Source organism: Nomascus leucogenys, chromosome X, assembly GCF_006542625.1.
Source record: "Nomascus leucogenys isolate Asia chromosome X, Asia_NLE_v1, whole genome shotgun sequence".
NCBI classification, from domain to species: Eukaryota; Metazoa; Chordata; class Mammalia; order Primates; family Hylobatidae; genus Nomascus; species Nomascus leucogenys.
In genome coordinates this window covers 37953711-38097889 of record NC_044406.1, presented here as the reverse complement: position 1 = coordinate 38097889, position 144179 = coordinate 37953711, and the positions used below count along the sequence as shown (strand labels likewise).

Genomic DNA, 144179 nt, shown 5'->3' with positions numbered 1-144179 from the left:
ACCTGTTTAACGTTTTGGGGAACTGCCAACCTGTTTTCCACAGTAGCTGCACCACACTGCTTTCCCACCAGCAATGTACAAGGTTCTGATTTCTCCACATCCTTGCCAACAGTAGTTATTTTCTGGGTTTTGTTTTTGGTTTTTGTTTTATTTTTTATTGTAGCCATCCTACTGCGTGTGAAATGGCATATCATTATGGTTTTGCTTTGCATTTCTCTAATAACTAACGATGTTCAGAAGTTTTTCATGTGTTTGTTGGTCATTTTAAAAATCTTCCTTGGAAAAATGTCTGTTCAAGTCCTTTGCCCATGTTTTGATTGTGTTGTCTGACTTTTTTGTTGTCAAGTTATAAAAGTTCTTTATGTATCATTGATATTAGAGCCTTATCAGATATATGATTTGCAAATATTTTCTCTACATGTTGTCTTTTAACTTCCCTCATAATGTCCTTTGATGCACAAAAGCTTTTAATTTTGATAAAGTCCAATTTATCTATTTTTTTCTTCTGATGCTTGTGCTTGTGGATTACCAACTGCAAGGTCATGAAGAGTTATTCTTATGTTTTCTTCTAAGAGTTTTTTTTTTATTTACTTTTTTATTTATTTTTATTTTTTGAGATGGAGTCTTGCTGTGTTGCCCAGGCTGGAATACAGTGGCTCCATCTCAGCTCACCACAACCTCTGCCTCCCGGGTTCTCCTGCCTCAGCCTCCTGAGTAGCTGGGATTACAGGAGCGGACCACCAAGCCCAGCTAATTTTTGTATTTTTAGTAGAGATGGGGTTTTGCCATGTTGGCCAGGCTGGTCTCAAACTCCTGACCGCAGGTGATCCACCCGTCTCAGCTTCCCAATCTTTTTTTTTTTTGAGACAGAGTCTCGTTCTGTCACCCAGGCTGGAGTGTAGTGGTGTGATCTCGGCTCACTGCCCCCTCCGCCTCCCGGGTTCCAGCGATTCTCCTGCCTCAGCCTCCCGAGTAGCTGGGATTTGTATTATGTCTTAAAATAGGAAAGTGCGAGTCCTCCCGTTTCTATCTTTTTCAAGATTATTTTGGCCATTTGGAGGACCTTGCAATATAAATTTTAGGATGAGCTTCTCTATTTCTGCAAAAAAAGGCCATTGGGATACTTTTGGTACTTCTGCAAGTGGAGATGAAAGAAGGGTTAAAAGCAGAAAGGTTGCATGAAAGTCTGTTTAAGAAGCACTTAGATTTCCAGATACTCTCCTCACTCTGTTAACTGGGTGATTTATCTCCTGCGCCCCAGAAGAAGATTCAAGGATTATTGCTAGGAGGGGAAAAAATAGAGGAGCTCTGGAATGGGGGACTCCAGGCATAACTGAGGTTAAAAATCCCATATTGCAAAGTGGAGTTAAGTGAACATAATCAAACAGATTATCAGACATCCGAGGAAAGTTTCTAACATGAAAGATAGAGAGGGACAGGAAGAAACTAGAAAGAAACTATGCAGTAATAGGAAGCCTTTAAAAAAAGCCATTAACCATTTCTCAGAGAGCAATCGCCAACCTTTTTGGCACCAGGGACCGGTTTCGTGGAAGCGAATTTTTCCACCGACCAAGGAGGAGATGGGGGGATGGTTTTGGGATGAAACTGTTCCATCTCAGATCATCGGGCATTAGATTCTCATAAGGAGCACGCAACCTAGATTCCTCGCATGTGCAGCTCACAGAAGGGTTCCGCTGCTAAGAGAATCTAACGCCTCCGCTGATCTGACAGGAGGCAGAGCTCAGGTGGTGATATGTTCACTTGCCCACTGCTCACCTCATACTGTGCAGCCCAGTTCCTAACAGGCCATGGATCAATACTGGTCCAGCGGCCAGGGGTTGGGGACCCCTGCCTTAGAGGTAAGACAAAATAATATATCCATAAAACCAGAGCAAGATACTATTTTTTTGTTTTTATTTGATTTACTTATTTTTTTTTGAGACGGAGTTTCGCTCTTTTGCCCAGGCTGGAGTTAAGTGGCGTGATCTCGGTTCCTCAACCTTCCGAGTAGCTGGGACTATAGGCACCAGCCATGACGCCCAGCTAATTTTTGTATTTAGTAGAGAAGGGGTTTCGCCATGTTGGCCAGGCTGGTCTTGAACTCCTGATCTCAGGTGATTCACCAGCCTTGGCCTCCCAAAGTGCTAGGATTACAGGCGTGAGCCACCGGGACTGGCTTAAGATACTATTTTTTAAACAGAAAATGTGTTCTTGGAAATTAAAATGTATTATCAAGGCCCAGCACGGTGGCTCATGCTTGTAATTCCAGCATGTTGAGAGACTGAGGTGGGAGGGTCCCTTGAACCCAGGAGTTCAAGACCAGCCTGGGCAACATGACGAGATCCTGCCTCTACAAAAAAAAAAAAGGAAAAACATTGTCAGGCATGATGGTTCATGCCTGTATTCCCAGCTACTCAGGAGGCTGAGCTGGGAGGGCTGCTTCAGCCCCGGAGTTCAAGGCTTCAGCGAGCTGTGATCATGCCTGGGCAACAGAGCGACTCTCTTTCTCTCTCTCTCTGTCTCTCTCTCTATATATATGAATGAAAGACTTGTTAAAAGTGTTGAATGATACTCACGTTTGGAGAAATCTTCCAGAAAGTAAAGCCAAATAATGAATTAGTAAGTAGAGGCACATGATAGATATAGAGAGATAGATAGATAGATAGATTGATTGATAGATAGATAGATAGATAGATAGATAGATAGATAGACAGATAGAAAAGAGGAGAGGTGGCCAATGTCTATGGCCATACCACCCAGAACATGCCAATCTTGGAAGCTAAGCTGGGTCAGGCCTGGCTGGTAGTTGAATGGGAGACCACCTGGGATTACTGGGTACTGTAGGCTTTTGCCAGGCGCAGTGGCTCACACCTGTAATCCCATCACGTTGGGAGGATGAGGCGGGTGGATCACGAGGTCAGGAGTTCGAGGCTAGCCCGGCCAATATGGTGAGACCCCGTCTCTACTAAAAATACAAAAAAACTAGCCGGGCATGGTGGCAGGCACCTGTAATCCTAGCTACTCGGGAGGCTGAGGCAGGAGAATTGCTTGAACTCAGGAGGCAGAGGTTGCAGTGAGCCGAGATTGTGCCACTGTGCTCCAGCCTGGGCAATAGAGGGACACTCCATCTCAAAAAAAAAAGAAAAAAAGAAAAAGGAGGAAGGAAGGAAGGAAGGAAGGGAGGAAGGAAAAGAAAATAGGAGAGGAGAAATAAGAGGTCTACACTAGAGTATCTAACATCCAAATAATAGGGATTCCAGAAAGAATAGGAGAAAACAGGTGGAAAGAAGTGATCAATAATTCAAAAAAAAAAATCTCCAGAACTAAGGGTCATAAATGTCCCGCTAGGGCAGGAGCCTAAGGCCTGAGAATGGCTAGCACTTTCAAGGAACAGCAAGGAGGCCAATATGGCTAGAGTAGAGGAAGTGAAGGGGAGAGTTGAAGACAGGGAGGTCAGAGAGGTGACACGGGTGACAGACAAGTCCTGGCAAACTAAGGATTTGGGACTTTGACTCCGAATAAGTGAGGAATCTTCAGTATTTTGAGCTAGGAGTGATATGATTTGACTTACATTTTAAGACATTTTATTCTGAAAGTATAGATTCACGGGAAGTTGCAAACATAGCTCAGAGAGGTCCCATGTTCACCCATTTTGCTCTAATGGATGGATCTTACACAATTATAGTACAATACAAAACAGGAAGTTTACATTTTTGTGTTATGTATTGTTCTGTGCCATTTTATCATAAATATAGATTCAAGTAACCTCCACTATCAAGATACAACACTATTCCATCTGCAAATATCTTCTTTCTGCTTCATTATAATTATACACTCTACTTCCCCCACAACTATCTCTAATCCCTGCCAACCAATCGTCTTTTTTCTATCTCTGTAATTTTGTCATTTCCAGAATATTGTATAAATGTAATTATGTACTATACTATATTGTAAAATTAGCTTTTTTCATTCAGCATTATGATCCTGAGACTCATCCAAGTTGTTGCATGTATCAATAGTTTCTTTGTGGTTGCTGAGTAGTATCTGATGGTATGGATGTACCACAGTTTAACCATTTACCTATTGACATACAGTATGTGACCTTTAGGGCCTGGCTTTTTTCACTCCACATAATGCCCTTGAAGTCCATACAAGTTGTTGTGTGCTTCAGGACTCATTCCTTTTTATTGCTGAGTAGTAGTCCATGGTATGGCTGTGCCAGGCTTTCTCTATTCATTCATCTGTTGGTGGATATTTTGGTTATTTTCATTTTTTTGCTATTCCAAATAAGGCCAGGCACAGTGGCTCATGCCTGTAATCCCAGCACTTTGTGAGGCCGAGGTGGTCAGATCACTTGAGGTCAGGAGTTTGAGACCAGCCTGGGCAACATGGCAAAACCCTGTCTCTACTAAAAATACAAAAATTAGCGGGTGTGGTGGCGCCCACCTGTAATTCCAGCTACTCAGGAGGCTGAGGCAGGAGAATTGCTTGAACCCAGGAGATGGAGTTGCAGCCGAGATTGTGCCTCCAGCCTGGGTGACAGAGAGAGACTCCGTTTCAAAAACAAACAAACAAACCCCACAAATAATACTGCTACAAGCATTTGTGTACAGGTTTCTATGCAGATATATATTTTCATTTCTTTAGGATAAATACCCAGGAGTGGGATTGCTGGGTCATATCGTAAATGTACGTTTATTTTTTTAGGAAACTGTTTTCCAGGGTGACTGTACCATTTTGTTCTTACCAGCAATGTATGACAGATCCAGTTTCTCCTCAGTCTTGCCAGCATTTGGGATTGTCACTTTTTTTTACTTTAGCTATTCTAATAGGTGTGTAGAGATGTCTCATTGGAGTCACAATTTGCTTTTCCCTAGTGGATAATGACATTGAACATCTTTTCATGTGCTCGTTTGCCGTCATATATCCTCTTCAGTGAAATGTCTCTTCATGACTTTTGACTGTTTTGTAAATGTCGAGTTTGGAGAATTTGTATATATACCCTAGATATGAGTCCTTCGTCAGATATGTGTTTTACAAACATTTTCTCTCAGTTGGTAGCTTGCTTTTTTATCCTCTTACCAGTGTCTTTCATAGCATGAAATTTTGATGAAGTCCAATTTATTGATTTTTTTCTTTTATGGACATGGTTTTGGTGTCATGTCTAAAAACTCTTCACCAAGCCCTAAGTCCTGAAGATTTTCTCCTATGTTATTTTGTAAGAGTTTTATAATTTATGTTTTACACTTCAAGTTATAATTCAAATAAAACATTCAACATTCTCTGTTTCTCAAGTACCACTTAAATTGAAATCTGGAAACATGGTTATTTCTGGGTTTTCTATCTGTTACATTGATCTATGTGTCTATCTCTTCACTAATAGCACACAGGCTTGATCACTGTGGTTCCAGTGTTCCTTGGCTTGTGGCTGCATAACTCCAATCGCTGCCTCCATCTTCATGTGGCCTTCTCCTTTGTATCTGTGTCTTCTCTGCTTCTATGTCTTATAAGGAAAGTTGCCATTGGATTTAGGGTTCATCCAGATAATCTAGGATGATCTAATCTCAATATTCTTTTTTTTTTTTTGAGACGGAATCTTGCTCTGTTGCCCAGGCTGGAGTGCAGTGGTGCAATCTCGGCTCATTGCAACCTCCGCCTCCCAGGTTCAAGCAATTCTCTTGCCTCAGCCTCCCGAGTAGCTAGGATTACAGGCATGCACCACCACACCCTGCTAATTTTTGTATTTTTAGTAGAGACCGGGTTTCACCGTGTTGGCCAGGCCAGTCTCGAACTCCTGACCTCAGGTGATCCACCTGCCTCAGCCTCCCAAAGTGCTGGGATTACAGGCATGAGCCACCGTGCCTGGCCTCATCTCAAGATTCTTAATCACATTTGCAAAAATCATTTTACTGAATAAAGTCATATTCACAAGTACAAGGGATTTGGTTGTGGACAAACATTTTTGGGGCCCAACATTCAACCTACTACAGCTATTCTAGTTCCTGTGCCTTTCCATACAAACATTAGAATAATCTTGTGTATATCTACAGAAAATTGGGCTGAAAGTTTTGACAGGAATTGCATGAAACCCGTGTGTCAATTTGGGAGAATTAATATCCTTACTATGCTGAGTCTTCTAACCAACGAACACAGAGTATCTCTCTATTTAGATCTTTCTTTCATTAGCATTTAGCATTTTGTAGATATCAGCATACAATTCCTGGGCAAATTTTGTTATATTTACACCTAAGCATTACATTTTTTAGTGATTGTACACTTTTAGTTTGCATATTTTTACATATTTTTAATTTCAGCTTCCAGGTGTTGATTGCTTAGTACAGAGAAATACAATGGGGGGAGGTCGCTATGTGTTAATCTTGTATCCTGTTGCCTTGCTGAAGTCACTTAGTTCCAGGAATTTTTTTTGTAGATTATTGGGATTTTCTATATAAACAATCATTGTATCTGCAAATAAGAACAGTTTTATTTCTTCTTTTTCAATATGTATGCCTTTTATTTAATTTTCCTTACTAATTGGTCTGGCTATGTCTTCTATACTAAGTTGAATAGTATATCAGACATCCTTACTTGTTCCTGATCTTAGGACCAGTAAATATGTTAGTTATAGCTTTTTCGTAGATGTTTCTTATTCAGCTTAGAAAGTTGTTACGGGGCCGGGAGCAGTGGCTCACCTGTAATCCCAGCACTTTGGGAGGCCGAGGTAGGCGGATCACTTGGGGTCAGGAGTTCCAGACCAGCCTGGCCAACATGGGAAGACCCTGTCTCTACTAAAAATACAAAAATTAGCTGGGCATGGAGGCAGACGCCTGTAATCCCAATTACTTGGGAGGCTGTGGTGGGAGAACTGCTTGAACCCGGGAGGCGGTGGCTGCAGTGAGCCAAGATCACACCACTGCACTCCAGCCTGGGCGACAGAGCAAGACTCCGTCTGAAAAAAAAAAAAAAGAAAGTTGTCATGGACTAAATGTTTGTGTCCCCCAAAGACTCATATGTCGAAGCCCTAACCCCCAGTGTGATGGTGTTAGGAAGTTAGACCTTGGGAGATAATTCGGTTTAGATGAGATCATGAGGGAGGGATCCTCATGATGGGATTAGTATCCTTCTAAGAAGAGAGAAAAGTTGTCTTTCACTCCCCTCTCTCCACCATGTAAGGACACAGCAGAAGACAGCTGTTTGCAAGCTGGGAAGAGAACCCTCACCAGAACCCGACCACACTGACACCCTTATCTCAGACTTTCCAGCCTTCCACACTGTGAAAAATAAATGCCTATTGTTTAAGCCACCCAATCTATAGTATTTTGTTATAGAAGCTTGAGCTGACTAAGACAATTCTCCTCTATTCCAATTCTCCTCTATTTTTTAGTTTTTATTATGAATGGGTATTGAATTTTGTCAAATGCTATTTTCTGGATCAATTTATATGATAATGCAATTTTTCATTTTCACCTATTTATGGTGGATTACATTGGTTGACTTTCAATTATGGAACCAACCTTGCATCCTTGGAATGAACCCACTTGGTCATGGTGCATTATTCTTTTTATATAGTGCTGAATTCTATTTGCTAATTTTTTTTTTTTTTTTTTTTTTTTTTTTTTTTTTTTTTGAGACGGAGTCTTGCTCTGTGCCCCAGGCTGGAGTGCAGTGGCGCGATCTCGGCTCACTGCAAGCTCCGCCTCCCGGGTTCACGCCGTTCTCCTGCCTCAGCCTCCCGAGTAGCTGGGACTACAGGTGCCCGCCAACACACCCGGCTAATTTTTTGTATTTTTAGTAGAGACGGGTTTTCACTGTGTTAGCCAGGATGGTCTCGATCTCCTGACCTCGTGATCCGCCCGCCTCGGCCTCCCAAAGTGCTGGGATTACAGGCTTGAGCCACCGCGCCCGGCCTATTTGCTAATATTTTGGTAAGAATTTTTGTGTCTATATTTACAAGGGACATTGGTGTCCTCATACTGTCTGACTTTGGTATAAGTATAATAATGGCTGAACACAATGAGTTGGAAAGTGTTTCCTCCTCTTCTTTTTTCTGGAAGAGATTGTGTAGAATTGTTACTTAAAGTGTCTGTTAGAATTATCTAGCGAAACCATCTGTGCCTGAAGATTTGGGTGGTGGTGGGGCTTAGGGGAGTTAAATAAGATTAAATTTCCTTAATAGTTATATGGCTATTCAAATACCTATTTCATGTTAAGTGAGTGGTGACAGTTTGTACTTTTTGAGGATTTGGTCCATTGTTCTAAGTTGTTGATTTAAACAAGCCACTACATTCCCTTAAGCCAAAGCCTAATCCAGAGCAAGGCCCTAATGCTCTTCAATTCTATAAATGCTGAGAGAGGTCAAGAAGCTACAGAAGAATAGTCGGAAGCTAACAGGGATTGGTTCCTGTGGTTTAAGAAAAGCCATCTCTGTAACATAAAAATGAAAGGTAAAGCAGCAAGTGCTGATGCAGAAGCTGCACATATTGTCCAGAAGGTCTAGCTCAAACAATTGATGAAAGTGGGGACACTAAACAATCGATTTTTGATGTAGATGAAACAGCTTTATATTGGAAGAAAATGCCATCTAGGACTTTCATAGCTAGAGAGAAGGCAGTGCCTGGCTTCAAAGCTTCAAAGGACAGGCTGACTCACTTGGTATGGGCTAATGCAGCTGGTGACTTTAAGTTGAAGCCGATGCTCATTTACCATTCTGAAAATCCTAGGGATCTTAAGAATTATGTTAAATCTACTCTCCTTGTGCTCTATAAACGGAAAAAATAAAAGGCTATATGACAACACATCTGTTTAAAACATGGTTAACTGGATATTATAAATCCACTGTTGCGACCTACTGCTAAGAAAAAGGATTCATTTCAATATATTACTGCACAATGACAATGCACCCAGTCACCCATGAGCTCTGATGAAAATGTACAAGATTAACGTTGTTTTCATGCCTGCTAATACAACATCCATTCAGCAACCCACGGATCAAGGAGTAATTTCAACTTTCAAGTCTTATTATTTAAGAAATACATTTTGTAAGGCTATAGCTGTCGTAAATAGTGCCTCCTCTGATGGATCTGGAAAAATAAACAGAAAACCTTCTGGAGAGGATTCACCATTCTAGATGCCATTAAGAACATTTGTGATTCATTGGAGGAGATCAACATATCAACCTTAACAGGAGTTTGGAACAAGTTGATTCCAACCCTCATGGATAATTTTGAGGAGTTCATGAAAGAAGTAACTGCAGAGGTGGTAGAAATAGCAAGAGAATTATAATTAGAAGTGGAGGCCAGGCACAGTGGCTCATGCCTGTAATTCCAGCACTTTGAGAGGCTGAAGCAGGAGGATTGCTTGAGCCCAGGAACTTGAGACCAGCCTGGGCAACATAGGGAGCCCTCATCTCTACAAAATATTTTTAAAAACTTAGCTGGGCACAGTGGTTCCAGCCTATGGTTCCAGCTACTCAGGAGGCTGAGGTAGGAGGATTGCTTGGGCCCTGGAAGTTAAGGCTGTAATGAGCCATGTTTACACCACTGCTCTCCAGCCTAAGCAACAGAGGAAGACCCTGTTTCAAAAAAAAAAGAAGTGGAGCCTTATGAGATGACTGAATTGCTGCAATCTCATGATCAAACTTGAACAGATAGTTACTTCTTATGGATGAGCGAAGGAAGTGGTGTCTTGAGATGGAATCTACTTCTAGTGAAGATACTGTGAACATTGTTGAAATTACAACAAAGTATTTAGAATATATTACATAAACTCGGTTGATAAAGCAGCAGCAAGGTTTGAAAAGATTGACTCTAATTTTGAAAGAAGTCCTAGTATGGGTAAAACGCTATCAAACAGCATCACATGTTACAGAGAACTCTTTCGTGAAAGGAAGAGTTAACTGATGTGGCAAACTTCACACCTTTGTCTTATTTTAAGAAATTGTCTAGGCTGGGCGCGGTGGCTCATGTCTGTAATCCCAGCACTTTGGGAGGCTGAGGTGGGCAGATCAAGAGGTCAAGAGATCGAGACCATCCTGGCCAACATGGTGAAACCCTGTCTGTGCTAAATAAAATACAAAAATTAGCTGGGCATGGTGGTGAGTGCCTGTAGTACCGGCTACTTAGAAGGCTGAGGCAGGAGAATCGCTTGAACCCGGGAGGCAGAGGTTGCAGTGAGCTGAGATCGCACCATTGCACTCCAGCCTGGGTGACAAGAGCGAAACTCCAACTCAAAAAAAAAAAAAAGAGGCCGGGCGCGGTGGCTCACGCTTGTAATCCCAGCACTTTGGGAGGCCGAGGCGGGTGGATCACGAGGTCAGGAGATCGAGACCACGGTGAAACCCCGTCTCTACTAAAAATACAAAAAATTAGCCGGGCGTGGTGGCGGGCGCCTGTAGTCCCAGCTACTCGGAGAGGCTGAGGCAGGAGAATGGCGTGAACCCGGCAGGCGGAGCTTGCAGTGAGCCGATATCGCGCCACTGCACTCCAGCCTGGGTGAGAGAGCGAGACTCCGTCTCAAAAAAAAAAAAAAAAAAAAAAAGATAGAAATTGTCACAGCTACCTCAGCCTTCAGCAACCATCACCCTGATCAATCAGCAGCCAGCAACATTTGAAGCAAGACCTTCCACCAAGAAGCAGATCATGACTTGTTGAAGGCTCTGGTGATCAGCAGCAATTTTTCATGGCTCACATCTATAATCCTAGAGCTTTGGGAGGCCGAGGCCAGGCTGATCACCTGAGGTCGGGAGTTTGAGACCAGCCCGACCAACAGGGAGAAACCCCATCGCTACTAAAAATACAAAATTAGCCGGGCCTGGTGGTAGATGCCTGTAATCCCAGCTACTCAGGGGCCTGAGGCAGGAGAATCACTTGAACCCGGGAGGTGGAGGTTGCGGTGAGCCGAGATCACGCCATTGCACTCCAGCCTGGGTAAAAAGAGTGAAACTCCATCTCAAAAAAAAAAAAAAAAAGATATGTACTTTTTTCTTTTTTTTTTATTGAGACAGAGTCTCACTTTGTCACCAGGCTAGAGTGCAGTGGCATGATCTGGCTCACTGCAACCTCTGCCTCCCGGGTTCAAGTGATTCTCCTGCCTCAGCCTCCCAAGTAGCTGAGATTACAGGCACATGCCACCACACTGGGCTAATTTTTGTAGTTTTAGTAGAGATGGGGTTTCACCATGTTGGCCAGGATGGTCTGGATCTCCTGACCTCCTAATCTGCCTGCCTCGGCCTCCCAAAGTGCTGGGATTACAGGCGTGAGCCACCGTGCCTGGCCACATTGTTTTTGACAGAATGTTATTGCATACTTAATAGATTACAGTATAGTAGAAACATAACTTTTGTAAGCTTTATTTACATATTAATTTTATTACAGTGGGTATGGAACCACACCCCTAATATCTGTGAGGTATGCCTGTATTGCCTTATCTTCCTTTTGATGTCTGCAAAGTCTCTAGTGATATTCCATTTCATTCCTGACATTAATAATCCGTTTCTTCTTTTGTTCTTTGTCAGTCCTGCTAAAGGTTCGTCAATTTTATTAATTTTGTCAGAGAACCTGCTTTTGATTTTTCTCTGTTTTTCTGTTTTCAACTTCACTGATTTCTACTCTTTATTATTTCTTTTTTTTTTTTTTTGAGGCGGAGTCTCGCTCTGTCGCCCAGGCTGGAGTGCAGTGGCGTGATCTTGGCTCACTGCAAGCTCCGCCTCCCGGGTTCACGCCATTCTCCTGCCTCAGCCTCCCAAGTAGCTGGGACTACAGGCGCCCGCCAACACACCTGGCTAATTTTTTTTTTTTTTTTTTTTGTATTTTTAGTAGAGACGGGGTTTCACCATGTTAGCCAGGATGGTCTCGATCTCCTGACCTCATGATCCGCCCACCTCGGCCTCCCAAAGTCCTGGGATTACAGGCTTGAGCCACCGCGCCCGGCCTACTCTTTATTATTTCTATCCTTTGGCTTGGTTTTGGTTTATTTTGGTCTCCTTTTGTTTAGCTTCTTGAGGTGAGATGTGAAAGTTTTCTAAGCAAATTCTTAGTGCTATAAATAATCTCTCTCAGCACTGCTTCAACTGCATCCCACAGATTTGGAAATGTTGTATTTTCATTTTCATTCAGATCTATGTACTTATTTTTATTTATTTATTTTTAGACAGGGTCTTGCTATGTTGACTAGGTTGGTCTTGAACTCCTGGCCTCAAGCAATCCTCCTGCTGCCTTGGTGTCCCAAAGTGCTAGGATGAGAGATGTGAGCCACCACGCCAGCCTGTACTTTTTTATTGAGATGTAAGTCTCATATCATGAAATTCACCATTTTAAAGGTTACAATTCCACAATTCCACCTTTTTCTTTTTTTTTTTTTTTTTTTAAACAGAGTCTTGCTCTGTCACCCAGGCTAGAGTACAGAGGCACAGTCTTGGCTCACTGCAACCTCCGTCTCCTGGATTCAAGCAATTCTCCTGCCTCAGCCTCCTGAGTAGCTGGGACTACAGGCCCACACCTCCATGCCCCGCTAATTTTTATGTTTTTAATAGAGATGGGGTTTCACCATGTTAGCCAGCCTGGTCTCAAACTCCTGACCTCAAGTGTTCCATCCACCTCAGCCTCCCAAAGTGCTGGAATTACAGGCATGAGCCATGGCACCTGGCCAGGGTAATGCTTTTTTATCCACTGTCAACCTCTTTTAATTTGTGCATTTAGACCATTTACACCTAATATAATTATTGATATATTAAGAGTGAATTGCTTGATGACTTGTGATTTTATAAAAGAAGAAAATAAGGGTGAAGTGTGCCATTTTATTTGTATTTTCTGTTTAATCTGTTTTTCATTTCTCTGCTTTATCTGTCTTCCTGATGGTTACTTGAACATCTTTCAGAAATCCATTCTTATTTATCTATAGTAATTTTATGCAAAACAAAATAATACACATTTATTTACAGATCACAATACAGCAAAATGTAAATGAAATTTGAGAAAATTCTTCATTTTCCTAAGTGAAAATATAAAATAGAATTTCTTCAGAAAAAAGATTTACATAAAATTTACTTTGCCTCATGGTTTGTGCTCTAAGAGTAAATTTTATAAAAATCAGCAACCAGTCTTCTTTTATGTTTAAAATGAAATGAACATGATAAATACAAATTAATAACTTACATTTATGTAGTAGTAAAAAAGTTAATAATTCTTTTTAAGAAGGAAACTATTTCATTTCTACCCAGCTTGGATTCACCATAAATGCAATCTGTAAATGATATTAGAATCTGTAAAGTCCCCTTGTTGCACTCACTTTTTTTCTGTGCCCTAATTGAAAATTACGGAGTGCCCTGACCCACTCAACTGCAGCTTTCTCCCAGCAAGCTTGAACCCAAACTGGGCCTTGAACATTCCCAGACACTGATAAAGGTATTATCTAGGTTGTCCAAAACACTGAAAGAAACTGGCCCTGGCCTTGAACCAAATTCCTTAAACCCTTATGTAAATTCTATACCTCAAGGTTTATAACCTTGGTTGACAAAGCAGCAGCAAGGTTTGAAAAGACTGACTCCAATTTTGAAAGAAGTTCTACTGTGGGTAAAATGCTATCAAACAGCACTGCATACTACAGAGAAATCTTTCATGAAAGGAAGAGTTAACTTATGTGGCAAACTTCACTGTTGTCTTAAGTAATCCCAGCACTTAGGGAGGCTGAGGCAGGCGGATCCCTTGAGGTCAGGAGTTTGAAACCAGCCTGGCCAACATGGTGAAACCCTGTCTCTGCTAAAAATACAGAAAGTAGCTGGGCATGATGGCATGCACCTGTAATCCCAGCTACTCTGGAGTTTGAGGCAGGAGAAACACTTGAACCCAGGAGTTGGAGGTTGCAGTGAGCCAAGATCCTGCCACTGCACTCCAGCCTGGATGACAGAGGGAGACTCTGCCGAGAGAAAGAAGGAAAGAGAAAGAAGAAAGAAGAAAGAAAGAAAGAAGAAAGAAGAAAGACAGAAAGAAAGAAAGAAAGAAAGAAAGAAAGAAAGAAAGAAAGGAAGAAGAGAAAGAAAGAAAGGAAGGAGAGAAAGAAGGAAAGGAAGGAAGGAAGGAAGGAGAGAGAGAGAAAGAAGAAAGAAAAAAAGAAAGAAAGAAAAAGAAAGAAAGAAAGAAAGAAAGAAAGAAAGAAAGAAATTGCCACAGCTACCTCAGCCTTCAGCAACCACCACCCTGTACGGTCAGCAGCCATCAACATTGAAGCAAGACTTTTGATGCAGACATTCGCAGGTGGAACACTCCTTTTCTCTCGCTGTCTGTTGTGAGGATTGCTGCAGCACTCTAAGTTCCTCTAATAAATGCTTTGGACTGATCACTTTGGTATTTAGTGCTTCTTTCTTTAGCATCCCAACCAGCCCTTAGGACAGCTTGAGGCACTCCCGTGTGTGAACTCCAGCTACAGGTTCAGCAGCACAGAACAGAACCTCATCCAAAGTATAAATTTGCCACATTTAGGAAAGTTTCAGAATTTCTTTCTTTCTTTCTTTCTTTCTTTCTTTCTTTCTTTCTTTCTTTCTTTCTTTCTTTCTTTCTTTCTTCTCTTTCTTTCTCTCTCTCTCTCTCTTTCTTTCTTTCTTTCTTTTTTGAGAGGAGTCTCACTCTGTCACCCAGGCTGAGTACAATGGCAAGTCTTGGCTCACTGCAACCTCCACCTCCCAGGTTTCAGCAATTCTCCTGCCTCAGCCTCCCAAGTAGCTGGGATTACAGGCACGTGCCACCACACCCGGCTAATTTTTGTATTTTTCGTAGAGACTGGGTTTTGCCATGTGGGTCAGGCTGGTCTCAAACTCCCAACCTCAGGTGATCCACCCGCCTTGGCTTCCTCCCAAAGTGCTGGGATTACAGGCATGAGCCACCGCGCCTGGCCCTTGTTGAGGCATTTTTATGATGGCTTCTTTTTACTTCTCAGATGATTTTATAATCTGTGTATAGTTGACCTTTGAACAATGCAGGGTTAAGGGCAACGACCATAACTCCCCACACAGTCAAAAATCTGTTCATAACTTTTGCCTGCCCCAAAACTTAATACATATTTTGTATATGTATCATATACAGTATTCTTAAAATAAATTAAGTTAAAGAAAATGTTATTAAGAAAATCATAAGAGAAAATATATTTACTATTTATTAAGTGGAAGTGGATCATCATAAAGGTCTGCATTCTCTTGTTTTTTGTTTTTTGTTTTTTTTTTTTTTGAGATGGAGTTTCATTCTGGTCACCCAGGCTAGAGTCCAATGGTGCAATCTTGGCTCACCGCAACCCCCGCCTCCCAGGTTCAAGCGATTCTCCTGCCTCAGCCTCCTGAGTAGCTGGGACTACAGGCATGCGCCATCACACTCGGCTAATTTTGTATTTTTAGTAGAGATGGGGTTTCTCCATGTTAGTCAGGCTGGTCTCAAACTCCCAACCTCAGGTGATCTGCCCGCCTCAGCCTCCCAAAGTGCTGGGATTACAGGCATGAGCCACCGCGCCTGACTGCATCCTCTTTGTCTTCACATTGAGTAGGCTGAGGAAGAGGAAGAGGACAGGCTGATTTTGCTGTCTCAGAGGTGGCAGAGGCAGAAGAAAATCCACATATAAGTGAACCTGCACAGTTCAAACCCATGTTGTTCAAGGGTCAACTGTATCTTGGTGTTCACATCTGTTGATTGTCTTTCCTCATTCAGTTTGAGATCTTCCTGATCCTTGGTATGATGAGCAACTTTTTATTGAAACCTGGATATTTGGGGTATTATGTTATAAGACTCTGGAATTCAGTAAAATCTTCTGAGTTGAACTCCTTTGAGCAGAGTCTGGCAGGAAAAGGTGTGGTGTTACCTCATTAATGCCAGATGGAGGTAGAATTTCATGTTCTCCACTTGGCTTTCTCTGACACCACCTCAGTGAGTGGAGGGAGGTTTGAGCACCTCAACACAGCCTGGAGACTAGGCTCTTCGCTCAGTGAGGGTGGGGGTGGAGCCAGAGTTTTTCCACTGTGTGCGGCTGGAGTACAATGGTCATTATCTAAGTTTTCTGTGTTGCCAGGCTGCCCCTTTCTTGGTCCTTTATCTGGAGAAAGGCTATTTTTTTGGTCTGCATCTGTTGGTGTTTGTGGGTTGCAGGCTTCTCCAGTATCCAGTCTAGTATGTATGAGACAAAAAGAAAACCAAAGAACTCACCAATGTGTTGTTTCTTGGGTCCCAGTGTCCGTAGTTGTTCTGCCTTCTCTCCACCTTTCAAAGTCTTATGTTTGATTGATTGATTGGTTGATGAAACTGGGTCTCACTTTGTTGCCCAGGCTGGAGTGGGGTGGTGAGATCATGACACACTGCAGCCTTGACCTCCTCGGGCTCCAGTGATCCTCCCATCTCAGCCTCCTGAGTAGCTGGGACTACAGGCGTGTGCCACCATGCCTGGCTAATTTTTGTATTTTTTGTAGACACGAGGTTTCACCTTGTTGCCCAGTCTGGTCTCGAACTCCTGGGCTCCAGCGATCCACCTGCCTCAGTCTCTCAAAGTGCTGGGATTACAGGCATGAGCCACTTCATCTGGCCGTGTTTGTTTTATATATAATATCTAGAGTTTTTAGTTATACTTAGTGGGCAAAATAGGAAAAAGTATGTCTACTCCATCTTCTCAGAAGTGGAAGTTTCTGATGCTCTAGATGAGGTGTTGAGATTAGACTATAAGGAAGCAATGGAGGAAACAGTAAGACAAGTTAGGAGGTTGTGATTTTCCAAGTGAGAGGTGACAATTGTTCTGGCCAAGGTAGTAGCAGCAGAGATGGTGAAAAGATGTCAGATTCTGCAAATATTTTTAGGCAAATCCAACAGGATTTGCTTTATGAAAGGAAAATATCATGGGATCCCAAAATCACTAAGCTAAAGGGAAAAATAAAGCTGGGAACTGCTTAGGGCAAACCTGCCTCCAATTCTATTCAAAGTCACCCCTCTGCTCACTGAGATAAATGCATATCTGATTGCCTCCTTTGGAGAGGCTCATCAGAAACTCAAAAGAATGCAACCATTTGTCTCTTATCTACCTACAACCTGGAAGCCCCCTTCCCCGTTCCAGTTGTGCCGCCTTTCCAGACCTAACCAGTGTTCATCTTACATATGTTGATTGATGTCTCATGTCTCCCTAAAATGTATAAAACCAAACTGTGTTCTGACCACCTTGGGCACATGTCATCAGGACTTCCTGAGGCTGTGTCACAGGCATGCGTCCTCAATCTTGGCAAAATAAACTTTCTAAATTAACTGAGACCTGTCTCAGATTTTTGGGGTTCACAGCTTACAGCTTCGTTATGAAGTGTGAGAAAGGGCTGAATTAAGGATTCTCAAGGTTTTCGGCTTGCACAACTGGAAGGATGAAGTTGCCATCTACTAATATGAGGGAGGCCGAGAGAAAAACAGGTTTGGGAACAGATGATTAAGAGTTAAGTTTTGGATATATTTCCAAGTGAATATATTGAATAGGCAACTGTATGTTACGTCCCCCTGACCTTTCCCTATTTATTCCTTCTGCAATTACAATTACTCATTTGTGAAATCATCTCATTCTGTCAGAGGCGTGTGAACCAGAGCAACTGTCAGGCCCCTAAGCCCAAGCCAAGCCATCGCATCCCCTGTGACTTGCACGTATACATCCAGATGGCCTGAAGTAACTGAAGATCCACAGAAGAAGTAAAAATAGCCTTAACTGATGACATTCCACCATTGTGATTTGTTCCTGTCCCACCCTAACTGATCAATGTACTTTGTAATCTCCCCCACCCTTAAGAAGGTACTTTGTAATCTCCCCCACCCTTAAGAAGATTCTTTGTAATTCTCCCTACCCTTGAGAATGTACTTTGAGAGATCCACCCCCTGCCCCCGAAAACATTGCTCCTAACTCCACCGCCTATCCCAAAACCTATAAGAACTAATGATAATCCACCACCCTTTGCTGAGTCTCTTTTCGGACTCAGCCTACCTGCACCCAGGTGATTAAAAGCTTTATTGCTCACACAAAGCCTGTTTGGTGGTCTCTTCACTCAGACGCGCATGAAAGCAACTCCATCTTAAATAGGAGCTGGGTAAAAGGAGGCTGAAACCTACCGGGCTGCATTCTCAGACAGTTAAGGCATTCTAAGTCAAAGGATGAGATAGGAGGTCAGCACAAAATACAGGTCATAAAGACCTTGCTGATAAAACAGGCTGCAGTAAAGGAGCCTGCCAAAACCCACCAAAACCAAAATGGCGAGGAGAGTGACCTCTGGTCGTCCTCACTGCTACACTCCCAGCAGCGCCATGACAGTTTACAAATGCCATGGCAACGTCAGGAAGTTACCATATATGGTCTAAAAAGGGGAGGCATGAATAATCCACCCCTTGTTTAGCGCATCATCAAGAAATAAACAGGCCAGGCGCAGTGGCTGTAATCTCAGTACTTTGGGAGGCCAATGTGGGCGCATCACCTGAGGTCAGGAGTTCGAGGGCAGCCTGGCCAACATGGTGAAACCCTGTCTCTACTAAAAATACAAAAAATTAGCCTGGTGCGGTGGCAGGCGCCTGTAATCCCAGCTACTTGGGAGGCTGAGGCAGGAGAATCACTTGAACCCGGGAGGCAAAGGTTGTAGTGAGCCGAGATCCCGCCACCGCACTCCAGCTCTGGGTCACAGAGTGAAGCTCCGTCTCAAAATAATAATAATAATAATAATAATAATAATAATAAAATTTTTAAAAAAGACAGAGAGAGAGAAATAACCATAAAAATGTGCAACCAGAAGCCATCAGGGCTGCTCTATGGAGTAGCCATTCTTTTATTCCTTTACTTTCTTAATAAACTTGCTTTCACTTTGCACTGAGGACTCGCCCTGAATTATTTCATGTGCAAGACCCAAGAACCCTCTCTTGGGGTCTGGATCAGGACCCCTTTCCTGTAACACATTTTTCTGTCTTGTAACATATTTCTGGCGACCACAGAAAGGGCTATAGTGCAGAAACCCTGACTCAATGGCTACCTTTGGGTAAGTATTGGGGTTCTGTAACATATTTCTGGTGACCCACGGAAGGGACGATACTGAGGAGACCCCGGACCCAAAGGAAAATCATCTGCATGCACCAGTTGGCTGACTTTAGGTAAGTGGGGTGCATATACCCGGGTAAAGAATGGGATTGGGGCAGGGCGTGGTGGCTCATGCCTGTAATCCCAGCACTTTGGGAGGCCGAGGTGGGCGGATCACCTGAGGTCGGGAGTTCGAGACCAGCCCTACCAACAGAGAAACCCCATCTCTACTAAAAATAGAAAATTAGCCGGGTGTGGTGGTGCATGCCTGTAATGCCAGCTACTCGGGAGCCTGAGGCAGGAGAATCGCCTGAACCCGGGAGGCGGAGGTTGCGGTGAGCTGAGATCACGCCATTGCACTCCAGCCTAGGAAACAAAAGCGAAACTGTCCCCACCCCGCCCCCAAAAAAGCCCAATTTAGGGGAGTTAGAGTCTCTCCTAAGACAGAGTGGGTTAGAGGGTCCTCTTAATAAACGGCAAGGACGCTTGACCGACCTTGGGTTAGAGGCCCAATTTAGGAGGGTGAGAGTCCCTCTCGGTAAAGTCCCTCTTGGCTAAGAACAGGTTCCACACTATGGGATGTGAACTGCTATTCTCTTTGGATTAATCTGCCTTGCATTCTTTGCTGATGGCTATGGGTGACAGGGTTAGGCCTGTACAGGACTGTGGAACATGAGGAGCTTTTTTTCCTCCCTAAAAGGGGAAATCTTGAGAGCTGACAGGACTGCTGGAAAAACCCTTGCCTGAACTTTTCAGTGTCTCTGCAATTGATGGGTCTTTCTCTGGTCTCCCTGATCATTTTGCTTTCCCCGCTACTCATATTTCCCTTTTTTTTTTTGACAGAGTCTTGCTCTGTGCCCAGGCTGGAGTGCAGTGGCACATCTCAGCTCACTGCAACTTCCGCCTCCTGAGTTCAAGTGATTCTCCTCCCTCAGCCTCCCTAGTAGGTGGCATTACAGGCTCACACCACCACGCCCGGCTAATTTTTGTATTTTTAGTAGAGACGGGGTTTCTCCATGTTGGCCAGGCTGGTCTCGAACTCCTGACTTCAAGTGATCAGCCTGCCTCAGCTTCCCAAAGTGTTGGGATTACAGGCTTGAGCCACCACACCTGGCCTGCCTTTCCCTTTCTTTTCTGTTACTCAGGGCAACCATCTTGCCCAGAGACCACGTGTTGAAACTCCAAGCCAGAGGTTGGATTAAAGATGACGGGGCCCATCTGGGGGCAAATTTAAGCCTTGCCAGTTTGATATTGGGTGCTAAGCAGAGTGGCTAATGTCTCTGTTTTATCGCAAGTAGCTTGCTCTGGCCAGAATGAAAAAAAAATAATTTCCCTTTATGATGCAGCTTGGCCCCCAGGGCGATGGTGCCGCAAGCCAGATCACTAGGGCCGCTCAGGGAAAGGGAACCCAGAAGCCTGGCATGCCGACAAAAGGGTAAGAATTTCTTACCAGTCAGATTTCTGGCTTCTCTCTCTCTGTGCAAATGGTTGAATGAATGGAAAAACAAAAAACAAAACAAAACAAAAACAGGCCGGGCAAGGTGGCTCACGCCTGTAATCCCAGCACTTTGGGAGGCCGAGGTGGGTGGATCACAAGGTCAGGAGTTTAAGACCAGCCTGGCCAACATGGTGAAACCCCGTCTCTACTAAAAAAAAATACAAAAATTAGCCAGGCATGGTGGTGTGTGCCTGTAATCCCAGCTACTCGGGACGCTGAGGTGGGAGAATTGCTTGAAACTGGGAGGCCGAGGTTGCAGTGAGCTGAGCCACTGCACTCCAGCCTGGGCGACAGAGCAAGACTGTCTCAAAAAACAACAACAACAAAAGTGTTTATCTCCTCTGTAAAGTTTTGATTAATGCGAAAAAGAAGTCTAAGTTTAGGCCAGGGGTGGTGACTCATGCCTGTAATCCCAGCACTTTGGGAGGCCGAGGTGGGCACATCACCTGAGGTCAGGAGTTCGAGACCAGCCTGGCCAACATGGTGAAACCCTGTCTCTACTAAAAATACAAAATTAGCCGAGCGTGGTGGTGCATGCCTGTAATCCCAGGTACTCATGAGGCTGAGGAAGGAGAATCACTTGAACTTGGGAGGCGGAGGTTGCAGTGAGCCGAGATCGTGCCATTGCACTCTGGCCTGGACAACAAGAGCGAAACTCCTTCTCAAAAAAAAAAAAAAAAAGAATTAGAATTCTAAGTCTAGTCTTTTTTTTTTTTTTTTTTTGAGATGGAGTTTCACTCTGTCACCCAGGCTGGAGTGCAGTGGCACAATCTCGGCTCACTGCAACCTCCACCATCCGGGTTCAAATGATTCTCCTTCCTCAGCCTCCTGAGTAGCTGGGACTACAGGCGCCTGCCACCGCGCCCGGCTAATTTTTTGTATTTTTAATAGAGATGGGGTTTCACCATCTTGGCCAGGCTGGTCTTGAACTCCTGACCTCGAGATCCACCCGCCTCGGCCTCCCAAAGTGCTGGGATTACAGGCATGAGCCACTGTGCCCAGCCTCTAAGTCTAGTCTTAAGCTGGTGTATTTTGTGCCATGAATTCATTTTTCTGTGTCAAGGGATACTTTAGGATAAAACGTGGGTTTAGAACACCTGTAAGCCCGCTTTTCAAGGCAGCCCAGCAAGCTGGTCAGTAACAAACTTGGCTGCAGGTCTCTGAAACAAATAAAAAACTGGATGAAGTCTCCGCGTTGTTTTATGTCCTTGGGAGCTTGACCTTTCAATCACATGGCGGTACTTTCTCTTGGTCTCCACCTTTCAGGGAACAGGAATTTTAGGGTTCATGTCATAGTTAGCTCTAAAAATCATATTAAATAGTTAAAAGCCTTTGCAAGCTGAAAATTAACTACTCTAGGAAAACAAACGGAGCCCTGTGCTGTAGCTCTGTAGCTAAGCTCTGTAGCTAAGGTCTTGCACTTTCACAGTAGCGGTCCGGATTCCATTCCCCACTAGGAAATGTCATTTCTGGTTTAATATCTGTGTGACCTTGTTTATTCTCTTCTCCTCCTCGGAGTGTCTTAAATTTTCCTTTCTCTAAGCACCTAGGAGGTTACCTTTGGTAAAGTTCAGAAGCTAGAAATATTGGCCACTTGGCATGGCTAAAGTCGGATAATAAGAGATCTGAAAAGATTTCTTTTTTAGAGAGCAGTATTGTTAAAAGTCAGCTTAATTAAAAGTGAATATAGATATAGATATATCCAAGCTATAGATATATTTAAAAGGCCTTTATGTTTTTCTGTTCTGAAACTTGTTTTTCTGGAAAAAGTTTTTTTCTTCTCAGTCGACTGAATTATTTTTCTCCATTTTTTTTTTTGTCTTGCCACTCTTAATGTACACATGAGAGGCCCTAAGATAACTTCTGGTAGCCTGGGACTCCTTGGGAAAAACAGAGGAGGCACCACAGACTCCGTTTTGGGAAAAAAATCTCTGTTTTCCTCATGAAACTCCAGGAATTAAAAGCAAATAGATCCCTCTCAAAATCAAAGGCCCTCTTCTGTTTTGCATTGTGTTATCTGACAGTTTTGAGTTTTGCAGGTATCAGAAATTACTTTGCATTATGAGAGAGCTTCGGTGTATAATAACTAGGTAGGAAATATGCTTTAAGGGATGGCTAAAGTGGTTATAGAGGGATATTTGGCTCTGCACACTTGGATCAGAGAAGCATGTTCTTGGCCACCTGGAAGATAAGGAAACATCCCCACCCCACACTGGGAGATGAGACCCATGAGGGATGGGCTGATTACAAAATGGGCTGATTGGCTTTGGGTTGCCTTGCAATGAGATGCAAGGTAGAAGCACTGCATTGTCTTCTGTAGTATTTCCCTCCTTTTGGGGATCCAGGAACCATTACAAAATGGCACCCTTAATTTTGGGGCTCTGTATTTGCCTTCAGCTGCTTATTTGGCTCTGGAAACTGCATGCTTTCCCGGCCCTGTTCCTCCAAGGGCTCCGCCCTGAAGCCAGTCATACAATTAAGAAAATGGCAAATGAAAAATCTTACAAGTGCTGAATCTTCTGTCTGTGTATTTATATGTGTTGTTTGCTTATATATAAAAGAGTTCTAATTAATTGGCTTAGAAAAATAAGCTCTTAAATCAAATATTTTGTCAGAAAAATAGAAGCTTTAATGCCTTTTTGTTCACGTGACTTTAGTAATCTTTTGGAAATAAAGACAGTTTTAAAGATTATTGGTTGGGTGGGTGCAGTGTTCCACGCCTGTAATGCCAGCACTTTAGGAGGCCAAGGAGGGTGGATCACCTGAGGTCAGGAGTTCAAGACCAGCCTGGCCAACATGGTAAAACCCCGTCTCTACTAAAAATACAAAAATTAGCCGGGCCTGGTGGTGGGTGCCTGTAATCCCAGCTACTAGGGAGGCTGAGGCAGGAGAATCACTTAAACCCCGGAGGCAGAGGTTGCAGTGAGCAGAGATCACGCCATTGCACTCCAGTGTGGGCGACAGAGAGAGACTCCATCTCAAAAAAAAAAAAAAAAAAGATTACTGGTAAAATAAAATGTCTTGAAAATATAGACATTTGGTCTAAATTGAGGTCAGATATCAGATTTGCTAAATGCTTTAAAATCAAACTGTTTCTTTGACTTTTGAAACTTGTTCAATTTACCTATCTTAACGCCATTAGATTCTAAATAAGGCCTGGGGACATGTGGAGTTAGCCACACCCCCTTGGAATAACTACTTATTTTGCTTTACTCTTGTGGAATATATTGCTGTTATACTCTGTGTAGGAATACAGGACAAGCTTACTGAATGTTTTCTTAAACACGTATTAATCTTCCAGATATTATCTTTTGTTGAAACTCAAGAGTTATGAATGGACCTTACCATAATAATGCTTTCTGACTGAGCTCCTATCTACCCTGAATGCAAGAGACCCTCATAGTTAGGCAGGAATATCATCGCCCCTGCTCAACCTGAAGAAGTTAGAGAAGACGGATCTTCATCCCTCTGAAACCCTTAGGATTAAGGGTTCTGTTATAAAAGGGAGGGGGGAAATGTCAGAGGGGTGTGAACCAGAGCAACTCTATCTTAAATAGGAGCTGGGTAAAATGAGGCTGAAACCTACTGGGCTGCATTCCCAGACAGTTAAGGCATTCTAAGTCACAGGATGAGATAGGAGGTCAGCACAAAATACAGGTCATAAAGACCTTGCTGATAAAACAGGTTGCAGTAAAGAGCTGGGCAAAACCCACCAAAACCAAAATGGCGACGAGAGTGCCCTCTGGTTGTCCTCACTGCTACACTCCCAGCAGCGCCATGACAGTTTACAAATGCCATGGCAACGTTAGGAAGTTACCGTATATGGTCTAAAAAGGGGAGGCATGAATAATCCACCCCTTGTTTAGCATATCATCAATAAATAACCATAAAAATGGGCAACCAGCAGCCCTTGGGGCTGCTCTATGGACTAGCCATTCATTTATTCCTTTACTTTTTTTTTTTTTTGAGATGGAGTCTTGCTTTTGTTGCCCAGGCTGGAATGCAATGGCATGATCTCAGCTCACTGCAATCTCCCCCTCTTGGGTTCAAGCGATTCCCCGGCCTCAGCCTCCCAAGTAGCTGGGATTACTAAATTAAAAAAAATTAATTTTTTTGTATTTTTACATAATTTTTTGTATTTTTAGTAGAGCTAATTTTTTGTATTTTTAGTAGAGACAGGGTTTCACCATGTTGGCCAGGCTGCTCTCGAACTCCTGACCTCAGGTGACCCACCTGCCTCGGCCTCCCAAAGTGCTGGGATTACAGGTGTGAGCCACCGTCTTGGCCTCCTTTACTTTCTTAACAAACTTGCCTTCACTTTGCACTGTGGATTTGCCCTGAATTCTTTCATGCGGGAGATCCAAGAACTCTCTCTTGGGGTCTGGATCGGTACCCCTTTCCTGTAACATATTTATTTCTCTGTCCTGTAACAATTCTATCCTCCATATATCCCAGCCTCTTATCTTTTGCCTCTTTTTAACTCTCTCTATTGCTATTTGCTGAGTAATTTTGTAAGATCTATCTTTCAGTTAAATGATCTCTTCAATAGTGTCTAATATCTATTAAACTCATTCATTAAGTTTTAAATTTCAATTATTGTGTTTTTCTTTTCTAGAAGTCTGCTTTGTTTCTTTTTTCAAATCTGCCTGTCCTTTTTTTCTCAATAGTGTTTGGTTCTTTTATGTTTTTATTTCTTCTTTTATGTACTTAATCATTTTAACATACTTTATTATCTCTATTAGCTTCTTCTGTTATATGAAGTTCATGGAAGTTTAATCCCGCTGTTTGTTGTGACTCTTGCTTATTGTGGATTACTTCATTCATGTTCGACTTGGGGTTATCTATGAAAATCCTGTTCAGCCTTGCTTGTTAATCATGATTGTACTAACAGGTTTGGTATTTGCTTTTGCCAGATGCCCCAGAGAGACCAATTTACTTGTTAATTTCACAAGTTGTAGGTTCTGGGACCATATAGGTAGTTTAGATGTGAACCAATCTGTACATTTAGAGTCTGTGCCTTTCTTTATATGTAGATTATACTTCAATTTAAAAGTACATAAAATCAAAAATCATTTTATTTTTTATTTTTATTTTTATGTTTTTGAGACGGAGACTCGCTCTGTCGCCCAGGCTGGAGTGCAGTGGCGCGATCTCGGCTCACTGCAAGCTCCGCCTCCCGGGTTCACGCCATTCTCCTGCCTCAGGCTCCCGAGTAGCTGGGACTACAGGCGCCAGCCACCATGCCCGGCTAATTTTTTGTACAAAAGTCATTTTAAACCCTCAACAACATATCAGTTCAACCCAAATTGATCTACAGATTTAATGCAACTGCTTTCAAAACGCCAGCAAAGTATGTGTAGGCACAGAAAAACTTGTATTAAAATTTATATGAAAAGGCACAGGTCCTAGAAGAGCCAAACAATCTTGAAAATGAAGAAAAAATGGGAGGAATCACTCTACGTGATAAGGATTCTTATATGGGTACAGTAATAAAAGCAGTATGGTATTGATGGAGAGATTGATACATAAGATTAACAGAACAGAATAGAGATTCCACAAATGGACCCATACAAGTATGGCCACCTGATTTTTGGCAAAAGAACCTTGACCTAAAGCTCTTACAATGTACTAAAATTATCTAAAAATGTATCATAGACATAAATGTAAAAATTATTAAACTTTTAGAAGATAATATAAGATAAATTTTTCATGACCTAGGGTTAGGCAAAGAATTCTTAAACAGGGAAATCCATAAAATAAATAAAATCAATACATTACAATTTATCAAAATTTAGAACTTTTGCTCCATGAAAGACACTGATAAGAGAATGAAAAGAGAAGCTACACACTGGGAGAAAATATATGCAAATCACATATCAAACAGAGGATTTATATCCCAAATAAATAAAAAGCTCTCAAAACTCAATTGTAACAAACAACCCAATTAAAAACATCAAAAGACTTGAACAGGCATTTTACCAAAGAAAATATATATAGATCGCAAATAAGCACAAGTATTATGTGGAAGTCATGTGGTTTATGGGAAATGACCTCACTCCTAACTCCAGAGGGTCCTTTTTTCACCACAATGATTGCACCATATAATCCAGGCCTACATAGGTCAGTAGACGGAATTCCTGGGCCACAGGGATTGAGTCAGGGATAGTTCAACTGGAACGAAATCCAGGCCCTTTGAAAAATGATTGTGGAAAGTGACCATATCCCTATTTGTGGCAGGCAGCCATCTTGTGACCAGGAAGAAGTATCCTGGAGACAAAGCTAACACACACAAAATAGGGCAGCACTGAGATCAGGACCACAGCTCTGATCAAACTGTGCCTAAAACTTACATACCTCTAGACTTATCAGTTACATGAGGCAATGTCCTATGCTTGACTCGCATTTTCTGTTATCTGCAACTGAAACATCTTTATGTCTACCACACTTAACAGTCAACATCCTTCCACACGTTACCTCCAGGGAACTTTTCATGGCTGGCAAATGCTCTTCTCTCTTTTCCTTTGAGCTCCTCCAGTCCCAAGAGTCTGAGTCACTCACCTTATCATTTCTCTCTCTCAAACACACATACACACACACACACACACACACACACACACCCCACACACACACACCCCACACACACAACAAAACCCTGTGGCACTTTTGTGGTGTTTTCCCTAACTTTCCACCCTTCCCTTGGTTGTAGCCCTGACCCTGATATAACATTCAACATTACACTGAATTATGACTGTCAGTGCTTGTCTCCTCCTCCCCTGAAGACTGTTAGCTCCTGAGGGCCTGACAGTCCCTTGACTCAACTCCTTTCTGCTTCACTGTTTCATGCTTTGACCCAAAAAGATGAGGCTTAGTAGGGAGAGAGGTGGGTGAAGGGCATCCATCTGTTTGTTTACTAACATTTGTGTGTCCCTCCCTAGTTACCTGCCTCCATGCCTTTGCTGGAGAGGGAGCCACCTAGGTTGTCTCCACCTGGAATGTCTATTTTCACACATTCCAAATCCTACCCTTTCAAACTCAAGGCCAACTCTGGAAGGAGAAAGGGCTGTGATTGACCAGGAAGGGACATGTGGGAACTTTCTGGGATTATGGTAATGTTCTGTATCTTGATAGGGATGTGGGTTACACAGGTCTATACATTTGTCAAAACATGTGAAATTATACTTTTAAGATGTGTGCATTTATTTCATCATGTATTTTACCTTAAAAAAGATTCAAATATTGAACTCTAGTAAATGGCATGCATGCTGAAATGTTTAAAGGAATGTGTACACATGTCCAAAATTTTGAAATGCATAGTTGATACATGGGTATGCATATGTGATAAAGCCAAGTGTAGTAAAATACTAATTGTAGAATCTGGGTGGTGGATATAAGGGTGTTCACAGTACAATTATTTCGACTTTTATGTCTGAAAATGTTCATCACAAAATGTTAGGGGAAAAAAATAAGAGATGTGGGTTAACATCTCTGGTCTCTGGTATGGTATCTTCATAGCCACAGACTTGGTTTATACCTCATTACATCTTTTTTTTTTTTTTTTTTGAGACAGTTTTGCTCTTGTTGCCCAGGCTGGAGTGCAATGGCATGATCTCGGCTCACCGCAACCTCCGCCTCCCGGGTTCAAGCAATTCTCCTGCCTCAGCCTTCCGAGTAGCTCGGATTACAGGCATGCGCCACCACGCCCGGCTAATTTTTTGTATTTTTATTAGAGACAGGGTTTCTCCATGTTGGTCAGACTGGTCTCTAACTCCCGACCTCAGGTGATCTGCCCGCCTCGGCCTCCCAAAGTGCTGGGATTACAGGCATGAGCCACCGCGCCTGGCCCTAGACCTCATTACATCTTAACTGGAATCTTGCAATCAACTTCACACTGGCCTCCAGGTTAGCCCACTGCAGTCTCTCCTCACCCCAAGGATCGCCAGAGAGAATCTTCCAAAACATTGGACTTCCGTGATCCAGTCCCTGACCAACCACTTCAGCTTCATCCCTGACACTTGCTACCGTACTGCAGCCTGTACTCCAGCTCAACTCAAGGGCTTGTAGTTCCACTCACACACCAGGCTACTTTATGACTTTATAAGTTTGCTCATGCTGTTCCTTTTGCTTGGAATGCTTTTTTCCAACTCATCCTCTGCCCTCTTTGCCTGGTGAGTGCTCTTCAAACTTAATCCGGGCATTACATCTTCCCAGAAGCATTTCCTGCCACTCAAACTGGGTTCTGTCTCCTTTCATGCTCCCGTAGCACCTCAAACTTATTTGTAACATAGTATTTACCCACTATGATGTATGTGGGTTTCCATGTCTGTATACTAAACTACATACTCTTTGAAGATCAAGCTCTCCAATGGCATGCACAGGGTCTGATACAACAGGCTTTAATAAACGACTGTAGAACTGAACAATTGATACTGAACTGGCATGGATGGCACTCTGGAAACTTCCAACAACTTTGTGTCATAGATTTGGTTATCTCCACTACAGTTTAAGGACCACCACTCCTATTGACTCAGCCATCTCCCTATGTTTCTCAACCACCACCTCCCTCATGAAGCCAACTCAATTTCCTGCCCCAGTTTGGAATATTCTCCCTAATTCCTTAAAGGTTCACTTTCTCTGTACTTCGAGATTCTAGGTGTTGGGCAACTTTTGACTGGGAAAAATTAAACTACGTTTGCTGATCACCTGAGTGCCAGACATTGAATTTTCATATACAAATATATATATGTGTGTGTGTGTATATACATATATATATATACATATATATATTTTAGTTCAAAGCCAGACAGAACTAAGAATTTTCTTTAAAGGCGCTAGCTAATATAATTCCTCCCAAGAATCCTGTGAAGTAGGGATCATATTTTCATTTCACGGATGACAAAACTGAGGCAAGGAAATATAAAGCAACCAGTTCAAGATCATATAGGAAGCAGAGCTGCAATATAATCACTGTTCTTCTCAACTCCGAGGCACATCCTCTTTCCACCACATCCCATTGTCTCCAGGTTGGGCCAGGTTCTGGAAAGCGTTGAGAGCCAGAGGGTGTAATAAGCAGTTGGAAGTCATGAAGTGTTCTTAAGCAGCGGATGATGAAAATAGAACTCTGGGGAGATACTCCTGAAAGGTTGTGTATGACAGAATTTAGTGTGAGGGAGGCTTACTGGACTCCTGACAAGGAAAATACAAAATGGGTACTGTAACTCTCTTAACACATTCATTGGTGAGTGCTGGCATTACGATGGGGTCCCATGGAAAACGAGAGGGTCTGAGGTTATTTTGAGAATTAAAAAGCTGAAGGGGATATAGGAGTCCATCTTCTGTCTCTTGGGTTGAGTGGCCGACCTCATGGTCTGCCCCCTGGAAATGGCCTGGGATTTCTGCCTTTTATGGGATGTAGTCCAGGAAAAGGTCCAAGTTGACTGGACAGTTGGGTGAAGGTTTCCTTAGGAAAGTGGCATTCGATGGGACACTAGATGAGATGGTGCCGTCCCCATCTCTCCTTCAGTAGCTTCCAAACTAGCTTTCCTGACTTCAGTCTCTCCCCGTCTTCACCCACCTCCAAAGGGATCCTTTTCACATTTTTTTTCCTTCCTTTTTGTGGAGAATGGGGTCTCACTATATTGCCCAGGCAGGTCTCGAACTCCTGGGCTCAAACTATCCTCCCGCCTCTGCCTCCCTGAGAGCTGGGATTACAGGCATGAGCCACCGCGCCCGGCCCAAAGGGATCCTTTTTAAACGCCAAGTTGGATCATGTGATTTTCTGCTTAAAACCCTTTAAAGGTTCTCTGCCATTCTTGGGATAAAGTAAGTTCTTTTGACAAACATCAAAATTACATGTCCTCCATAATCTGGGATTTTAAAATAAATATTATGCCTAAAAACTATCCAATTATGATCATATGCCTTCTCAAACTACATATTCCCTCTTGGGGATTGTGCTGATGTTCCCCCAGGTGAGTCCCAGCTGCAGTTTACAATATTGTTGACCTATATGTACACACACACACACACACACACACACACACCCCAACCTGTTTTTATTCAAGCTACTGCTTCGGCTTGGACTACTCTCCCATTTTTCTTTGCCAGACCAACTAATTGCTTTTCATCTTTCAGCTCAGGCACCACCCAATAGGAAGGCTTCCCCAATCTCCTTGCTTCTCTAGGATGGATTCCCTGCTCATCTCTATCAATGTGCTGTACCATATAATGCTCCTCTCCTCCATTCAACTTACTGGAGGGCAAGTGCCATTTCAGTTAAGTTGGTGTGTATGGAGTCCTGGTGAAGGGGTCTGTGTAGTTGAGGCAAGGGAAACAACATGAGATAGCAGAACTGGGAATCTGCACTCAGGACAAGTTAGGGCTAGAGGATTCGGTTTGGGAATTAACAGCATCCAGAAAGTTTAGGGGCAACCAAGCTTCTAGAGGGCTTCATAGTTAATTCCATCTTGCAAATGTAGAAACTGAGACACAGACAAGCAGTTTCTCCCAAATTACCTGGTTAGTCATTGAGAAGGAGGGCTCTTTAGCCACAAGTCCTGTGCACTTTTCCACTCCATACCGGAAAGGGGGATGACAGAAGTTGGGTGCCTCGTTTCCCTCCCAATTTTGAGACAGGAACCTCTGAACTGCTGGCACCTCCTGCCTGGACTGAGGAATAAGGTGACCAAGATTCTAACTTATCCTCTAATCTGAGGCTGGTAAAAACAAAGCACAAAACAGTGCTTTGTCCCTTGACTGAGGAAGGTGGGGTGGGAATTGGTGACAAAAATAACCCAGCCCACCATTCCTGCAAAGGCTTTAAAATCCTTCTTTCCTGTTTCCTTTCTACCAGGAAATACAGTTCTCTATGCTTCAGACATGAACATTATCAAAACCCCACCTACTGCTGAGACAGACTGTGAGAACTGGAGGAGGTCATTTAACCAGTAGGTGCCAAAACCAGACAGCCTCACTCCAGACCCACAGAAGCAGAATCTCCAGGAGGAAGTAAATCTTGACTGGGTTCAAAATACTTTAATAGGTGACCCACAGACAGTAAGCAGCCTGCCCTGGCTCACCCACAGAGTCAGGGTGGTGGTGAATTTGAAACTGAGGCTCCCAAGATCACCCTGGGAGCTCTCCTTAGGAGATAACTCTCAATTCTGCACCTTGCACACAACAGAGGCTTAATAAAGATCTGTTGGGTGCTTGAGCCTCAAAAGATTTTCTAATATGGTGAAGGCAAAGAACATAAGTTTTGGAATCAGGCAGATCCTGCTGCAGAAGACCATTGGCAAACTTCAGTCTCCTTAACTGTAAAACAGGGCGAATATCTTCATGGGGTTTTTCAGTGAGGATTAAATGAGATATCCCTAAGTAAAATCCCTAGCCCAATGCCTGGCACCCAAAAGGCACTTAATAAATGATAGTGTTTTTATCAGTGAGAAGTGGTAGAACAGAGTGATAAGAACACCCATTCTGGAACCAGGTTGGTCCCAGAATTTTCATGTATGATACAGGAAGGTTACTTTGTTTCTTCGCTGGCAGGATGAGGGTGTTGGTGAGGATGAAATGAATCAATAAAGCATTAAGAGCAGTGCCTGGCACAAGAAAACAAGTGCGATAATTGTGAAAACAAGCTCTGATAATTACATTCTTCTAACCCTTGTACTGGCCCTAAGCACAGTAATCAAGTCCAGATTGTACAACAAGTGCATGGGAGACAGAGGGAAAGAAAAAAAAAAATCCCACATTCACAGAAAGAGGACACACTTGCAAAAGCAGTCTCTGGAAAGCCCTCCCATTGAACTTGTCAGGCCCCTTTGAATTATTGCACCCTTTCTTTTCTGCTCAGTCTGCTTCTGATGATCTACCTCAGGTGTGTGAAGTGTGTCCCTCTTGAGGGTGGGAATACCCTTCCCACTTCAAATATAAGGCTGAGCACCAGGGAAATGCCCGACAACTTGCTGAGGGAGAGACAGAGTACAAGGAGAAGGCAGCACTCCCGGACCCTGCACCACATCACCACCCTCACCACAGAAAAAAAGAATGCCAAGCAAAGCAATTGCCAAGATAAATCACTTTTATCTCTATAGGAAAGGGAGGATCTAAAAAAAATATAAATTACATTAGTAACACAACATAAGAAAAAGACAGGGGCAAAAACAACAGAGAAGTCTGAATGATGCTACTCTAACCTATTTATAAAAAGGCCCTGCATCAGAAATTCACAATCCTACCCACTTCTAAAAATATATTTAGACATGTACAGAAGCGGTGGGCTTGTTTTTAAATTGTTTGCTTTTTTTGTAAAAATATATTAAAGGTGAATAGAAATCCTCTCTCCCTTCCCCCTATCCAGCCCCCAGCTAGGGATCGGAGATCAGGGGTAACTATCTCACGGTGTTCTAAACCTTGATTACTAACACTCCCAACCCCTCCCCAACTCACTTCACTTAGAACCTGAAACATTAAAAAAAAACAAAAACAAAGACATCAGCCTCTTTGGAAAAGCATAACTCTGAGGGTAAACTTGCTTTTCATTGGAAACAACACAAAACAACAAACGGGGCTCCAAGAACCCAGCTAAGCTAAACGAAACCCAGTCAAACAGAGGCTGGGTTTCAGCTCCACAGAAAACTTCTAACAAAGAAACAGAGGGAGAAGGCCGGAATCGGGGGGATTTGCTAGCAATTAGCTGCCTTTGAAAGATCAAGAGGGGGTGTTAATGGACAAAAGGGCTGGGGACCTGATCTTGGTTACAGCAGTCACCGCATAGTCAGGCAGTTGCCTATACAGGGACAGAGGCTTCTCCTGCCCTCCCCTCACTACCCTCTGCTGCCTTGAAATCCCCAAAATAAGCAAAGCTGGGCAGAAACAGAGGGGAGGGGAGTAGGGACTCACGTGCTAGGGGGGAGGTAGCCAGGCTTTTTGCCTTTGGTGTGACTAGATGGAGAACTGCTTGGCCCCTGGGGGTCCCCAAGGTAGAGAAAGCAAATGGGCTAAAGGAACCCCTGATTCCAAGGAAGGAAAGTAGAGGCAGGGCTATGGAGAAAAGAAAGACAAACTGGAGATACAAAGATGACGAAGGAAGCCTCACAAATTCCCTGTGGCCTGCATGGTAGCTGTTAAATTCCCCAGAAGCACTGGGCAAGCTGGGGTGAGGTTGGAGTGGGTGGTACAGGTGGAAAGGGCAAGGGTACACTCCACTTGGGCAGTGCCAAATGGAGGTGGGGGGATGTTCTCCATCGAGTCCAGATTGCCAGTGAGGCAAGGTGGTGGGAGGTGGGGGCACTGTCTGGACAATGGAGACAATCCACGAAGGAAGGACAGGGGAAGGGAGGATCGGATGGATGGTCTGCTCCTTCACGGATGGGCGTCTCTTCTCTTCAGCTTGGGCTCGTGAATGGCCTGTCTGCATTCTGCTTGAACGATGACCTGTCGTCTGGAAGTGCAAAGGCCCAGGAGTGAAGATGTGAGTCCTGAGGTCTTCTTCAGACCAAGACCTCAGGTGGAGAAAGAAGCATGAAAAGTTCCCGATGGAGGACCCAGGTGTGGGCCGTCCCGCCACACCCTCCATAATGTCCAGGCTGTGCTCTGTGGTATAGGCGGAGCAAGCAGGCTGTAGGGCCAGGGTTATCTGCGTCATTGGCAGGTGCTTTCAGGTTTCTGGGAGATGGTTTTCCACCTGCCAGGGCCCAGCCACAGCCACAGCCACAGCCACGTGGATAATGTTCTACATGATTTCAAAATCCAGGCAAATCCCTGGAGCTCACCCTAAAACAAGTGGCCTCATGTGTAGCCAGCTAAAAGTAGCTTCCTCCAACAGGCTACAAAGCCATGGTCAAAGGCTTGGGCATCTGACCTCTCCCTACCTTGACAAGTGATAGGAATCACCTTTCTTCCAAAAGGTAAGTGAAGTTGGCATTTCGAGGCCACTTCTGGAAATGGCCCACAGTGGGGCAGGAAGGAGGCTCTAGGCCTTCCTCTTCATTTCCATGAAGCATTTGGCAAGAGGGGGCAGAGACCACAGCCTTCTCCCATGAGCAAGTCTGGAGGTGGGGCATATTCACTGGACTGGGGAAACGGGGCAAACAGAATGGGTGGAGGTGGGCAGGCTTCTGGATATAGGGCTAGAGTTGCAGAAAGTGTCAAGCACTGGGCTTCCCACTTCATGGCTCAGGCTCCTTCATACCTCTCCTCATCCTGCCTTCCAGCTCTAGCGGGGCATGAAGAGTAAAGAACAGACAAGGCAGGTGACAGGGGAGTGGTTTGGACGAGTAGAAAAGAGGGTTCTAGTCAGCTGGAAACCTCTCCCATTTACCTGCTACTCAGAGGTATGGAGAAGGCAGGCAGGATGCTCTAGTCAAAGTGGGGAAGGGAACTAGAAGGAGTCGGTGGAGGGGTCCGTGCCTTTGGTAAGTCCCAAGAAAGCAGGACAATGCACCTCAGCACCTTGTCCAGGGCAGATAGGATCCAGGAGTGCCCCAAGAGTTGACAACGGAGAAGGCAATGGGGGTAAAGGGGTGAGGGGTGGGACACAGGAGGGCTCACAGAAGTAGTTTGCCATTTCTGTGGATTTTCAGGATACGGCCGAGTCTCTGCTTTGCTGTGGCCAGGCCCTTTTTGGGACGCTTTCCTGTGGGGGAAGGGAAAAGTAAGCAAGGGCTTTGGCAAGGGCTTCAACACCAAATCTGGCACCAACTGCCCTCGGGCCACCTCCCCTTCCTGTTTCTCTACCCACAAAGTTTCTCCATCCTTATACCATATTGGGCAGGAAGCCCTCCTTAACTACTTCCAACCAACACCACATGCTTTGACTCTTCCTCCTATGACCTCCTGTAGCAGCAACAGAATCCCTGATTACAGTTTGTCTGGTTCTTTTTCTCCACTGATTACTCTGGTCCCAATCATTTTCCTCCCAAGATCCTGCAGGGAGGTAAATGTGCTTCCATACCCTCTTATCCTACCCATCAGGACTGGACAAGTGCCTGGTTAGTGATTAGAGCTCAGTGTCCCTGAAGTTGCCATCCCTAGGGCCTTGCTTCATTAGAAACTCTCATCTTCATCAGCCTTCAACATCATACCAACCTCCATGCCCTTGAGCTGCGTACTCTAGGGACTGGGCTTTGAGGACCAAAGTGAGGGAAAGGAAGGCTTGAGTCCTCTAACTCTTTATTGTCTCTGTCTCCCCACATTAAATCCTCTCCCATGTCCTATCTGACTGCCTCCATATTTGATCAGTTCATCTCCTCCCTCTCCATTCCCTCTGGCAGAGCCCCAGGTACTCTTCCTGCCTGCCTGAACTTGTATATGTGCCTCCTCCCTAGAGTTCCCATCTCTAACCCACCCTCTACCTCCTTCTGGCCACCAGAAGGATCTTTCAAAACTAAAACCTGATCTTGTCTGTACTTCAAATCAGTCAACATCTCTCCATGGCCCATAAGATCAAATCCAAGCACCTTAGGTTGGCCTTCAGTGTCCCTCCCTGGTATTGTCATCTACTAGAGCGCTTAGGATTTAGGGCAGGTGGCTCTAAGATCCTTTGGTTCTACAACCATATGGCCGTTGTACCTTGTCCTGCCTGATTGCTCTGGGAGCCAACTGAAGGGCGCCGCTGGGTCAAGAAGACACCGGGGGCCATAGGTGTGGTGCTGCGGTTTGCCTGGGCCATGCCAAAGGCATTGGGACGAGCGGTGTACTCATGGTCAGCGAGACTTCCTGACAGGGCCTCTTGTTTAGGCTCAGGAGGAGGCAGGGGTGAGGAGGAGGTGACAAGCTGTGGTGTTGCAGCCACAGTGGGGACTGGTACTGTCAGACTGAGATTGGAGTCTTGAGAGCGAGGCTGTTCTACCTCCTTCAGCAAAGGCTTCTTCTTGATATATTTCTTCTTTTGGGCCTTCTGTAGCTCCTGAAACACAAGCCAAGTAGGAGGAGAGATTCAGGAGTGAAGAAGACAAGTTCCCAGGAAAGGAACTAACTAGACAATGTCCAATATGGTTGTGCAATCTGCCACCCTCTCCCTTACCTGCACCAATCTAGCCTGGATGTACACACAGCACATACAGGCCTTCCAATACCTGAGATCATCTCTTTGTTATCATCCATCCTTAAGTCACCACTATCCCTTATTAGTACAGTGCCAAGAAAGCTGTAAATGAATTTGGAGACTAGGATTTTGGTCCTAGTGTTGCCACTAATGAGGTAGACCTTGGACACGTCTAATAATAATAACCAAATTTACATCAGCAGCTGAGACACTTTATATACCTTATCTCATTTAATCCTCATAACAGCCCTAAGAAGAAAAAATCCTAACTTTACATATGAGAAAATGGAGGTGCAGGGATATTAAGTAACTTGAGCCCAAAGCCTCACAGCTGAAAAGTAGTTGGGACCAGTATTTAACCAGGTATATCTGAAGAGACACCTTGTAAACTTCTCAAAGTGGAAAATCTGAGCATAGAAAGATTAGAAAGATTATTAGCTTTGGAATGAGATAAATCTGGTTCAAATCCAGGCTTGTGTCCCTAAATTGGTTGACTATGGTCAAACTGACTAACCTTTCTGAATCTCAGCTACCTCATCTATAAAACAGGTAAAATAATATCTGCTTTTTAGGATTTTTGAAAAGATTAAGTGATGACATAAAAATACACAGCACATAGTAGATATTCGACAAGTGGTTAATTATTATTCTATCTTCATCTCTTATAATGGCTTCTCTTCCTGTTGCTGGTCTTTTTCTTTTAACAGAGGGCTTGACAATCCTCCAGGTCATTGGGTCTAAAAGCCTCACTTTGGGGATGGGAATGACAAATAAGGAGTTGTGTCACTTCTCCCAATACCTTGTATCTCAACCATCCACTGCCCTATGGATCTACTATCCACTGCATAGTGGACACTTGTATAGTGGGCATCTGGAGCCCTGAGAACCTGGAAAGGTGGTGCTGAGAGCATGTAAATCACTTCACCTTCTGAAATTCTACCCAGCCACACAAACCAACTCAGTGATTACAGTTTTTTGCCTTCTCTTGGCAACACGAACCTACTCCTGCCTTCGGAAGATCTCACAGGCTGTGGCTACCACAGGCATTTCTGGGGTACAAGAATAATAATATTAGTAATACATGCCAACCACTCTTCTATAATTACTCATGTAATACTCGTAAATACCCAAGAAGTAAGAATTATAATCCCATTTGAAGGATGAAGAAACTGTGGCACAGAGAGGCTAAGTCATTTCCCTAAGGTTACAGGACCAGTAAGTGGTCAAACTGGGATTCACATCTAAGCCATTTGGCTTCAGAATCTCTTCCCTCAGCCAAACTGCTATTCTAACCATACCAGGAACTGCATTTCTGTCCCTTTTTCTCTCACTTAAATCCAGAATTACCTCTTCATATCTAGATCACTAGCCTAAATTTTGCTACCTTTGCTGCCAATCTCTTTCACATATAATTTATCCAGATACTCCCACAACTAGACCATCTTATGACAGAACCACTTTCACCTTGCCAATCCCCTTGCTCAAAAAGCTGTTAGCAGATCCCCGCCCAAGTTCAAACTCCCTGGCCTGACATTCATGATCTTCCACAGTCTGGCTGTTTACACTTAGCCAACCCATAATGATAATGATGAAAAGCTAACAGGCCTATAGTACTTACTCCATACCAACTGCCATTCTAAAAGAGCTTGTACATACATTACCTCATTTAATCCTAAAATGAAGTCTATGAGGAAATGAGGCAAAGAGAAATTAACTTGCCCAAATGGTAGAACTATTACGTAATTTAAATCCAAGCAGGCTGACTCTAGAATCCATTCTTATAACCATTACTTATTTTAACTAATTCCCCAACATGAAATCTCCAATACAGAAAGATCTGTTTCTTTCTTTCATTCATTCATTCACTCACCCACCCAACCCAATACTGACTAAACACATTTTCTGACCATAGTGGGGATACCAACTTAAATTAAATATATTCCCACTCTTGAAGTATTCATAGTTTAATAAGAAACACCAAAACATACATTTATGATTGTAAGTACCATGAGAGAATGTTGTAGAAGCATATAGAAAAAGGCCTCTGAAATAAAGTGGTGGTAGGTAGTACGAAGGGCTGTTAGGTAAGGCATCTGATAGGGTATGATTCTCAATGGGTAAAAGGAACATCTTGTGTAAAGGCACAAAAGCATGAGACAATCTGATATACTCACTGAGGGGACTATGAGTATTGCAGTGCAGTACGGCTGTATAAAGGGTGTGCATGAGGGGCTGGAAGGAGGTCAGGGAGATGACTAGAGACCAAATCAAGGGGACTTTAAGAGGGCTTTGTGTGCTATACCAAGGAATTCCCTTCTTCAAGAATGCCTCCCTGGCCCCTACCAGAAGCTTAGCTTGCAAAGCCCCTCCTCAATTTCAAAACCTCTTCTTTGAGGTAATCTCTGATCATCCCAAACAGAATTTAGCTCCATAAAAGGCACTAAGAGTAATTTTCACACCTTTACTTAGTTTATATTTATATAAAACAGTAGAACCCCCTTTTTCAAATTACAGCTTACACTGTATTGGGATATACATAAGAGACAGAAGTTCTGGTCAAAGAAGATTGCCAAAGATTTAAATACTATTTACATAGGATGTAATGACTGAACTGCATAAGCATTTATTTAAATAGAAAGTAATATGAAATTTGAAGTTAGAGGATATGAGTTTGAATTGTCTCCTCCATTTACTGGCTGTATTATCCTGAGTCAATTAATGACAGCTTCATTTTCTTCACCTATAAAATGATGAAAATATCACCTGTTGAACAAGGCTATTGGGCAGATAACATTACACATTATATACAGAAGCAACTAACAAAGCAGATGCTTAATAGCGCTCTAAGCTATAGGATATGGGATTAGCAGCTAACGGGATATTGATTACAAGATAACCAGAGAATTCATCTCCAAAGGCTCCTAAGCACATTACACACATTAAAGAACTTTTAAATGTAATGCTAGGAGGTGAACTTGATTCTAGTGAAGATCACTCTTTAGGACAAAAAAAAAATTAGTGGGTGAAGATTAAGATAATATTATTTCATAAAGAGGACAAGAAAAATTTCTAATCAACCAAATTCCAATACTGGTGGGTGGCTGAGAACTTGAGTGTACTCAGCTGAGTCACCCCCTCAGGGCTTCATATGAGAGCAAAGGAAGGATCTGGTCCTTCTCATCTGAGAGGTTTTTACACACCAAAAAAGGTAAGTTGGTTTTTCTCTGGCCTAATATTTTCTTTCATCCTAAATCATGTCAACTGTGTAACCTGTGGAAGTAGCTTATCATTGAGTTGGGATAAGAGGGATTTAAGAGGGGGCTGGGATACTGCCAAGGATAAAGATCAAAGGTTACTCAGTCCCCACTGAGACAAAGGTGGGATCCTATCAGCCTGCAGGTCTAAGTGTTGAGGCTCTAAGTCAAACGGCTATTAGTTGCAGGGTGACCTGGGGTGTCAGCACCTACCTGCTGGGCCAGCTTTGCAGCTGCTGCAGCCAAACCTGTCTCAATAGAGGCTACCCGGGTCCCCTCACGCACAGGACGGTCCTGCTTCGGCAGAGTTGGGGTCACACGGGCTGCAGGGGAAACAGGATGAGAAGGTGTCACTAAGACATTTATCTGAATGCTAGCCATATTCCCTACCTCCAAGCTCTCCAAAAGTAGTCTCATTGGTCTTCCTGCTTCTAGCTTTTTATGAAGCCAGATTTTGCTTACCATCACATAAGAACCTAATTCACCAATGCTCAAAGCACACACTGATTAAAGGATAAAGGTGAACCTCCCAGAGGGAAAAAGAAAAAAAATGTGAACCTCCTTTGGCTGGGCATGATGGTTCATGCCTGTAATCCCAATGCTCTGGGAGGCTGAGGTGGGACCCTGTCACTACAAAAAATTAAAAAGTTAGCCAGGTGTGGTGGCATGTGCCTGTAGTCCTAGCTACTTGGGAGGCTGAAGTGGGAGGACTGCTTGAGCCCAGGAGTTTGAGGTTACAGTGAGCTATGATTGTACCACTGCACTCTAGCCTGGGCAACAGAGTGAGACCCTGTCTCTAAAAATAAAACAATAAGCCAGGCCAGCTGCAGTGGCTCACACCTGTAATTCCAGCATTTTGGGAGGCTGAGGCAGGTGGATCACTTGTGGCCAGGAGTTCGAGACCAGCCTCGCCAACATGGCGAAAACTTCGTCTCTACTAAAAATACAAAAATTATCCGGGCATGGTGGTGCACGCCTGTAGTCCCAGCTGCTCAGGAGGCTGAGGCATGAGAATTGCTTGAGCCTGGAAGGCAGAGGTTGCAGTGAGCAGAGATTGCGTCACTGCACTCCAGCCTCGGCAACACAGTGAAACTCTGTCTCAAATAATAATAATAATAATAATAATAATAATAATAATAATAATAAAATAATAATAATAAAAATAAAAAGTTAATCCCCTGAACTGGCATTTAAGTTTGTCCCACATTCTGCTTCTGGCCCACTTACCTCTCCAACCTTATTTCCACATCCATATTCTCAGCTTCTCCAGACGGATGGCTTCCTTATTACATCTCCAGAGTGTGTACAGCTCATCCTCTCTCCCTATGCTTTCATCCTCACCATCCACACTACCTAGAGTACTATCTTCCTTTTTGTCTGCCTATTCAAAACCTACCCATTCTTTAAGGTAAGCTGAAATCAATTTCCTACACAAAACCTCTTTGGTTCCATTGATCTCTTTTTCCTCTGAACTTACGATCTGTACAAATTACTTGATACATAGCACATACCACCTTGTCTCATTCTCTAATGCTGATGTGCTATTCTGTCTACCAGCCAGGCTATGAGTTCCTGAAGAAGACCACCCTCTTGCATGACTCTTTTATAATGCCTTACCAACCTGAAATCAAAAAATACTCATCCCACCATTTCAAAAGGAAGTGTATTTCAGGATAACCAAACAGCCCCAAATGATGAGAGACAGCTCTTCTTTACAGAAGCTAGCTACTAAATGTAGAAGGAATGACAGAATTAGAAAATCACAAGCTGGCAAGTCCTAATGAAACAATTGATTCTAGGGAATTGGATATTCACACAGCACCAAAATATTACCTGTTCACCTCAAGAAGAAAAAACTTATAATGATGAGATCAAGAGATTACCACTTTAAGTATGAACTTTACTGTCACTAATAGTGAGAAAGCACAACAAAACTTCACGTGCCTCTTGATGAGAAGCAATAGGAAATTCACATCACCTGAGAAGTAGTTTTGTTGAAGAGCTAAAATATAGCAAGCCATTCATATTACTTTCAGTGTTTAGGAAACAGGTATGAAAAAACAAGTTAAATGACACCAGAAGAAAACAAGCAGACATTCTACAAGATAAACTGGCTTAGTCTCTTTAAAAAGACAATGTCACAAGTAAGCAAACAGACAAATCCTAGAAGGTAGGACATGCTACAGGGCAATTATACCAGTGTCAACAACAAATCAATAGCACAGAACAAAAAAGGAGAGTGTGCTCTAGATTGAGAGGGTTAAAAGGCATTCAAATGCCACATGGACCCTGTTTAGACCCTGATTTAAACAAATCTAATATAAAAACACCTTTTCATGGTTTGACAATTTAGGAAATTTGATTATGGACTTGGAATTAGATAAAGAATTATCAAATTATTGTTAGTTTTGTTATGTATAATAACAGGTTGTAAGGTTTTGTGAGAAAATGTCCATTTTTTAGAAATACATACTGAAATACTTGGGGGAAATGGCATAATAACTGGGGTTTGCTTTCAAGCAAAGAAAAAAATTTTAAAAACAAGATAGTGATAAATGAAGCCAATACGGCAATATATTAATAACTGTTCATTCTCACTGGTGGATACATAGGAGCTCAATGAACTATTCTATTTTTATTTTTTGAGATGGAGTCTTGCTTTGTCGCCCAAGGCTAGAGTGCAGTGGGGTCATCTCGGCTCACTGCAACCTCTACCTCCCAGGTTCAAGCTATTCTCCTGCCTCAGCCTCCTGAGTAGCTGGGATCACAGGCATGCAACACCATGCCCGGCTAATTTTTGTATTTTTAGTAGAGACGGGGTTTCACCATGTTGGCCAGGATGGTCTTGAACTCCTAACCTCAAGTGATCCACCCACCTCAGCCTCCCAAACTACAGGCGTGAGCCACCATGCCCAGCCTTATTATATTTTTAAAGAAAAAAACTAATGTCACAGAAAAAAGATGTGGTGGTGCTGCTGACCTAGATTTAAACTCCTTGGTTAGCTATTGCTATTATAAAGGAGAATTTCTGGATAAGCAGTATGCAGATTCTAGAACAAGCAATTCGGAAGGCTGAAATTCTTTCTTTAAAGGTAACATTTGTTTAAAACATGATCTGAAGCAAATTTACCAAATGTTGATGCATAATTTTCAGTCATGGATACTTGGATATCTTTTATATTGTTCTCTATAGTTTTGTATGTGTGGTAGTTTTAAAACATGACCCCAAATCCCATGACACCTTTCCTACTGATAGGTGAGGTCTGTGCCCCACTCTTGAATCTAAGCAGGCTTATTTGTAACCTATAGAATATGGTATAAATGACACTATATGACTTTTGAGGCAAGGTTAGTAAAGGCAATTTCAGTTTCCACACTGCTTGTTGGAACACTCATGCTTTTAGCAATCTGAACCGCCATGTAAAAAGTTTGATTGCCTTGAGGCTGCAGAGCAGTGAGGAAGCTAGTCACATGGAGAGGCCACATGTTGGCACTTTCAGTCTTTTGTGTCCTCCCAGACCAGGCATCAAACATGTAAGTGAAAGAGACTTCAGATGACTCAAACTCTTGGCCAACAAGTCACCCTCAGCCTTCAAAGTTTTTCCAGCTAAGACCCCAGACTTCGTGCAGTAGAGACAAGTTGTCGCCATTGTGCCATTTCCAAATTCCTGACCCACAGAATACATGAACATAAGAAAATGGTGGTTGTTTTAAGCTGGGGAAAAAAGAACCCTCCTTGATTAGACTTGGGTTTTGGGAGGGAAAAAACCTATAAAAGATATTTTGTGTAAACAGTTGGGGAAATTTGGTTATGAACTGGGTATCTGAAGATCTTAGGGAATTATTACTAACTTTGGTAAGTATAAAAAAAAGTAGTGTGGTTACACTGGGGAATGGCGGATGTCCTCATTTAATTTTTTTGAGATGGAGTCTCGCAGTCACGCAGTGGCGTGACCTCTACTCACTGCAATCTCCACCTCCTGGGTTCAAGTGATTCTTCTGCCTCAGCCTCCCAAGTAGCCAGGATAACAGACACCCACCACCACGCCCGGCTAATTTTCGTATTTTCAGTAGAGACGGTGTTTCACCATGTTGGCCAGGCTGGTCTTAACTCCTGACCTCAAATGATCCACCCACCTCAGTGTCCCAAAGTGCTGGGATTACAGGCGTGAACCATCGCACCTGGCCAGATGTCCTTATTCTTAGGAGATACTAAATTATTGAAGGGTAAAATATGTTATGATGACTTTGAAGTGGCTCAGCAAAAACTATAGATAGCCAGATAGATACAGATAGAGGAATCAAGCAACTGCAGCAAAATGTTACAACTACAGAATCTGGGTATTAAGACTATGGGTATTCATGTGCTATCCCTTCTACTTTTACGTATGTTTAAAACTTGTCGGCCAGGCACGGTGGCTCACGCCTGTAATCTCAGCACTTTGAGAGGTCAAGGCGGGTGGATCACCTGAGGTCAGGAGTTCGAGACCAGTCTAACCAACATAGAGAAACCCTGTCTCTACTAAAAATACAAAAAATTAGCCAGGCGTGGTGGTGTATGCCTGCAATCCCAGCTACTCAGGAGGCTGAGGGAGGAGAATCACTTGAACCCAGGAGGCAGAGGCTGTGGTGAGCCGAGATTGTGCCATTGCACTCCAGCCTGGACAACAAGAGCGAAACTCCGTCTCAAAAAATAAATAAAATAAAATAAAATAAAATAAAAAATAAATAAAATAAAAATAAAATTGTCATAATACACTTTGGGAGGCCGAGGTGAGTGGATCACCTGAGGTCAGGAGTTTGAGACCAGGCTGGCCAACACGGTGAAACCCCATCTCTACTAAAAATACAAAAACATTAGCCAGGTGCGGTGGCACGTGCCTGTAATCCCAGCTACTTGGGAAGCTTAGGCAGGAGAATCACTTGAACCCCGAGGGTGGAGATTGCAGTGAGCTGAGATCGTGCCACTGCACTCCAGCCTGGGCGACAGGGTGAGACTCTGTCTCAAAAAATAAAATAAAATTGTCATATTAACAAATTTTAAACAATGAACAAGACTAAGAGCTTATAATAACCAAACGCAATGTGTAATCCTTGAATGGATTCTGGTTTAAGTAAGCCAATTACAAAAGATATTTTTGGTGCAACTGGGGGAAATTTGAATAAGTACATGGTACTAGATGATATTAAGAAATAAATGTTGGCCGGGCGCTGTGGCTCACGCCTGTAATCCCAGCACTTTGGGAGGCCAAGGTGGGCGGATCACGAGGTCAGGAGATCGAGACCATCCTGGCTAACACGGTGAAACCCCGTCTCTACTAAAAGTACAAAAAATTAGCCGGGCATGGTGGCAAGTGCCTGTAGTCCCAGCTACTCCGGAGGCTGAGGCAGGAGAATGGCGTGAACCTGGGAGGCGGAGCTTGCAGTGAGCGGAGATTGCGCCACTGCACTCCAGCCTGGGCGACAGAGCGAGACTCCGTCTCAAAAAAAAAAAAAAAAAAAAAAAAAAGAAAAGTGTTACTTTGCTTAGGTGTCATACAATGGTACTGTGGTTATAGAAGAAAATATCATTCAATGCATATTTAAGTATTAAGGATGAGATGTTATGATAGGCGACATCAGTGAAAATGGCAAAGGACCTCCAAGAATTCACTCCCCAATAAAAACAACAAAAAAACTAGCAAAAACTGTCGGGATAAATTTTTTCAGAACTCTGGAAATTAACAAAAGGCTTGCAGCAACCTGGAAAGCACTTGATTCAAGAAAAAACAGCTGAATCTCAGTAAGAACAATGAGCTTTGTGCATTTTAACTTGCCCTAGACACATCTACCTTGCCCCAGCTTAGTGAACGCCTTGAAAAATAGCAGCCCAAGTTCCCAGCAATGTAGTGAGCAGAAAGGAGCTAGAGCTTTCTTTCAAAGCCTAGTACTAAAAGCCTCTCCCTCCCTGCTGGGTGTTTAAAAAAAATGTTTAAGGGCATGTGCTTAATGTCATAGCTGTTCAAGGTGATGGATAACAGTTGTGACAAACAATAGATTAACCCAAATGGTTAAAAAAAAAAAAAGCTAAGGAATGAGACGTCCATAAAGAATTTGACAAGTTCTCACGCATTTCTGCAAATTATAAGACCACATACATGTAGTTGGCGCTGTAAGACTTGAGAAGGCCTTAAGCATGCACCTCTGTCTGACTTTGAGGTACTACACAAATAGAAGTGAAGGCTACTGCAGAGTTGTAAACTGCCTGGCTGAGTGAAGGCATGCTCCAACATGCACATAGAGAGCCCCTCAGCAAGCACTGGGAACACTCACTGGTTCCAGGCATTTCAGGAAATCTGTGTCCAATCATGAGACATCTACTAAGCTAAATGAGTAGAGACATCAGTGGGCACACACAAAAAAGTTTACAGACTTTACAGAATTAGTTTAGAAAAGCCACTAAACAAAACACAACTACAACAAAGAGTGTTCTCTGAGGAGCAGAGTGGAGAAAATCTGATTTTCAGAGTTGCCATGGCATTTAAAATGTACAGTTTTCTTTTTTTTATTATTTTATTATTTTTTTGAGATGGAGTTTCGCTCTTGTTGCCCAGGCTAGAGTGCAATGGTGCAATCTGGGCTCACTGCAACCTCCGCCTCTCAGGTTCAAGTGATTCTCCTGCCTCAGCCTCCCTAGTAGCTGGTATTACAGGCACACACCACCACGCCCGGCTAATTTTTTGTTTTTTTAGGAGAGATGGGGTTTCACCGTGTTAGCCAGGATGGTCTTGAACTTCTGACCTCAGGTGATCCGCCCACCTCGGCCTTCCAGCGTGCTGGGATTACAGGCGTGAGCCACTGCGCCCGGCCTTAAATGTACAGTTTTCAACAAAAAATTACAAGACATACAAAGAAATAAAGTATAGCCATTCACAAGAAAAAAAATCAATCACTGGAAACTGTCCCTGACTTCCTAGACAAAGTTGGAGTTACTAGACAAGGATTTTATTTATTTTTATTATTTATTTATTTATCTATTTTTTTTTTTGAGATGGAGTCTTTCTCTGTCCCCCAGGCTGGAGTGCAGTGGCGCGATCTTGGCTCACTGCAAGCTCCGCCTCCCGGGTTCACGCCATTCTCCTGCCTCAGCCTCCCGAGTAGCTGGGACTACAGGCGCCCGCCAACACGCCCGGCTAATTTTTTGTATTTTTAGTAGAGACGGGGTTTCACCGTGTTAGCCAGGATGGTCTCGATCTCCTGACCTCGTGATCCGCCCGCCTCGGCCTCCCAAAGTGCTGGGATTATAGGCTTGAGCCACTGCGCCCGGCCTAGACAAGGACTTTAAATCAGCTATTTTAAATGCTTTCAAAGGCTAAAGGAGACCATGTCTAAGGAACTACAGGAAAGTATGAGTATGATGTCTCACCAAACAGAGAATACCAATAGAGACAGAAATTATAAAAAGAAACCAAATAGATATTTTGGAGTTGAAAAGTAAAATAACTGAAATGCAAACTTTAACTGAAATGCAAACTTCCCTAGAGGGTTTCATTAGCATATTGGAGCAGGTAGAAGGAAGAATTACTGACTTTGAAGATAAGTCAATTGAGATTATCCAGTCTGATGAGCACACACAAAAAGAGAATGAAGAAAAGTGAACAGAGCCAAAGGGATCTGAAGGACACCTATTCAAAGAAATAACTAAAAACTTTCCAAATTTGATGAAAAACAATCTATGCATTCAAGAGCTCAACAAACTCCAAGATGGACAAATTTAAAAGGCTGCACATCATAACTCAAACCAAAGACAACAGAAATTTTTTTTTTTTTAGACGGAGTCTTGCTCCATTACCCAGGCTGGAGTGCAGTGGCGCAATCTCGGCTCATTGCAAGCTCTGCCGCCTGGGTTAACGCCATTCTCCTGCCTCAGCCTCCTGAGTAGCTGGGACTACAGGAGCCCGCCACCACGCCCGGCTAACTTTTTTTGTATTTTTAGTACAGACGGGGTTTCATCGTGTTAGCCAGGATGATCTCGATCTCCTGACCTCGTAATCCGCCCGCCTCGGCCTCCCAAAGTGCTGGGATTATAGGCTTCAGCCACTGTGCCTGGCTGACAACAACAGAATTTTGAAAGCAGCAAGGCAGAAGTGACTCACAACATAAAGTGATTTCTTTATCATCAGAACCCATGGAGGTTAGAAGACAGTGGGAAGACATATTTTAAGTGCTAAAAGAAAAACTATCAATCAGGAATTCTAGATCCAGCAAAACTATCCTTCAAAAATGAAGAAATCAAGATATTCCTAGATAAATAAAAACAAATAGTTTGACACTAGTAGACCTGTCCTATAAGAAATGCTAAAGGGCCAGATGTGGTAGCTCATGCCTGTAATCCCGGCACTTTGGGAGGCCGAAGCGGGCGGATTACGAGGTTGAGTTCGAGACCAGCCTGGCCAACATAGTGAAACCCGTCTCTACTAAAAATATAAAAAATTAGCCAGGCGTGGTAACAGGCACCTGTAATCCCAGCTACTTGGTAGGCTGAGGCAGGAGAATTGCTTGAACCCAGGAGGCAGAGGTTATAATGAGCCGAGATCATGCCATTGCACTCCAGCCTGGGCTACAGTGCAAGACTCTGTCTCAAAAAAAAAAAAAAAAAAAGGCATGTTAAAGGGAAACCTTCAGGCTGAAATGAAAGGACACTTGACAATTGAGTCTACGTGAACAAATAAAGAGCACTGGTAAAGGTAACTAGATAGGTATATTTAAAAGACATTATCAACATATTTTTGTAACTTTTTCTAACTGGATTAACAATTACATAAAGCAATTACTATAACCCTATGTTCATGAACACAGTGTATAAAGATGTAATTTGTGACAGTAATAGCATAAAGGAGAAGGGTAATGGAGCTATACAGCAGCAAAGTTTCTGTGTAGTATTGAAATTAAATGATAATAGGCTGGGCGTGGTGGCTCACGCCTGTAATCCCAGCACTTTGGGAGGCTGAGGTGGGCGGGTCATGAGGTCAGGAAACGGACACCATCCTGGCTAACACAGTGAAACCTCGTCTCTACTAAAAATACAAAAAATTAGCCGGGCGTGGTGTCGGGGGCCTGTAGTCCCAACTACTCGGGAGGCTGAGACAGGAGAATGGCGTGAACCCGGAAGGCAGAGCTTGCAGTGAGCCGAGATCGCGCCACTGCACTCCAATCTGGGCGACACAGCGAGACTGTCTCAAAAAAAAAAAAAAAAAAAGAAAGAAAAGAAAGAAATTAAGTGATAATAATGTGAATTAGAGTGGTATAAATTAAGTTGTTAATCCCCAGGACAACCACTAAGAAAATAACTTTGCCGGGTGCGGTGGCTCACGCCTGTAATCTCAGCACTTTGGGAGGCTGAGGTGGCCAGATCACCTGAGGTCAGGAGTTTGAGACCAGTTTGGCCAACATGGTGAAACCCTGTCTCTACTAGAAACACAAAAATCACCCAGGCTTGGTGGCGTGTGCCTGTATTCCCAGCTACTTGGGAGGCTGAGGCGGGAGTATCACTTGAACCCGGGAGGTGGAGGTTGCAGTGAGTCGAGATTGCGCCACTGCACTCCAGCCTAGGCAACAGAGTAAGACTCCATCTCAAAAAAAACAAAACAAAACAACAAAAAAACCCCTCACATATGGAGAGAGAAAAAAAAGGAATTAAAATGGGATCCTAGGGCTGAGCACGGTGGCTCATGCCTGTAATCCCAGCACTTTCAGAGGCCAAGATGGGTGGATCACCTGAGGATAGGAGTTCGAGACCAGCCTGGCCAACATGGTGAAACCCCATCTCTACTAAAAATATAAAAATTAGCTAGGCGTGATGGCAGGTACCTGTAATCCCAGCTACTCAGGAGGCTGAGGCAGGAAAATTGCTTGAACCCAGGAGGCAGAGGTTGCAGTGGGCCAAGATGGCGTTGCTGCATTTCAGCCTAGGTGACAGAGTGACACTGTCTCAAAAAAAAAAGGGGGGGGTCCTAGAAAATAGCCATTAAACACAAAAGAAGGCAGCAACTAATGGAGGAATTGAGGAACAAAAAAGAAATAAGACACATAGAAAACAAATAGCAAAATGGATATTGTGAATCGAACTTTGGCAGCTATTAGAACCTTCCAACTGAAAGGCAGATGTTGGCAGAATGAATTAAAAATGACCCTACTATATGCTATCTATACAAGACACACAGTTTAGATTTGAAGACACAGGTCGAAAATAAATGGATGAAAAAAGAGATAACAATAAAAGTGGTACTCAAATGAAAACCACAATGGCTATACCAACATCAGACTTTGAGACAAAAATCATTACTAAAGACAAAGAAGAGCACTTTATAAGGATAAAAAGGTCAATCCATCAAGAGGGTATAATAATTACAAAGGTATGTGTACCTTACAACAGAGGCTCAAAATAGATGAAGTGAAAACTGACCAAACTGATGGGAGAAAATAGATAAATTCAATAATAATAGCTGGAGACTTCAATACCACATTTTCAATAATGGATAGAGCAATTAGAAAATCAGCAAAAAACGGATGGGTGTGGTGGCTCAGGCCTGTAATCCCAGCACTTTGGGAGGCCGAGGTAGGCGGATCACAAGGTCAGGAGATCGAGACAATCCTGGCTAACATGGTGAAACCCCATCTCTACTAAAAAATATAAAAAATTAGCCGGGTGTGGTGGCAGGTGCCTGTAGTCCCAGCTACTGGGGAGGCTGAGGCAGGAGAATGGTGTGAACCCAGGAGGCGGAGCTTGCAGTGAGCCAAGATCGTGCCACTGCACTCCAGCCTGGGTGACAGAGCAAGACTCTGTCTCAAAAAAAAAAAAAAAAAAAAATCAGCAAAAAACTAGAGATGTCATAACACGTAAGATTTTGCTTAAAATGCCTTGAAAAAAAGAATAAAGCAAATACAGCAAAACGTTCATTATTAAATCTGGGTGACAGATATATATATATATAGGTGTTCATGGTAATAACCTCTTGAATTTTATCTATGTTTGAAAACTTTCATAACAAAAATTTTTTAAAAGGAAAAGTATTTACTGACTGTTCTGGTGCTTATGATTATTGTAGCACTATAGTATATTTCATTTACTTTCTCTATCCCAATATTCTTTAAGCTAATTCTACCTGTTTACTTTTTAAATTACTTTTAGAATGAATTCCCTACAAAATTCCATTAGGATTTTGCTTTAGGCTAGTGTTAAATGTATACGTTAATTTGGAAGGAAATGACTCTTTACAACACTCAGTCTTTATAACCAGGAACATGGGAAATCTCTATTTCTTCATGTCAGTTCCACACTATCTTCTTACAATTATTCTTGCCTATTTTACATGTTTGTTGCTATTGTCAATAGCATTTCTTTTTCTCAGTACATTATGGTTATTACTAATACGGTACTTCTTGATTTTTGGCTAGCTGGTATATATCCAATGATTACCCAATTTACTGAATTCTCTTATCAGTATTAACAGTTTTTAGTTGATTCTCTTTCATTTTCTGATATTACATAATTATATCATATCTCTATTTTTATTTCTATTTTTTGTAGAGACAGGGTCTTACCATGTGGCCCAGGCTGGTCTTGAACTCCTAGGCTCAAGCAATCCTCCCATCTCACCCTTCCGAAGTGCTAGGATTACAGGCATTAACCACCATGCTCAGCCCCATACCTGTATTTTCTATATCGATTATAAAATTACATCTTATCTTTCACTCATCAAATATTTGTTAAACATCTCCTACAGGCCAGGCACTAGGCAAGGTGCTACAGATACAATGATGGCCAAAAGTGAACAGGATTCTCACCCTAATGGCTCACATCATGATTTGGTCTCTTCATTTCTAATAGTTACAGTTCTTATTTCTGCTTCACTTCTAATTACACTGGCATGAACTTCTAGAACAATACTAAATAACAGCAGTGTTAGTGGGCACATTAGTCTTATTCCTGATCTTAATGGGAATCCCCTTAGTAGAATGCCTTAGTAGAATGCATCTTTTTTGAGTTAAGAACTCACTCTGAAAATGTGATAAAAATTACTAAAGAAATATACATACATAGATGCATGCATTTACATAAAATTTCAATAGAATATTAATAGGAGATTCAAAGGTCCATGAACACCAATTGATGCATCTGTGCTCTACAGTTTCATCCTATTGGTTTAAACTTGGTGGTGTTCTTCATTTTAAAGAACTATCTTTTTAGTTAACTAAAAGCCACTTTTTAAAAGTTTGCAGTTTTTTGGCTGGGCGTGGTATCTCACACCTGTAATTCCCAGCACTTTGGGAGGCTGAGGCGGGCTAATCACTTGAGGTCAGGAGTTTGAGACCAGCCTAGCCAACATGGTAAAATCCCATCTCTACTAAAAATACAAAAATTAGCCAGGCGTGGTGGTGGTGGGTGCTTTTAATCCCAGCTTCTTGGGAGGCTGAGGCAGGAGAATCGCTTGAACCTGGGAGGCGGAGGTTGTAGTGAGCAGAGATCACGCCACTACACTCCAGCCTGGGCAACAGAGTGAGACTCTGCCTCAAAATAAAAAAGTCTGCAGTTTTTCTAAGTCATAAATAGGTAGTGAATAAGTGAAATACCAGCACAAGAGCAGACAGAACTTCGATGGTACAAAATGGATGTGCCTCAAACAACCCATGATATGTATGAGTCAGTACACATGGCAAAGAAAGCATTTTCAGCTTAGTGGGAATATGATTCTAGCACCAACAGTTATCTTTTTGGGGGGAATACCAATTTATATCTTCTGCTCAGTACCATATATTAAGCAATTCTTTGTAGATCAATACATTAGATATTTTAAAATTATGCTTAAAAAATACAAGGGTGTTAATTATCTACTCTCTGAATATGCAAACAAACGATCAACACTTGATACTGAAATATTCAGATTTTCCATGTAAAATGAGGAAGAAGTACAAGCACATTATAAGTATAAAATGTGTGTGTGTGTGTATGAAACAAAGGATGACTATTCCCTTACTATATAAAATGGGCAACTCGAAAACCTTGAAGAACCACATGGATAAGTGGGCAAAGGATGTAAACAAAATTTACAATGGAAGAAATTCTGATGCTAATAAAACATAGAGGATATGCTTAATCAAAAAAAAAGTAAATTAAATCAATGAGATACTGCTGTTTGCTTATGAATTACCAAGGATCAAAAACTCATGGTAGAAGCCGGGTGTGGTGGCTCACACCTGTAATCCCAACATTTTGGGAGGCCGAGGTGGATCACCGGAGGTCAGGAGTTCGAGAACAACCTGGCCAACATGGCGAAACCCTGTCTCTACTAAAAATACAAAAAACTGGCCAGGCGCGGTGGCTCGTGCCTGTAATCCCAGCACTTTGGGAGGCCGACGTGGGCAGCTCACGAGGACAAGAGATCGAGACCATCTTGGCCAACATAGTGAAACACCATCTCTACTAAAAATACAAAAAAAAAAATTAGCTGGGTGTGGTGGTGCGTGCCTGTAGTCCCAGCTACTCAGGAGGCTGAAGCAGGAGAATTGCTTTAACCCAGGAGGCGGAGGTTGCAGTGGGCCAAGATCTCGCCACTGCACTCCAGTCTGGTGACACAGCGAGACTCTGTCTCAAAAAACAAACAAAACAAACAAACAACAAAAAAAATTAGCTGGGCGTGGTGGCAGGTGCCTGTAATCCCAGCTACTTGGGAGGCTGAGGCAGGAGAATTGCTTGAACCTGGGAGGCAGAGGTTGCAGTGAGCCAAGATCATGCCATTACACTCCAGCCTGGGTGACAGACCGCGACTGTTTCAAAAACAAACAAACAAAAAAAACCCTCATGGTACAGACTACTCATTCTCAACCAAATGTCATTCTCTCTTTCCTGCTTACTAACAAAAACACTGATTTTGTGGGACAGCAATATGCCTAGATAAAAACTATATCGGCCGGGCACGGTGGCTCACGCCTGTAATCCCAGCACTTTGGGAGGCCGAGGCGGGTGGATCACAAGGTCAGGAGATCGAGACCATCCTGGCTAACACGGTGAAACCCCGTCTCTACTAAAAATACAAAAAATTAAGCCGGGCGAGGTGGCAGGCGCCTGTAGTCCCAGCTACGCGGGAGGCTGAGGCGGGAGAATGGCGTGAACCCCCGGAGGGCGGAGCCTGCAGTGAGCCGAGATCGTGCCACTGCACTCCAGCCTGGGTGACAGAGCGAGACTCCGTCTCAAAAAAAAAAAAAAAAAAAAAAAAAAAAAAAAAACTATATCACCTGGCATCTTTGGCTGATAGTCTTGGCTATCTGACACAATTTCAGCCAAAGAGATGTATAAAAAATGTGGAACTTAAAACTCCTTGGGGAGAGGGAATGCTCAGTGCTCAGCATGCCTGTCCCTTTTTCCTTTTGCTTTTCTCTGTCTTCCTGACTGCAGCCCAGACCCCAATGCTGGAGGTGAAGTAGCCATCTTGTGACTCTGAGAGAACAAGCACTCACTAAGGATGCTTGAGACATTACTCATAATCAAATACTACTCCTAACTGGTGTGTTCAATGCCTGCATACATTTCATAAACAAGCACTGCTGATGGAAGTGTAAATTGGTACAACTTTTCTGGAAAACACTTCTGCAATAAGTATCAAGAACTATTTTTTTTTGAGATGAAGTCTTGCTCTGTCGCCCAGGTTGGAGTGCAGTGGTAAAATCTCGGCTCACTGCAACCTCCACCTCCCGGGTTCAAGCAATTCTCCTGCCTCAGCCTCCTGAGTAGCTGGAACTACAGGCGTGCGCCACCATGCCCAGCTAATTTTTGTATTTTTAGTAGAGACGGGGTTTCACCATGTTGGCCAGGATGGTCTGCATCTCCTGACCTCTTGATCCGCTCACCCTGGCCTCCCAAAGTGTTGGGATTACAGGTGTGAGCCACCGTGCCCAGCCCAGATGTATTCTTAAGAGAGAAAAGCAAAGCACATAGCAGTGTATGTTTCCAATTGAGTGAAAAAAAAGGGGGGAGGTAAGAAAACATATAATGCATTTGCTTGTATATGCACAAACTGTCTCTGAGAAGATAAATTAAAAAACTGATGGCTGGGCGCAGTGGCTCACGCCTGTAATTCCAACACTTTGGGAGGCCGAGGCGGGCGGATCACGAGGTCAGGAGATTGAGACCATCCTGGCTAACACGGTGAACCCCATCTCTACTAAAAGTACAAAAATTAGCCGGGCGTGGTGGCGGGTGCCTGTAGTCCAGCTACTTGGGAGGCTGAGGCAGGAGAATGGCGTGAACCTGGGAGGCGGAGCTTGCAGTGAGCAGAGATCGTGCCAGTGCACTCCAGCCTGGGCGACAGAGCAAGACTCCTTCTCAAAAAAAAAAAAAAAAAAAGAAAAAGAAAAAAAAGGCTGATAACACTAGTTGACTCCAGGTGGGGAAGTAGAAGGCTATGTAACAGGACTGGGAAGGAAACTTTTCATTGTATAACCTCACATACTTTGGCCCCTCTAAGGTTTCATGGTGATCCATCCTAAGTAAATAATCAGAGATATAAACATTTACATATAAAGATATTCACTCCAAATGTACTAATTGTAAAAACTTGAAAATAGTCTATATGTTAGAAATTACATATACATTAGGTATACCATGGAACTGATATCTTGTAGCCATTAAAAATATTATTTATGCATTAGGAGATACACCTAATGCTAAATGACGAGTTAATGGGTGCAGGAAATCAACATGGCACATGGATACATATGTAACAAACCTGCACATTGTGCACATGTACCCTAAAACCCTAAAGTATAATAAAAAAAAAATAAAAAAAAAAATAAAAAATATTATTTATAAACAATGGCGGCCGGGCGCGGTGGCTCAAGCTTGTAATCCCAGCACTTTGGGAGGCCGAGGCGGGCGGATCACAAGGTCAGAAGATCGAGACCATCCTGGCTAACACGGTGAAACCCCGTCTCTACTAAAAATACAAAAAAAAAAAAAAAAAAATTAGCCGGGCGTGGTGGCGGACGCCTATAGTCCCAGCTACTCGGGAGTCTGAGGCAGGAGAATGGCATGAACCCGGGAGGCGGAGCTTGCAGTGAGCCGAGATTGCGCCACTGCACTCCAGCCTGGGGGACAGAGCAAGACTCCGTCTCAAAAAAAAAAAAAAAAAAAAAAAAAAAAAAAAAAACAATGGCATAGGAACATGCTTATGATATAATATTAACTTAAAAGGCCAGATATTTCTATTGGTTTTCGATATTTACAGTTAATTTCTAGTCAATGTAGAGTAGTAACAACAATGTATATGTTAATAACCTTGATAGCATAAACAAAAAATTATGGTTCACAGCAGGTTACAAAAGGGAATGTACCCCTCCCCTACAAATGTACCTTTTACTTAATCCATACTCAACTCCAAGAGTCTCTGAATGTACCACATACATTTCATGCCCTTCTACTTTGCATCCTTGCGGCAAATGTCCTTCTCCTAGATTCACCTAATTCTGATTCATTCACCCAACATCCATTTAGTGAATAACTTCATGAGTTACTTTACTAATTCACCCTTCAAAATTCAGCTTTAGATTTACTTCCCACAAGGGAAAAAATGGTTCACAGAAGGTTACAAAAGGACCCTATGGATGTAGGGTCACCAACAACTATATCTTACAAAGTAGGTAATCAAGAGAAATTGACGGCCTGTAATCACAGCACTTTGGGAGGCCAAGGCAGGTGGATCACGTGAGGTCAGGAGTTCGAGACCAGCCTATGGCAAAACCCCATCTCTACTAAAAATACAAAAAAATTAGCTGGGTGCAGTGATGCACGCCTATAGTCCCAGCTACTTTGGAGGCTGAGGTATGAGAATCGCTTGAATCCAGGAGGTGGAGGTTGCAGTGAGCCAAGATTGCACCACTGCACTCCAGCCTGGGCCACAGAGCGAGATTCTGTCTGGAAAAAAAAAAAAAAAGACAGGGAATGACGTAAGTTGATTAAAGGAGAAACAGACTTCATAAATCAAGAAAGGGTGGCATACTTGAGTTTTGGAGGCATCTACCAGGAAACGAAAACTATGAGATTTTCTCTTGGGAATGGTATTGAAGGTGGGGAAAGTAGAGCAGAAGAACATTGCTTTTCCTCCTAAATTTCTCTATACTTTTGTGTGTGTGTGTGTGTGTGTGTGTGTGTGTGTGTGTGTGTGAGACAGAGTCTCGCTCTGTTGCCCAGGCTGGAGTGCAGTGGCACGATCTCAGCTCACTGCAAGCTCCACCTCCCAGGTTCACGCCATTCTCCTGCCTCAGCCTCCCAAGTAGCTGGGACTACAGGCGCCTGCCACCACGCCCAGCTAAGTTTTTGTATTTTTAGTAGAGACAGGGTTTCACCGTGTTAGCCAGGATGGTCTCGATCTCCTGACCTCGTGACCCACCCGCCTCGGCCTCCCAAAGTGCTGGGATTACAGGTGTGAGCCACCGCACCTGGCCTAATTTCTCTACACTTTTTGATATGCTACACCCACTACTTTGATCAAAAGCCCAAACAAAATTTTAAAGTAGGGTGCATAATTGTATACATGTGGCCGGGCGTGGTGGCTCATACCTGTAATCCTAGCACTTTGGGAGGCTGAGGCGGGCAGATCACGAGGTCAGGAGTTCAAGACCAGCCTGGCCAACATGGTGAAACCCCGTCTCTACTAAAAATATAAAACTTAGGCATGGTGGCACCCGCCTGTAATCCCAGCTACTTGGGAGGCTGAGGCAGGAGAATAGCTTGAACCCGGGAGGCGGAGATTGCAGTGAGCCAAGATCCCGCCACTGCACTCTAGCCTGGGACAGAGCTAGACTCCGTTTCAAAAAAATAAAAAAATAAATTTAAAAAAATTGTATACACATGTGATTTAAACCATAAAAATTAAAAAATGTATAGGGAAAAGACTATAAAGAAACATGTCAAAATGTTAACATTGGTTGCTTCTGGGTGGCGGACTCATGGGTGGTTCCTTCTTTATAATTCCCTTTATTTTCAATATTTTCTAAATTTTCTACTGTGCTAACCAGAAAAATTTACTTTGACAGGAAAAATAAACCTGGAAATGATAGGAGAAAATAAAATTTAAAAATAGGCCTAAGTTTTCTTTCTTTTTTTGTTTTTTGAGATGGAGTCTCGCTCTGTTGCCCAGGCTGGAGTGCAGTGGCATGGTCTCAGCTCACTGCAACCTCTGCTTTCCGAGGTTCAAGCAATTCTCGTGCCTCAGCCTCTCAAGTAGCTGGGACTAAACGCGCGTGCCACCACATGCAGTTGATTTTTGTATTTTTAGTAGAGATGGGGTTTTACCATGTTGGCCAGGCTGGTCTCAAACTCCTGACCTCAAGTGATCCACCCGCCTCAGCCTCCCAAAATGCTGGGATTAAAGGCATGAGCCACACTGCACCTAGCCAAATTTTTTTTTTTTTCCCGAGACGGAGTTTCGCACTTGTTGCCCAGGCTGGAGTGCAATGGTGCAATCTCAGCTCACTGCAACCTTGGCCTCCTGGATTCAAGCAATTTTCCTACCTCTGCCTCCCAACTAGCTGGGATTACAGGCGCCTGCCACCATTCCCGGTTGATTTTGTATTTTTAGTAGAGACGACGTTTCGCCATGTTGGTCAGGCTGGTCCTGACCTCAGGTGATCTGCCCGCCTCAGCCTCCCAAAGTGCTGGTATTACAGGTGTGAGCCATCACACCCGGCCCCAATTTTTTTTTAAAAAAGAAACATTTACTGATTAACTCACTAACGTAACACTTCTGCGGAATGCCCTGCTACCCCTACGTCACCCCCTCGACCTCAAGCAAACACCAAAAAGTCTAAATAAGGCAGGGTGAGAAGAGCAAGCCCTTTATCTGCTGGGGAACCACAGGTACTGAAATCTCAATGACCTCTATGGCAGACTGTTGCAGTAATGGCCCTCAGTGTGCTCATGTATCCTTGTATGCATACTTTGCAATGTGACTTTGCAGTTCTTCTCTCAAAAGGTGCAATCTATTTCCCAACCATGGGATCAAGGCTTGGCCACGTAACTTGTTTTAGCCAATGGGACAACAGTAAACATGACTTAAGCAAAGGCTTAAAAAGTGCTTGCACATTGGGCCTTGTCCTCTCTTGCTGCTAGAAACCTTTCTGCCACCTTGTGGAAAAGCTTGGTAGACTAAAGACCATGTAGAGAGAAGCCTTGGCCATCTAAGTAGGTCTGAGACACCTGAAGGAGAACTTTTGAGACCATTCAGCCCCAGGGAAGCTGGCCTAGACTAGAAGAACAGCTCAGCCAACCTACAGAACCATGAAAAATTATTAACTGTTATTTTAAGCCACTAAGTTTTGGGCAGACTGTTTAGCAGCAAAAACTAACTGAAGATGCATCCTCAGTGTGAATACTATCCAGCCAAGGAGATGAAGAAAATTCTTCCATTATCCTCTAAACTCCATGTTCAACTCAGTGGTCATTCTTCCCTCCTCAGAGATGGCCTCTCAGTATAGGGGATAATCTTGGGCCTTATAGAGCTCAACAGTCAACAGAATTTCCCTCCTTGACAACAAAACTACCAGAGCACTGGGATGATGGTATCGGAATGTTCTCAGAAGCCTCAGACTGCTTGCTAAAATCTGTTCAAGGTCTTCCTTTCATCTCAAATCATATAATATCAAATGCAACATGCTCCATTACCTCTGATTTTATTGGACTAATTACATAAACTCTGTGTCTTATTAGTCATTTTAGCTCCAGATCCTAACACAGTGCCTGACACACAGCAGACACTCAACAAATGTTTGCTGAATAAACAAATGAGTGACTGAATCAGGTCTTCTGATATTAAATATCCCTCCTACCTTGTCTATTTTCTCCTGACCATGCCTATAGAGTTTAAGAGACAGAATACGAGATTACCTTTAGGACTCCATGGAGCATCATCTGAATTCTTCTTTTTCTTGGGCCGAGATTTCAAAGCAGGGTCATCATCATCAGACTCCAGAGAAGGATAGACTGCAGGGAGAGGGGAAAACAGGGTAAAATGAGATTTTATCCAAAGGGTGAAGACAGAATGACACCTACTCCAGCTCCTACCCTTCCCCTACAAATGTACCTATTACTTAATCCATACTCAACTCCAAGAGTCTCTGAATGTACCACATACATTTCATGCCCTTCTACTTTGCATCCTTGAGGTAAATGTCCTCTCCTAGATTCACCTAATTCTGATTCATTCACCCAACATCCATTTAGTGAATAACTTCATGAGTTACTTTACTTACTCACCCTTCAAAATTCAGCTTTAGATTTACTTTCCACAAGAACTCTTCCCTCCCTCTCCTAATCTGATTGAGATGCCTCCTACTTGGCTCTCCATAGCATCCTGTGCATCCCTCTACTGAAGCTGTTATATGGTATTTAAGAGCTGATTAGTAAATCTGTTGCCTCCAATTTACCATGAGGGCAGGAATATGTATTATTTATTTCAAATTAAGGGAGCCTACTAACACAATGAAGCATAAGTTCTCAGTAACTGTTTACTAAGTGAATGAAGAAATAAACAGTACATACTTAATGCACACAAAGGGAACAAAAAGATCACCTGGGCTGAAAAAAACAAACAATCCCATCAAAAAGTGGGTGAAGGATATGAACAGACACTTCTCAAAAGAAGACATTTATGCAGCCAACAAACATATGAAAAAATACTCATCATCACTGGTCATTAGAGAAATGCAAATCAAAACCACAATGAGATACCATCTCATGCCAGTTAGAATGATGATCATTAAAAAGTCAGGAAACAACAGATGCTGGAGAGGATGTGGAGAAATAGGAATGCTTTTACACTGTTGGTGGGAGTGTAAATTAGTTCAACCACTGTGGAAGACAGTGTGGTGATTCCTCAGGGATCTAGAACGAGAAATACCATTTGACCCAGCAATCCCATTACTGGGTATATACCCAGAGGATTATAAATCATTCTACTATAAAGACACATGCACAGGTATGTTTATTGCGGCACTGTTCACAATAGCAAAGACTTGGAACCAACCCAAATGCCCATCACTGATAGACTGGATAGAGGAAATGTGGCACACATATACCATGGAATACTTTGCAGCCATAAAAAGAATGAGTTCATGTCCTTTGCAGGGACATGGACGAAGTTGGAAACCATCATTCTCAGCAAACTAACACAGGACAGAAAACCAAACACCGCATGTTCTCATTCATAAGTGAGTTGAACAATGAGAACACATGAAAACAGGGAGGGAAACATCACACAGTGGGGCCTGTGAGGGGGAAGGGGGCTAGGGGAGGGATAGCATTAGGAGAAATACCTAATGTAGATGACGGGTTGATGGGTGCAGCAAACCACTATGGCACATGTATACCTATGTAACAAACCTGCACGTTCTGCACATGTATCCCAGAAATGTATAATTTAAAAAAAGGAAAAATAAAATATGGTGTGTACACACAGCAGTTATTATGCAGCCTTAAAAAAAGGAAATCTATCACATACCACAACATGGATGAACATGGAAGATATTATGCTAAGAAAAAAAGGCCAGAACAAATGCTATACAATTCCACTCTTACAAAGTATCTAAAGGTGTCAAAATCATAGAAATAGAAAGTAGAGGTCGGGCGCAGTGGCTCATGCCTGTAATCCCTGCACTCTGGGAGGCTGAGGCAGGTGGATCACCTGAGGTCACAAGTTCGAGACCAGCCTGGCCAACATAATGAAACTCTGTCTCTATTAAAAATACAAAAAAGTAGCTGGGCGTGGTGGCACGCACCTGTAATCCCAGCTACTCAAGAGGCTGACATAGGAGAATCACTTGAACCTCGGAGGCAGAGGGTGCAGTGAGCCAACATCATGCCACTGCACTCCAGCCTAGGCAACAAGAGCAAAAACTCTGTCTCAAAAAAAAAAAGAAAAGAAAAGAAAAGAAAGAAAGTAGAAGGTGATGACCAATGGCTAGGGGGAGGAATTAGTGTTTAGGGGTATACAGTTTAAGTGTTGCAAGATGAAAAAGTTATAGAGATCTGTTGCACAACATTGTGAATATACTTAATAGTACTGAACTGTACACTTTAAAATGATTAAGATGGTAAATTTGTCAAGTCTAACAGAGCTTAAAGGTAAATAATGGAAAAATGACAAATTTAATGGTATGTGTTTTTTACAAAAAAAATGAACATGCACGTGCACGCATGCACACACACACATGCACACACACACACATGAAGAGGGTGCAGGGAGGGAGGAGTGACATCACTGATAATGGAGTAATAGGGAGCTAAAAGGATTTGTCCCTCCACTGAAACAACCATCAACCTGGCAAAAACTGTGAGAACAACTTTTATGGAACTCTGGAGTCCAATAAAAATCTCACAACAAGAAAGGGGGTGATTAACAAATAAAAAGGCTGCTAAAATCATGTCTTTAAGAAACTCCAGATGCAGGCGGATCATTTGAGGTCAGGAGTTCGAGACCAGCCTCGCCAACATGGCAAACCCGTCTCTACTAAAAATACAAAAATTAGCCACACATGGTACACATGCCTGTAATCATAGCTACTCGGGAGGCTGAGGCACGAGACTTGCTTGAACCCGGGAGGTGGAGGTTGCAGTGAGCCAAGATTGTGCCACTGTACTCCTGCCTGCCAAACAAACAAAGTTGTCAGGAAATCTCTATCAGAAAGTCTCAGCTTACTAATGAGGCTAAGGAATGGAGACTCAGTAACTGCACAATAACGAATACAATCTTTGTAAAAAGTAGTTGGGAAAAGTCACTAAAATAATAGATGACTGTAGTTCATAACAAGCAACAAAAGCAAACTGAGGAAGGAAAATTTGACTTCCAGAGTAAACCACATTATGATATTCAAAATTTCCAGTTTCCAACAAAAAAAAATCACGAGGCATGCAACGAAAAGGGAAGTATGGCCCATTTACAGGAAAAAAAAAAGAAACTGACAAAAACTGTCCCTAAGGAAGCTCTGACATTGTATTTACCATACAAAGACTTTAAATCAACTAGGCTGAAAGAGCAAAAGGAAACCACTGACAAAGAACAAAAGGAAACCAGAAGAATGATGCCTCAACAAATAGAACAAAAAGCAGCAACAGAAAGATAACTGGAATACCTCTAACACATAAAAATTAAACATACTTTTAAATAAACATGGGTCAAAGAGGAGATCCCACAGGAAAACAGAAAATATTTCCATTAATAAAAATGAAATTGCAAAATAAAACTTGGGGGATGCAAAGAAAGCTCTGCTTAGAGGGAAATTTAAAGTGCTAAATGTTTACATTAGAAATTAAAAATATCTCATGAGAAAGGAATCATTACAACTGGTATCACAGAAATACAAAGGTAGAGACTACTATGAACTACTATACACCAACAAATTGGAAACTGGGAAGAAATGGATAAATCCTTGGACACATATAACCTACCATGCTTGAACCATGAGGAAACAGAAAACCTAAACAGACAAGAAGTAATGAGACTGAAGCAATAATAAGAAGTCTCCCATCAAATAAATGCCCAGAACCTGATGGATTCACTGCTGAATTCTACCAAACATTAAAACAACAATTCTACCTTAACTCAAAAAACTGAAGAGGAGGGAATACTTCCACAAAACTCATTCTATGAGGCCAGCATTATCCTGATACCAAAACCAGAAAAAAATATAACAAAACTACAGGCCTGGCCAGGTGCGGTGGCTCACGCCTGTAATCCCAGCACTTTGGAAGGCCAACACCTGAGGTCAGGAGTTCGAGATCACTCTGGCCAATATGGCGAAACCCCATCTCTACTAAAAATACAAAAAATTAGCTGGGTGTGATGGCGGGCACCTGTAATCCCAGTTACTTGGAGGCTGAGGCAGGAGAATCGCTTGAACCCAGGAGGCGGAGGTTGCAGTGAGCCGAGATTGTGCCACTGCACTCCAGCCTAGGTGACAGAGCAAGACTCCATCTCAAAAAATAAAAATAAAAGAACTGATAAACAAATTTAGTAAAGATGGCTGGGTGCAGTGGCTCGTGCCTGTAATCCCAGCACTTTGGGAGGCTGAGACGGGCAGACAGCTTGAGCTCAGGAGTTTGAGACCAACCTGGGCAACATGGTAAAACCTCATCTCTACTAAAAATGCAAAAATTAGCTGGGTATGGCGGCAGGCGCCTGCAGTCCCAGCTACTTGGGTGGCTGAGGTGAAAGGATCACTTGAGTCTGGGGGACAAAGGTTGCAGTGAGCTGAGATCATGCCACTGAACTCCAGCCTGGGTGACAGAACGAGACTCTGTCTCAAAAACAACAACAACAACAACAACACCACCACCACCACCTCAGTAAAGTTGCAGGATACAAAATCAACATACAAAAATCAGTAGCATTTACATGTGCTAACAGTGAACGATCTAAAAAATACTAAAAAAAGCAATCCCCTTTACAACAGCTACAAAAAACTTAAAATACTTGCGAATAAATTTAACCAAATAATTGCAAGATCTCTACAAGGAAAACTACAAAACACTGATGAAAAAAATTGAAGGAGACACACAAAAAATGGAAAGATATCATATGCACATGGATTGGAAGAACTAATATTGCTAAAATGTCTATACTACCCAAAAACGATCTATAGATTCCATGCAATCCCTAACAAAATACCAATGACAGTCTTCACAGAAATAGAAAAAGCAATCCTAAAATTCACATAAAATCGCAAAAGATGCCAAATAACCAAAGCAATCCTGAGCAGTAAGAACAAAGCTGGAAGCCTCATACTACCTGATTTCAAATTATATTACAAAGCTACAGTAACCAAAACAGCATGGTACTGGCACAAAAACAGATACATGGGCCAATGGAACAGCATAGAGAATCCAGAAATAAATCCACCCACTTATAGTCCACTCACTTTCCACGAAGGCACCAAGAACATTCATTGGGGAAAGAACAGTCTCTTTAATAAATGGTGTTGGGAAAACCGAATACCCATATGCAAAAGAATGAAACTAGACCTTTATCTCTCGCCATGTACAAAAAAATCAATTGAAAATGGATTAAAGACTTAAATGTAAGACCTGAAACTATGAAACTACTACAAGAAAATACTGGGGAAATGCTATAGGACATTGGTCTGGGCAAAGATTGTTTTGGAGTAAGAACTCAAAAGCACAGGCAACAAATGCAAAAATACACAAATATAATTACATTAAGCTAAAAAGCTTCTGTACAGCAAAGGAAACCATCAACAAAGTGCAGAGACAACCCACAGAATGGGAGAAAATATCTGCAAACTATCCATCTGACAAGCGATTAATAACTAAAATATATAAGGAACTCAATAGCAAAAAACAAATAATCCAATTTAAAAATGGGCGAAATACCAGAACAGACATTTCTCCAAAAAAGACATAGAAATGGCCAACAGGAGCTCCTAAAGGAAGTACTAAATATAGGAAGGAAAAACCGTGACCAGCCAGTATAAAAACACACTGAAGTACACAGACCAGTGACACTATGAAGCAACCATATAAACAAGTCTACAAAATAACCAGCTACCATCATGATGACAGGATTAAATTCACACATAACAATATTAACCTTAAATGTAAATGGGCTAAATGCCCTAATTAAAAGACACAGAATGGCAAGCTGGATAGAGTCAAGACCCATCAGTATGCTGTCTTCAGGAGACCCATCTTAAGTGCAGACACACATAAGCTCAAAACGAAGGGATGGAGGGAAATTTACCAAGCAAATGAAAAACAGAAAACAGCAGGGGTCACAATCCTAGTTTCTGACAAAACAGACTTTAAACCAACAAAGATCAAAAATGACAAAGAAGGGCATTACATAATGGTAAAGGGTTCAATTCCACAAGAAGACCTAACTATCCTAAATATGTATGTACCCAATATAGGAGCACCCAGATTCATAAAGCAAATTCGTAGAGACCTACAAAGAAACTTAGACTCCCACACAATAATAGTGGGAGACTTTAATACCCCACTGACGATATTAGACAGACCATCTAGACAGAAAATTAACAAAGATATTCAGAACCTGAACTCAGCTTTGGATCAAGTGGACCTGATAGATATCTACAGAACTCTCCACCCAAAAACAACAAAATATACATTCTTCTCATCACCACCTGGCACTTTAAAATTGATCACTTAATCGGAGGTAAAACACTCCTCAGCAAACGCAAAAGAACTGAAATCATAACAGTCTCTCAGACCACAGCACAATAAAATTAGAATTCAAAACTAAGAAATTCACTCGAAACCACACAACTACGTGGAAACTGAACAACCTGCTCCTGAATGACTCCTGGGTAAATAACGAAATTAAGGCAGAAATCAAGAAGTTCTTTGAAACTAATGAGAACAAAGAGACAATGTATGAGAATCTCTGGGACGCAGCTAACCAGTGTTAAGAAGGAAATTTATAGCACTAAATGCCCACATCAAGAAGCTAGAAAGATCTCAAAATTCACAACTAAAAGAACTACAGAACCAAAAGCAAACAAATCCCAAAGCTAGAAGACGACAAGAAATAACCAAGATCAGAGCTGAACTGAAGGAGACAGACACAAAAAACCCTTCAAAAAAAAAAAAAAAAAAATCAACAAATCCGGGAGCTTCTTTTTTGAAAAACTTAATAAAATAGATAGACCACTAGCTAGACTAATGAAGAAAAAAAGAGAGAAACAGACACAATCAGAAATGATAAGGGAGGTATCGCCACTGACTCCACAGAAATACAAACAACCATCAGAGAATACTATAAATACCTCTATGCACATAAACTAGAAAATCTAGAAGAAATGGACGAATTCCTGGACACATACACCCTCCCAAGAATGAACTAGGAAGGAATTGAATCCCTGAATAGACCAATAATGAGTTTGGAAATTGAGGCAGTAATAAATAGCCTACCAACCAAAAAAAAGCCCAGGACCAGAGAGATTTATAGCTGAATTCCACCACAGGTACAAAGAAGAGCTGGTGCCATTTCTACTGAAACTATTCCAAAAAATTGAAAAGAAGGGACTCCTCCCTAACTCATTTTATGAGGCTAGCATCATCTTAATACCAAAACCTGGCAGAGATACAACAAAAAAAGAAAACTTCGGCCAGCTGCGGTGGCTCATGCCTGCAATCCCAGCACTTTGGGAGACCGAGGCGGGCAGACCACGAGGTCAAGAGATCGAGACCATCCTGGCCAACACGGTGAAACCCCGTCTCTACTAAAAATACAAGAATTAGCTGGGCGTAGTGGTATGCACCTGTAGTTCCAGCTATTCGAGAGGTTGAGGCAGGAGAATCACTTGAATCCAGGAAGCGGAGGTTGCAGTGAGCAAAGATCACGTCACTGCACTTCAGCCTGGTGACAGGGCGAGACGCCGTCTCAAAAAAAAAAAAAAAAAAGAAAAAAAGAAAAAAAAAAAGAAAAAGAAAATCTCAAGCCAACATACATGATGAACACTGATGCAAAAATCCTCAATAAAATATGAGCAAACTGAATCCAGCAGTTTATCCACCACCATCAGGTTGGCTTCATCCCTGGGATGCAAAGTTGGTTCAACATATGCAAATCAATAAATGTAATTCATCACATAAACAGAACTAAAGTAAAAAACATGATTATCTCAATAGATGCAGAAAATATCTTTGATAAAATTCAACATCCCTTCATGTTAAAAACTCTCAATTATCTAGGTACTGAAGGAACATACCTCAAAATAATAAGAGCCATATATGAAAAACCCACAGCCAATATCATACTGAATGGGCAAAAGATGGAAGCATTTCCCTTGAAAACTGGCACAAGACAAGAATGCCCTCTCTCGCCATTCCTATTCAACATAGCATTGGAAGTTCTGGCCAGGGCAACCAGGCAAGAGAAAGAAATAAAGGGTATTCAAACAGGGAGAGAGGAAGTAACATTATCTTTGTTTTCAGATGACATGATCCTATATATAGAAAACCCCATCATCTCAACCCAAAAGCTTCTTCGGCTGATAAGCAACTTCAGCAAAGTCTCAGGATACAAAATCAATGTGCAAAAATCACAAGCATTTCTTTACACCGACAACAGACAAGCAGAGAGCCATATCATGAATGAACTCCCATTCACAATTGCTACAAAAAGAATGTAATACCTATGAATACAGATAACAAGGGAAATGAAGGACCTCTTCAAGGAGAACTACAAACCACTGCTCAAGGAAATGAGAGAGGACACAAACAAATGGAAAAATATTCCATGCTCCTGGACAGAAAGAATCAATATCGTGAAAATGGCCATGCATTTACAGATTCAATGCTAATTTACAGATTCAATGCTATTCCCATTAAACCACTATTGACATTCTTCACAGAATTAGAAGAAACTACTTGAAAATTCATACTGAATGAAAAAAGAGCCCAAATAGCCAAGACAGTCCGAAGCAAAAAGAATAAAGCTGGAGGCATCACGCTACCCGACTTCATACCACAAGGCTACAGTAACCAAAACAGCATGCAATTGGTACAAAGACAGACACATAGACCAATGAACAGAATAGAGAACCCAGAAGTTAGACCACACACCTACAAACATCTAATCTTCGACAAACCTGACAAAACAAGCAATAGAGAAAGGATTCTCTATTTAATAAGTGGTGCTGGGGAGAACCAGGTAGCCATATGCAGAAAATTAAAACTGGATCCCTTCCTTATACCATATACAAAAATTAACACAAGATGAATGAAGGACCTAAATGTAAAACCCAAACCTATAAAAACCCTAGAAGAAAATCTAGGCAATACCATTCAGGACATAGGCACGGGCAAAGATTTTATGACAAAAATGCCAGAAGCAATTGCAACAAAAGTAAAAATTGACAAATGGGATCTAATTAAATTAAAGAGCTTCTGCACAGCAAAAGAAACTATCATCAGAGTGGACAACCTACAGAATGGGAGAAAATTTTTGCAATATATCCATCTGGCAAAGGTATAATATCCAGAGTCTATGAGGAACTTCAACAAATTTATAAGAAAACAACCCTATTAAAAAGAAGACATTCGGCCGGGTGCGGTGGCTCATGCCTGTAATCCCAGCACTCTGGGAGGCCGAGGCAGGCGGATCACGAGGTCAGGAGATTGAGACCATCTTGGCTAACACGGTGAAACCTGTCTCTACTAAAAATACAAAAAAATTAGCCGGGCGTGGTAGCAGGCGCCTGTAGTCCCAATCCCAGCTACTCGGGAGGCTGAGGCAGGGGAATGGCATGAACCTGGGAGGCGGAGCTTGCAGTGAGTCAAGATTGTGCCACCGCACTCCAGCCTGGGTGACAGAGTGAGACTCCGTCTCAGAAAAAAAAAAAAAAAAAATAAGAAGACATTCGTGGGGCCATCATATGAAAAAAAGCTCAACATCACTGATCATTAGAGAAATGCAAATCAAAACCACAATCAGACACTATCTCACACCAGCAGAATGGCAATTAAAAACTCAAAAAACAACAGATGCTGGTGAGGTTGCAGAGAAAAAGGAACGCTTTTACATCATTGGTGAGAGTGTAAATTAGTTCAAGCATTGTGGAAGACAGCATGGTGATTCCTCAAAGATCTAGAGGCAGAACTACCATTTGACCCAGTAATCCTATTACTGGGTATATACCCAAAGGAATATAAATAATTCTATTATAAAGATACGTGCACACGTATGTTCACTGCAGCAGTATTCACAATAGCAAGGACTTGGAATCAACCAAAATGCCCATCAATGGTAGACTGGATAAAGAAAAGCTGGTACATATACAGCATGGAATACTATGCAGTCATAAAAAGGAATGACATCACATCCATTGTAGGGACATGGATGGAGCTGGAAGCTGTTACTCTCAGCAAACTAACACAGGAACAGAAAACTAAATACCCCATGTTCTCACTTGTAAGTGGGAGCTGAATGACGAGAACACATGGACACATGGGAGAGGGGGAACAACATATACTAGGGCCTGTCAGTTGTGGGGAAGGAGAGTATAAGGAAGAACAGCTAATGGATGCTGGGCTTAATACCTAGGTGATAGGTTGGTCTGTGCAGTAAACCACCATGGCACACGTTTACCTATGTAACAAACCTGCACATCCTGCACATGTACTCCAGAACTTAAAATAAAAGTTGGAAAAAAAATGTCCAACAGGTATATGGGGAAAATGTCCAATATCACTCATCATTAGGGAAATAGAAATCAAAACCGCAATGAGAAATCATCTCACCTCAGTTAGAATGGCTATTATCCAAAAGACAAAAAGTAACAAATGCTGGAGAGGATTTGTTACTCTTCAGCATTTGGAGAAAGACGAACATTCATATACTGTTGGTGGGAATATAAGGTAGCACAACTATCATAGAAAACAGTATGGAGGTGTCTCGGAAAATGTAAAAATAGAACTACCATATGATCCAGCAATTCGACTGCTGGGCATATCCAAAAGGAAAGAAATCAGTATATCAAAGAGATATCTGCATTCCCATGTTCACTGCAATACTATTCACAACAGCCAAGATATGGAATCAACCTAAGTGTCCATCAATGGACAAATGAGTAAAATTAAGAAATGTGGTATATATAAACAATGGAATATTATTTAGCCATTAAAACAAATGAAATCCTGTCACTTGCAGTAAAATGAATGAAAATGGAGGTCATTATATTAAGTGAAATAAGCCAGGAATAGGCAGACAAATATCGCATGTTCTCACTCATATGTGAGAGCTAAAAAAGTGGATCTCACAGAGGTGGAGAGTAGAATGGTGGTTACCAGAGGCTGGAAAAGGAAGCGGGGGATGAAAAATAGTTGGTTAATGGGTACAAAAATACAGTTAGATAGAAGGAATAAATTCTAGCATTCAATAGTACAGTCAGGAAATTAGTTAATAATTTACTGCATATTTCAAAATAGCTAGAAGAGAATTATAATGTTCCTGACATAAAAATAAAGGTTTGATGATAGATATATCACTAAGCCTAACTTCATCATTACATATTGTATACATGTATCAAAATATCACATGTATCCCCAAAATATATACAATATACTGTTAATATATCAACTTTATAAAATACCAAAACAAAAAAAAAAAGGTTGGGCATGGTGGCTCACGCCTTTAATCCCAGTACTTTGGGAGGCCAAGGAGGGCGGATCACTTGAGGTCAGGAGTTCGAGACCAGCCCGATGAAATCCCGTCTCTATTAAAAATGCAAAAATTAGCTGGGCGTGGTGGCGCATGACTGTAATCCCAGCTACTTGGGAGGCTGAGGCAGGAGAACCACTTGAACCTGGGAGGCGGAGGTTGGAGCGAGCCAAGACTGCGCCACTGCACTCCAGCCCGGGTGACAGAGCAAGACTCTGTCTCAAAAAAAAAAAAAAAAAAAAAAAAAAAGAATAACAGTAAAAATAGCAAAAAAAGAAATGAAAAAGGTCTCAAATAAATAATCTAAATGATCATCTCTGAAATTAGAAAAACAATAAAATAAAACCACAGAAATCTTAACTACATTAAGAGCGGAATGTAACTGACAAAGATAAAACATAGAAAATGAAACCAAAAATATTGAAAAGATCCATTAAATTGACACAATAAGGCCTGGCTCACACTTGTAATCTCAGCACTTTGGGAGGTCCAGAAGAGATGATCACTTGAAGTCAGGAGTTTGACACAAGGCTATGCAACACAGTGAGACCCCCATCTCCATAAAAATAAAAAATCAGCCAGTGGCATGCACCTGTAGCCCTAAAAACACTTTTTAAGTTAAAAAAAAAAAAAAAAAAAAGACAAAGTGCCAGCAAGAATGGCAAAAAAAGAAAAAAAAGAGAAGAAACAATTTACCAATATCAAGAATGAAAAGGGAAAAGGGGGATATCACTAAAGACCCCGTAGACATTTAAAGAATAATAGGGGAATTCTACAAACAACTCTATGCCCATAAATTCTGTAAGTTATATGAAATGGACCAATTCCTTGAAAGATACAAACTATAAAAACTCACCCAAACTCTTTCCCCTCTTTTCACTACTGCACTTGGCTAGTCTTAAAAAATAAATAAATAAAAAATAAATAACTAACTCACCTAAAATCAAACAGATAACCTGAAAATTCTATATCTAATAAAGAAAATAAATCCAGGCCGGGTATGGTGGCTCATGCCTATAATCCCAGCACTTTGGGAGGCCAAGGCGGGTGGATTACTTAAGGTCAGGAGTTCAAGACCAGCCTGGCCAACATGGTGAAACCTCATCTCTACTAGAAAAAAAAAAAAATTAGCCGGGGAATGGTGGCACGCACCTATAGTCTCAGCTACTCAGGAGGCTGAGGCATGAGAATCACTTGAACCCAGGAGGCAGAGGTTGCAGTGAGCCGAGATCGTGCCACTGCACTCCAGCCTGGGTGACAGAGCAAGACTGGCTCAAAAAAACAAAGAAAAGAAAACAAAAAGAAAAATCTACAGTTAAATCCTGAACAAGAAATCTTAACAATGCATTCAAAATGTCTGTTTAATGACACTTCAAAAAAGAGGATATATGAATGGCGAACACACGGAAAGTTGTTTATTATCATTAGCCATTAGATGAACCACTAAATGACATATCACTACATACTTATTAGGATGATTAAAATAACTATATTGACAAAACCAAGTGCTGATGAGTATGTAGAGCAACTGGAATTCCACATATTGCTAGTGGGAATGTGAAACAACCAATCTGGGAAACAGTTCAGTAGCTTTCTTTTTTTTTCCTGAGACAGAGTCTCGCTCTGTCGTCTGGGCTGGCAGTGGTGTCATCTCGGCTCACTGCAAGCTCCGACTCCTCGGTTCACGCCATTCTCCTGCCTCAGCCTCCCAAGTAGCTGGGACTACAGGTGCCTGACACCAAGCCCGGCTAATTTTTTGTATTTTTAGTAGAGACAGGGTTTCACCATGTTAGCCAGGATGGTCTCGATCTCCTGACCTCGTGATCTGCCTGCCTCGGCCTCCCAAAGTGCTGGGATTACAGGGGTGAGCCACTGCGCCTGGCCTCTTTTTTTCTTTTTTTTTGAAACGGTTGTCTCACTCTGTCCCCGGGGCTGGAATGCAGTGGCGCAATCTTGGTTCACTGCAGCCTCCACCTCCCAGGTTGAAGCGATTCTTCTGCCTCAGCCTCCTGAGTAGCTGGGACTACAGGCACATGCTACCACACCTGGCTAAATTTTTTGTATTTTTAGCAGAGACAGGGTTTGACCATATTGGCCAGGCTGGTCTTGAGCTCCTGACCTCGTGATCTGCCCGCCTTGGCCTCCCAAAGTGCTGGGATTATAGGCGTGAGCCACCACGCCCAGCCAGTGGTTTCCCATAAAGTTAAAACATCCACTGCCCATACTGCCCAGGAATCCCATTCCTAGGTATTTACCCTAGAAAAATGAAAACTCGTTCACACAAGAACCTATACCTGAATGCTCACGGCAGCTCTATTTGTAATCACCCCAAAGTGGAAACAACTGAAATGACCTTCAATGGGTATAATCCATACAATGGAATATTACTCAGCAATAAAACAGAACAAGCTTTTGATATGCAACAACATGAATGAATATTAAAGCCATTATGGTGGGCCGGGTGCAGTGGCTTATGCCTGCAATCCCAGCACTTTGGGAGGCTGAGGTGGGCGAATCACAAGGTCAGGAGATCGAGACCAGTCTGGCTAACATAGTGAAACCCCGTCTCTACTAAAAATACAAAAAATTAGCTAGGTGTGGTGGTGTGCGCCTTTAATCCCAGCTACTCAGGAGGCTGAGGCAGGAGATTCACGTGAATCCAGAAGGCAGAGGTTGCAGTGAGCCGAGATCATGCCATTGCCCTCCAGCCCAGGTGACAGTGCGAGGCTCCATCTCAAAAAAAAAAAAAAAAGGCATTATGGTAAGCAAAAGATGCCAGTCTCAAAATATTACATACTGCATAATTCCATTTATATGACATTCTGGCAAAGGAAAAAACCACAGTGACAGAGAGCAGATCAGTAGTTGCTCGGGAGTAGAGGGAAGGCATGACTACAAAGGGGGTAGTAACACAAAGGAGGTTAGGGAGTGATCAAAGGACTCTGTATCCTGATTATGGTGGCTGGAAGAATATAAACATGTGTATACCAAGAGTCAATTTTACTTCATGTTAATTTAAAAAATAAAATTTCAGGCCGGGCACAGTGGGTCACACCTATAATCCCAGCACTTTGGGAGGCTGAGGCGGGTGGATCACCTGAGGTCAGGAGTTTGAGACCAGCCTGGCCAATATGGCGAAGCCCCGTCTCAACTAAAAATACACAAAATTAGCCGGGAGTGGTGGCGTACGCCTGTAATCCCAGCTACTTAGGAGGCTGAGGCAGAAGAATCGCTTGAACCCGGGAGGCGGAGGTTGCAGTGAGCCAAGATCGCAACACTGCACCCCAGCCTGAGTGACAGAGCGAGACTCTGTCTCAAAAATAAATAAATAAAAATAAAATTTAAAACACGCTTTACCAAAAAGCAGATTGAAAATACATCAACAGAACTTTCAACTCAAGATGTTGAATACAGAAAAATTAAAAAAAGAATAAAATACCAAACACTAGAGATGATCAATAAAGCCAAAAAACTAGTTTTTGAAAAGACTAGCAATCAAATAAACTAGACCAACTATTGTTAAACACCATGACCAAGTACAAGTACAGCTAATCTCAAGAAAATATCGATTCAAAATTAGTAATTCTATTAATGTCAGTCACTGTATTAAAAAATTAACATAGAAAAACTATGTATTTATGTCCAAATATGCCAAAATTATTTGATGAAACCTAATTTGATTCTAGATTTTAAAACAAACAAAAACCTTTTAAAGTAAAGCTAGCCTGGGCAACATGGCAAAACCCTGTTTCCACTAAAAACACAAAAATTAACCAGGAGTGGTGGTGTGCACCTGCAGTCCCAGCTACTCGGGAGGCTGAGGTAGGAGAATCACTTGAGCTCAGGAGGTGGAGGCTACAGTGAGCCGAAATTGCACCACTGCACTCCAGCCTGGGTGACAGAGTGAGACTGTGTCTAAATAAACAAATAAATAGCTAGAGACTCCCCTGAACTCTATGAGAGTAGTCTAACAGAGACCTATATATTGAGTGGAGAAAGACTGGCAGTATTCCCTTTAAAGTCTGAAAACAGCACAAGGATGCCCCCATCACTACTATGACTCAACGCTGTAATAAAACTGGAAGCTAGAGGTATGAATACTGGAGAGAAGGAGGATATTATGGGTTGAATGGTGTCCCCTAAAATTAATATGGTGAAGACCTACCCCCTAGTATTCAGAATGTAACTATATTTAGAGACAGAGCATTTTAAGAAATAATTAAGTTAAAATGAGACCATTAGAGTAGGCCCTAAACCAATCTGACTGGTGATCTTACAAGAGGTGGTGATTAGGACATACAGAGAGACGTCATGGGCATGTATGCACAGAGGTACGACCACATGAAGAGGCAGCAAGAGGAAGGCCATCTGCAAGCCAAGCAGAGAGATCTCAGGAAAAACCAACTCTGCCAGCACCTTGATCTTCAACTTTCAGCTGCCAAAAGTGTAAGGAAAATAACTTTCTGTTGTTTAAGCCACCCAGTCTGTGATATTTTGTTATGGCAGCCCTATCAAACTAATACAGGACACACAGATCATCTACCTCAAGAACTCAAGACAATAAACTGAAAACAAATAGAACTAATAACAGTATAATAAGGTAGTCCAACACAGGATTGATATGGGAAATAATCAACTATTTTCTTCCATATTAGCAATAGACAATTAGAAAATGTAATACATAAAAAGATGCCAATTTTACAAACCAAAATAAAATATCTAGAAATAAACTGAAGAAGAAATAAACCAAAGAAGAGATACACACCAGACCTGAATAAATAGAGACAGACTATGTTTGAAGACAGAAACATAAGATGGCTGCTGCTCATACCCAAAAGGTAAATAAGAGAAAGACGTCTGGCTGGGCCTGGTGGCTCGCGCCTGTAATCCCAGCACTCTGGGAAGCTGAGGCGGGTGGATCACTTGAGGTCAGGAGTTCGAGATCGGCCTGGCCAACGTGGTAAAACCGTGTCTCTACTAAAAATACAAAAAATTAGCCAGGCGTGGTGGCATGTGCCTGTAATCCCAGCTACTTGGGAGGCCAAGGCAGGAGAACTGTTTGAACCAGGAAAGCAGAGATTGCAGTGAGCCCAGATCACGCCACTTCACTCCACCCTGGGCGACAAAGTAAGACTCGGTCTCAAAACAAACAAACAAACAAACAAACAAAAAGGACAAAACAATGATTTCAATGCTGTTCAGAAGTTGTACCAGTACAAAAACAATTTTCCATAGTTGTTTACAACCAATCAGTGGTAGATTTTTTTCACAACTACAGAGAAAGCCTTAGCAACATAAGACAACGTACAGACAAAAACTAAAAATCACACAAGTTTGTCTATCAGACAAAAAGGAAATGGTGACTGTTTTCTACAAAATTTAGTTCTGATGGGATAGGCTACCTGACAGAGCAGATGAAGAAGTTGCAAAGACATTTCCCTCTGGTTTTTTTTGTTTGTTTGTTTGTTTTGCCAAAAAAGATTGATAGGGACTAGGCCCTGGATCAGATTTTAATTTGATGAAGCTGGTATCTATTTAACCAAATGCCCTCAAGAATCCAGATTTGGAAAGAAGAAGTCTGAGTCCAGAGCTTAAGGCCATAGAGAAGCCACTGACTATAATGCCGGGTACAAATGCCATTGGGCTCTAACTTAGGACTGCTATTATTTGAGTCTATATTTTGGCTTCAAAGTCACATGGATTTTGAGGGCTGTGGCTCTAATCTCTTTTTGCATGCCTTATTGTTTTTAGTGCACAAATTTTCAGGACACGAGGTTATATTCAGGAATGCACAAATCCCAGTATAGCCAAAATGCCTCTGATGAAAGATATGTCTCCATAAATTAATCCACAAACACCATGCAATCCTTTGAAAAGCCAATTCTAAAATTCATCTGGAATAGAAAAAGCTCAACAGCAGCCTCGAAATTCTGGAAAAATAAGAAAAAGTAGGGAGGTCTCTCCTTGGTAAGCTGCCTTTCCATGGCTGCTGGGCAAAGCAAGGAGACGAAAGAGGGAGGAGAGGCTGAGTGAGCTGTTCTAAGAGGAGTGGTTAAATCAAGTCCAGACGTCTTAGCTGCAGGTCAATGTGATTTGACTGCTCACAGTAGAGTGGGTGGCCAGGGGAACCTGGCATGTCCCTAAAACAAATCAAAGCTTAGCTCAAAGATGAGAGCCTTGGTGAGCGTCTGTGGTCTCCTCAGGTTCACAGCAAGGTCTGCAGAGGGGATTTGCTCTACCAGAAACAAAGTCTGTGGTAACTAACCTACATAGTATTGTCACAGGAATAGACAAGTTGATTTTCATTTTCTTTTTTAGCATCTGTTTGGTAAAATAAAAATTTGCTTTGACAAGTTTTTATGGAACAGAATAATATTAATAATATCTAACACACAGTACTTACTTATCATGTGCTGGGCAATGTTTTAAGTGCTTTCTGTATATTTATTTAACTCTTAAAACAACCTATGAGGTAGATATGACTATCACAGAGAGGCATAGAGAGGTTAACTAGCCTGACTCGGACTAGAGTGGAAAACAAATCCCCATATATATGGGAATTTCGTTTATGACAAAGGTAGAACTTCAAGTCTGGGGGATAATGATGAACTAGTCAATAAATGGTGTTGAGGGAAACGACTACTGATGTGGAAAAAAACAAAGTTAGATTCTAACATCCCACAATTCACAAAAACTTAATTCCAGATAAAGAGCTAAAATTTTAACTCCTATACAAGTTTTAGGGGAAAATATAAGAAGGCCTTCTTAATCAAAACATAAAATACAAAAAACTATTAAAAACTGACAAAGGTGGCTGGATGCAGTGGCTCACGCCTATAATCCCAGCACTTTGGGAGACCAAGGCAGGAGGATCACTTAAGCCCAGGAGTTTGAGACCAGCCTGGGCAACACAGCGAAATCCCATCTGTACAAAAAATAAGCTGGGTGTGGTGGCATGCACCTATGGTCCCAGCTACCAGGGAAGTTGAGGTGGGATTGCGGAGGTCGAGGCTGCAGTGAGCCATGATTGCACCACTGCACTCCAGCCTGGGAGACAGAGTGAGACCATGTCTCAAAAAAAAAAAAAAAATTTGATAAAGATGACAATGTAAAAATCAAAATCATCTACATGCTAGAAAGACATAATAAAATTAAACACAAACCTAAAAGGAAATATTTTTCAATATATCCAGAATATACAAAAAATACTCCAACACATCTAGAATATATAAAGAACTCTTACAAATCAATAAGAAAAACAAAACATCCCAATAGAAAAATGGGTGAAAGACTGAATGGAAAATTCACAGAAAAGGAATAAAGAAGAGTCAATAAACACATAAAACAAACAAGACACCATCTTTTGCCATAAGATTGGCAAAAATTAAAAAGGCTGATAGTATCCATTGCTGGTAAGGCTATGGGCAAACAGGTATGTTTCATATACTGATCATGTACTGGCCCTTTTGGAGGGAAATTTGGTACTATTTATTAACATTTGTCTTCTACATACCCTTCAACTCAACAGGTCTATTCCCCCTAGAAAAATATTAACTGGCACACAGGTACAAAAGGTTACTGTAAGAATTTTCATTGCAGTGTTGTTAGTAAAAGTAAAAACTTAGGAACAACTTAAATGTCAATCAGTAGGGAATGATTAAACATATATTTCTATATTACAGAACACTATGCAGCAGATAGATCTCTGTATTGATAAAGTATATCTCTGTACTGACATTGAAAGAAAACTAAGCAAGTTGCAGAACCACACACACTAAAACTATACTTCTGTCTACATATGAATGTAAACACAACAAAATAAAAGGCATAAGTGAAAATGATGACAAAGGTTATCTTTGGGCTCAGAGAGGAAAGAGTGTTAGTCAAAAAGAATTTTTGTTTTCCCCATCTTCTTCTAATTTTGGTCAATAAGCATTAACCATACTTGTATAACTTTTGAAATATTAAAACAATGGCCGGGTGCGATGGCTCACGCCTATAATCCCAGCACTTTGGGACGCCAAGGCAGGCGGGCAGATCACTTGAGGCCAGGAGTTCGAGATCACCCTAGCCAACATGACAAAACTTTATCTCTAGTAAAAATACAAAAATTAGCCAGGCGTAATAGTGCACGCCTGTAATTCCAGCTACTCGGGAGGCTAAGGCACGAGAATTGCTTGAACCCAGGAGGCAGAGGTGGCAGTGAGCTGAGATGGCACCACTGCACTCCACCCTGGGTTAATGAGGGAGATTCTGGCTCAAAAAAAACCAAAACAGTACAAAAAGCACTTACATTTTACAGTCACCTGTATTACACAAGAGTGCCTGATACATTGTGGCACTCAATAAAATCTTGGATTAAAAAAAGGAGTCATCTCTTAAATGTAAAAAGCCCACTGAAAGGTCATTATGTATCTCTGCAAGCGACAAACTGGCCAACACAGGACACAAATGACACAGATGATGGCAGTCAAAACAGGCAAGAGAAAAAAAGAGTAACCAGCGGTAAAGGTTGGACATTAGTAAAAATAGATGATAGCAAATTATAACTACCATTTTTTGAAGGCTTCCATGAGCAAGAAACTGTGCCAGATGATCTGTGTAAGCATCATCTCAAATTCTTAACATTAACCTGTGAGATATTCCCATTTTACAAATTAGGAAAATACGGCTTAGAGAAACTAAATGTCAGGCTTAAGACCAGGACTTTGCTCACTACAAACAAGCTGTCCTCTATTGGGACTAGGATGGAGACTGGGACTGAGGAGACCCCTTCTGGCCTGAACCCATGTGCTTAGCTGCCCTTACTATACTCTGCATCCTTGAAGCACGCTCCCAAGCTGTCCTGTTCATCCAGACTGGCGTTCTCCTCCTCCTCCTCGCTCTCGGTTCTCCAGTATGCTGGCCGCTTGATGGGCCGCTTCCCTGGGGTGCGCTGGGAAGCAGGACTGTTAGACACTGTGCCCAGCCCACTGCTGGAGCTCCCACTGCTTCGATCCTGTCCCCCGGTCCACCAGGCCTGCAGGCTAGAGGTAGCCGGTGAGGACGATGAGGACTGCAGGTTGGCCATGCACAGCATGCCCTGGATGGCCTCCTGAGTGCTGGGAGAAGCTGGGGCCTCGCTGCAAGGAACAGAGGAGAAATACTGAGGAGTTGTTTTTAGCTGTCAGAGTAAACCGGTCATCAGAATACTCAGGGAGAAGGGACGACAGCTATGAGGATCAAGGTGGGAGGAAAAAGGGGAGAATCATCCAAAGTGAAAAATTTGGAATTAAGCTTAAGGATCAAGACAGTATCATAGATTGTTTTCTGAAAAGCCAGTCCTTTTTGCGTTAAGTCTCTCCACAGACAGCAGGCAAGGTGGCAAAAAAGGGGCACACCTCCCTCCCTGTTTAGGCATGCTGCATTCTTTCATTGTTTTTGTAACAATTCTCCTTGCATGACTCTTCCAGCCCCTCTTCCCAACTTCCTAAGTGCCCAAAATTGATTCCTCTTGAAGTCTATACATCTTATTGCCATCAGATCTTAAGTTCCTTAGGACAGGTTTCATGCCTACTTTATTCTTTCACCCAAATGCCCTGGATAATTCTTTGTCCCTTTAAATAGCTCTATAAATATCTACTGATTGGCTGACCTGGCACCTTGGGCGGGAGCAGGGGTTGCTGTCTGATAGCCTGGAAAGGGGAGATAAAAGCCAGTACTTACGTGAGGGCAGCATAGTCAGGTCCCCCCACCTGCCTGCTGGCCTTGAGCAGATCAAGAATGCCACCAGCGCCACTACCATTCCCAAGCTTGCCTTCAACCCCTTCCACCATGTCCTCATCTGTTGTATAATCCTCCTGTTGGAGAGACAGTGTATCACCTCAGCTGCCCAGGATTGGTCTGATAAGGCCCCAGTACAGGGGTGATGATCTGACTCCTGATATTAATATCTTCTGAGCACCAAGTATAGACCAAGTACTAAGCAGAATATTCATTCTTTTATCTTAATTTCCAAGGCATCTTTGTGAGCTAGGTAGTATACTCCCATTTTAAACAGATAAGAAAACTAAGGCTCAGGGAAGTTAAATAATTTGTGTAAGGTCACATCAGATACTCCATCTCACATACTCTTTCTGCTATATCACACTGACTTTTTATTTTTTGTTTTCAGACGAAGCCTCGTTCTGTCACCAGGCTGGAGTGCAATGGCACGATCTCGGCTCACTGCAACCTCTGCCTCCTGGGTTCAAGCGATTCTTCTGCCTCAGCCTCCCAAGTAGCTGGGACTACAGAGGTGTGCCACCACGCCCAGCTAATTTTTTAGCAGAGACGGGGTTTCACCATGTTGGCCAGGATGGTCTCGATCTCGACCTCGTGATACGCCCACCTCGGCCTCCCAAAGTGCTGGGATTACAGGCGTGAGCCACCACGCCCGGCCCACACTGACTTTTATTCTACTCTGTATTTATTAAAGGATGCTTAAGGTATTTCAACTAAATTGAAATCTTCCATTTATATGCTCAGCAGCACTTGGCACACAATCTTTCACTTAATAAATATTTCACTGTATGCAGTGGCTCACCGTGTGATTCCATTCCAGCACTTTGGGAGGCGAAGGCAAAAGATCACTTGAGCCCAGGAGTTTGAGACCAGCCTGGGCAACACAGCAAGACCCTATCTCTACAAAAAAAATTTTTTTTTTTAAAGAATTAGCTACATTGGTGGTGTGAGCCTGTGGTCCCAGCTACTAGGAAAGCTGAGCTGGACCCAGAGGTCAAGACGGCTGTGAACCATGATCATGCCATTGTACCCCAGCCTGGGCAACAGAGCGAGGAAACTCTGTCTCAAAAAATAATAATAATAATAAATAAATTATTCAGGAAATGAATGCATAGAATGTCTTCCTCCCTGCATATCCCCCAACTAGAATGACAATCTGTCTTCTGTCTCTATCACCAGAATGAGCAGAAGACTAGATCCAGGGCAGAATCCTACCTCAATGTCAAACTCAACTTCTCCTGGTTCACGAACTCGGTTGGGGTCAGAGCAAGGCTTCGCACGGGGCAATTTCCGGGGAAATTCTAGAAAACAATGGAATGCACTTATTATGAAGCTATGATTAGCATTTCAGCCAAATACCCAGAAGAAAAAAATAAGACTAATTTTCTTGGAAGTAATGACCACGGATGACTAATTTCGAGAGGTTAGGGATCAGGTGATAAATAAATCTTTAGAACAAAGGAAACAATGAAGGCCTATAGAACACAGTATAGCAAAATGTCAACAAGCTCAGACCTAAGGTCTTAAGTCTACCAAGAGGGCCAAAAACAAATATAAAATGGGCAAGGGCTGGGCGTGGTGGCTTGCACCTGTAATCCTAGCACTTTGGGAGGCTGAGGTGGGCGGATCACCTGAGGTCAGGAGTTCGAGACCAGCCTGATCAACACAGTGAAATCCCATCTCTACTAAAAATACAAAATTAGCCAGGCATGGAGGCACATGCCTATAATCCCAGCTACTCAGGAGGCTGAGGCAGGAGAATCACTTGAACCCGGGAGGCGGAGGTTGCAGTGAGCCAAGATTGCGCCATTGCACTCCAGCCTGGGCAACAAGAGCAAAACTCTGTCTCAAAACAAACAAACAAAAAACGGGCAGGAGAGGAAAAAGAAAGAACAGACACACACTTGGTCTTATTATCAGGGTCGCCTTCTCCTTTCCCAATCTCTCGTCAATCTGCAGCTCATCATCTGAATCCAAGTCAAATTTGTCTTCCATCACCTGTTCTGCCATCAGCCTAGTCTTGTCTACCTTCTTTGCTATCTTGGTTCGCCGAGATTTGGATAAACTCTTCACCCTTTTCGTACTGAAAGGAAGGAGAACATAAAAACAGTCACTAGCAATATTGTTAGTCGCTAGCAAGATTGCAATTCTCTCTCCATTGACCTACAGATTCAATACAATCCCTATCAAAATCCAGCCAGCTTTTTAAATAAAAAGTTGATAGGAAAACGTACATGGACATATAAAGGACCTAACACAGCCAAAATAATTTTGAAAAAGAACAACATGGGAGGACTTATACTGCTCAATTCCAAATTTACTCTAAAGCTATGGTAATCAAGGCAATGCGATACCAGCATAAAGACAGACATACAGATCAGTGGAAAAGAGTTCTGAATAAACCCTTAAATTTATGATCAAATGATTTTTGACAAAAGGTGCTAAAGCAGCTCAGTGGGGGAAAGGATGGTTTTTTTCAGTAGAAGTTGCTGAGAAAAATGGATACAAAGAAATAAATGTGGACCCTTATCTCACATCATATACAAAAATTAACTTAAAATGCATCATAGATCTAAATGTAAAACCTAAAACTATAAAACTAGAGTAAAACACAGAAAAATATCATTATGACTTGGGATTAAGTAAAATTAAAAATTTTTGTATTTCAAAAGAAACCATTAAGAAAATAAAATATAAGCCACAGACTGGGAGAAAATATTTGGAAATCGTTTATCTGGCAAAGGATTTGTATCCAGAATTTTTTTTTTTTTTTTTTTTTCTGAGACAGAGTCTCACTCTGTCACCCAGGCTGGAGTTCAATGGCGTGATCTCAGCTCACAGCAACCTCCGCCTCCCAGGTTCAAGTAATTCTCTTGCCTCAGCAAGACTCCGTCTCAAAAAAAAAAAAATACTATATTGTATACTTGAAATTTCATAAGAGAGTAGACCTATGTGTTCTCACCACAAACACACACAAAAATGCTAAGTATGTGAAGTGATGCACGTGTTAATCAGCTTTACTGGCATAATCATTTCACAGTATAGATTTTATCAAATATCACATTGTATACCTTAAATATAGACAATTTTTATATTTGCTTTTTTTTTTTTTTGAGATGGAGTCTTGCTCTGTCGCCCAGGCTGGAGTACAGTGGCATGATCTCAGCTCACTGCAACCTCCCGCCTCCTAGGTTCAAGCAATTCTCCTGTCTCAGCCTCCCAAGTAGCTGGGATTACAGGCACCCACCACCATGTCTGGCTAATTTTTATGATTTTAGTAGAGACAACGGTTTCGTCACGTTGGCCAGGCTGGTCTCAAACTCCTAACAAGTGATCCACCCACCCTGGCCTCCCAAAGTGTTGGGATTACAGGTGTGAGCCACTGCACTGGGCCACAATTTTTATTTTTTAAAAAACACATACAATGAGTTAACACTTTACATCCACCAGAATGGCTATAGTCAAAAAGAAAAAAAAATAACAAATGTTGGCTAGTAAGTGAAGAAACTCATGATTGCTGGTTGAAATGAACACTGCCTTTGTCCAGAACTCAAAAGTGGCTTAGATAATCCTGTTACACATAGTAGATGATATTAACCAATACAAACTGCTGGAAAAAACCTCATAAATAGCTAAAAAGAAACATGTTTTTGGTAAATCAGTACATTGACACATTTAGCAACTAGTAATTTGGTTAAATTGACTTTCAGTGAATTGGCTGTCATTTAACTGACCTATTTTCTACCTCAGAGGGTTGAGGATTAAATGAGCTCATACAGAGCTTGATCCATGGCAACTGCTCCATGTAGCTAATATTATAAGGTTCTCTGACTCTCAGTTTTCACCTTAGTAAAATGGGACTACTACTACTTACTTTTGGGGTTGTTGTGAGGATTAAATAAAATAGTGTATATAAACAGCTAAGATAGGCCGGGCGCGGTGGCTCATGCTTGTAATCCCAGCACTTTGGGAGGCCGAGGCGGGTGGATCACGAGGTCAGGAGATCGAGACCACGGTGAAACCCCGTCTCTACTAAAAATACAAAAAATTAGCCGGGCGTGGTGACGGGCGCCTGTAGTCACAGCTACTCGGAGAGGCTGAGGCAGGAGAATGGCGTGAACCCGGGAGGCGGAGCTTGCAGTGAGCCGAGATTGCGCCACCGCACTCCAGCCCGGGCGACAGAGCGAGACTCCGTCTCAAAAAAAAATAATAAAATAAAATAAACAGCTAAGATAGACTTTGACACAGAGGAGATGCTCAATAAATGACAGCTATGTATGCCGTGATCTTTTATTAACTTCTAATAATTAAAAATTTCAGCTGGGTTGTGGTAGTGCATGTCTGTAGTATCAGCTAACTCAAGAGGCTGAGACAAGAGAACTGCTTGAGCCCAGGCAATACAGCAAGACCCTGTCTCTAATAATTTTTTTAAAAATTTTAAAGAAAAACTTCAAACACACAAAAATATAAAAGTAGAATTAATTCTCATATACCTATCACTCAGCTAAGTTTCAGCAATTATCAACATAGCCAGTCTTGTTTCATCTACACCTCACTCTCTGCAAAACACCGAGTTTGGAGAGAAGCCCAGACATAGCATCACATCTTCTGTAAATATTTCTATACTTTGACTATCTGGGTTCACTTAACGGCTTCTGACAGCTGCAGCGGGTAATAGGCAGCAGCACAAGAAAGACTGCGGGGGGTGGGGCAGGGGTTAAGAAATGTCTTATTGTACCTTCAATAGCCATTATAGGTTCGACTCCTAGGACTCTGAATTTTCTCCTGTCCGGGAGACCTATCATGAGTTCTGGACAAAGGCAATATTCAATGGTCTCTCTAATCTTACACTTTAGTAACTGGATTCTCAAACCCCAAAAATAGCTCTGTTGCTTTCAGAATCTGCCCTACTCTCACTCCTTTTTCCCTTATTTTCCACCCAGATGGGCCCAGATGGACCTGAAGGTAACCTTTTCCTACAGGGAGGCTATTGAGCTACCTTTGTTGTTTGTGTTCCTATGTCGTTCATACTCTGCACTTGGCTCTTGACTGCTGCTGTCTAGCGTTCTGAGTATCTAGAAAATAGCCCTTACTGCCTTCCCCTGCCTCTATGTATTTCAGGATTTCTGACAATCTTCTTAGATTCTGGTCATACCCACATCATTATCACCATCTTCATGGAGAATTCTTTTGTCTCTATCTTCATCATCATATTTATAAGAACTACCACTTATTAAGTATTAATTATATGGCAGGCCCTGTGGTTAACATTCTACGTATATTATCTCATTTAATCCTCCAACAACCCCAAGGTAAGTTTTAACTATAGAATACACATAACGAGGACACTGAAGCTCAGATAGGTTCATTACTTTGCCAAAGTAGAACACTGAATAAGTGTCACAGCTGGGATTTAAACCTCGGATTGCCTGATTCCCAAGTCCATAATTTTGTTGTAAACAGCTTTTATTATTTTAGAACTTGTTCTTTTAAAATTATTTAAAGTAAATAAATATTTTAAGAAAAGTAAATACGTGCTCATTGTACAAAATTCAAATGCTACTGAAGTGAAAATTTGCTCTTACCTTCCCTATTGTACTTTACAGGGATAACCACTGTTAAAAACTTGGTATAACAAGGCCGGGCACGGTGGCGGTGGCTCATGCCTGTAATCCCAGCACTTTGGGAGACCGAGGCGGGTGGATCACTCAAGGCCAGGAGTTCGAGACCAGCCTGGCCAACATGCGGAAACCCTGTCTCTACTAAAAATACAAAAATTAGCTGGGTGTAGTGGCATGCGCCTGCAGTCCCAGCTATTTGGGAGGCTGAGACACGAGAATCACTTGAACCGAGGGGGCAGAGGTTGCAGTGAGCCGAGATCGCACCACTGCACTCCAGCCTGGGTAACAGAGCGAGACTATCTCAAAAAAAAAACTTGGTATAACAAGTATAAAATATGTAACTAGGCCAGGCAAGGTGGCTCACACCTGTAATCCCAGCACTTTGGAGGCCGAAGTGGGAGGATCACCTGAGTCTAGGAGTTAGAGCTCAGCCTGGGCAATAATAGAGACCCCATCTCTATTTTTTATATGTATTTACATATATATAACACACTATTTATTTGCCTAAATGTACATACATATCTCTGGAAGGAAACCACTGACACTGGTTGTCCATGGGAAGGTAAACAGGGAAAGAGAGATGGGTGTGAGATTTTTCACTGTGTGCTCTTTCACAGTTTTATTTCTAATGCTTGTATGTTGCATTTTTAAACCTCTTCAAAAAATACAAAAGTCTATATATGGCTTTTCCATACGTGCATACATATACACATGTGCATACATGCCCTTTTAAAAGTAAAAATGGAACTATTCCTATGTATTATTCTGTAACCTGATTTAAAAATATACCTTAAACATTTTTCTGTGTCAATATTTAACTGTCTCATTCTTTTTAACAGCTACATGATATTCCATTCTATAGATGTACCATCATTTATTTATCTAGCCCTTACTGATGAACATTTGGATGTTTCCAATTACTATTACAAACAATGGTGCAGTGAACACTGAACATTTATCATTACACACTTGTGTGCAAGGATTTCTGTAAACTAAGTTCCTAAAAATCTAATCGAAAATCAAAAGGTGTAGAAAAAAACTAATGCTTTTAGTAAATATGCTATACTTATTGCTGCCAGTGGTTCTCTCCCAATGACTTGCTGAAGTTTCTAGAACTGATAAAATCTTTCTCAGGCTTGCCAATTCTATTTCAGACCTCTCCCTCTACCCACCTCCAACACCACACCATGGTTCTCTGAACTAAGCAACGATACATTATAATATCTAGGTACTGCCCTAAGTACGGTCCCTCCTACCCATGTCCCAACCCCTAGATTCCAATTCCATGCCCTGTCTCAGTGGCATATTACCACTGACAGTCCCAGTACCTCTGTGTTCCTCCTTCCCACCTCACCTGCCGTTAGACATCAACAGGGCCAATGGGCTCTCATTTCCATCAAGGTCCAAGTCTGGTGAGTCATCATCTGAGTCATTCAAGCAGGCACCAGTGATGTTGAACTGTAGAAGTAGGAGGCTCAGCTGTCACCTGTCTGGGACTCCCATGGGAATCACAATGGCAAGTTCCCTCCGGTTTCACTGGTTCAGTTCACTGTCAAAACCACCTGAGCCAAGGCCTTCTGCTATACTGTCCCCCCACACCCCCACTGATCACAGGAGCAACCAATGTGTGGTTGGTTCAGGGGACACCTATCAATTTTGTGAACCATGTTCCCTTAAAAAAGAGGGGGCACATCTTCAGATGCCCATGGAGAGAATCACAATCTTGAGGCAAGATGGAGCCCTGGTGGAGGGCTTTTCTCAAGGACCTGCTCAAGACTACAACCTGACACACACAATGTTTTCAAATCTCATTCCCGTCCCAGCATTTCAAAATTCAGCTAAGTGTCATGTTTTCTGAAAAGAGCTCCTGAAAATCTTCCCTACCCAGACAGAATCAACCCTCCTCTGTATCTCAGGGTCCCACACACACCCTTGATTGTGGCATTCACAATACTTGATTGCACTCATTTGTTTTTATGCCTGTCTTTCTCACTCGCCTGTCAGCCTCTTGAGAGTCACATCCACAGCACCTATCACAGTGCCCAGCAAAGAAAAGATCTCAATAAATGCCTATTAAATGAGTGGGACTGGTAGCCAAACACCAGGGGGTCTAAGGAACATGGCAGCCAGACAGGATAGCCTGCTTTTTGAAACCCTGCTCTTCCAAGGGACACCCAAAAGGGTTGGGCTGAACCCATGGGCCAGCACCCACCTTTGCTTTCTGGAAAGAGCCTGTCTTCAGTGCCTGATGATTGTATGTGTCCATGAGATTATAGCTCAACTGGCCAGCAGGCCCCAAGGCTGAACTCTCCTTGCCCTTTCGCTCTGCCTTCTTGAAGAGTTCCTTGGGCTTCAGGCCTTTCTTCTTTGAACCATTTTTGGAGGGCAGTGACAGCCTGGACATGGACATTGAGGTGGAATGGGCTGGCCTGGTTAGGGGAATGGAGCCGGCTGGGAAGATCCTCTGCAGCCCAAAGATATTGCTCGTCTTCCCAACGTTCTGTTGGAAGATGTCCTACAAGAGTGTTAGTACATGAGGGGATTAGAGCTTACTCAAGGGTTCTCTCAACACTAAGAGCAGAGGTCTGTTCCTGGTACTGGTGGTACTGCCATGGAAGTGGCTTATAGATGCTCCACATATGCACACCCTAGCTTTTACATAATGAGTCATCAAGAATTTACTGGGTGGCATTTCTTTACCCAGCCATTGACAAGTAAGAAGACGAGCAAAGCACTACTGTCAAAATTGGAGAGAAAAGACTCCATTAAGTAGCTGACATGAGACAGAAAATAATCAAGTACTAATCTGTGTGGTTCAAATTCTAAGGACTACAGGATTTGAGAGAAGGAGAGGTTCTAGTCCTAATTCTGCTACTAGCTAGCTCTGTAACTAGCTCAGGAAAGTTATCTGACCATTTGAGACTGTTTGCTTAGCTGTAAAATTAAAGGACTAGACTGGAAAGGTGATTTTTGAAGATGTTCTGTGGCTCCTTTGAGCTTCTTGGGAGGAGCCCCGAGAATCGGGGGAAGGTAGAAGGCGAATGAGAAGAACAAGTGGAGCCCTAGGCCTCCCACCTTCATCTTATTCAAAGCAGCTATGCTTTGAATATTGGGCTTCCACCTAAGATGTCATTTTAAAAAAAAGGATTCCATTGCTTTAAAACATTTGAAAGCCCATGGACCACATATAATCTATCTCTAAGTCCTTTTCCAACCAGCCCAAAGTTTTGTGGTTTAAGTGGGAGGCGCTGGAGAAAAGGTAGGCCTTTAACTATCCTGAATGATTTTGACAGATGGGACTGGAGGAAAATGAGAGGTAGGAGGTGGACACTGTAAGCTATGGTGTAGGCAGTGAAACATGCTGCAAGCATTGAGGCTAGAAGCACAACTTCCCAGCTCACTTTGACCACCCTTCAGCATGGATGTATATATCCTGGGCACTAAATAAAACTTTACAGCTTCTGAGCTTAAAGGAATTCTCCTCTGGTGCCTCTGCTACTTCACCATCCCACACCAACTTCTCTCTTTGCTATTAAAGTCTACTAATAACAATGGCTCACATTTATTGAGTACTTACTCTGCCAGGCACTATGCGAGGGGCTCTACATACATTAGCTTTTGATCCCAACAAAATCCTGAAAGGTTGATGTTATCCTCACTTTGCAGATGAGGAAACTGAGGCTCTGAAAGGCTTGCAAGTGACAGAGCAGGAACCAGAACCCAGGTTTCTCTGAATCTCTTACCACTATACCTTACTGCCTCGTGGTATATGCCACCTGTTGAAACATGGCTTTGTAATCATCTTCACCCCGAGAGAACTGTCATTTTGCAGAATGCAGAGACTGAGTCAAAATATTAATAATAACAACAACTACAACTACCACCACCACCCACCACCACGACCCACCATCAGAATTTATTGTGCACCTACTGTGTGCCAAGCACTCTATTTTTGTGCTCAACCCACATTACCTTATTTTTAATCCTTTTAACAATCCTCGAGTAGGTACAATTATCCCCATTTTACAGATGAGGAAACTGAAACTCAAAGAGGTTAACTTTGCTCAGGGTCCTCTACTAGGCTGAGTTCTTTGTGGGCAGGCACTATTTATGTATTTTAAGAGCCTAGCCCAATGTGCGGCACACTTGAAACACAGTAATAATTATTTGAACGAATGAATTGGGTCTTTGGTAGGGTCTTCCCGACCCGTCCCCTGGGCTCTCATGCTAACCGCAGAGGCCTAACCTGCCACTCGAGCCTCAAGGCCTTTCCAAATGCCTTCTCTTCCCTGCCCCATGCTCCTTACTTCCACCAGGCGGATCTCCCTGGCCAGATCTTTAATGAGCTGTACGGTTCGCACTGTCTCCGGGATCTCATCCTCATGGTCTGGCAGAGCCTGTCAAACAAGAGGCATGAGGAATAAACCCACACATAAAGAGACAACTGATTTTGGACAAATATGCCAAGGCAATTCAATGGAGAAAGGGTAGTCTTTTCAACAAATGATTCTGGACCAATTGGATATCCACATGCAAAAAAAAAAAAAAAACAACCCTCAATCCCTATCTTGCACCACACACACAAACACAAACTTAAAATGGATCATAGACCTAAATGTAAAACCTAAAACTATACACCTTTTAGACCATGCTTGTCCAACGCACTGCCCAAGATGGCTTTGAATGCAACTCAACACAAATTAGTAAACTTTCTTAAAACATTATGAGACTTTTTTTTTTTTTTTGAGATGGAGTTTCACTATTGTTGCCCAGGCTAAAGTGCAATGGCACCATCTCAGCTTGCTGCAACCCCCGCCTCCGGGGTTCAAGCGATTCTCCTGCATCAGCCTCCCCAGTAGCTGGGACTAAGGGAATGAGCCACTATGCCCAGCTAATTTTTTGTATTTTTAGTAGATACAGGGTTTCACCATGTTCGCCAGGCTGGTCTCGAACTCCTGACCTCAGGCGATCCACCCACCTTGGCCTCCAAAGTGCTGGGATTACAAGCATGAGCCATTGCACCCAGCCTATGATATTTTTTGTAATTTTTTTTTTTTTTTAATCTCATCAGCTATCGTTACATGTGGCCCAAGACAATTCTTCTTCCAAGGTGGCCCAGGGAAGCCAAAAGGTTGGAAACCCTTGCTATATTTTATTTACTTTTTACTATTTTCTTGAGACAGAGTCTTACTCTGCCACCCAGGCTGGAGTTCAGTGGTGTGGTGGTCTCGGCTCACTGCAACCTTCACCTCCCGGGTTCAAGCAATTCTCGTGCCTCAGCCTCCCCAGTAGCTGGGATTACAGGCACATACCACCACGCCCGGCTAATTTTTGTATTTTTAGTGCAGATGGGGTTTCGCCATGTTGGCCAGGCTGGTCTCAAACTCCTGACCTCAGGTGATCCACCCGCCTCGGCCTCCCGAAATGCTGGGATTACGGGCGTGAGCCACTGAACCCCGGCCGAAAACTCCTGCTTTAGACAGAGGAGAAGTTCTTTGTGGCCTTCAGTTAGGCAAAGATTTCTTAGACAGGACATAAGCACGGACCAGAAAAGAAAAAAGTTGATCAACTGGACTTAAAAAGCAAAACTTCTTTTTGAAAAACCTCTATTTCAGCACTTCTGCTACTTCGTAAGCCACAGACTAAGAGAAAATATTTGTAAAACGTCTATCTAATAAAAGACAGTATCAAGAGGTATAAGGAACTAAGTTGTGGGTTTGTGCCACAACCCTCAAAAAAGTCAAGGACCTCAGGGAGATCAGTGGGGACAAACCAGCCTCTCCACTTGTGAGGAGAGAACTCTGTGCTGAGCAGCTGCTGGCCCACAGCTAGCTCAACAGCAACCCAGAGCGATCCCTGTTAGTTGTCTCTATTTTGTTTGCCTTCTTTTTGAGTACCGAGATTTACATTTTTATGTAGATCTCAAGGTTTTCCTTTGTGATTTTTTTCTACCACTTTTCACTTCATTTCTGTATCCAGAGGGCTGATAAAAAAATTCCTCAGCATTTCCTTGTTTCTCATGGTTTAATTCTTTTTTTCCTTTAACTTTTTTCATTTATCTGGTGGAATTTATTTTGGTGGCTAGGTGGGGAGCTGAGAAACCATGTGACCCAGCTAGATAATCTTATGGCTTCCTCCTTCCCAGACCAGGGTCTCTAGAAAGGTGAGGGAGCAGGTTCCTCCCCTACAAATCATCTGCACTTCACAAAAGACTCCTTCCATGAGCATGGGCTTCTCAGACTGTGTTCTACTCTACTCCAGCTCCCACTGATCACTCTGTTTGGGGCCATCCCTTGGTCCCTGGGTCCATCCTGAGTCATGAGTGCTTGGGCCACACTCACCTCCCTTTTGGTGTTTTTGGGACACAGTCACTCTAAAGTTCACTCCATGGGAGGGGTCAGAGATTAAACCCAAGGTAGCCACACCTGAGAGGTGTGGAGAAACAGAATCACAGGCTAAGGTCCACGTGTAGGTGAGCCCAGGGAGCAAGGGAAGGCTCAAAATATGAAATGCAAGAATATCCGAGGGGAAGGTTGGCAACAGGAACTAAGGAGATTGTACAAGTTAAGCCTGCAGTGCAGTGACCTTTGGTCACAGTATACACAGGAAAGGGAGTATCTAAAGCCTAAGATTACATGTTGACATTTCTTCTTTTCTTGATTTCTTGGTGTGTTTTTTAAATTCAGTATTCTGAAAAGTTAATTCGTTCACATAGGTCAAAAATCAAATATTGGTGCTGAGAAGGAAACTAAAAGCTAAAGGCTTACATTAGAAAAGAAAGGCAGGCCAGGTGTGGTGGCTCATGCCTGTAATCCCAGCACTTTGGGAGGCTGAGGTGGATGGATCACTTGAGGTCAGGAGTTCGAGACCAGCCTGGCCAACATGGTGAAACCCCGTCTCTATTAAAAACACAGAAATTAGCCAGGCGTGGTGGCACATGCCTATAATCCCAGCTACTCAGGAGGCTGAGGCACGAGAATCGCTTGAACCCGGGAGGGAGAGGCTGCAGTGAGCTGAGATCGTGCCGCTGCACTCCAGCCTGGGCGACAGAGTGAGGCTCTGTCTCACGAATAAAATAAAATAAATAACATAACATAACATAACATAAAATACTGAAAAGCTTCACTCCTACCCTGTCCCTGCCATCAATCCCACCTTGCCCCTGCCATCAATCCCATCATCCCACTCCCATAGGTAACCATTTTCATTAGTGTCTACATCCCAGATCATATATTCAGGCAAGTATATACTAAGATAATTCTTATTTCTCCCCTTTTTACGTATAAAGTGGCACACTATACACACGGTTGTGCACCTTGACAAATTCTGCAGATCTTTCCAAATCAGTACATACAGAGCTTTCTTATTTTTTTTATAGCTGATTAGTGTTCAGTTGGATAAATGGACATTCGTACATTTCTAAAACCCACTTTGGCAGTATGCATCAAGAGCCTTACATTTTTTCATATACTTTGATTCAGTAAATGTTCTTCCAGGAATCTATCCTGAAGAAACAATCAAGAAATGAGGGACAAAGACTGATATTTACTGCCTGATTCTTTAAAACCATCCCCTCAAAGAAATAAAAAGGAAGCAGCAATAAGCAAGTAGTTAGGCAAGGATGGTACATTCCTGCAAAACAATATCACATGACTATTAAATGTTTCTGGAGAACTCTGGTGACACAGGAAAATTAAGATAAACCAATAGATTCAAACACAAAATTGGATATACAGTTGACCCTTGAACAACATGGGTTTGAAATATATGGGTCCATTTATATGCAGATTTTCTTCTGCCTCTGCCACCCCGGAGAGCAAGACCAACCCCTCTCCTTTTTCTTCCTCCTCAGCCTACTCCATGTGAAGACAAGGATGAAGCCCTTTATGAGGATCCATTTCCACTTTATGAACAGTCAACATATGTTTTCAGCTTACTTTATTGTAATAATACAGTATACAACACAAATAACATATACAAAATATGTGTTGACTATGTTACTGGTAAGGCTTCTGGTCAACAGTAGGCTGTTAGCAGTTAAGGTTTTAGGGAGGCAAAAGTTATATGTGGATTTTTGACTGCATGGGGGGGCAGGGTCTGCACCCCAACCTCCACATTGTTCAAGGGTCAACCACACAGTGTGACAGTAATTATGTTTTTAAAATGCACATAAAAAAGACCAGAAGGAAATGTATGCAAGTGTTAATAGCAGTTCCTGCTGAGTGTAAAAATCATAGGCGATAATTTTCCTTCTTTATACTTTTCCTCTTTTTTCTAATTCTCTAGTGTACTGTTGTGTTACTTTTTATCATCAGAAAGAAAGATTTTAAAATGTAATCTAAGGAATCCTAGCCCAGACCTCCACTCTACACCCAGGAGCCCACAAGCTTCTCTGGTCTCTTCTGTCTCTCCAAAACATCTACCCAAATTCAGTCCCTACAAAGGGCAAAACTCCAGAGGAGGTAGAGAAATATGCATATTTACTTCTTTCCTTGTCCAGGCTCTAAAGGCCAAGTTCAAGGCTTTGCCACCATGGACCAGGTAGGAGGCAGGGTGTCTCCTGTTCTCTCGCAAACCTAAAGGAGGAAAGAGGAAAGCAGAGTGTCAACAAAGCCATGCAGGAAAAGTGAAGGACTTGGGACTTTTGTTAAGACAACCAGAGAAAATGCTCAAGGTTCTGAACACAACTGCAGATCTTCTGATAGTGTTCACTTACTGAGTACCTACAAAGTGCTAGGAATGTGGTATCTATTATCTCATTTAACACTTACACCTATCCTGTAAGCAAGGTATTATCTTCATTATACAGCCCAGGAAAAATTGAGGTTCAGAGAGGCAAAGTCAAGACCCAGGGCACACACCTAGCAAGTGCTAGAGCCATGACTAAAACCACGTGTATTTGAATCTGAGGCTTGCGCCCCTTCCATGATATTACTGTGCCTCCTGGGTTTCAAAATGAGAACACTCAGGAGGACTATGAGTTCTACCTACACAGACTTTAAGGGCCATTAATGTAGAAGATGGATTAGCTGTGTTCTGCCTTATGTCAGGAGGCTACTACAAACAGCCAGATTTAGGCTCCATAAATAATTTTCTACTGAACCAAGCTGTTTAGAGTAAGTAATGAGCAGTTAGTCATCCAGCATCTAATTGAACACTTAAGTGACAGTCTAGGTGGCAGAGTAAGACCTTGAGGTATTGGCTACGAGGCTGTACTCACAGCCCCTGAGATTCTTTGTAACTCATCAATATTGATTTCTCCCGGCCAAGTCAACTTGAAGAATCTCAGGCCTAAGTAAGGGACCCATTCTATTCTGGATCAGACCAAGAAAGAGAAAACTCAGTAAGTAAAGTGGCTTCCAACTAGGGTAACACCCAGGAATCAAAACAATGATGCCAGGACAGTCAGGACTTATCCCCAGGGGAAGCAGATCCAGGAATCTCTAAGACTATCCAAATTGAGCTTTTTATCTTAACCAGCAGGAAATAGAGATCATTTCACTGTGATCCAATATTTTCAGTCACACTTGCTAAACAAAAAGGTTAAAATCCATGCCCTATTATGCTGAGTAAAAAAGTGAATCTGAGAAGGTCACATACTATATGATTCCATTTATACAATATTCTTGAAATGACAAAATTTGGCCAGGCATGGTGGCTCACGCCTGTAATTCCAGCACATTGGGAGCCTGAGGTGGGCAGATCATGAGGTCAAGAAATTGAGACCATCCTGGCCAACATGGTGAAACCCCGTCTCTACCAAAAATAAAAAATTAGCTGGGCATGGTGGTGCATCATGCCTATACTCCCAGCTACTTTGGAGGCTAAGGCAGAAGAATCGCTTGAACCCGGGAGGCGGAGTGAGCAGAGGCTGCACCACTGCACTCCAGCCTGGTGACAGAGCGAGACTCCATCTCAAAAACAATAAAAAGAAAAAAAAAAAAGGTACAAAAACTAGCCGAGTGTGGTGGCGGGTGTCTGTAATCCCAGCTACTCAGAAGACTGAGGTACGTGAAGCTTGAACCCAGGAGGTGGAGGTTGCAGTGAGCCAAGATCACACCACTGCACTCCAGCCTGGGTGACAAGAGTGAGACTGTGTCTCGGAAAAAAAAAAAAGAAAAAAGAAATGACAAAATTACAGAAATGGAAAACAGATTAGTGGTTTCCAGAAGTTATGGATGGTACAGGGGAGGAGAGTGGGTGAAACTATAAAGGGGTAGCATTGCTAGGTACTGTGCTCATGCCTGTAACCCCAGCAAAAGGAGTCTGAGGTGGGAGAATCGCTTGAGACCAGGAGTTTGAGACCAGTCTGGTCAACATAACAAGACCCTGTTCGTACAAAAAAATTACAAAATTAGCCAGGTGTGGGGGCCCATGCCTGTAGTCTTAGCTACTCGGCAGACTGAGACAGGAGGATTGCCTGAGCCCAGGAGTTTGAAGCTACAGTGAGCCATGATCGCACCACTGCACTCCAGCCTGGGTGATTGAGTGAAATCCTGTCTCAAAAAAGAAGGGGCTGGGGGCTGAGCGGGTAGCACTAGGGAGACTTTTTTTTAAAGCACTAATTATCACTTTTTACAAATTGAACATATTAGCCAGGCGCGGTGGCTCACGCTTGTAATCCCAGCACTTTGGGAGGCCGAGGCGGGTGGATCACGAGGTCAGGAGATCGAGACCACGGTGAAACCCCGTCTCTACTAAAAATACAAAAAAAATTAGCCGGGCGTGGTGGTGGGCACCTGTAGTCCCAGCTACTCGGAGAGGCTGAGGAAGGAGAATGGCGTGAACCCTGGAGGCGGAGCTTGCAGTGAGCCGAGATTGCGCCACTGCACTCCAGCCTGGGCGACAGAGCAAGACTCCGTCTCAAAAAAAAAAAAAAAAAAAAAAAAAATTGAACATATTTAAGGTACACAACATGATTTTAATTTACATACTGAGATCTTTCTGGTAATGAAATAGTATCATGTCTTGACTGCGTTACTTACACATACACACATACTCATTCACTCAGGGGAGGGGGCAAAAAGGACAGTTGGCAAAGGGCTCCATACCGCGAAAGATGTCCAGGATGTGCTTTCCCACATACCAACAGATGGTCTCAAAGTTGGGGAATCTGAAGAGGTCTGCTGTGCTCAGCCGCTTCTCAATCTCATAGGCTCTAGAAGGAGGAAACACAACAACAAAAACAAGGATTCATTTACTGAGCACCTACTATGAATCAGGTATTGTTCTGGATGCTTTGTATCTCTAATCCTCAAAACGACTCTGCAAGATCTGACTTTATACATTAGGAAACTTGAGCTCAAAGGTTATATAACTTGCCCAAAGTCAAATAACTACTAAGTGCAGAAAAGGTGTTAATCTTCAGCTGAACACGATCAGGAACGAGGAACCATTCCTTTTTGGCCATCTCCCCTCCTTCTACACTATACTCCTCACTCTAGCAGACAGGAATGGCCAACATGGAATCACCACAGTTTCAGGACTCACTTGAGCTGCATCTCGATGTTAAGGCTGTGTAAGAAGTTCCCTCCAAAGGCAAGGCAGTCCACAGGCGTCAGCACAGCATGGATCCACCCTGCAGTGTAACAAGGCAAAATCAAAGCTGGAAGAGGGCCTTTCTTCCTCTGGTTATCTTCACTACCTACTCATCTCAAACCCAACTCCTTAAGAGCAGTTAGCCTCCAAACTGGCTCCCCAACACCAGATGTCCTCAAGGTGTGGTCCAAGGAATCCTCAGGCTCCCTGAGACTCTTTCAGAGAAGCTGAGATGCCAAAACTATATTCATGAGAATATTATGATGTTCTTTGCCTTTTTCACCCTTATTCTCATGGGTATACAGTGGAGTTTTCCAGAGGGCACATGATGTGACATCCAACAGAATGAAAGCAAAAACAGATCTGGGGATCTAACAATTTTTGATTAACCTAGATATTATAGAGATTTGCAAAGATGTAAAACAATGTCACTCTTCCCACTAAACATTTTTGAAAACAGTTTTCATAAAAAATTTTTATTTATGCTAACATGTGATGGGCTTATAATTATTTTTAATAAATTAACAAGTACTTTTAAATTTTCTATTTTAATTTATATGGTAAAAATTGATAAATATAAACCACATAATAAAAAGCTCTTCTGGGTCCTTAATAGTTTTTAACAGTATAAAGGAATACCAACTGTTTGCAAACCACTGCTCTACAATAATCTCAAATTTATCCTTCACATCCAATCCTAAGCGATATATCTAAAATATAAATTAGGGTCGGGCACAGTGGCTCATGCCTGTAATCCCAGCACTTTGGGAAGAAGAGCCGGGCGGGTCACCTGAGGTCAGGAGTTTGAGACCAGCCTGACCAACATGGCGAAACCCCATCTCTACTAAAAATACAAAAACTAGCTGGGCATGGTGGCAGGTACCTGTAATCCCAGCTACTCGGGAGCCTGAGGCAGGAGAATCACTTGAACCCGGGAGGCGGAGGTTGCAGTGAACCGAGATTGCACCACTGCACTCCAGCCTCGGCGACAGGCGTGAGCCACTGCGCCCGGCCTATATTATTCTTTATATCTTTTGGTACATCTGAAATATTTCATTAGAAACTAAATAAACAAATAAACCTTCAATGACCCTCAATCGCTTCTGTGGTAAGTTCAGTCGGCCTACCTTTTCACTTTCATCCACCCCAGCCCTTGCTCTTTAAGCTCTAGTATCCATAAGCTGCTTCACACAGTTTTGGTTTGCTTCCACCTTTCTCTATGTCTGAAATGCCATTCCTGTCTTTCTTTTCTTAGTTAATCCTTACTCACCCTTCTAGTGTCGCTCTCCTAAGATTTTCACAAACCTCTGGCTAGACTAAGCGCTCTTCTCTGTGCTTCCAAAACTAGTGGTGAATACCCCTATTGGTGCTATTGTGGCTAGTAGAATATTATACTGAAACAGCCTATCAATCTTTTGTCCTTAACACTTAGCCCAATACTAGGGCACACAGTAGACACTCAATGCTTGTGGCCCTAAGTAGATTGCATCCAGTGTGTGGGCATTTCTACCAAGATGTCAATTAATTAACTCAAACCACTAATGGGCAAATTCAATCCATCAGTTACTAAATGCCCAGTATAGAAAAGTCATTATGGACTAGACCAGGCAAAGGATTCAAAGATGGATAAATAAATGCCTGGGAACAGAAAACTATAAAAGAGAAAAGCAGATGGGGGTGGGAGTTGGGTGGGAGTGAATGACCTGCCTCACCATGTATTAAACATTCTAAGAAACCAATGAAATCGCATCAATAATATTGATAATTGAAGAGAAAAACAGACTTGTAAAACAATAGACAATCCGATATATATAAGACAATATATGGTTAGACAAATATAGAATTATATAACAAGAATTTGAAAGAAATCATAAGAAATCATCATAAGAATACCTTAGTGAGCAATTCCAAACATGCTTGACACAAAAATAGGAAACAGAAATTATCAGCAAAGAAATGCACAAGAAACAAAAGAAAATTTTAGAAATGAAAAGTACTCTATCTGGGCCAGGTGTGGTGGCTCACGCCTGTAATCCCAGCACTTTGGGAGGCCGAGGTGGGTGTATCACGAGGTCAGGAGCTTGAGACCAGCCTGATCAGCATGGTGAAACCCTGTCTCTACTAAAAATATAAAACTTAGCCGGGCATGGTGGTGTGTGCCTGTGATCTACTCGGGAGGCTGAGGCAGGAGAATCACTGGAACCCAGGAGGCAGAGGTTGCAGTGAGTTGAGATCACGCCACTGCACTCCAGCCTGGGCGCTACAGAGATACTCTGTCTCAAAAAAAAAAAAATGCTATATCTAAAATTAATGCAATGGACAAACTCAACAGAAGAATGGAGACAACAGAAGAAAGAAACAGAAAATTCAAAGACAGAGAAACCGAAATTACCCAATCTGAACTTGAACAGAGAGAAAAAAGACACAGAAAAATAAACTCAAGGACTTGTGGGACTAAGACAAGATACATAACATTCATGTAATCAGAGATCCAGCAGAAGTTAGAGCATGAGTCTAAAAAAGTATTTCAAGAAATAATGGCAGCCTGGTGCAGTGGCTCATGCCTGTAATCCCAGCACTTTGGGAGGCCAAGGCAGGCAGATCACCTGAGGTCAGGAGTTCAAGACCAGCATGGGCAATATGGTGAAACCCTGTCTCTACTAAAAATACAAAAATTGGCAGGGCATGGTGGCACACGCCTGTAATCCCAGCTGCTCGGGAGGCGGAGGCTGCAGTGAGCCGAGATTGCACCACTACACTCCATCCAGCCTGAGCAACAGAGTGACACTCCCTCTCGAAAGAAAAGAAAAGAAAAGAAAAGAAAAGAAAGAGAAAAGAAAGAAAGAAAGAGAAAGAAAAAGAAATAATGGCTAAAAATTTCACATATACAGCAAAAGACATAAACCTACACATTCGAGAAGCTCAGTGAACACATTCAGCATTATAAACCCAAAGAAATCCACACCAAAAAAAACACAGCATGGCCAAACCGCAGAAAACTTTAAAAAAAAAAAAAAAAAAGAAGGAAAGCATCAAGAAATGATACATTATCTATAGGGGAAAAACAATTCAGATGATAGCCAAAATCTCATCAGAAACCACAGAGGCCAGAACGAAACAGCAAAACATTCTTTAGGTGTTGAAAGAAAACAACTATTAACCCAGAGTTCTATATCCAGAAAAATATCCTTCAGGAATGAAAGAAAAAAAAAAATCAAGACATTTACAGATGGAAAAAAACTAAGAACTTGTCGACAGTAGACCTACCCTGAAACTCTGAACACCAGAAAGGAAAACAGAATAAATAGATGAGTAAAAACATGGGTGAATACCACAGAATTTCCTTCTCTTGAGTTTTCTAAATTATGTTTCATAGGGAAAGCAAAAATTATAAAACTTTGTGATACAGTTCTCAACATACGCAGAGGATAGTAGCCCTCTTGGTGTAGTGGGTAGCATGTCAATCTCATAATCAATGTATGAAGAGAAATATTTAAGACAAATACATGGAAAAACGTAAAACATGACTAATTGTAGAAAAATGCGAAGGATAAAGGGATGTAAAAAGAGGTAAGGTTTTGGGCCCGGTGCGGTGACTCACGCCTATAATCCCAGCACTTTAGGAAGCCAAGGTGGGTGGATCACTTGAGCTCAGGAGTTCAAGACCAGCCTGGGCAACACGGCAAAACCCCATCTCCACTAAAACTAAAAAATTCAGCCAGACGTGGTAGTACACATCTGTGGTCCCAGCTACTTGGGAGGCTGGGGTGGGAGGATTGCTTGAGCCTGGGAGGTCAAGGCTGCGGTGAGCTGTCATCTTACCACTGCATTCCAGCCTGGGTGACAGAATGAGATTCTGTCTCAAAAAAAAGAGGTATGGTTTCAACCCTTCCCTCAAACAGGTAATATGTAAATACTAGTAGACTGTGATATGCTATGTATGTATAAAGTAATAATTAGAGCAAACACTACAAAATAACTAGAAAACCTATATGAAAGCTGAACCAAAAAATCCTTTTTTTTTTTTTGAGACGGAGTCTTTCTCTGTCCCCCAGGCTGGAGTGCAGTGGCGCAATCTTGGCTCGCTGCAAGCTCCGCCCCCCGGGTTCACGCCATTCTCCTGCCTTAGCCTCCCGAGTAGCTGGGACTACAGGCGCCCGCCAACACGCCCGGCTAATTTTTTGTATTTTTTTAGTAGACACGGGGTTTCACCATGTTAGCCAGGATGGTCTCAATCTCCTGACCTCGTGATCCGCCCGTCTCGGCCTCCCAAAGTGCTGGGATTACAGGCTTGAGCCACCGCGCCCGGCCCAAAAAATTCTTATGAAAATTCAGGGGACCGGCTGGGCCCTGTGGCTGACGCCTGTAATCCCAGCACTTTGGGAGGCCGAGGCAGGTGGATCACCTGAGGTCTGGAGCTCGAGACCATCTGAGCCAACATGGTGAAACCCTGTCTCTACTAAAAATACAAAAAAACTAGCTAGGCATGGGGACGGGTGCCTGTAATCCCAGCTACTCGGGAGGCTAAGGCAGGAGAATCACTTGAACCCAGGAGGCAGAGGTTGCAGTGAGCTGAGACCGCACCATTGCACTCCAGCCTCGGCAACAAGAACAAAACTTCATCTCAAAAAAAAAAAAATTCAAGGGGCCAAATAATCCTGAAAAAGAAAAAGTTAGAGCACTGGCACTTCCCAATTTCAAAACTTACTACAAATGTACAATAATTGAGATGGCGTGACACTGTTAGAAGGATCAACAGAATAGAATTCAAGGTCCAGAAATAAACCCTTATCTTTGGTCAACAGATTTTTGACACAGGTGTCAAGACAATTCAATGGGGAAAGAACAGTCTTTTCAAAAGGTTCTGGGACAACTAGATAACTACATACAAAAGAAAGAAATTGGACCCTTACCTCATACCATATACAAAATCAATATAAATCAAAATGGATGAAAGATCTAAATGTAAGAATTAAAACTATAAAATGCTTAGAAGAAAACATAGGCATAAATCTTCATGACCTTGAGGCCGGGCGTGGTGGCTCACGCTTGTAATCCCAGCACTTTGGGAGGCCGAGGCGGGCGGATCACGAGGTCAGGAGATCGAGACCACGGTGAAACCCCGTCTCTACTAAAAATACAAAAAAATTAGCCGGGCGTGGTGGCGGGCGCCTGTAGTCCCAGCTACTCGGAGAGGCTGAGGCAGGAGAATGGCGTGAACCCGGGAGGCGGAGCTTGCAGTGAGCCAAGATTGCGCCACTGCACTCCAGCCTGGGCGACAGAGCGAGACTCTGTCTCAAAAAAAAAAAAAAAAAAAAAAAAAAAAAATCCTCATGACCTTGAATTAAGCAAGCCTCTTAAGACGCCAAAAGCATAAGCAAATAAAGAAAAAATAGCCGGGTGCGGTGGCTCAAGCCTGTAATCCCAGCACTTTGGGAGGCCGAGGCAGGCGGATCACAAGGTCAGGAGATCGAGACCATCCTGGCTAACACGGTGAAACCCCGTCTCTACTAAAGATACAAAAAATTAGCCGGGCGTGTTGGTGGGCACCTGTAGTCCCAGCTACTCAGGAGGCTGAGGCAGGAGAATGGCATGAACCCGGGAGGCGGAGCTTGCAGTGAGCCGAGATCGCAACACTGCACTCCAGCCTAGGGTACAGAGAAAGACTCCATCTCAAAAAAGAAAAAAATAGATAAATTGGACATCAAAATTTGTTAACTTTTGTCCTTCATAGGACACTATCAAAAAAGTGACAAGACAACCGCAAGAATGAGAGAAAATATTTGCAAATCATATATCTGGTAAAAGTCTAGTATCCAAAGTATATAAATTCTTATAACTCAACAATGAAAAGACAATCTAATTAAAGAATGGGCAAAAGATTTAAATAGATATTTCTCTAAAAAAACTATACAAGTGTCCAATGAACATTTGGAAAGATGTTCAACATCAAAGGTCATCCGGAAAACAGAAATCAAAACCTCAACGAGATACCACTTAACGCCCATTAGGATGGCTATAATCATAAAGAGACAGCAATAAGCATTGGGGGAAGATGTGAAGACATTGAAATTCTCATACATTACTGTTGAGAATATAAAATGGTGCATGCAGCTGCTTTGAAAACAGTTTGTCAGTTCCTCAAAAAGTTAAACACAGAGTTACCATATGACTCAGCAATTCCCCTCCTAGATATATACCCAAGAGAAATCAAAACATATGTTCACACAATAACTCATACATGAATGTTCACAGCAACACTATTCATAACAGCCAAAAAGTGCAAACAACTCAAATGTCTATCAACTGACTAATGGATAAACAAAATGTGGCATATCCACACCACAGAATACTATTCAGCTGTTAAAAAGCATGAAGTGGTCGGCGCGGTGGCTCACACCTGTAATCCCAGCACTTTGGGAGGCTGAGGCGGACAGATCACGTGGTCAACAGATCGAGACCATCCTGGCCAACTGGTAAAACCCCGTCTCTACTAAAAATACAAAAATTAGCTGGGCATGGTGGCGCATGCCTGTAGTCCCGGCTACGCGGGAGGCTGAGGCAAGAGAATCCCGCTTGAACCCAGGAGGCGGAGGTTGCAGTGAGTGGAGATTGCGCCACAGCCCTCCAGCCTGGCAACAGAGCGATACTCCGTCTCAAAAAAAAAAAAAAAAAAAAATTAGCACTGGCCGGGGAACGGGAGTGGCTCACGCCCGTAATCCCAGCACTCTGGGAGGCCTAGGTGGGCAGATCACCTGAGGTTGGGAGTTCAAGACCAGCCTGGCCAATATGGTGAAACCTCGTCTCTACTAAAAATACAAAAATTACCCAGGCAGTGGTGGCAGGCGCCTGTAATCCCAGCTATTCGGGAGGCTGAGGCAGGAGAATTGCTTCAGCTTGGGAGGTAGAGGTTGCAGTGAGCCAAGATAGCGCCACTGCACTCCAGCCTGGACATACTGATAAATGCTGTAACATGGATGATTCTTGAAAACATTACGAGTGAAAGAAGCCAGATACAAAAGACAACATATTACAACATTCCATTTATATGAAATATTCAGAAGGGCAAATCCATACACAAATGAAGTGAAAAAGGGGTTGTCAAGGGCTGGCAGACAAATTAATAAAGAGTGACTGCTAATGAGTATAGGGTTTCTTTTTAAAAACAATGAACATTCAGGCCGGGCACAGTGGCTCACGCCTGTAATCCTAGCACTTTGGGAGGCTGAGGCGGGTGGATGACCTGAGGTCAGGAGTTCAAGACCAGCTTGGCCAACATGGTGAAACCCCATCTCTATTAAAAACACAAAAATTAGCTGGGTGTGGTGGCACAAGCCTGTAGTCCCAGCTACTCGGGAGTCTGAGGCAGGAAAATCACTTGAACCCGAAGTTGCAGTAAGCCGAGATCGTGCCACTGCACTCCAGCCTGGGCAACAGAGTGAGACTCCATCTCAAAAAGCAGATAAATAACATAATGAACATACTCTGGTATTAAATAGCAGTGATGTTGTACAACCTTGTAAATATACAAAGAACTGAATTGTACCCTTTAAAATGGTAAATTTTACAATATATAAGATGTATCTCAATTTTTCAAAAGCTCATTTAACTTAATGAAAATACAACATGTCAATATTTGTGTGACACACCTAAATCAGTGCTGAGAGGGAAATTTAGGGAAAGCCTGAAATCAATAAACTAAGCTCTCATCTCAAGACTAGAAAAAGAACAAAATAAACCCAAAGCAAGCAGAGGGAAGGAAAAATAAAGATAAAAGCAGAAATCAAGACAACTGAAAACAAAAAGACAACAGAGAAAAATCAATAAAACAAAAAGTGGGCCGGGTGCAGTGGCTCACCCCTGTAATCCCAGCACTTTGGGAGGCCAAGGCAGGCAGATCATGAGGTCAGGAGATCAAGACCAACCTGGTCAACACGGTGAAACCCCAACTCTACCAAAAATACAAAAATTAGCCAGGCGTGGCGGCAGGTGCCTGTAATCCCAGCTACTCAGGAGGCTGAGGCAAGAGAATCACCTGAACCTGGGAGGCGGATGTTGCAGTGAGCCGGGATCGCACCACTACACTCCAGCCTAGGCGACAGAGTAAGACTCTGTCTCAGAAAAAAAAAAAAAAAAAAGTGGCTCTTTGGAAAGATCAATAAAATTGACCAACCTATAGAAAACTGACACAAACAAAAGAGAAAGCACAAATAACTAACGTCAGGAATGATACAAAGAATACCACTAGAGACTTGGAAGGCATCAAAAGGGTAATAAGAAAATACTATGGCTGGGTGCGGTGGCTCATGCCTATAATCCCAGCACTTTGGGAGACCGAGGGGGGTGGATCACCTGAGGTCAAGGTCAGAAGTTCGAGACCAGCCATGGTCAACATGGTAAAACCACATCTCTACTAAAAATACAAAAATTAGCCGGGCGTGGTAGTGCAAGCCTGTAATCCCAGCTACTCAGGAGGCTGAGGCAGGAGAATCCCTTGAGCCTGGGAGGCAGAGGTCACAGTGAGACGAGATCGCATCACTGCACTCCAGCCTGGGCGACAAGAGTGAAACTCCATCTCAAAAAAAAGAAAACACTATGAACAACTCCACACATATATTTGACAATTTAGATTAAATAGACCAATTCCTTGAAAAGCAGATGATCGCAACTTATTTAATATGAAATAGAAAATCTGAATAACCTTATGAAGATTTTTTAAATTGAATGTTAATTTAAAACTTCCCAAGAAAACAAATCTCCAGGCATATGTGATTGCACTAGAGAATTATACTATACATTTTAAGAAAATTTAACACTAATTCTGATTAAAGAAATCAAAGAAAATCTAAATAAAAGGAGAGATACTCTGTATTCATATAAGACTCAATCAAGTAAAGATGTCAACTCTCCCCAAATTGAGACAACTGGGGGATTTTTTCACAGTAAATATACTCAGATGCCACCCAAGACCTAAGAATTCATAATTCTAAGAGTGAAGCCCAGGTACATACGTTTAGGGAAAAAAGCACTATCCCCACCACAGGTCATTCTGACTTAGAGCCTAGAATGCCAGCCTCCCAGGCACTATCCCTAGAGTTACGGGGCTTAGAGTCATGTTCTCTGTTCACACAGATGACATCAACCCAGGACAAAGAAGTCCATCAGCCTCCTCCTGGACATTCCCCACTTTCAGCCTCCCCAGGTGACCATGCTGCCCACTGACTACCACATGAAATTTCTTGAGGCCCAGTTCTACACCTTTCGCTGATATGAGAAAGACATCCCACATAATCAGATTAATACACTGTGGGGCCAAAAGCTTCCTCCTTCTTTCCACCCTCCCCAAACCCTCCCAGAGGCACCCAAGGGAAGACCTGTGGGAATGAAAAGTGTCTGTCCTTGCTTCACGGAACACTTGTAGCACTTGTCCACCTGGTCCCCAAAGAACATCTCATTCTGATTAGAGGAACTGCTCCAGCACTCAAAGAGAGTCAGATTGGCATTTGTTGGGCGGATCAGGTAGAAGATCTTTTCACCCTGAAACAAAAAGAGGCTGAAGTGACAAAAATACCAAGGGTTTCCAGAAAAGTCCTTAATGGGTACTCCAAAGGGCTATTTCTCCCATGCTCCAAAACGATGGCAATATGCCAGAGTTCTTGCCCAAACCTATCCAATTATCATTTTTATGTGGATTTGGAAAACTTGAAAAGGTCACTTTGCTTTTTGTACTTTTAAGTTTCTATAAACTTGACAAAAACAAATTGGAAAGGGCATTTCAAACAAAATTGTTGAAGTTAAGACAAATGTACACCAAGTGTTCCTATTTTAGACACAATGCCAAATAAAAAATGGCCTCTACAGATGAGTAGATCAATACTAGTAGCCTTAGGAGAATTTAAGGCCACATTACTGATGAGAAGAAAATTGAATTTGCCTTCAAATGCCATTTGCAGAGTGTTCCTTCCCACACCTGCAATCAAAGCTAATAAAAGTTTAAAAGTTCAGTAATCGCCCAAGGACTTCTGGAAGATTATATGTTATGTGGTTATCTTTTGGAAGAACATTTATTTCCTAATTGTGTTTTGCCTGGATAAACACCAGAAAGATAATTTGGCAAAAAAAAAAAAAAAAAAAGAAACAAAAACCCAGTAGCACAAATATATTCTCACAGCATGATTGGTTTAACCAATATTTCACAATAATAAATTTCAATGTAGAAAAGTAACACTAGAAGTATCAGTTGTACAACTGGAGAATTTTGAATCAGATCTGTAGATTAGGTACTAGTATATCAATGTTAACTTCCTGATTTCGATAACTATACAAATTATTTAAGACATTGTCTTTGTTTTTAAAGCAAAGTTTTAAGACAAACTTGTAGTTAAGAACTACAACTGAATTATTAAGATATAAAGGAATATTATGTCTGCAACTATGCACAAATGTCTCAGAAAAAATATATATACAACCATTTTATTGTGTTTGCTTTAGAGAGAGAATATAATAAAATGGTAACATTTAAGGAATCTCGGGGAAGGGCAGAGATTCTTCCCATTTTTTTTAACTTTTCTATAAAATGAAATTATTTTAAAATTAAAGAGTTAAACCTAACATTTGCATAATAGCACTTTCATTTACACGTTCTAATTCCTACATGATAAACCAATGGAAACAACTAGTTAAGGACTTGTGATCACTTGGACAAGAGCCACAATCCAAGTTTTCCATTCTTTCCTTTGACTTTTCTGATAAGAAAACTAGGCCAGGCATGTTGGCTCAAGCCTGAAATCTCAGCACTTTGGGAGGTTGAGGCAGGAAGATCACTTGAACCCAGGAGTTCGAGTCCAGCCTGGGCAACACAGTGGGACTCTGTCTCTACAAAAAATAAAGTAAAAAAATTGTCTGGACACAGTGGCTCACGTCTGTAATCCTAGCACTTTGGGAGGCCAAGGTGGGAAGACCGCTGGAGCTCAGGAGTTTGAGACCAGCCTGGGCAACATAGTAAGAGCTAGTCTCTACAAAAATAATTTTTTTTAATTAGCCAGAAGTGGTGGTGCACACCTGTAGTTCCAGCTACTTGGGAGGCTGAAGTGAGAGGACAGCTTAAGCACAGCAGGTCGAGGATGCAGTGAGCCATGATCATGCCACTGCACTCCAGCCTGGGTGACAAAGTGAGACACTGTCTCAAAAAAAAAAAAAAAGGTAAAAAAATTAGCTAGGAGTGATGGCATGCACCTATAGTCCCAGCTACTCAGGAGGCTGAGGTGGGAGGATCCCTTGAGCCCATGAGTGAGAGGCTGCAGTGCGCTGACTTCACCACCGCACTCCAGCTTGGGTGACGGAGCCAGATTCTGTCTCTAAGAAAAAAATAATAATAATAAAAAAGAAAACTAAATAATCTGAACAATGGTGAAAACCAAAATCATTTAAGAAATTTGTTTTCCAGACCTCAAAAATCCTTCATAGTCACTGACAATACCCAGCCCAATCAAATTTTTTTTATTCAAAATGTAAATCAAACTGATTGAAAATGTTTCTGTGCTGCCATGTGACACGTACAGGGAGGCCCAAGGCCTGGCTGCCTCCAGAAGCCACGTGCATTCCTACCTTGAGTACATGGTACCAGACAGAGGTGCCACCAAAGTCAATGTGAAAGTCTGTATAGCTATCTCGCACACTCATGAGGCAGTACTTCTGTACATTGGGTCTCTCAAAGACACATTCCTCTGGCCACAAGTTTTCGACCCATGACAGCTTTCGAACAATCTTCGGTGTCTCCACAAGGTTAGAAAGTCTACCAAGGAAGGGGTGGAGAGCAGATGTCAGCTGATTGGGAATAGAAGGTTGAGGCCTGAATAAAATACCCCACAGTTCAATGAGGGTCAGATAAGTCAGAGAACAAGTTCCCTCCACAGAATCCCCAAAGGCACATAGGACACTTATTTCTGTTCTGTAAGTCTGGTCAGTATCCTCATTCTAGTCCTCTCCAGAAGTCCCAAGTCCCAGCTCCACAGGCTTCTCCAGTCAAAGGTGTTCATTTCCTCCACTAAATGTTCGTACTCCCCAACCCCACTCCAGACTACTCACTCGGCATGTGGATTATAGAAGTTATTGCACGATCCCCATCTCATAGTGTCTTCTTTATGAGAAACCACTAGAGCAACCTCACAGGGCTCAGTTCCAGGTAAAGAAATGTTTCTCTGAAACATCTGTTGCTTTTATCCTACGTAAAGCCACAAATCTTACAATACTGCACTCGTCTCTTTGTTCTGACCTTCAGGAAATTCACTGAAAACTCTATAGTCCATCTCCACCAATTAGGAAATGTGCAGAGTACCCACCACATGCATTCTATTTCCCAATCTTATTTCACTTTTGTTCTAATTTTCTCTCTTTTTTTGGCTTCTCCACATCTCTGTAAGCTACCTTGAATAGTCTTTCAGGATGAAGTGAAGTGTAAACTAACAAATACAGTTTTTAAACACTCTCAGGTTGTTTAACCTTGCATCTTAAAAACAACAGCGCTGAGCACGGTGGCTCATGCCTGTAATCCCAGCACTTTGGGAGGCCAAGGTGGGCGGATCACGAGGTCAGGAGATGGAGACCATCCCAGCTAACATGGTGAAACCTCATCTCTACTAAAAACACAAAAAATTAGCCGGGGGTGGTCACAGGTGCCTGTAGTCCCAGCTACTCGGGAGGCTGAGGCAGGAGAATGGCGTGAAACCGGGAGGCAGAGCTTGCAGTGAGCCAAGATCGTGCCACTGCCTCCAGCCTGGGTGACAGAGCGAAACTCCGTCTCAAAAAAAAAAAAAAAAAAAAAAAAACACAACAGCAAGGGTCTTAATATTGTACCGTAATTACATAATATGTTACCACTGAGGGAAAGTGGCTAAAGAGTACACAGGACCTCCCTGTACGCTTTTTCGCAACTTCCTATGAATCTACAAATTAAAAGTTAAAAGTATAAATAATCAGACAGTAAGTTTCCTAAGGGCAAAAAGATATGTTATGATTTCTTGGTATTTCCCACATTTCTGACCCAAAGAGAAGACTATATACGTATCTATTGAGTGTGTGAGTCCAGACAGAATCATTTAAAGGTAAATAGGTTTCTCTTTTTCTTTTTAAATGTAAGAAACCTACATGGGGGTAATTTTAGTAAATCTATTTCCAGGAACTGAGGACCTATCCCACCAGTTACACAGTGACTATGGCACTGTTGTATATAGGAGGAAAAGGTCAAAGAAGGCTGTCCCAAGGTCTTGAGAAAGGAGACAAAAATTAATTAAAATGTAATCTATCCAATGCTAGAAACCGTGGAGGAGAAATATGACTCAACTGTTATAATGTGAGCAGCTACACTAGAAAATATAACCCAGCTCGCCATCCCAAAGGAAGAAACCACCAGGAAGAAGAGAAAGGAACACAAGGCGAGGTGCGGTGGCTCATGCCTGTAATCCCAGCACTTTGGGAGGCCAAGGCGGGCAGATCACCTGAGGTAGGGAGTTCGAGACCAGCCTGGCCAACATGGTGAAACCCTATCTCTACTAAACATACAAAAATTAGCCAGGCATGGTGGCAGGTGCCTGTAATCCCAGCTACTCAGGAGGCTGAAGCAGGAGAATTGCTTGAACCCAAGAGGCGGAGGTTGCAGTGAGCCAAGATCGTGCCACTGCACGCCAGCCTGGGCGACAGAGCAAGACTCCGTCTCAAAAAAAAAAAAAAAGAGAAACACGAATATACACTAGATATATCACACAAGTTTCAGGCACTTTGTCAGGTTTTTTTTTTGTTATTCTTGCACCTCTTACCTGGTATCAGAGAATTCCAAACTAATGACATTGAGGACTTTCTCCCTCTTCCCGCTGTAATAATATTTCACAAAATCACCAAGCTTCATCTTGCAGTCAGCCTGGCGGGTCACATCAATCACATCAATCTCTTTGTCAGAACCTGGAGTAAAGAGATAGGTTCTGCACCAAGTAGTCTCAGGGACTGTGGAAGACTCTCTTGTCCCCTCATCAGTCCCTAGAATGGCCTTACACTCAAAGCTTCTCTCCACCGACACTGTATGTATATGTGTGTGTGTGTTTAGGGGGCAGGTGTAGGAACCCATCACACTTTCCTTAGATCTATGTGCCCTGCTAGGGCAATGGAACTACAAGACACACAGCCTCACACATAGTAGTCCACCTGCCTGGGCCTTGCTTCTCCATTTCTTCTTATCCTCTCCCCAGAAACTCATGCCCAGACAACAAGTGGCATGTGAGAACAACAGTCAAAAGCTTTCTCATTTCAACAGAAGACAGACAATGATCACTAGAACTTCCCAGGTAAAAAACAGAGCTCAACCTAGGGTTGTATGGACTATTAAAAGGAAAAGGGGCTGGGCGTGGTGGCTCACGCCTATAATCCCAGCACTTTGGGAGGCCGAGGCAGAAGGATCACTTGAGCCCAGTAGTTGGAGACCAGCCTGGGCAACACAGTGTGACATCATCTCTACAAAAAATAAACAAAACTAGCTAGGTGTGGTGGTGCATCCCTGTAGTCTCAGCTACTCGGGAGGTTGAGGTTTGAGGATCCCTGGAGCCCAGGAGGAGGTGGACGCTGCAGTGAGTTAATCGCGCCACCGTACTCCAGCCTGGACAACAGGGCGAGACCCTGTCTCTGATAAACGAATGAGTGAATGCATGAAAGGAGAACAAAGAGGAGACTAGGATTTTGGCTCTATCTCTGCCAATGAATGACTTTGGACAAGGCATTTCACCTGAGATTCCCAAGATGGCTAGAGAGGAAATGCAAAAACAGATTGGAGGGGAAGGGACACAGATCTTGACAGGAATGAACAGTGTTACAGATAAAAGGGTCTGTAGTGTCTTACCAACATAGTGTTCAACATCCCTCACAGTGAATGATGGCGAGGGCAGCGTCATGCCCAACCCATCCTTCTTCAGGACCAGGATGGGCACACTGAAGCTATTTTCTTCCAGGAATTCCACAGTCAGTTGATTTCCAGTGGGCTTCAGAATCACTTCATCTGAGCTGTGGGCCGCAGGAGAGAAAGCTTGAGCCTGAGGCCCTGCCCACTAAAGGCCTTATTGGAGGCTGCCACTCACCCAAGAGGTGGGGTTTTTATGAGGGGACTTAATGTGAGCTGGCAACTAATGGCAAAAACCTCATCTGCCAGGGAAGAAATGATCTGTCCAAGGCAAGAGACCAGGTCACTGGCAGAGGTGGGGAGTATTCTGCCAACATGGTGCTCTTCTCTGGGTGACAAGAAGAAATCAGTCTATAGCCTGGCCAGAAAGAAAAGACACCTCTGACAAGTTTGGCAGATTTGTTCAAACCAAGAGCAGCATTACCCAATTTAAAACACTGTCAGAGAGAAAAGACTGATTAAAACAAAACAATAACATTTTTACAACTTTCTCAACATGCATATACAACAACTTTCTCAACATGCATACTTAATGAGTTTCAGCCTGGGCATCATTTCTAAACCCATCTCCACAAAAAAATTCAAAATTAGCAGGGCGTCGTGGTGCAGGCCTACAGTCCTACATACTTGGGAGGCTGAGGCAGGAAGATCACTTAAACCCAGAGAGAGTCCCTGTCTTTTTTTTTTTTTTTCAAAGAAAAGAAAGAAAATAGTTTTCTTTAAATCATGGTGGAGAAAAGATTTGTATTTGACAACTCTGACAACTTGTGTTGGGACAAATATATTAAGCTCAATGCCTATCTCATTCTTTTTTTTTTTTTTTTTTTTTTTTGAGACAGAGTTTTGCTCTTGTTGCCCAGGCTGGAGTGCAATGGCACAATCTCGGCTCACCACAACCTCCGCCTCCCAGGTTCAAGCGATTCTCCTACCTCAGCCTCCCAAGTAGCTGGGATCACAGGCATTCGCCACCACGCCCAGCTAATTTTGTATTTTTACTAGATACGGGATTTCTACATGTTGGTCGGGCTGGTCTTGAACTCCCGACCTCAGGTGATCCGCCCGCCTCAGCCTCCCAAAGTGCTGGGATTACAGGCGTGAGCCACCATGCCTGGCCTGCCTATCTCATTCTTTACATAATCCTAGACGGTTCAAAGATTAAATTCCAAAAAATAAAGCTTTAAGAGTAGAAAAACCTGGGAAAAACCCAGTAGTCATTAAAAATAGTAATAAACTTAACCATATAGAAATTAAAATTTTCTCCAAGAAAGCTGTTATAAATCAGTAATAGTAACACAACAGAATGCCTATCAAACAAGCAAGTAGTTCACAGAGAAAACAATCAAGCTGGTTTATAAATGTATGAAATCTAAAGCTGAGTGCAGTAGCTCACAACTGTAATCCCAGCACTTTGGGAGGCCAAGGAAGGCAGACTGTTTGAGCCCAGGAGTTGCAGACCAGCCTAGGCAACATGGCAAAACCCCATCTCTACAAAAAATACAAAAAAAAAAATTAGCTGGGTGTGGTGGCACACACCTGTAGTCCCAGCTACCTGGGAAGCGCAGGTGGGAAGATGGATTAAGCTAGGGAGGTCGAGGCTGCAGTGAGTGGTGATTGCACCACTGGACTCCAGCCTGTCTCAAATGAGACCCTGTCTCAAAAAAAAAAAAAAAATCTACTTATTTCCTTCATAACTAAAGAAATGCAAGTGTGGGCTGAGTGCAGTGGCTCACACCTGTAATCCCAGCACTTTGGGAGGCCGAGGCAGGCAGACCCCTTGAGGTCAGGAGTTTGAGACCAGCCTGGCCAGCATGGTGAAACCCCATCTCTACTAAAAATACAAAAATTAGCTGGGCATGGTGGTGCGTGCCTGTAATCCCAGCTACTTGGGAGGCTGAGGCAGAAGAATTGCTTGAACCCAGGAGGCGGAGGGTGCAGTGAGCTGAGATTGCACCACTGCACTCCAGCCTAGCCAACAGAGCAAGACACTGCCAAAAAAAAAAAAAAAGAAAGAAAGAAAGAAAGAAAGAAAGAAAAGTACAAGTGGGAACAGCAGGATTTCACAATTTATTTTATCAGAAAGGCAAAAAAAAATTGATAATAAACAATATTGGTGGCTGGGCACGGTGGCTCGCACCTGTAATCCCAGGACTTTGGGAGGCCGAGGCAGGTGATCGCCTGAAGTCAGGAGTTCAAGACCAGCCTGGCCAACATGGTAAAAACCCCGTCTCTACTAAAAATACAAAAATTAGCCGGGTGTGGTGGCAGATGCCAGTAATCCCAGCTACTCAGGGGGCCGAGGCAGGAGAACCGCTTGAACCCAGAAGGCGGAGGTTGCAGTGAGCCGAGATCACGCCATCGCACTCCAGCCTGGGGGACAAGAGCGAGACGTCGTCTCAAAAAAAATAAATAAATAAAACAAACAAACAATATTGGCTAGGATATAGGAAAATCGGCACCCTCCGCACATTATCTGTGGGAGTGTGAAATGGTATAGCCATTATGGATGTAATTGGCAACATATGCAAAAACTTAAGTGCAAAGATATTCACTACAGTATTTCTTTCTAATAGCAAAATACTGGAATCAACTTAAACGTCCATCAGTAGAGGACTGGTTAAATAAATGTTACACCATGCAATGTAATATTAAACAGCCATGAAAAAGAACATCTGTATGTGCTATTATGGATTGATCTCAAATATATATATTTTTTTAAAAAACCAAGATACAGAACAATACATAGTTGCTTCCATTTGTGTCAAAAAAAAAAAGGAATTAAAAAAAATCTATGTTTGTATATGCAAAAACCATTTCTGAACGGGTTGACTTTGGAGAAGGAACCTGAGGAGTCCGGAGTAGAGAGAAGCTTCTGCCTTTAAATAAACAAATAAAACAAGAAACATTAAGTTGAAGGAACACTTATTCCAATTAACACTTTGGTTACAGAAAACCTGAAAACAAGTAAAAAAAAATAAATAACAGATCCTGATAAGCCTGCAGAGCAAAGGGAATACTTATACCATGTTAATGGGAATGTAAATTAGTTCAGCCACCATGGAAAGCAGTTTGGAGATTTCTCTAAGAACTTAAAAAGAGAACTACCATTCGACCCAGCAATCCCATTACTGGATTTATACCCAAAGGAAAATAAACCATTCTACTAAAAAGACACATGCACTGGTATGTCTGCAGCACTATTCACAATAGTAAAACATGGAATCAAACTAGGTGCCCATCAACAGTGGAATGGATAGAGAAAAGTGTGGTACATATATACCATGGAATACTACATAGCCATAAAACAGAAGGAAATCATGTCCTTTTCAGTAACATGGATGCAGCTGGAGACCATTATCGTAAGCCAATTAATACAGGAACAGAAAATCAAATACTGCTTTTGTTCTCACTTTAAAGTAGAAGCTAAACATTGGGTACCCATAGACAAATATGGGGACAATAGATACTGGGGACCACTCAAGTTGGGAGGGAGGTAGTAGGGAAGGGGCTGAAAAACTAGCTACTGGGTACTATGTTCACTACTTGGGTGATGGGACCATTTGCACCCCAAACCTCAGCACATGCAATATACCCACGTAAACAAACCTGCACATGTACTTCCTGAATCTAAAATCAACGTTGAAATTATTTTTAAAAAACCTGAACATGGTCTACTGAATTAAAAAACCAAGCAAAAGAGAATGCTTTGTTCCTTTTTTTAACTCATTATTTTTGCTTATTTCATGTAATTTACTTTTAACAAGGCCAGCTTAATTTTAAAAATATAAAACCTCTTTTCGATCATAAAAGAGATATACGACCAATAATTTTTTTATATTAAAAGAGTTTCTTCTTCTCTATGAGAGAATTAGACTTTCTGATCCTAAGACTCCTTCTAGTCAGCATTCCTTGGATGAATGTAAGTATCTAACTTAGGTGAATACTGCCTCCCAACTACCAAAAGTTTTCCAGAAATTGACCAAACCAGAGGGAATTTGCAGAGCCCTGAAGATACTCACCAATCGGGGAAGCTCCTAATGGGACAGCCACTGGGAAAGCTGGGAAGAGGTGAGTTCCAGCCTCCCAGAGCCCTGGCATTCACCAGCCCCTGGAGGCAGGGTTCCTCACCTGTCAAAAGTCCTACTCCGGAGCTCTCTGATGAACGTAGGGCTCCCGGTCTTCACTGGTTTCCCCTTGTGTGTATCATGCCCCTTTGAAGATCCGCGGCGTTTTTTCACTAAGCCAGAAAAACATGAGAGACTGTGAGTCAGAACGGTCATGAGCTATGATACCAAGAACAAAGGCCTCAGCAGATCCTTCTCTTCCAATCTAACCACCCCTTGGAGCATCTGGAGTCAATGAGTCCCTCACAGATTCAGGAAAGTTCCTGGTGAAGATGGGTACTTTCTCTAGATAAGCCTTAGGAAGGGAAGGAGGTGAAGTTATGAACTTCTGCCCTCTCAGTGAGATAGCTGCTGGCCTGTGGAGCCGGCACAGGCTTCTGCTATTTCCTGAGGAAGAAGAATCAGAAGTGCTCAGGCAAAAGCAATCACTCCCCAAAATTTCCTTTCCTTTGTCTCTCCTCTGGATTGTCTTCTCTAGGAAACCCTAAGATCTACTTACTAATGGAGGGCCCATGCAAGACTTCACAGTTGGGGCAGTGGTAGAGGTCAATGTCAGCAGCCTTCTCCTCTTCAACACCAACACAACTGAAAAAGAGAAAAACAGCCAAGGTTTATGGAAACTTTATTTTTTATGAGGTCTAGAACAGTGCTGTCCAGTAGAACAGCTATTAAGTACATGTGGCTATTTATGTATAAATCCATTAAAATTAAGTAAAATTTAAAATTTCAAGTGCTCAGCAGCCACATGTGGTTAGGGGTTACCGTATTAGGCAGTGGTGTGATCATGGCTCACTGCAACCTCTGCCTCCTGGGTTCAAGTGATTCTCCTGCCTCAGCCTCCCAATTAGCTGGGATTATAGGCATGTGCCACCACGCCTGGCTAATTTTTTGTATTTTTAGTAGAGACGAGGTTTCACCACATTGGCCAGGCTGGTCTCAAACTCCTGAGTTCAAGTGATGCACCCGCCTCTGCCTCCCAAAGTGCTAGGATTATAGGTGTGAGCCACCACGCCCAGCCTTATAACCTAATTTTTAAACTTGAGATACTTTATTAAATGAAAAAGACTAAAAAAAAATTTATAGTCAACAGTAGTTCTAAATGAAAAATTACAGATAATCCTTTTTATCTTATCTGTGCTTCTAATTTCCTACAATAAACATCTGTTGCTTATTTCACATTTAAAAGACTTAAAAAGATTTACTTAATTTTGAAAATTTGACTTTGCATGTATATGAGGTGGTAATCTCACAAAATTCAACCTTCCCTTTCTAGGGAAGGCACCAGCAGCCCTCCAAATAAATTCTTGCTAAAATTAAACACCTAGGCCAGTCACAGTGGCTCATACCTGTAACCCCAGAACTTTGGGAGGCCAAGGCAGGAGGATCACTTGAGCCCAGGAGTTCAAGACCAGCCTGGGCAACAAATTGAGACCCCCATCTCTACCAAAACAAACAAAAAAATTTAGCTGAGCATGGAGGCTGAGCTGGGAGGATCCCTTGAACCCAGGAGATTGAGGCTGCAGTGAGCCATGATTGTGCTACCGCACTCCAGCCTGGGTGACAGAACAAGAACCTGTCTCCAAAAAAAAAAAAAAGAAGAAGACCCAAGTCTTAAAATCTTTGGTTTGCCACACACAGCAGAGAACATTAAGGCAGAGCTCAAGTTGTTTCAGCCAAGATCATGCTCATAAATGGACTTCCTGGGATTAGGACTCTACCATCTTCCCAACTAATAATCTCATGCCTATAAACCAGCAGCTTATCAATAAACTAGGGATATCACCATCAACTTTGTAGGGTTTTTAAGGATTCAATAAGATAATGTATATAAAGTGCATAGCATGGCCAGTCGCGGTAGCTCACACCTGTAATCCCAGTACTTTGGGCGGCCAAAGTGGGAGGATCGCTTGAGGCCGGGAGTTCAAGACCAGCCTGGGCAACATAGGGTAACCCCATCTCTACAAAAACAATACTAATGTGTGTAGCACAGTGAGCATAAAGTCTGACACACAGTAAGTATCTGGTTTCACAGTAAGTGCTAGAAGTCCAGTCCAGACCTCACCTTTCACCTGCCTAAAACTTCTTCGAAGATATTCCCCAGACCTTGTAGCATTAACTCAGTTCCCTGGGACTGCATGCTTTCTATCTCATACCCCTGTTCCCTCTGGACACCTCTCTCTCTCCTAAACTTTCACCCCATGTGGCTATGTGCTTTCTCTACTCTAAACACCCGCTGCTCATCCCCTTTCCCAACTTGGTAAACAAACTGCTCAACATTGGCACCCCCTTCAACAAACACTCCTTCACCTTCCAGGCTTAACTGAATGCAGCTTCTCCTATGGGAAAATCATTTTCTCTACACCAGTGCCACTCAAAGTGTGGTCCACAGACTAATGCTGGTCTGTGAACTATTTACTACAGGTCTGTGATTAAGTACAGAAAGTAAGAGTAAGCATCACCATTATGCAAAAGTTTTTACAGCAATTTAACAGAATAATTTTAAATCCGTTCAATCTAAGAATAAAATTTTGGGCTTGTCTTTTATACGTTTTTTGGTTCATACCATTTTTTTAAATTTTTATTTATTTATTTTTTGAGACAGAGTCTCGCTCTGTCCCCCAGGCTGGAGTGCAGTGGCACGATCTTGGCTCACTGCAAGCTCTGCTTCCTCAGTTCACGCCATTCTCCTGCCTCAGCCTCCCGAGTAGCTGGGACTACAGGCGCCCACCACCACGCCCGGCTAATTTTTTGCATTTTTAGTACAGACGGGGTTTCACCGTGTTAGCCAGGATGGTCTCAATCTCCTCACCTCGTGATCCGCCCACCTCGGCCTCCCAAAGTGCTGGGATTACAGGCATGAGCCACCGCGCCCGGCCGGTTCATACCATTTTTTCTAGTAATTCTTTTTTTATATCATAAAAGAATTGGCCCATTATAGATTGGAAATTTTAAAAGTGCCTTGGTTCTTTGCCACAGAAAATCTAAGCAGCATTGTGCTAGAGCCCTATATAGCTGCACATTCTCCCATACCCTCGTTAACTCAGGACTGGGTTGTGGGTAGCCATCCCTCTCACTCTCTGGTGAGACTTCCAGATCATCTCTCCTCTACCCTTGTGTAAGAGCTCCCACTCCTCTGAGTTCCATACCATCCAGCCATATCACTTCCTACTCCTCTTCATCACTGCCACATACCCATCTCCCCAACATACCCCTTCACTTGCTGAAGAACCTGCTCAGATTCTTCTCCATCCCAAGTCCTGACAGTATCCTACATGAAATCAGTATCCATGTGGAGATACAACATTCCAGGCACTTAGTTCTTTGATCTTCTCATCTTCAGAGACTGTTACTTCTGCTCCCATTTCAGCTACCAACTCTCATGACCATCCCCCAGACCCTGTCAACACCAGCAACTGCTGTACCTCTGGAATATGAAACTCATACATCGCCCTCTCTGACCACAAGTCTATCTATCCAGCTCTCATTCACTACAACCTGTTCTTTGCCCTCAAAACTCTTTATCCTCACACTTTTCACCTATTCACACATTCTTGACTTTACCCTCCTTCCCTATCTAGTTGAGATTCCAGCATTCCTCACTTCAATCATTCTCTTACAGATATCCTCACTTGCCCCACTGCCTTTCATCCCCACATGCAAACCCTAACCCTGGCTTAGTACAACTACCTAACTCTAGACCACTAGATGTGGCTAGAGAAAAATCACCCATTGGATCGGTGCCATCGTAAATTCACTGTCCAAAATATTTGGATTGGCTGGGCGCGGTAGCTCACGCCTGTAATCCCAGCATTTTGGGAGGCTGAGGCGGGTGGATCACCTGAAGTTAGGAGTTCAAGACCAGCCTGGTCAACATGGTGAAACCCCATCTCTACTTAAAATACAAAAATTAGCTGGGAATGGTGGTGGATGCCTGTAATTCCAGCTACTCAGGAGGCTGAGGCAGGAGAACAGCTTGAACCCAGAAGGCAGAGGTTGCAGTGAGCCGAGATCGTGCCACTGCACTCTAGCCTGGGCGACAAAGCAAGACTCCGTCTCAAAAAAAAAAAAAAATCTGGATCATGCTGCCTGACGATCATTCTGAAATTCCCCATTCAACTCTCTCTTATTATCTATTGTGGCTATTTCAAATGTCTCACGCCACTACCTGCCTCTTCTCTCTCAAAAATTACCTTGCTTCCTACTACTTCCGGTTTTTGGTTTCGGCTTTCGTTGTTGTTGTTGTTTTAAGCACTCTTTGCTTTCATTCTTTGAGTTCCTTAACGTTTTTGTTTTATTTTGTTTTTTTTAGAGTCAGGGTCTCACTGGGTTGCACAGGCTGGAGAGCAGTGGTTCCAATCATAGTTCACTGCAGCCTTTAACTCCTAGGCTCAAGTGATCCTCCTGCCCCAGCCTCACAAGTAGCTAGGACTACAAGCACACACCACCATGCCCAGCTAATTTGTGTCTGTACGTGTGTTTTATAGAGAGGGGGTCTTGCTTTGTTGCCCAGAATGGTCTCAAACTTCTGGCCTCAAGTGATCCTCCTACCTCAGCCTCCCAAAGTGTTGGGATTACAGGTGTGAGCCATCATGCCAGCCACTTCCTACTTCCACACTTGATCTTAGCCAAAAGACCAAGAAGCCATGCACTTCCTACTTCTTAGAGAAAATTAAGTAATCAGAGGTGAACTACCTTAACTTCGCATCACCAATCTACCTCCTTCTACACCCATCCTTTTTTTCCTGTCGCAACAAAAGTACTATCTTTCCTTCCTTCTAAAGCCAAGTTTTCCATCTGGGTCACATGTTTTCTTACCTTCTCAATCAATTATTCCTTCTTTCTGCAGTATCTTCAATCTCTCTCTCTCTTTCTCTTCACAATAGCATTTAAACAAGTCTATTGATGTTTACAAATTAAAAAACCAAGACCTACCCGCCCTCCCATCCACCCTCCCGTCTGCCCCTTCACAGCCAAACACCTTCTTTCTTTAAACCTATGCGGCTTAAAAACGAAGTAAATAAACCTACGAAGCTTGATAATGATTCCTTTTTTGAATAAGTAACAGTTGTACACGGTGCAAAACTCAGAGTACAGAAGTATATACAGTAAAAAGTCTATACAGAGTACAGAAGTATATACAGTAAAAAGTACAGAAGTATATACAGTAAAAAGTCTCCCTCCCACCCTTAGCTGCCTAGGTGTTCTATCAGAGCCAAATCGATACTTTTTTAGGGTTGCTATGTGCACTTTGTGACTCATCCCCTGCTATAGTCTGATCTTAGTCCCCACCTTCTTTAAAATAGATCTCACTGATTTCCTGACCTCCCTGTTGATATATGCAATAAGTACTTCTCTGCTTTATCTCCCTTAACCTCTTAGCACCATTTTCACACTGCCAACCCTGTACTCTCTCCACCTGACAAGCTCTCTACCCTTGACTTCTATAACGCCCCATTTGGCTGGTGCCCATTCCTTCAGCTGACACTTAATGAGCATCTGCCAGGCTCTGGTCTAGGTGCTGGTGAGACGAAGACAAAAAACAAAACATACAAAAATCCCTGCCCTCATAGAGCTGATGTTCTAGTGGGGAGGCAGACAAGAAACAGGATAAATCAATGCAATTGGTGAAACACATTGTACGTTAGATAGTGAGAAGATCTAGGTAGAAAAAAAACAGGAAGGGGAATATAGAGGAATATGTATGTGTGAATATATAACTATACACACCACACACACACACACACACACACGCACACACACAGAATGGGGAGGCCAGGAAGAATGTTAGTGAGGGTGAAATATTAGATAGAGAAGACAGGGAAAGACTGACAAAATGGCTTTTGAATAAAGACCCAAAGGGAGTAAGGGAGCAAGCCCCTCATGTGGCTATGAAGGAAGAGCATCCCAATAAGAACAGCAAGTACAAAAGCCCTGTGGTGGGAGCATCCCTAGACTACGAAGGTAGCAGAGAGGAGAGTATTCTAGAGTAGAGAGCTAGGAGGACAGTAATAAGTCAGAAAGGCAATAGACTAACATATTAGGGTATTGTAGGCCACTGTAAAGCACTCTGGCTTTTCCTGGGTAGCCACAAGAACTGGGGAGTCACAGCCACTATGAGTAGGGATGTGATATGATTTTAATCATGTCTTTGGCTGTTCCTTTTTCCCGATGAACTCTTTTTCTCCTGCCCAGTCCTTAAATGTTGAAGTTTCTTAGGTCCTCTTACCTGGGCACTCTTTTCTCCTCACTTTTCCTCATTGTTCTCACTCCCAGGGCTCCATGTGCCCTCTATGCACTCATAACTCCAAGCCAGATTAGACCCTTCCCTCCAAATGTCTCCTGGGGGAGACATTTTTACTGGATAGCCACTTACGTACTTCAAATTCGACATGTCCAAACTCAGTTTCTCTCTCTGTCTGTCCCCTAAACATGCTCCCTTCTCTTAGGTTTCCCACTTCAGCAAATGGCTCCACAACCTCACCAGGCATTCAAGCCAGAAACCTGGCAGCCATCACTGATTCACCTCTAGCCCTCTCCCTCCACTATACCCTGAAGTAGACGTTCTAGCATCAAGTTAAGAACACTGATTTTAGGTCCAGATTCTCTGGGTTTGCATCCTGGCTATGCCACTTACTAGCTGTGGGATCTTGGACAAGTTACTTAACCTCTCTGTGCCTCAGTTTCCTCATTGTAAGATGGGGATAAAAACTGTACCTACTTCATAAGGTTGTTATCAAAAGCAAATGAACTAAATATATAGAAAGTGTTTAGAACAGTGTCTTGGCCCATAGTAAGTGCTGTGTATGTTTGTTGTTATTATCCAAGTTATCAGCATGTCCTATCAACTCTCTTTATTAGCTATCAATTGTGTTAATTTGTCATCCTTACTGCCCCTGCGCTAGTTCAGGCCACTATTATCTCTAATTCAGTTACTGTCCTGCCCTCCTAACTGGACTCCTGGCCCCTATTCTGTCCCCACCCAGTCGGCCCTCCACACTACAGCCAAAGTGATCATTTAAAAACACAAATTTGATCCTATGAACCCATGCTTAAAATGCCTCACAGGGTCCCTATTTTTCCTAAGGTAAAGTATAAACTTACCATGGCCCAAAAGGCCTTGCCTCTCTGGCTGAGCTCACCTCTTTCCCCTCACACACAGCGTACGCTGGGGGAGACATTCCTACTGCATAGCCCACTTACAATCTGTGGGGCCTAATGGAAATGAAAAGTGGGAGCTCCCTGTTCAAAAAATAGAAAAGCTTTTTCCTTTCTTCCATGGTCTCTCTCTCAACTTACCATGCAGTTTTAATATGCTATTTACTGTCACGCTCCCTTGGGTATAGGGATAACTGAAGGGGCGAGTGCAGGCCCACACAAGTACCCTGGGGCCCTGCCCGGTGACTTAGTACACAGGGTACATGCACCCAACCGACTCTGTCCACACCTGCACCTGGGCCCAGCGCCCCAGGCAGCTAGCCAAGAATCTGTTCGGGGAGGTAGAAAGGCAGCAGGAGGTAGAACCACATACGAGCCAAGACTCTAAGTCCCCAGCGCACACTCCATTGTTCCATCACATACAAATCACAAAATCAAAGTCAAAATTATTAAGAATTTCAAGACAACCACCACAGAACATTAAACCTCAGGCATGGGGCACCATGTGACTATAGCGATTGCACACCCATGAAGCCAGCCTTGCTCTAAAAAGCCAGCAGACTCTCAGTGACATACTCTGTCTAGCTCTAGCCTCTGGGTTTCATCACATGTATCTCCTTCTACCTGGAACATTCCTGCTCTTCCTCTTCCCTGCTGCTGTGGCACCCCCACAACACTATCCTTATTTCAGCCTTCACCACGAGGCCCTGGAACTGCTCACTTACCTGCTGTCTGTCCCCACTACATTTTCCAGATAGTGTATCTTGTTTACCAAAAGTCCTCACCTTTCCCATCTCTGTCTTGCCTTAATTATTCAACAAACATCAATGTGCTAGACAACTCCTCATATCAGGGAGGCAGACAACTGAAAAATCGGGCTTCTGGCTGCACTGTCTCGATAGTTACCACCTAGGACCAAGGGTGGCAAATGCTGATTTGCTCTGAGTAGCTTCCTTAGTCAAGAGGATAATTATTATAGCACCAGGTCTTGTGATTAAGATGAGTTATCCCCATCGTATACTGCAAAGCCAAGCACACGGTAAGCAGTATTTGTTAAGTAAATGAGTGCATAAATTCAACAAATATTGATTGAGCAGACACTGCCCTCATGGACTGGACATTTTAGAGCAGGAGACAGACAAGCAGTGTCAAAATAGTTTCATAAGTGCTATAAAGTCAGTAAAGCAAGGTAACAGGATAGTGAGTGAATGAATTTGAAGTTAGCATAAAAGGCACTGAGAAAAAAACTGAGCTATGAACTTCACATATTATCACATTTAATCTCCACAACAAATCAGGGCCTTCCGTACAACATTCACAGACATTAAACACAGAAGCAGAGGTTTAAAGTACAGGCTTAGGAGCCAAACTGCCTGGGTTTGAATCTCACCTCTGCCACTCACTAGCTATGTGAACTTAAGCAATTTATACTTAACCTTTCTGCATCTCAGTTTCTGCATCTCAGTTTCTGCATCTGTGAAATGGAAGTACTAATAGTACCCACTTCATAGGGTGGTTAAGAGGATTAAATGAGCTAAAATAGGTAAAGTACTTACAGTTCCTGGCACATGGTATTAGCTATCATCATCATTATCATTAATATTATCCTAATCTAACAGATGAGAAATCTGGGTCTGAGTGGTTAAGTAAATTGTTGGCAATTACAAAACTACTAAGTAGCAGAGCAGGATACAAATTCAGGACTTTGTGACTCTACTATATCACTACAATATGTAACCAGGATAAATGTGGGGTAATTAATACAGTCAAGTGTTATGAGCACTCCAAAATGGACACTCAACTCTTCCAGGGATGTGGAACTGAGTGGCAGCTGAGACTTAGAGATGCCTGAGAGATGATGATTTTGCTCAAGATCCTGTCTGGTTTCTTATCTCCTCAACCTCTGCTTTCTGAGGGTGCCCAAGGATCCAGGTCCAGACAGAGCACCATCTATAAAACCAGAAGCTGAAGCATCCACCATTCCCACCCCCCCACCCCCCCAACTCCAGGCACACAGGACTTAAAGGAATGCAAAGGACACAGCAAGTTCCAGCATACCTAGGAAGTGTCTCCTTTATGAGGTTGTCATATGACAGGCTTCACTAAATTCTGGATGCACCAACGGAATAACTTCATATGCACTGACATGCACAGAGACAGACTGTTCTATCTCCAAAAAAAAAAAAAAAAACCCAAACAAAAAACCCTTTTGTGATCCCCTCAGTCTCTGCCCCATTACTCTAGTCCCCTTTACACCAAATTCCTCAAAATTGAGTCATTCTTGAGTTCCTTCTTTCACAACCCCAATCCAATCTATCAGCAAATCCTGTATCAATATATATTCAAAATCCAACCATTTCTCATCATCACTGACTCTGCTTTAAGCCACCACTGCCTAACTAGACCAGTGTTTCTCAAATTTTAGGGAATATCAGAAACACCTGGTAAGCTTGTTAAAATACAGATTCCTAGGCCCCATCCCAGAGATCCTGATTCAGTAGGACTGGGTTGGGCCTATAAACGTGCATTTCTAATGACCTCTCAGGTGATGCTGATGCTGCTGGTCCAGGGACCACACTTTAAGGAATAATGATCTACAGTAGCCCCCAAATTCTCCCTGCTTCTACCTTGCTCCTCACCTTCAGTCTATCCTCACAAGAGCCAAAACCTAAATCAGATCACAACTCTCACTTGCTCAAAAAACTTCTGTGGCTCCCATCCAGAGTAAAAACCAAGTCCTTACACCCCATACCCGTGGTTTTTAAACTTTAGCGTGCAGCTGAAAGGGCTGTTAAACCACAGATTCTAGGGCTCCATCTCCAGAGTTTCTGATTCAGTCAGTCTGGGGTGGGATCCAAGAATTGGCCTAACCAGTTCCCAGATAATGCTGATCCTGCTGGTCTGGGAACCATACTTGGAAAATCACTGCTCTACATGATCTGCATACCCCCGACCCTTAACCTCAGCTTCTATTACTCTCCCCTCACTCACTCTGTTCCAATAGCATTGGACTGGACTGGTAGCATGCCAGGCCTGCTCCCCACTTGGGTCCTTTATGTCCTCTACTTGAAACACTCTTCCTCTACTTACCAGCATGGCTCCCTTCCTCACTTTCCTTCAGGCTCATATGTAACCCATCTGTAATCATCCTGTATAAAGTAACCACTACTTCAACCCTGGGGTGGTACTCCTTCTCCTGCTCACCCTACTTTACTTTTCTCTAGACCATGTATTATCACTTGACACACTATATATTAAGCTGCTAGTTTACTGTCTCATGTTCACTGCCATATCCCCCCTCCCCCACCCCAGTGTCCAGAACAATGCCTGGCACATAGCACATATCTGATTTTCCCTATCTTCCATAACTTCTAACAACTTAAACAGTGCTTACATTGTCTATAGTACTGTATTCTACAGTGAGAGTACAGGAGACCCAGGTTTGATCTGTGGTCCAGTTGTCTGTGTAGCTTTGGGCACGTTATTTAACCTATCACTGCTGGTTCTGTAACAATATGAAGTAGATGCACTCCTCCCTATCCCTCCAAGTACAGCTAAAAACCCTGGACATTATATATAAAACAAACATAAAACTCTGAAAGGTGAAGGGAAGAAAGCAGACCAACTAGAAACAGTAGGATCCACCCACCTAGCAGGTGGTGGATAGCACCAAAGACCAAGTGGGGAACCTGTACCTCCACCCCCACCTGGCAGTCATGAAGTGGTACCCCCTTTCTGCCACTGGAGTGCAGTGTCGGAGAAGGCCTGCAAAAACAGAAGTCTTAAATAAGATCCAGGATCTCATAACATAATGCCCAAAATGTCCAGAATATAATTAAAATAATTATTTGTCATATCAAGAACAAGGAAAATCACAACTCGAATAAGAAAAGAAAATCAACAGATGTTAAGACTGAGATGACACAGATGTTGGAATTATTTAAGAATTTTAAAGGCGCCATCACAAAAATGCTTCAATGAGCAATTAAGAACATGCCTGAAACAAATGAATAAATAGAAAGTGTCGCCGGGCACAGTGGCTCCCGCCTGTAATCCCAGCACTTTGGGAGGCTGAGGTGGGCAGATCACCAGGTCAGGAGTTCAAGACCAGCCTGGCCAACATGGTGAAACCCCATTTCTACTAAAAATACAAAAGATAGCCAGGCGTGGTGGCGTGTGCCTGTAATCCCAGCTACTTGGGATGCTGAGGCAGGAGAATCACTTGAACCCAGGGAGGCAGAGGTTGCAGTGAGCCGAGATCGCACCATTGCACTCCAGCCTGGGCAACAGAGTGAAACTCCATCTCAGAAAAAAATAATAATAATAATAAAATAAATAAATAGTGTAGCAAAAATTAGCCAGGCATGGTGGTGTGTGCCTTTAATCCCAGCTACTGGGGAGGCTGAGGCAGGAGAATCACTTGAACCCGGGAGGTAGACGTTGAAGTGACCCAAGATCACACCACTGCACTCCAGTCTAGGCCACGGAGCTAGACTCTTGCCTCAAAAAAAAAAAAAAAAAAAAAAGTGTCAACAAAAAATAGAAAATCTCTTCAAACAAATAGAAGATATAGAAAAGAACCTAATAGAATTTTTAGAACTGAAAAATACAGTAACTTAATGAAAATTCTTTAGTAACTTAAATGAAAATTCAACAGCAGAATGGAGAAAACAGAGAAAAGAATCAGTAAGTTGAAGATAGAACAATAGAAATTATCCAATCTGAACAACAGAAAGAAAACAGATTGGAAAAAAATGAACAGAGCCTCAGCAACCTACAGGACTACAACAAAAGACAAACCGGAAGAAATCCACACTAAGACATGGCTTAATCAAATTCCTAAAAGCAAAAGACAAAGGAAAAATCTTGAAAGCAATGAGAGGTAAATGACACATTACCTCAAGGAGAACACCAATTTGAATGAGAGGCTCTCTCATCAGAAACCGTGGAGAGCAAAAGGAAGTAGCAGAATAGTTTTCAAGCACTGAGATAAAAGAACTAGAAACCCAGAGTTCGATATCAAGTGAAAAGATCCCCTAAGAATTCAAGGGAAATCAAGATATTCTCAGATTAAGGAAAACTAAACCTATCTGTTGCCAACACTTATCCTAAAAGAATGAGTAGGCTGGGCGCAGTGGCTCACGCCTGTAATCTCAGCACTTTAGGAGGCCGAGACGTGTGGATCATTTGAGGTCAGGAGTTCAAGACCAGCCTGGCCAAGATGGTGAAACCCCGTCTCTACTAAAAATACAAAAAATTAGCTGGGCGTGGTGGCAGGCGCCTGTAATCCCAGCTACTCTGGAGGCTGAGGCAGAGAATTGTTTAAACCTGGAGGGGCAGAGGTTGCAGTGAGCCAAGATCACACCACTGCACTCCAGCCTGGGCAACACAGCAAGACTTCGTCTTTAAAAAAAAAAAAAAAAAAAAAAATCAGCCAGGCATGGTGGTGTATGCCTGTTGTCCCAGCTACTGGAGGGTAGGGGGATGAGGTGGGAGGATCACTTGAGCCCAGGAGGTTTAGGCTGCAGGTGAGCCGTGACTGTGCCACTACACTCCAGCCTGGGCAACACAGCAAGACTCTGTCTCAACAACAAAACGATTAATTATATTATAAACAAAAGAGCATTAAGGCATATAAAGAAAAGTAAAGTTTCAACCGGACATGGTGGCTCACGCTTGTAATCCCAGCACTTTGGGAGGCTGAGGCGGGTGGATCACGAGGTCAGGAGTTCGAGACCAGCCTGGCCAACATAGTGAAAACTCGTCTCTACTAAAAATACAAAAATTAGCCGGCTATGGTGGACTGCACCTGTAGTCCCAGCTACTCAGGAGGCTAAGGTGGGAGAATCGCTTGAACCCAGGAGGCAGAGGTTGCAGTGAGCCGAGACCACGTCATTGCACTCCAGCCAGGGTGACAGAGTGAGACTCTGTCTCAAAAAAAAAGGAAAAAGAAAAGTAAAGTTTCTACTCTTCAATCAAACTGGTAAAATGTCAAGAGCAGTTGCTTATGGTAAGTTATATGTATAATGTAATACCTAGAGCAAGTACTGAAAAAAGCAATACAGAGATAACTCAGGCCAAGAGCAGTAGTTCATGCTTGTAATCCCAGCACTTTGGGAGGCTGAGGTGGGAGGATCATCTGAAGCCAGAAGTCCAAGACCATCCCAGGCAACAAAGGGAGATACCACCAACCTACACCAGCACCCTCCCAACACAAAAAATTTAAAAAATTAGGGCATGCAGTGGCACGTGCTTGTAGTTTCAGCTACTGTAGAAGCTGAAGCATGAGGAGATTGCTTAAGCCCTGGAGTTTGAGGCTGCAGTAAACCATGATCAAACCACTGCACTCCAGCCCAGGTGACATAGAGACCCTGTCTCAAAAATAAATAAATGAATGAATGAATGAATGAGTAGGCCGAGTGCAGTGGCTCACACCTGTAATCCCAGCACTTTGGGAGGCCGAGGCGGGCGGATCACCTGAAGTCAGAAGTTCAAGACCAGCCTGACCAGCATGGAGAAACCCCATCTCTACTAAAAATACAAAATTAGCTGGGCATGGTGGCACATGCCTGTAGTCCCAGCTATTCAGGAGGCTGAGACAGAAGAATCGCTTGAACCTGGGAGCCAGACGTTGCGGTAAGCCAAATTGCGCCATTGCACTCCAGCCTGGACAACAAGAGCGAAACTCCATCTCAAAAAAAAAAAAAAAAAAAAAAAAAAAAAAAAAAAAAATCAGCAAGGATTAGAAGAATTCAGCAACACCATTAACCAACAGTAGTTAATTGACATTTATATAACACTCTACCCAAAAATGGCAGAACACACATTCTTTTCGAGTGATCATGAAACCATTTACCAAGATAGACTCTGGGCTATAAAACAAATCTCAATAAATGTAAAGGAATTGAAATCATACAGAGTATATTCTCTGACCACTATCAAACTAGAAGTCAGTAACAAAACGATAACAGGAAAAAACTTAAAAATTAAACAACATACTTCTATACTTCATGGGTCAAACAGGAAGTCTCAAGGGGAATTTAAAAATGCCTTGAGGCAGCAGGAGGATCACTTTAGCCCAGGAGTTGGAGGCTGCAGTGAGCTATGATCCTGCTTCTGCAGTCCCGCCTGGGCAACAGAGTGAGATACTGTCTCAAAAAAACAAAACAAAAAAAAAACAAAAACACTTTTTTTTTAATGCCTTGAACTACATGAAAAGGGAAAATGTAACATATTAAAATCTATTGGTGCTGAGAAGGAAATTAACAGCTAAAGGCTTACATTAGAAAAAGAAAGGCCGGGTGCTGTGGGTCACGCCTGTAATCCCAACACTTTGGGAGGCCGAGGCGGGTGGATCACCTGAGGTCGGGAGTTCGAGACTAGCCTGGCCAACATGGTGAAACCCCATCTCTATTAAAAATACAAAAAATTAGCTGGGCGTGGTGGCGAGCGCCTATAATCCCAGCTAGTCAGGAGGCTGAGGCAGGAAAATCACTTGAACCCGGGAGATGGAGGTTGCAGCAAGCCGAGATCGCGCCATTGCACTCCAGCCTGGGCAACAAGAACGAGACTCCGTTTCAGAAAAAAATAAAGTCTCAAATCAATAATCTAAACTCCCACCTCAATAAACTAGATAGAGAGCAAAATAAACCAAAGGAGGAAGAAAATAATAAAGGCAGAAATCAATTAAATTGAAAACAGAAAACAATAGAAAAAGTCAATGAAACAAAAAGCTTGTTCTTTGAAAAGATCCATAAAACTGACAAACCTCTAGCAAGTCTGATAAATATGAAGACAAATATTTTTTTGTTTGTTTTCGGTTTTTTTGAGACAGGGTCTCGCTCTGTCACCCAGGCTGGAGTGCAGTGGCACGATCACAGTTCACTGAAGCCTCAACTTCCTGGGCTCAAGCAATCCTCCCACTTCAGCCTCCCGGGTAGCTGGGACTACAAGCATGTGCCACCCACCCTGCTAATTTTTGTATTTCTTGTAGAGACGGGGTTTTACCATGTTGCCCAGGCTGGTTTCGAACTCCTGGGCTTAAGCAATCCACCAGCCTTGGCCTCCCAAAGTGCTGGGATTATAGGCATGAATGACATCACATGCCCAGCCTGATACATTTTTAGTATCACTAATGAAACAAAATTATCACTACAGCACCTAAAGATATCAAAAGGATAATAAAGAAATACTATGAACAAGTCTACAAACATAAATTTGACAACTTAGATGAAATGGGTCAATTCTTGGAAAGAACACATCCAACATAAAATAGGTAATTTGAATAGTCCTGTAACTATTAAATAGAATAATTTTTAAAACTCCCCAAAAAGATAAAGATAATTAGGCGAAGTGGTTAGCATAGTGAGTGGAGCATTAGCTTGTGCTCAATAAATGATAGCTATAACCATTTTATTTAAATCATCACAACCTCTCAGGGAAACTGAGGCTTCACAGATAAGAAATTATTTGCTAATATGTAACAGAATCACAATTTGAACCCAGATCTGAAATCAGTGTCCTTTCCTCTAGAGTTAAAAATCCACACCAAAGTTACTCCCTTGGGCATGTATCAACCAATATTTCTTTTATAGACAGGAAAACTATAGAGTGAGATTTGTGCTAAAAATCCCAGAAATCGATAAATGCTTGCCAACTAGTTTTCTCCACTATTGTACAGCAATGATTCTCAAATGTTAGGGTGAATCAAGATCACTTGTTTGTTAAAATATAGACTGCTGACTCCCAGTCCCAGCCCAAGAAATTGCATTTTGAACAAATTCCCAGTTCATGAACTGTACTTTAAAAAGTTCGTTCCTCCTGTGTTAGCTCACTTAGGAATTAAAAAAGAATAACATAAAAAGAATGTTCATTCCAATTTTTCTGCACCAAAAAAAGAGAATGACTGGTGTACAGTAATGATATGTTAGTCCATCCATCCCTCAGTATCAGAAGCTATCACACTCCGCAGAAGGGGAAGGAATCAAGAGAGGATAATGTTCTAAATCAGTGGTTCTCAAGGGTGGGCCCTGCTTACCTACTGAATCAGAAACACTGTAGCTAGGGCATCCCTAACTTGTGTTTCATCAGGTCTTCCAAGTGAGTCTGATACATGCTGAAGTTTGAGAACCACCTTTGTTCAAATCAAAGTGTTTTTGCAAAATCCAGCTTCTTACAGGAAGAATGAAGCAATACCATGTTTTTTGCACTTCTGAGAACCTGGGCTCTGGAATCAAATAATTCAAAGTTCAAATCCACACTCAGAAAGTCACTTAATCTCCACGAATTCCAGATTCTCAGCTGCAAAATGGAGTAAGTTGCCTCCCTTGTTATAACCTTTCCAGAAAGTAACTTGGCATTATATTCCATAATCCCCAGTTGGACTTCAAGAAATCTATCCTACAAAAGTCACTAGAGGCCGGGCGTGGTGGCTCACACCTGTAATACCAGCACTTTGGGAGGCCAAAGTGGGTGGATCACGAGGTCAGTAGTTCGAGACCGGCCTGACCAACATGGTGAAACCCTGTCTCTACTAAAATACAAAAATAAGCCGGGTGTGGTGGCGCGCACCTGTAATCCCAACTACTCAGAAGGCTGAGGCAGAGGAGAATCACTTGAACCCAGGAGGCAGAGGTTGCAGTGAACCGAGATCGTGCCACTGCACTGCAGCTCGGGCGACGGAGTGAGACTCCATCTCAAAAAAGAAAAAAAAGTCACTAGAGATATGAACAGATTTCTATCACCTCTAGGTATCTGTGGATTTAAAATTTGTTGGCTTAACTCTTGCAAGCAACCATAAAAAGTCCATAGTATGTAGTAATTTCCAATTGTGCTGAAGTACAAACTTAAATGGTGCACTATAAGCCTGGTGTGTTTCTGTGAGCAATGCACTGAATAAGCAAGAGCAGCCACCCTCAAGGACCTGATTCTCAGCTAGCTTCCCTGTTCAGTGGGGGCCCATAGAGAGAAGCAAAAGAGATTTTTAAAATTTGGTGTATTTCATGGAAAAAAATTAAGGCAGTTAACTTGTGTTACAGTGTACACAGAAACACACAACTCACCACAGAAATGTGATTAAAGAGGGGCCTGGCCCATAAGCCCATTTCTGTATTTTTAAGTTTAGAATTCTTTAAGGCCTCAATGGTGCTCCTTATAAATAAATGTCAAGTATCTACTAGGCAAAGATGCTTTCCATAATGTTTTTCTGTTTTAATCAGCACTAATATCAAGATGCAAAACCTTTCCAGAACGCCCAAAGTTTCCTCACATTATTTATAATATAAAGAAGTACAAATAATGTTCAAAAAAGTACAACGTCCAACCATAAAGGAAATTACCAAATTAACTGGTGACACATATATATTGTGGGATATCAGAAATCAAGTGTAGCTAAATATTTAATGAACTGGCAATTACATTATAACATTAACAAGAAATAAAAAATAGGTTGTAAAATGGTATTTATAACGCAATCCCATCTTGTAAAAATATGTTTCTATTCTAAGTCAAAAGATGGGAGTTAATGCAACAACAAATTTAACAGTGGATTGTGCCAGACAGTAGTAGACTCAGGTGAGTTTTATTTCCTTCTTTATTCTTTTTCTGTGTTTTCTACAAGAAGCAGGTCTCACTATAAAACCAAGAAAAAATTAAGAACACTATTTAAAAGAGAAATATCCAACTTTCAGGCTTGGATATAGACTAAATAATTTATCCCAAGTCCCTGTCCTGGGGTCTGGCAGACATAAGCACTCAGGAAGCATTCATTCCTGTTCCCTGTTTCCAGAGTGAGGAGTTAGCAGGAGCCCATTTTACAGATCTGAACCTACACATTTACCATACAATCCAAAGTTAAGGGCCCCAGGCAACAGCTTTTTTTCATGAAGACTCATTAATTCATTCAAAAATGTACTCAGCATCTATTACATGTTTAGCACTGAACTAGTTTTTGGGGATACCAAAAATGAAAAGATGACATGTCTGCCCTCAGGAAGCTCTGGCTAATGAATGACACAGATATATTTATAACTATGATATGATGAAATAATTACTTTTTAATAAAGACGCACACAAAGTGCAACGGGAACCAAGAGGAAGAAGGACTTTTACACCTTTTACAGTCTGTGAGTTGCAAAGGGGAGAGGGCATTAGTGGGAGTTTGCATGTACAAAGACAAAAAGGCATAAAGGAGTATAAAATTTTCCCAGAACTATAGGTAGTTCAGTCTTGCTATAACATAAAGAACAAGAGAGGAGGAGTGGCAGGAAATGAGAATGAACAAGTAGATCACAAAAGGTCTTGTCTGTCATATAAAAGATACTGAATTTTATCCCATAGACGAACCACTGAAAGAAGAATTTTAAGCTGAGGAGTGACTTGATCAGCACTAGCAAAGACACCAGGAATCCTGAAAGACCTCTTAATCCCCACTTATTTTCAGGGCAAAGGAAAAGGTCCCACCCTCTAGGGTTGTCCCCTTTTAAATAACGAGGCAGTAAAACAGAACTCTGTGCCGGGTACACAATAAATATTCAATAGAGATCAGTTAAATATGAATTTGGATACGGGACAAGGGGGCAGTCCCTGCTGAGGTCAGGATTTTAGCAGCCCCAGCACCTTTAGTTTGGTCTTGAGTGTGATAAACAGAAATAGCTTGCCGGGCATAGCGGCTCACATCTGTAATCCTAGCACTGTGGGAGGCTGAGGCGGGCAGATCACTTGAGGTCAGGAGTTTGAGACCAGCCTGTCCAACATGGTGAAACTCCATCTCTATCAAAAAAGTACAAAAAAATTTGCCGGGCATGGTAGCGTGCACCTGTAATCCCAGCTACTCAGGAGGCTGAGGCACGAGAGTCTCTTGAACCCGGGAGGCGGAGGTTGCAGTGAGCTGAGATCATGCCATTGCACTCCAGCCTGAGTGACAAGAGTGAGACCTTGTGTCAAAAAAAAAAAAAAAAAGAAAAGAAAAAAAGAAAAATAGCCCCTCTGGAGGAGACCACACAACTGAAAATTCTAGAATCTAACAGGCAACAGGAGGAGGGTGCCATACACTGTTTTGTTGCGCTCCAGTGTACAAAGCCCCCTCAAGGCTGTCTTTCCACAGCTGAGATTTAAATCCCATTAATGAAATATTAGTTTTATCGCGCATACTAACCTCTCCGGAATTCTGGGTGACAGGTGCTTATGTGCACACACGTTAACTGAAGGGAATTCATCAGTGGTTTTACTCCTGTTTTACCCAGTATCTATTCTGCTTAATTCAATTTAGTTGGATAGTTCTGCAGATAAATGCTGTAGAAATAAAATACTCTTGCATTTCTGCCTCCATTTATGGAGTACATCCAAACTGCTTTGCAAAGTCAGAAAGGATATATTTGATAACATTTTATAGCTGAAGACAATGAGGCTCAGAAAAGCAAAGCAACTTGTGCATGGTCACTCTGAAACTAAGTACAAATCACTGTTTATGGACTCAACTACCTCAAATAAGCAACACTGTTTTCTCAAAAGCCAGTGTCTGAGGCAAAACATAATTGTCTGAATATAAAAATGATGGCCGGGCGCGGTGGCTCACGCCTGTAATCCCAGCACTTTGGGAGGCCGAGGCAGGCGGATCTCCAGAGGTCGGGAGTTCCAGACCAGCCTGACCAACATGGAAAAACACCGTCTCTACTAAAAATACAAAATTAGCTGGGTGTGGTGGTGCATGCCTGTAATCTCAGCTACTTGGAGGCTGAGGCAGGAAAATCGCTTGAACCTGGGAGGCAGAGGTTGCTGTGAGCCGAGATCGCGCCATTGCACTCCAGCCTGGGCAACGAGCGAAACTCCGTCTCAAAACAAATAAAATAAAATAAAAAATAAAATAGAAAAGAGTATAAAAATGATTCTTTGTGACAGGAAAGAAAAGCAGAGGTCTTATAAATCTAAAAAAACACTCAAAAGAAAGGTGCAAATAAGAAATACATAGGGGAAAACACAGGAAAAGGAGAAACCAGAGGCTAATGTCAGCTAGGTCCTGTTCTGCAAGGAGAGATGGCAGAACCTGAGTCTGGGAGAGGGGGTTCTGAGTCGGAATCTAAAAACAGAGCTGAGAAAGGAAGAGAGAGCAAGTGAACACACCTGGCCACCGCACCCTGTGTAGCCTGGCCTGCCCTCCTTACCTGCCATGAAACCAGTCCTGGCACATGTCACACTCGATCATGAAGCGGGTCACATCGTAAGGCAGCCGGCAGAGGCAATACACCGGCACCGAGGCCATCTTCGCTCGGCCCTGGAGCGTTCTGCGGCCGGCCAGGTTCGTCGTGTCAAGAGGTGCTGGAGGCGGCAGCACGCGTCCTCTCTGGACGATGGCTAAGCACAAACAACACTTTTTACAGAGTGAATCAGCCCCCGCCCCCCACCCCCTTGCACCAACCCTCAGTTCTCCAATAGAGAGTTACCGCCGCCGGGATGCAACACAGCTGGTGCGGCTGTAGGGGGCAACCAGAGAAAGTCCACCCGGCCCTTAGAATTTCTTTCACACGTAAAGAACGGAGCCTTCCAGGCTTCCCACCGCCCCCACAGTCCCCACTCCCCACCCCCACCTTCTTCGGCCCCGGAGTCAGTGATAACTTCTTTCCGGGTTTCAAGAAAATACCTGAAGCCTTTTCGGGAAGCTTCTTTCATCTCTCACTGAACCCTCTCCTAGCTGACCCGTTTCACAGGGCTCCCTTTATTATGACGCAAACCACAGCGTCAAAAAGGAGGCTGGGGGTATCTCAAGACAAGACCCTTCTCTCACCCCCCAAAATAGGGCCAACCAGAGAGATAAGGGATCCCTGAAAGTCTCTTCAGGTTACTCAAAAAGCCTTCACGAACAAGACAGACAAGACTAGGCGCCCAACTCAAATCACAGTTCTGGGGTCGTGTTCGGAGAGTTTAAATAATCTTTTCCATCACTCTCAATATCATTCCTTCCCCGACCAGTCAGGAGTCTCATCACCCCCAAAACTGAAATAAATATAAATCTCTAAACCGACTAGCTCGTTCTGTACTTTAAAGATGACAGGGTTCTGGCTGCATCCCTGAAACTCAAAAGGATCTATTCAAAACCCCTCAGACTGACTAGAATTTCCTCACACTCCTGAAACTAAGCAAGGATTCTTTTGCATCGCTCGGAAACTGGCAGCGTTTCCTTGCAGCCCCCCCTCAAACTGATGAGAGCTCCCTAGTCTCCCCGAATGTTCAGGTACCTCACAGTATATCCTAAAACTGACAGTAATACCCTCGCAGCCCCCAAAACTTACAGGAATCTTAACGCTTCCCCAACTGACAGGAACCTCCTCACGCCCCAAACCTGACAAGAATGTCTTCGGTCCAGAATCCTACAGGGACCTCCTCATGCTTTAGGCTGCAAGGACTCCACGCCCGCGGAGCTCAGTCCCAGCGACACGCCGGCAGCCGGGCTAGCTCCGGGACTGCGAGGCGCCTCAGCGGAGGCTCCTCCGGTAGTTCCGGCCCCTACGGCGGCGCGCGTCGAATTCTGGGATAGTCCCCGTACCGCCGAGAACCTAGTTCGCCTTCCCCTCGAGCCCCCCGCTGGGTCGCGCGGCGCCAGCCGCCCAGCGGTGCTTCAGAGCAGCCTCCTCCACAACATTCCCCTCGGGCCGTCCGTTCGGGCCTACTGGAGACCGCGGCTTGGCCTAGTCTGGCGGCCGCCCGGCGAACGGGCAAGTGGCGTCGTCGCTGGGCCGGCAGGAGATACTCGCGAGCAAACCAACGGGGAAAGAGATGAACCGGCCGCCACGTCCGAGGCACACGGCCCGAAAAGTCGCTGGGAGAAGCCCAGTGGCGGTGGTAGGCAATTCGGAGTAGTCAATAAAGTTTATTCAAAACAACGAGGAAGTTGAGGCGGAGAGGGGAGGAGAAATACGGGGTAAACAGCTACCATGTTGAGAGTGGCGGCGCTACCCAGACAACCAAGGCGACCGCCATCTTATGAGGGCTGGACTGGCGAGGTGAGCGCGGCGGAGGCGGGGAACCGCGAGCCGCCGGCTCCCGGTGACGTCATAAGGGGGGGCGGGGCGCCACCTTGAGAAAGGAGGGCGGTTCTCAGCCACCTTTGGACCCGCTCGTCTCTTTAAGGTGCCCAATCGCTGCTGAAGACCTTGAGCCCAGAGGCGGAGAAGCCGCCATCTTAGGCGAGGCAGACGTTTGGCTCCATTTTGAGTGGGGCCCGAAACTTCCTAGCCTTCCCCCTCCTCTGGGCAAACAGGGAGTTAAGCTACCCGGACTCGCACACTCCTCCTCCCCAGCCTTCTCCTCCTATGAGAGGTGGTGAACTCGGTGACTCCAAACTACAAAATTAATAGGTGGCGGCGGGGGCGGGCTTCAGCCGGGGTAGAGGCGGAGTACTCACCACGGCTCCTGTTCATTGAGCACCTTCGATAGGCTGGGCTCTTTCCCACGGTCTCTGCGTTGTTCGTTCTTCCCCCTGTGAAGGAAGCTCTGTGATTATCACCAAATGAAGGCAGGGGCTTCGGGAAGCCAAGTGACTTGAATCCCAGAGCAGGGACGTTGAACCTTGCGCCCTGTGGTACCCGCGTTCTGTCCCCAGGCCCTCAGCGTAGTTCCTCTGTAAAGCTGCTGCCAACTCCACAACTCCCTCTGAACTCTTCTTTGACCCTACTGTTTCACTTCAGTTCAAATACAGTTCAAGGATTTGTTTGCACCTGTCCCACAATTTTCTGACTATAGCCTGAGGGGAGAGGAGGGGGGATGAGAGGAAAGGCTGAGTTAGTGGAGCTTCATACATATGCTTCAAGATGGCTTAGGTTTTCTCAAACATTCTACAAAATTCTCTAGGCGTTATCTTACTATTTCATTTTCTTAAAGGGTCCCATTGCTTTATAAAAGAAATGTGTGCGTGCACACAATTTACTAACCAGTGATGGTGGGTTAGGCCCTGGGGATGCAATGGTGAAAACAGGGCCTCGAGTGGGAGGGCATCTGCCAGTGCAGGAAACAAAGTTGCGAGTAAACAGTTGGAATAGAAGGCGCAGTAAGCACACAAATACCACCTGCAAAATGACCTTTGCAAAATGCAACATGAAGCTACAAAAGAGCCTTACAAGCTGCTTGCAGCTGCTGTAAGAAAGACGGCAGGGGGACATGGAGGATATAAGTTCACTTAAATAAACAAGCGAGAACATTGTACTCAAAAGGATCAACGTGTACAAATGCATGGAGGCACATAGAAAAATATTTACTAAAAGTTGAATATTGTTGGAACAAAGAAAACAGAAGAGAGATAGGTAGGAGGTCAAACAGTAAAGGGTCACAACATGAAAGATTGCGAAATGCAAGAGTTTAGATTGTATGCAGTTAGTAAAAAGAAAACACAGGTTTTTGAGCAGGAGTAGCTGAGTCTCATATTTGTGACTTACCCAGAGGATGGTTTAGGGTATTTTTTTTTTATGTTTGTTGTTTTAGAGACAAGGTCTCACTCTGTCAACTCAGGCTGGGCGATCATAGCTCACTGCATCCTAGAACTCCTGGACTCAAGCGGTCCTTCCGCCAGAGCCTCCTGAGTAACTGAGACTATAGGCGCACACCACCACACTCGGTTATTTTTTATTTTTTATAGAGCCCAGGCCTCGCTATATTGCTCAGGCTGGTCTCAAACTCCTGGTTTCAGATCCTCTAAAAGCGCTAGGATTACAGGCCTGAGCCACTGCACTGAAAGGTCCAGGTTTAATGGGACCTGAAGCTTATATGGTTTGGGGGAGGAAGGGTGAGACATCTTTAAGAAAAAAATAGCCGGGCGCGGTGGCTTATGCCTGTAATCCTAGCACTTTGGGAGGCCGAGGCAGGCGGATCACGATTTCAGGAGTTCGAGACCAGCCTGGCCAACATGGTGAAACCCCATATCTACTAAAAATACAAGTATTAGCCGGGTGTGGTGGCACGTGCCTGCAGTCCCACGTACACAGGAGGCTGAGGCAGGAGAATCGCTTGAACACGGGAGGCGGAGGTTGCAGTGATCCGAGACTGTGTCATTGCGCTCCAGCCTGGGTGACAGAGCAAGACTCCATCTCAAAAAAAAATTGACTTATGAATACAAAATTAGGTTCAAAGGTAGGCAGTAAGAGGATTTCTACAAGCAATTCCTACACCTGGGTAATAATTATGAAGAGAAGTGATACAAAGCACATGTAAATATACCATGGGGCCGGGTGCAGATTGCGTGTCTGTAAACCAGCGCTTTGGGAGGTCAAGATGGGAGGATCGCTTGAGCCCAGGAGTTCAAGACCAGGCTGGGCAACACAGTGAAACCCTGTCTCTACAACATAAAAATAAAATAAATTTTTAAATAACAAATATCCCATGAAACCCAACCTAAATGTATCTCCCAAATCAACTTCCCCTTAGGTGGATCTCAAAAATGTCAGGCAGCTCCAACACCACCTAATGCAAGGGAAAGTATGGCCAGGCCCTCAGTGGAAAGGGACAGCACTTTGAACCAATTGTTGTTTAAATATATTTTGTGAACTTTATAAAACACATGACCATGTGACCCTATGGAAAGTGACAGGTCCTGCAGTTTAAGATTTCTTAGCTTCACAAGGAGTCAGGAGGAATGAGGCTGTTTCACTAGTGTGGGGGGAAAAAATTGGTCCAGGATAGTTTGGGAAAGGGTAGAAAAAGATGAGATAATTTGGATATTTTGGAGGTTGAATAGGCAGTGTTTGGAAACTGATAATAGCGGATGAGTGAGTGAAAGGGGTGTGAGTTCATTTCTGGGTTGAGTGTCAGCGTAGATGACGGTGTCACTGAATGAACTGGGCTACGCAGAAGAGAAAACAGATTTGGTGGGGAAGAGACTAAATTTAATTTGGACTATGTTGAGTTCAGGTGTGTGTGGAACATTAATTCCCTCACCCAACAGTTCTTTATTAATCTACTATGCATCATGCACTGTGCTAGGTGCTGAGGATGTTGAGGTACCCCAGATAAGGCCCTGGCCTCCATGGAGCTGACAGTCTACTGGCGGAAACAGTCAATGATCAAATAAAATTTCATGAAATTCACATATTTTCTTGAACACCTACTGTTAGGCACTGGAGATTTAGGGGTAAACAAAACAGACAAGTCCCCGCCCTCCTGTGACTCATTTCTAGCAAGGGAGACAGATAAAAAGTGAGGCAAATCAGAGAATTTCCGATTGAGGTGAGTGCTATCAGGAAAGTAAGACCAGTTATGAGATACAGAATGATTTGAAAGGAAAGCAATCTATTTTAGATAAGGTAGTCAAGGAAGGGTTCTCAGAGAAGGTGACAGGAGCTGAGACCTGAATAACAAAAAAAGCTAGCTAGGGACAAAGGCAAAAGGAATCAAAAGTGTTGGCCGGGCGTGGTGGCTCACGCCTGTAATCTCAGCACTTTGGGAGGCCGAGGCGGGTAGATCACAAGGTCAAGAGATTGAGACCATCCTGGCCAACATGGTGAAACCTCGTCTCTGCTAAAAATACAAAAAATTAGCTGGGTGTGGTGGCACAATGCTGTAATCCCAGCTACTCGGGAGGCTGAGGCAGGAGAATCGCGTGAACCCGGGAGGCGGAGCTTGCGGTGAGCCGAGATTGTGCCACTGCACTCCAGCCTGGGAGACAGAGCAAGACTCCATCTCAAAAAAAAAGTGCTAAAGCCCTAAGATGGGGGCAAGAGGACTGGGCGGGCTACAGGTGGGGGTCAGGGTCTCCAAGCCTGAATTAGAGACCCTGTGTGTACCCTTAGGGAATAGACGATTTAATAAATTAACAAAACAAGGAGGCTGGAAAAGGTCAAACCCTAAGTGCTACGTAGAGGTTTGAGCAACCTGTGTGGTGTGGGAACAAAGAGGCAGTCACAGTTAATTCAAACACGTTCAGTGGGTGTGTGAGGAAAGGCTTCACAAGAGGTAGCATTGGACCTAGGTACAGTGGTACCTACCCCGACTCCTAAAATTCCTTCCCAGTGTCCTTGAGAGGTGGGGAGTGGACAAAGGATATTGGGAAAGGCAAAGCTGCCAGGGGTCTGAACCAGAGGCAGTCAGATTTGCTGACAAAGGAAGTCTTGCCACTGCTAAGGATGGGAATTTCCAATTCCTGGAAATGTGTGGACTGGTCCAGTCTCAGAGGATGCAGTCCATGATGGGACCTGGCTGCCACAGCACCAGGCTGCCCTGGAAGCCTACCTCCCCCATCCCACCTCCATTTAACAGTTGTGAATTTTTTTTTTTTTTTTTTTTTTTTTGAGACGGAGTCTCGCTCTGTCACCCAGGCTGGAGTGCAGTGGCGCAATCTCAGCTCACTGCAAGCTCCGCCTCCCGGGTTCACGCCATTCTCCTGCCTCAGCCTCTCCGAGTAGCTGGGACTACAGGCGCCCGCCACCACGCCCGGCTAATTTTTTTGTATTTTTAGTAGAGACGGGGTTTCACCGTGGTCTCGATCTCCTGACCTCGTGATCCGCCCGCCTCGGCCTCCCAAAGTGCTGGGATTACAAGCGTGAGCCACCGCGCCCGGCCAACAGTTGTGAATATTTATTTTTAATAACACAGATTCAGTTCCATCCCATTGTAATGTAAATGCATTCCCATTATAAACATTCAAACAGCCAGGCTGAACTTTCCTCGTGACAGGGCATTCAATGCCTGCTTACCTCTCTAGAGGGAACCTCTGCAGGATCTTTTCCAATTCATTTCTCTACATATATGTTATAGCTATTGAGGTAAAAAAAATGATGAGGGCTACAGTGAACTATAAAACACATGAGTGGAAAACGGGGGATTGGGGGGAAACACATGAGGAAAAACAGGTGTCCTCTGAAACAGACTTGAAAAGTACAAGGACAGTAAAAACAAAAGACAAAATAATACTAAATAACATTATCTGAGAACTTACTGTCCTAAGCACTGTTACAAACTCGCTACAAGCATTAAGTCACTGAATCCTTAGAA

At 42.9% G+C, this 144179-nt stretch overlaps 1 protein-coding gene across 2 annotated transcripts; it reads right to left on the bottom strand.

Annotated features, from left to right (window-relative positions):
- Window positions 1–32606: 32606 nt before the first annotated feature.
- PHF8 (PHD finger protein 8) lies at window positions 32607–139172 on the bottom strand. 2 transcript variants are annotated; one of them, XM_030806927.1, is made up of 23 exons: window positions 138494–139172; window positions 137369–137558; window positions 117553–117638; window positions 117058–117166; window positions 112876–113036; window positions 111806–111947; window positions 109599–109785; window positions 107366–107528; window positions 97944–98031; window positions 97505–97611; window positions 94938–95029; window positions 90761–90850; window positions 88666–88968; window positions 87808–87911; window positions 82737–82915; window positions 82048–82133; window positions 80776–80909; window positions 79879–80192; window positions 59763–59858; window positions 40058–40167; window positions 36116–36452; window positions 35096–35180; window positions 32607–33986 (listed from the first exon to the last, which is right to left on the bottom strand). In XM_030806927.1, exons 2-23 carry the CDS (start codon window positions 137464–137466, stop codon window positions 33908–33910), a joined length of 3150 nt encoding a protein of 1049 aa, XP_030662787.1. In that variant the 5' UTR covers window positions 137467–137558; window positions 138494–139172; the 3' UTR covers window positions 32607–33907. The 2 variants fall into 2 exon arrangements, with proteins under 2 accessions (XP_030662787.1, XP_012354561.2); XM_012499107.2 differs by lacking the exon at window positions 88666–88968 and having other exon boundaries at window positions 138494–138905.
- Between the last annotated feature and the right edge of the window lie 5007 nt (window positions 139173–144179).

Excerpts from the sequence above, each read along its gene's own strand:
- PHF8 (XM_030806927.1), bottom strand. The coding sequence starts at position 137,466 with ATGGCCTCGGTGCCGGTGTATTGCCTCTGCCGGCTGCCTTACGATGTG. Across the intron at positions 80,910-82,047 it reads AAGTTGAGTTTGACATTGAG|GAGGATTATACAACAGATGA; the intron begins GTAGGATTCTGC and ends TCTCTCCAACAG. Across the intron at positions 36,453-40,057 it reads CTGCAAAGCTGGCCCAGCAG|GAGCTACAGAAGGCCCAAAA; the intron begins GTAGGTGCTGAC and ends CTTGTGTTTCAG.